The 143,198-nt window shown below is 42.6% G+C and overlaps 7 protein-coding genes across 11 annotated transcripts; 3 read left to right on the top strand and 4 right to left on the bottom strand.

Moving 5' to 3' along the window:
- Positions 1 to 28,621: 28,621 nt before the first annotated feature.
- Positions 28,622 to 49,920, bottom strand: NXPE3 (neurexophilin and PC-esterase domain family member 3). 2 transcript variants are annotated; one of them, XM_048494969.1, is made up of 7 exons: positions 49,765 to 49,920; positions 45,575 to 45,797; positions 37,574 to 37,603; positions 34,472 to 35,226; positions 33,807 to 33,880; positions 30,614 to 30,820; positions 28,622 to 29,508 (listed from the first exon to the last, which is right to left on the bottom strand). In XM_048494969.1, exons 2-7 carry the CDS (start codon positions 45,665 to 45,667, stop codon positions 28,907 to 28,909), a joined length of 1,761 nt encoding a protein of 586 aa, XP_048350926.1. In that variant the 5' UTR covers positions 45,668 to 45,797; positions 49,765 to 49,920; the 3' UTR covers positions 28,622 to 28,906. The 2 variants fall into 2 exon arrangements, with proteins under 2 accessions (XP_048350926.1, XP_048350927.1); XM_048494970.1 differs by lacking the exon at positions 37,574 to 37,603.
- An 8,132-nt stretch (positions 49,921 to 58,052) lies between these two features.
- On the bottom strand, positions 58,053 to 85,251 carry CEP97 (centrosomal protein 97). 2 transcript variants are annotated; one of them, XM_048493051.1, is made up of 11 exons: positions 84,969 to 85,248; positions 81,551 to 81,693; positions 78,911 to 79,069; positions 76,265 to 76,366; positions 74,427 to 74,540; positions 66,932 to 67,098; positions 64,086 to 64,250; positions 63,501 to 63,634; positions 61,244 to 62,030; positions 60,556 to 60,631; positions 58,053 to 58,882 (listed from the first exon to the last, which is right to left on the bottom strand). In XM_048493051.1, exons 1-11 carry the CDS (start codon positions 85,033 to 85,035, stop codon positions 58,178 to 58,180), a joined length of 2,619 nt encoding a protein of 872 aa, XP_048349008.1. In that variant the 5' UTR covers positions 85,036 to 85,248; the 3' UTR covers positions 58,053 to 58,177. The 2 variants fall into 2 exon arrangements, with proteins under 2 accessions (XP_048349008.1, XP_048349009.1); XM_048493052.1 differs by lacking the exon at positions 64,086 to 64,250 and having other exon boundaries at positions 84,969 to 85,251.
- On the top strand, positions 85,198 to 90,806 carry RPL24 (ribosomal protein L24). The gene is made up of 6 exons (XM_048493053.1): positions 85,198 to 85,351; positions 85,484 to 85,559; positions 86,499 to 86,609; positions 88,424 to 88,560; positions 89,558 to 89,621; positions 90,681 to 90,806. The coding sequence occupies exons 1-6, from the start codon at positions 85,347 to 85,349 to the stop codon at positions 90,759 to 90,761; spliced, it is 474 nt and encodes a 157-aa protein (XP_048349010.1). The 5' UTR covers positions 85,198 to 85,346; the 3' UTR covers positions 90,762 to 90,806.
- Positions 90,807 to 93,635: 2,829 nt separating this feature from the next.
- Positions 93,636 to 117,051, top strand: ZBTB11 (zinc finger and BTB domain containing 11). Its single transcript, XM_048494996.1, is given in 14 exon segments — positions 93,636 to 94,293; positions 100,147 to 100,199; positions 100,201 to 100,311; positions 100,314 to 100,409; positions 100,900 to 101,055; positions 101,057 to 101,120; positions 102,405 to 103,237; positions 103,392 to 103,571; positions 110,114 to 110,347; positions 111,663 to 111,807; positions 112,876 to 112,993; positions 113,956 to 114,114; positions 114,521 to 114,696; positions 115,697 to 117,051. Coding segments are annotated over 14 exon segments (3,162 nt in total). The 5' UTR covers positions 93,636 to 93,983; the 3' UTR covers positions 116,224 to 117,051.
- A 3,566-nt stretch (positions 117,052 to 120,617) lies between these two features.
- On the bottom strand, positions 120,618 to 129,790 carry LOC125431062 (PEST proteolytic signal containing nuclear protein). 2 transcript variants are annotated; one of them, XM_048493608.1, is made up of 6 exons: positions 129,651 to 129,752; positions 125,736 to 125,790; positions 125,492 to 125,660; positions 123,966 to 124,040; positions 121,932 to 121,987; positions 120,618 to 120,991 (listed from the first exon to the last, which is right to left on the bottom strand). In XM_048493608.1, the coding sequence occupies exons 1-6, from the start codon at positions 129,703 to 129,705 to the stop codon at positions 120,865 to 120,867; spliced, it is 537 nt and encodes a 178-aa protein (XP_048349565.1). In that variant the 5' UTR covers positions 129,706 to 129,752; the 3' UTR covers positions 120,618 to 120,864. The 2 variants fall into 2 exon arrangements, with proteins under 2 accessions (XP_048349565.1, XP_048349567.1); XM_048493610.1 differs by lacking the exon at positions 125,736 to 125,790 and having other exon boundaries at positions 125,492 to 125,712; positions 129,651 to 129,790.
- Positions 129,791 to 131,413: 1,623 nt separating this feature from the next.
- Positions 131,414 to 138,651, bottom strand: TRMT10C (tRNA methyltransferase 10C, mitochondrial RNase P subunit). Its single transcript, XM_048494563.1, has 3 exons — positions 138,515 to 138,651; positions 136,583 to 136,652; positions 131,414 to 134,039 (listed from the first exon to the last, which is right to left on the bottom strand). Exon 3 carries the CDS (start codon positions 134,003 to 134,005, stop codon positions 132,725 to 132,727), a length of 1,281 nt encoding a protein of 426 aa, XP_048350520.1. The 5' UTR covers positions 134,006 to 134,039; positions 136,583 to 136,652; positions 138,515 to 138,651; the 3' UTR covers positions 131,414 to 132,724.
- Positions 138,652 to 138,741: 90 nt separating this feature from the next.
- Positions 138,742 to 141,720, top strand: TXNL4B (thioredoxin like 4B). 2 transcript variants are annotated; one of them, XR_007244319.1, is made up of 4 exons: positions 138,742 to 139,023; positions 140,074 to 140,225; positions 141,252 to 141,468; positions 141,504 to 141,720. XR_007244319.1 is itself a non-coding variant. In XM_048494564.1 (3 exons), exons 1-3 carry the CDS (start codon positions 138,892 to 138,894, stop codon positions 141,415 to 141,417), a joined length of 450 nt encoding a protein of 149 aa, XP_048350521.1. In that variant the 5' UTR covers positions 138,742 to 138,891; the 3' UTR covers positions 141,418 to 141,720. The 2 variants fall into 2 exon arrangements, 1 of the variants encoding a protein (XP_048350521.1); XM_048494564.1 differs by having other exon boundaries at positions 141,252 to 141,720.
- The last annotated feature ends 1,478 nt before the right edge of the window (positions 141,721 to 143,198 follow it).

The raw sequence follows: 143,198 nt of genomic DNA, 5'->3' as shown, positions 1-143,198 counted from the left end.
ATCCCATTGCATTTGGCCTCCTATATGTCATGGGAGAGGGCCAACAGATCTGTCAGACTCCAATTTGGTCTGTATATTTAAAAAGAGGGGACTGGAGGTAGACTTGACATTCAGCATAGTCTGCTAGTAAATTCCACCCCTCCGTAGACATGGTTTCATATTTTAATTCTTGTCCTTATACTCATTCTTGCAATGTCTACAGGGGTACATTAGTTAACAGTATCAGGAAGGAGTTTTACCTTTGGTTCTGATTAAACTGTTTTTGCACATTTGTAATATTTAATGGGCATAGCCATCACAACTGTGTGGGGCATTTTGGCATTGGCTGAGGACATAGTACACAGCGTGCAGTGGCAGGCTCCCTGCATAACCCTAAAATGCTGGGGTGGGGGAAGTTCCTTTAAGTGACTCTGGAAGTGAGGAGCAGGGCAGCCATCTTCAGAGCTAGCCTGTTGGCCATCCTCCAAGAGGCTAGTACAGGGGTAGGGAACCTGCGGCTCTCCAGATGTTCAGGAACTACAATTCCCATCAGCCTCTGTCAGCATGGCCAATTGGCCATGCTGGTAGGGGCTGATGGGAATTGTAGTTCTTGAACATCTGGAGAGCCGCAGGTTCCCTACCCCTGATCTAGAGAATCTGTGTATTGTTTCAAGGATCGAGATCTAACACTATGTAACCAAATATGATACAATGTAGAAATATAGGAACCTGCATGGTTCCAATGCTTCTGTCTTCCATTGGAGTCTAATAGGCAGCTGTCAACTTAAGGATCTAAACCTCCCACAATTGACAGGGAATTACTGGGGAGCGTTGGCACCAAGCCCAATCCTGGTACCCTAAAACTGTGGTATCAAACCTACTACTGGCTGGGAAGGTTAGCTGGAGAAAAATTAAATTTTTCATTCAACAAGAAAAGGAATAGAAGAGAAAGGAATGCCATCCCTTTGCCCACATACTTTGCTTTTATAAATTATCTTTCCTCTTGGCCTAATTGACATGCAAACAGGTGGATTCATGCATAATCAGCTCCTCCCCAAGGTTGCTGTTAGATAACAAGATCATTCTCTAATCTCACTTTGCTGCTCTGCCTCTGTGTACATGTGGGGATATATTTGATGGTGTGTCATTTGTCATTTCAAAGGAATGTAGTTGGAGTATTGCTGGTTTCTGTACTTCCAATGCAGACTGATAAACAGCATATGTCACCAAAATGCCTCTTCCCAAATAGTGTGATGTAACCTAAAGCCATCAATAAAGTCAAGTTTTGTACCTGAATGCACTTCACAGAAGATGCTTGTAAAATCAGGTTGTAACTTCACAGCCTTTAAAATTTTGCTTCCTGCCCTTCGTATCTTTTAAATTTTGTGTCACATCACCTGAAGAAGAGCTTGATGAGCTCGAAAGCTTGCAGATGTTTTGTGTCCAGTTGACTGGTTTTAAGAAAAGGCATTACTTTGATATCGTTCCAGGTTTTGGGAAGCCTATTCTCTTTCTCGGGGGGGGGGGGGGGGGGGGAAAACTCAGGCACAACACCAGTATGGCTCTTTAGCTGCCTCTGAGAAGCAAGCTTTATAGAGAAATCAAGCCAATCTGAAGGTGCCAGATCTGTGGTGGGCTTCCCAGACGATGGAATTAGACAGACCAAAAAAGCCTCTTCCTCTGCTCCCTTCTCAGCCCCCATAAAATGTCTGTATGTTATTTACAAGCAAGGAATTTACCCAATCCTACTTTCAAGATCAAATCCAGTTCTCAGAATACTTCAGGCAAATGGTGCCTCTGGTTGTATGAAATGAGAGCCCTCAAGACAATGACCCTGCATTGCAGTTATCAGAAATGCTGTGTGCTCAAACACCATTATGAGATTATGTTGCTTGTGGCAACTTGTGCTAAGAGTTCTGGCTGTGGTCAGGCACATACTGGTGAGTCACTGTACCCCCTCACAGCTCTACTGCTCACCACACTGGAGAAGGAGAACAGTAACAGTGAGAAAACGAAACTGAAAGTAGGCATTGCATCTCTAGCAGAACAATGGGCAGAATTAGTGTATTCTCGGTTCAAGTCCAAAAGTCAGAGGACGTTTCATCCAGATTTGTCATCCTTCCAAGATAAGCAGTGTGTGTTTGTTTAAGCTTTGAATTCCGTACTTTCTAAATGTACATCCCCAAACTGCAGGAACTATTTATTGAATCATGCAGGGGAATGGAAAATATAGCATAGCAAGTAGGGCCCCTTCCACACATGCAAAATAATGCGTTTTCAAACCACTTTCACAACAGTTTGCAAGTGGATTTTGCCATTCCGCACAGCTTTAAAGAGCACTGAAAGCAGTTTGAAAGTGCATTATTCTGCATGTGCGGAATGAGCCTAGGAGTTTAAGTGGAATGGCTGCAGTTTAAATCTTAGTTCAAACTCAGTGGCCTTTAGACAGACCTCACTTTCTCTGTAATAGAACATCTTCCTCCCCCCCACACACACACCTGTAAGATGGTCTAGATACTGATCACTGTTGCAGGGTTGTTGTAATACTTTCTATCAAGTACATTTTATTTTATTTATTTTCTTCAGAAGAGAACAGGTACATAGTTCTTTTCTCCTTATTTCATCCTCACAACCTGTGAGGTCAGTTAACTGAGAAAAAATGACTGGCCCAAGATCAACTAGCAAGCTTTACAACAGAGCGGGGATTTCAAACCAAATCTCCCAGTTCGTCAAGCTTCCCTGAAGTGCAGATTTCAAGCCAGTGATGGAAGTAAATGTGGCTGTTTTGATTACTGGTATTTGGTTTATGAAAGTAGCCCTCTCAAGTTGCAAACTGAATACCACTATGTTATATCAATACTAAATACAAATAGGACTGAAGGAGGGCAATGTCATATTTTGGCATGGGTGGGTGGGGGGGTGTAGTTAGAATTACCTGAACATCTGGTCAGAGATTTTAAATACACTATCATTGATCCAGTTCCTTATACTACTTTGCCAACCCAGGATTATCTAAAAACACACATTGAGTCAATTTGGTAATAGTTATAGGGTACTAGGAAGATCTGTATTCAAACCTTGGCTGTGAACTATAAAGTTCAGTGGTTGAAGTTGCGCAAGTCACCGTTTTTCCACTAAAAAGTGGAGTTATTTCAAAGTAGAGCCTGGGAAGATGAGACCTCCCTCCAGCAGTTGCTAGTCAATTGCTGCAAACTTCCTTCAAGTGTGGCTGATTTTGTTCCAAAAGCTGATAACAATGGCAAGTGGCCTCCATGAAAACTAGGAGTCAGGGCAATAACAGGCCCACGCACTGTCCAAGACACTCTTACTCTGAGGAAGAAGAAGATGATTTAAAGGTGAGGGGACTGAAAATATTCCCTTTGTTGTCGACAGATCTGTATTTGCTTGGGGATTAGATAAGAATACCAAAACTCACTAGGGATATAGGATAAGAGTGATTAAAATAGTGACAGGCCCAAGATCAACTAGCAAGATTGATTAAAATAGTGACAGGTCAGACCATGTCCAGAGGACAGTGACCAAAATGGTAAAAAATCTGGAATCCATTCCCTTTGAGAATGGACTTAGAGAGGTGGGTATGTTTAGTCTGGAGAAAAGAAGGTTAAGGGGTGACATGATAGACATGTTTAAATATTTGAAGGGCTGTCATGTTGAAGAGGAAACAAGATTATTTTTTGCTGCTTCAGAGACTGGGACAGGGAGGAATGAATTCAAACTGCAAGAAAGAAAAGAGGTTCCATCAAAACATTAGGAAAAACCTCCTGATGATAATGGTTCTTCGACAGTGGAATACGCTGCTTCAGAGACCTCCTGATGATAATGGTTCTTCAACAGCTGCTTCAGAGAGTGGTGGAGTCTCCTTCAGCGGTTTTTAAACAGAGGCTTGGTGGGCAGATGTCAGGAGTGCTTTGATTTGTATGTTCCTGCATGGCAGGGGTTTGGACTGCATGGCCCTTGTGCAGGGACGTAGGTATAGATTTTTAATGAGGTGGGTTCGGGGGGTGGGGCCACACCTCCCCAAGCCCCACCCCTGGCCTCAGTGCTTATAAAAGCAGCTCTCCAAGGTCAGGGAAGGCAGACTCCCCTGCCCCGCCCCCCCACCAGCTGGGTTCACAGCCGGCAGTCCCTTCTGCCCTCCCCTGTAGTAATGCACTGCCGACCCAGCAGCGCCGTGGTAGAACGTTGGGACGCCAACGGATTCCACGGCCTTGTCGCACTCCCACTCCCCCCACTCCTCTCATCCCCCCCCCCATGAGTCACGGGTCATGAACTGCCCGCTCAATTCACCGGCTTAGGGACAACAGCCTGCCTCAGGTGAGGGATTAGGCTCAGACGCTTTACGCCTTCGTGACGTAGCCAGGTGAGATCATGCATCACATGATGATCTCCGACCTCCCCCCGCCTGCTCTCCGAACTCCCCCCCGGTCCCTCCCTCCTACACTCGATAGAAGAACAATAAAAGGTGCTAGAACCGCAGACGGACTCAGTTAGGGAACATCGGACCCTCCTGGTCTCCGCTGCCATGCATTCCCCACCAGATGTTATCTCCGCTCGTTCGTTTTACGCTGACCAAGGTGGTCGACTACAAGTTGGTGCCAAACCCGGAATCCTCGAACCTCCACCCTGCTCACCACGCTCTTTGGCAGCCTATACCGAAGTCCGCTGATCGGGCGATCCAGGGGATCCACCGCCGGTATCGCCTGTCCTTCTGACCGCATCCAGAGACATCGCCTCTAGGACACTTCGTCCGGAATGGAACACCGGGTGGAGCTTGCAAAAGCAGGGCTTATGCATTGCACGCTGGATCTAACTGAAAGCAAGTAGCGGTAAATGCGCAGGGTCCCCAGAAGAGAAGTTGAGCTGCTAAATTGGTTGAGGAGATTGAAGCTCAGTGTCCATGGTACCCAGAGTGGGGGACATTGAATCTTAAGGACTGGGAAAATCGGGCGACTTTTCGCGACAGAGCTCAGCGGGCCGATGTCAGCTGCTACTGACGCACAATGTTTTGTCGCCATCAGCCTGCAGGACCCATGGCTCCTTGCTGTAGGTCAGCCTTTCGATCTTTCACCTTCAATTTCAACCCCGAATTTTCTCTATCCGCCACCACCTCTTGTCCCTTCTGCCCCCCGGCCTCTTACCCAATTGTTTCCGCTCAGCTTCTGCTCTTCATTTTCGGGTTAATTGCATTCCCTCCGCTACGCCATCGTAATGGCGCTGGTTTCGAAACCCCGCAGAACGTGATAGCCACGATCTGCAGAAGAAAGAAACCCTGACGGAAGACGATGCCGATCCCATTGTGCCCTGGCCCACTCCCACAGATACCGTGGGAGGATGGCAGTTCGGCTGGTTGTCGAAAATCACCGAGCTATAATATCCTCACCGAAATTGGCAAAGCGGGTAAGGGATCGGGAGTCACCAGCCCTATGTGAGAAGTGGCGCTCAGGCAGTCACAGGGAGTCACCTAATGGTCCCGGACGACTGAAGACCAATTCCTCCGTGATGCTCCTGAGCCCTGCACAATTTGTGATCTGGGAGAGCGAGTCTACCAGCAATGTCTTAGCACCACCGGCGGCGCTTCACATCACAAGACATCAACTTTAATGGGCTTCGACAGCTCTCAGTAACCCCAACAATCAGATTGTCCTGCCTGAAGCCACCCCCCACGGGTCGCCTCTGAGTGCTTACAAAGCTAGCTATCAGGGGTCCCCACTCCTGGCTACAGCCCCAATAGAGTCTCACCATCCCTAAAACTCTAAGAACCCCATGCCGAAGCTTGTGAGCAGGCTCCAGGGAGGCTCTCACAGGCAGGTTGATAACCCAGGGAGGCTCAGGGCGAACCTGCTGCCTTGCCAAAGAGAACGCCTCCGCTTGAGTGCCTAGCAATCACAGGCTTAGGTAAGAACCCCTGAACTACCGACATGCTTAAGGCTTGCCAGGGATATCGGGTCCTTCGCCCACCACGCTGACCTCCTGACCGCCCTCTCCATTGCTAGGAAACAGCCCGAGGCAGATGTTTCAATTGCCACCAGGTCCGACACACACACACACTGTGAAGATTGTAGAGCTGCCCAGTAGGGGGCCTACAACTCGCGACCAGGGGGGTCTCCAAGTGGGGAAAGACCAGGGAGGCCCGTCCCCAGCCCTCCACCTAAACAAGAACTATCCCTTATTGTAGGGCACTGACTCCGCCGCCTCGAGCCCGCATATTCTTACCGTGGGCTGGCATCCTGCAGGAACGCCTCACGAGGGCAGCCGCATCGCCAAGTGGCTCCCACGCCTAAGAGCATCCCCACGCCCACCCACAGCCTGTAGGAGGCCCAGGTGGAACCCCAGGGTGCGGGAGCTCGCAACGCCATCAGCGGCGGACCGGCTGCCTGATCAGTGGGCCGGCTGGGACACATTTGGGCACCCTCGGGAGGAGGAAGGGGAACAGGGCCACACCGAAGCTCCCCCCCCAGAAATCGGGCGCAACTCATCAGCCTCCCCATTGCCATGGGAGAGCTCGACCCAGTAGCCCCGCCTCCCACTGCTCCTCACGCGGGACCAATGGCATCTCTTGTGTATGGGTAGAACAGTGGCCACTGCCCAGGGAGAGAAATTGACTGCCATGCACCAGCTCGGGTGGGAGGGTTGGTGCTGGCCATGGGCCACATTGAGACCTCAACATCGCCATGGAACACACCTGTCTTTGTACAAAAGAAGAGTGGGTCATGGCGCATTGCTACAGGATCTCAGAGCAGTAAATGCTCGTATCCAGCCCATGGGTCTCTTCTTTCAATGCGGGTCTACCCAACCCCAACCTTTAATATTCCTCGACTACCAGGTCCCGGTTGTTGACCCAGCGATTGTTTCTTTTGTATTCCCTCTCCCAAGACCGAGTACATTTCGGCTGTGCCGGGTGTTAATCATCAGCAGCCCAATGCCAGATACCAATGGAAAGTCTTGCCCCAGGGAATGCTCACGCCCCACCCCGTGCGTCAGTTCTTCGTCTATCACTTCTAGTCTCGCTTTCAAGGCTAAAGCCTGAGCTATAGTCATCCATTACATGGATGATATCCCAGTAGCCGCACCCCACTATCCTCTCGCAGTGGTAACGCTGCTGGTCGCACGCTAAACAACAGTCAGGCCTATACATCGCCCCTAAAAGGTAGAAGAACGGTTTACTTTTGTATCTGGGGCATAAACTCTCCACTCCTACTCCTCTGTCATACCAGAGATACAAAATCCCAGACACTTCACGCCTCCAGTTGCAGCAGTTGCTCGAACCCTCAACTGGGTCCCCTGCCCCTTCTTTGCCCTCACCACTCCTCTCTGCTCTCAGCTCCCCTGCTTCGCTTACCCCGCCGCAAAATCCAGGGGACAGGATCCAACTTCACCCAGCACAAGGACGCCTTCGGGTAGGAGGTCCTAGCCCTCGCCGATGGGTGGGATCGGGTCCCCCCCAAGGGATCAACCCTCCCTCTTCTCCTCTGAACACCCCTCTCCCAACCGAGTCCTAGGGTACACACGGTCAGCCACAAACCTTCTTGGCTCTAATGGCTCTACCTACCTCATGTGCCCGCAAAAAAAAAATCTCCACCCCCCGGCCAGCTTTACGCAGATCTCATCAACCAAGCGCCAGCGACTTCTAGTAATGGTGGATGGGACCCAAAAAATCGCCATGCCTCTAAACAGAACAGAATTCCAGTATCTCTTTGAACGCTTCCTCACCCTCCAGCTGGCTCCTAGGTACCTCGGGGAGATCCCTCTTCCACCTCCCCCCCCAGACCCCTCGGCCACCCTCCTCCACTTCCTACCCCTGTCCCATTCGCCTTTAGCAGCGCCTCTGCCCCACCTGCTTCCCACCATTCGCCGACGGGTAGCGCTGCCGGCGCCATTGCATTTCAACAAATGGTCAATGGCAGACCGCTACACGCCGCCTCTTCAAGCCTCCTCGGCCAACGGAGCGACCGGCCATTCTGGCCTTTCAAACTTTCCCCAACCTCTTCAACCTTTCTGGTCGCATTCCCAATATCGGTGCACGTGGACGCTTCACCTACCCGAGCCTACGGCTCCTCAATCGCACTCAAACCTCATGAGTCTCTTTTCCCTGACATACGGAACCTACTAGCATCCAGAACCTTCTCAGTACTTCTCAGAAGGCGCAGCCACATCGCCATTCCCTAGGCTCCCCAGTGAGGGGAACCAGCACGCAGACAACGCCACCCACATCTCCACCCCTCTTTCTCCTCGACCTCCCTTCCAGTCACACGCATTTCTTCCACCAGGGGCAGCACTCGCCCATCCTGTAGCATCCCTCTCAACCAGGCACAATCCACCTAAATCTTTGTGCTCAATGCTCACGCCTTGGCTCGCTTTTCAGGACCCCGGGTAAACCTCGGGGGCCCTTCTGCCCTCCCCTCCGGGCAGAGGCGTAGCTAGGGAAAATGGAGCCCAGTGCAAAATCTGAGTTTTGAACCCCACCCCACCCCAGGCGGCCGCTGTGATGCTGGAATCCACCCCCAAATAGCATCATTTTAAATAGTTTTTAAACTAGTGAACCCAGATCTACCTTAAAGGGAGAATCTGGGGTCCCCAGTTAAAACAACATTGAAAGTGATGCTGTTTGGGGATGGATTATCCTCCACCCTGAAACAGCATCACTTTCAATGTTTACACATGCTGAATGGGGTAGATTTAAAAGCAGAATCTGGGGAAATTTGGGGGGTGCCTGCTGTCAGGGGTGCAATTGTTAAGCTAGCTGCACCAAAATTTCAAGGTATCTTTAGGAGGCTCTCCTGATGATATCTCCCAGGTTTGGTGAAGTTTGGTTCAGGGGATCCAAAGTTATGGACCCTCAAAGGTGTAGTCCCCTTCTCCTATTAGCTCCCATTGGAAACAATGGGGGATCGGGCATCCCCTTTGGGAGTCCATAACTTTGGACCCCCTGAATCAAACCTCACCAAACTTGGGTAGTTATCATCAAGAGAGTCTCCCAAAAAAATCCCTGAAATGTTGGTGCTGCTAGCTTAAAAACTGCACCCCCTGCAGGCCAAAAACTGAAAAAACATTTTAAAATACAAAAAAACACGAACTGGGCGGGGCTTCAGACATGTAATGGGGTGTTTAAACCCAGGACCCCCGCTTTTACCTACGTCCTTGCCCTTGGGGTCTCTTCCAACTCTATGATTCAACCTTCAAAGCTTCATGGATCCAACTGATTTTAAGATGGCGTTAGAAGATCTTCTTGCTTATATAGATTGTGCTCCTTGTTTGTTACCAGGCAAGCCCATGGTAGGTGGGGAAGGCCTGTTTTTAGGACAGTAGCATCTCTACCTGTGAACTATCAGATCTAAAAGGACTATTACTGAATGCCTAATCAGTCTGTAAAGGGCCCCATGGCACAGAGTAGTAGGTTGCAGTACTATAGTTGAAGCTCAGCTCATGACCTGAATTCAATCCCAATGGAAGTTGGCTTTAGGTAGCCAGCTCAAGGTTTACTCAGCCTTCCATCAGTAAAATGATTACCCAGCCTGCTGGGGGTAAAGTGTAGATGACTGGGGAAGGCACTGGCAAACCAACCCATAAACATAGTCTGCCTAGTAAATTTCATGATGTGTTGTAGAAAAGCTCAAGCCAACATTTCTCTTCTTAAACGGAGCCAGATTGTGCCAGTCTCATGATGAGCCTGAAATCACTTCTGCTTGCAATGTGAATTGAGAGGGGTGCAGCATAAGCATCATGTAGCTTCCAGAGATCAGAGCTCCCAAACACTGACAATATAAAGGAGCTTGAAAAGCAGAATCTTGGGAATGTTTATTTGAGAGATCATTTCACTGAATAAAGTGGGACTTAATTGCCAAGCAAGTATGCACAGATCTTCCATCAGTCACAACAGTTTGGTTCCTTTCTGTTGGTTGTAAATGACAGATTCCTCTACCAGACGAAGGCACTTCTGAATCCAACCCAATGGAAGGACAGAAGGGTGTTTTTGTCTTTGGCAGTTTGCTCCTCTAATGATCAAGTATTTAATTTCCTCTCTTCAACACAGAATTAGACTGCAATGGAACAGTATGGGAGCTACATAAACTCGATGATAAGGCTCTTTTATCAACATTATTCAGGAAGTAGGTCACAAGACTATTCCCTAAGTAGCTAGATACAATGATCAAACATTGCATTATCCACACAAATATTTGCTGTACCAATGCAACTGCCATTTATGTCAATGTTTCTTTGTCAAACTAGCACAAACAAAACATTTCTCCAGAAATTCTGAGGCCAATTTATACAAAGGCAGCTGCCATGTATTTATTGCTAGAGAATGGCCTCAGTCCCCATTCATAATTAAGGTAACATTGTAATCATTCTGGATTTTTTAAAAGACCACAATATTTGCAAGGTATAAGCTCATGGATTATTTTCTTTGTAGGAACCAATCAATACCAACGGCTAATGTCAAGTGCCCCAAGCACCAAGCTGCACCCTCCTTTACAATATTTTTTTTACCAGCCTTGATTTTGCAAGGCAGATCTGCAATCTTGTAGGTGGCATTTCTTGAAGAAGCAGATGAAGAGATGGTTGTTATACCCCACTTTAACTACCTTTAATGAGTCTCAAAGCAGTTTGCAATCGCCTTCTCTTCCCCCTTACAACAGACACCCTGTGAGGTAGGTGGGGCTAAAAGAATTCTGAGAGAGCTGTGGCTGCATGTGGAAGAGTGACAACCATGCCTAGTTTTGCAAATCCGAGTCTGCCACTCTTAACCACTACACCACACTGGCCTTTCCATGAGGATAGGGGAACTGTGGAAAGATGGCTGCCAGCTTGTAATAGCCAGGTTGAGTATTAGTCTTTCTCCTGTGCAAGAATGTACGGCCAAGATGCAGCTGATGGTATGAACTAAAGAGCTCTTGGCCATTTCTTAGACCAGTGATGGCGAACCTTTTCGAGACCGAGTGCCCAAATTGCAACCCAAAACCCACTTATTTATCACAAAGTGCCAACACAGCAATTTAACCTGAATACTGAGGTTTTAGTTTAGAAAAAACGGTTGGCTCCCAGGTGTGTGTTACTCGGGAGTAAGCTTGGTAGTAGTCGGTGGCTTTGCTTTGAAGCAACCGTGCAACTCTTCCCACGGGTAAATCAAGACCCTAGGAGGGTTTGCTCAGAAACAAGTCCCATTACCAGCAACCGAGCTTACTCCCAGGTAAAGGATTGCGCTTTAGTTCTTCGCATGAAAATCAGTGGGGTTTAACAGCGCTTAACAGGGTTACCTACACTGCTTCCCCCAAACTAGATCTTAGGTTTAATGCTAATAATCGAGCCCAGTGGCCCAGGCCAGCCTAGATGTGGGGGGGGGGGGCAACTGTTTGTGCGTGCCCACAGAGAGGGCTCTGAGTGCCACCTCTGGCACCCGTGCCATAGGTTCGCCATCACTGTCTTAGACAGAGGGTCTTAGACTAGGAACTGGGGACCTACTGTGCATTTATAAAAGTGCCCTGACATGCAGTGACTTTGTTTTTCTATTGTCATACTTCTACCTTGAGCAGCATGGGTCTTCATTTGGAGAACGACAGGTGGTGAATGAACAAGAACACAGGAGCAGCTGCAGCAAGGTGTCCTGGAAAACCTTAATTGAACTGCTAATATAGGGATCTGTAAATGGTGAACCCTGTGCTAAATCCTCTTCTGTGTATACAGGAAGTAAAAGGCAGTAAAGTTTTTAAAGTGCTAAAATAGATTGAGCCTGAAAACATCACCAGCACTCCCAAGCACATTGTCTACCAAACACACATATCACTATGTTTACCTCAGATCAACTGTCCAGGCAGCCAAAACTGTAACACCAGTCTAACCAGATTTCTTTGTGGAAAATAGAAAACTGGCAGAATCAAGTCTATGGCTGAGAAGCAGCTGTTCAACATTGATAACTTTTACGGCTTGCAAGATGTCAAAAATACATTTAACTGTTTGATCATCTAACTCCAACACGACCTCAATCCAGTGTAAATAAACTGCACAGCGGCTATAAAGTCGGTTGTAATTTTAAAGCAGGAATTAAGCAACCTGGTGAGTATTTATTACTGTTTTTATCCCATCTAATATTTATCATATCCAGGAAGCTTAGGACATCAGTACAAAATTCTCTTCACAACAAGCTGTCAGGCCCACCAGCCAAGTCCTCCCTGCTCACTGAGGTGCATGCACATCAAGTGCAGGGGACCAGGCCAGCCTAGATGTGTGTGTGTGGGGGGGGGGGGTTGATTCCCCCCCCCACACATGATGAACTCTGTGCACGCATGCCCACAGAGAAGGCTCCGAGTGCCACCTCTGGCACCTGTGCCATAGGTTTGCCATCACTGAGATAGGGCAACCCTTTTGAGGGTCCATAACTCTGGACTCTCTAAACCAAACTTCACGAAACCTAGGTGGTATCATCAGGATAGTCTCCTGCTGATACCACCCAGGTTGGGTGAAGGTTGGTCCAGGGGTCCAAAGTTATGCACCCCCAAAAGGGGTGCCCCATCTCTCATTGTTTCCAATGGGAGCTAATAGTAGATGGGGCTACCCTTTTGTGGGTCCATAACTTTGGACCCCCTGAACCAAACTTCACTAAACCTGGGTGGTATCAGAAGGAGAGTCTCCTGAAGATAGCCTAAAATTTTGATACTGTTAGCTTAAACATTGTTCCCCTGGCAGGCAGCCTCAAATTTTCCCCAGGTTCTCTCTTTAAATCAACCCCTTTGGAATCCGGGCTCCCTAGACTTAAAAAAACATTGAAAGTATTGTTGAAGGCTTTCAAGACCAGATTCAACTGGTTGTTGTGGGTTTTACAAGCTGTGTGGCTGTGGTCTGGTAGATCTTGTTCCTAACGTTTCGCCTGCATCTGTGACTGGCATCTTCAGAGGTGTATCACATAGAGAAGTCTGAAGATGCCAGCCACAGATGCAGGCGAAACATTAGGAACAAGGTCTACCAGACCAGGGCCATGCAGCCTGGAAAACCTACAACAACCAACGTTGAAAGTGATGCTGTTTTGGGGGTGGGTGAGAAATCTACCCTGAAACACCATCATTTTCAAAGTTTTTTAAACTAGGGAGCCCAGAGTCTCCCTTTAAGGTGAATCTCGGCTCCCTAATTTAAACAATATTGAAAGTGATCCTGTTTTGGCATCAATTCTCCCTTTAAGGGGGATTTAAAAGGAGAATTTGGGCTCCCTAGTTTAAACAACATTGAAAATTATACTGTTCCAGGGTGGATTCCCCCCTTCAAAAAATAGCATCTCTTTCAATGTTAAACTAGGGAGCCCTGGGTGTGTTCAGATTTGTGCGTTGGTGCATGTTCTATAATGTGATGGTGACTTTGAGATGACCTGGTGCAAAAAAACGTTGTTTGGTCTTGGTGGGGTAAGATGGCTGTCCACGGGTTGGGGGGGGGGGGCGCAAAACTCAGATTTTTGTCCCGGGCTCCATTTTTCCTAGCTATGGCTCTGGAATGGCCCAAGATTACCTAGCAGTCTTCCACAGCAGAGTAGGCATTTCAACCTGGTCTCCTTACATGCTAACCACCATACTACACTGGCTCTCATTTTTTTTAGTTTCTTAGCTTTTAAATAACTATAATTCAAAAGTATAAATAATATATAATATTTCCTTAGTAAGAAGACCCTCCCCCAAAGGCAACTGTTGGAAGATTGTCTTGCCTTCAGCAGTTCCAGCCTCAAGATTCAGAGGTCAGGATCTAACTACATGCTACTCTGTGTCAGGGTCCTTTTAAAAAAATGACTTACAAGGTACAAAGGTGCCAAATTTGAATAGGGACCACAGTGTGAGAGGACAGGGCTGTTAAGCCTCCTGTGCTGTTTACCAGTTTAGAGCACCTGTCACAGAACTTCCAGTCAGTCTATCAGAGACCTAGTCAGTCATTCAGAGACCTAGCCTAGTGGTGAACTTTACCTTCTCATACTGCTAAATGTGTCTGCAGGAAAGCTGTATGTTCACCTAAAGTGTCCAGTCTGCAAGTCTGCCATCAGTGATCGAAATCTATACATCATATCAAGACCGTACACTTCTGGACACACAACATGATCTATGTTACAATTGTGCCACATAGGTAAAAACTGGATATATTTCAGAGGGGTAGCCATCTATTGTAGCAAAAACAAAAAACAGAAATCCAGTGACAGCTTAAGAACATAAGAAAGAGCCTGCTGGATCAGACCAGAGTCCATCTAGTCCAGCACTCTGCTACTCGCAGTGGCCCACCAGGTGCCCTTGGGAGCTCACATGAAGGAGGTGAAAGCAATAGCCTTCTGCTGCTACTGTTCCCGAGCACCTGGTCTGCTAAGGCATTTACAACCTCAGATCAAGAAGGATCAAGATTGGATCTTAAAGACAAATGCATTTATTTATACCAGTCTGAGGTTCATGAGTCAGAGTTCATTGCCTCTGATCCTCTGAAGAGAGATCTGACTCAAAAAACTCGTGCTAGAATAAATGTTGCTGATGTTTAAAGCAGGATATAACCTTCATAAAAAGTATATAACTGTTAAGGGGGAAAAAAGATAACTCCCATGCAAGCAGACAAGGGTCATATAACCATATATCACACGCCGAAACACCCCTTGTACTCTCTTTGGCAACAGATATTAAAAACAGTGTTGCTTTAGTTACAATTTTTACCGACACATTTGATCACTGAGAGCTAATTTGATGTAGTAGTTTGAGGAGCAGACTAGGCCAGAGAGATCAGCTGTAATTCTGGGAGAACTCCAAGCCCCACCTAAAAGGCAATCTTATATGGACCATCTACCACATCTGACAGTTCAAATAGCATGAGAATGATGAGCTATAACCAGCTATACCTCTTCTCCTCACAGCCATGTACTATGAGACATGCTCACACCAAACATCTTATTAAAACATCATTTTCCTTGGCTGCCACCCTGGACCACTCCCATGGAGATTTATGTCCTTTGGGGAGGGGCGGTGGCTCAGTGCATCTGCTTGGCAGGCAGGTCCCAGGTTCAATCCCAAGCATCTCTAGTGGGGAAAAAATTAGTAAATAGGGGATGTGAAAGACATCTGCTGGAGGTTCTGGAGAGCCACAGCCAGTCTGAGTAGACAATACTGCCCTTGGTGGACAAATGGTCTGATACAGTACAAGGCAGCTACTTCACATGTGAATTTCTCAGAGAGGACAACTGTATATAACATCAATAACAATCCTCAGATATATTGAGAACATTCTTGGTTCACACCAAGTAAGAGCAAGGGCAAAAACCAATGAAGAACATCAGAGTTACATGATGAGAGGAAGGTTGTTGTAGAAAGGGATCCTTAAACATAGACAGATTTTTAAGCCACTGTTCTAAAACCAGAATATTTTTTTTCAAAAGCAACGACAATATTCTGTGTTCATACTCTTTGTTCATCCACAGTTTATTGTCATTTTCTTCCCAGCTATCTATTTTCTCTGTTACTTGTTAGTAATAACTGATCCAATGAGAGTCAGATTTAAAGGACCTTTTAAATCAATGTAGCTTACTTAAGTCAGTCATTATAAACTTGTACCACTGATGTATAATAATGGAATGAGGGAGAATAACTCCATGAGGGCCACTGTATTCCTCTGTCCAAGCAACCATGCATGAGGCAAATTTGACCACAGTTATTTCTATAGAAGTTTTTAAGTAGACAACAGCCTTTCCAGACTTTACAGATTTCTCACATACAAAATAATGCAAGTTTCCAAAAAAAATTGCCCCCCCTTTCTCGTAAACTCTTGTTCTTTTAATACAGCAGAATATCCAGAAGCTGAAAAGGTTCCATCTACCGAATTCCTACCTGTCACTCACCTGTAAACCCAAACATACGCACCTTCGCCAAAGTGGCAACCATTTTTAACATATTCTGTGTGAAGAATATACACCAACCACCATTTAGCATGTAAGGGAAAAATAGTGTACCTTCATATCTGAGGAACGAAGATAGATTTGAGATGTGCCAAAAGTTGTCCCAACCGGTTAACGATCCTCAGCAACTATGTGGCCCGTGTGTTTAACCTAAATCCCCCCACTTTTCCTCCGAGTTTTAAAATGATCTAAGGAGAAGCAATGGAGAGCCTGCTCTCCGCCCTTCCCCCTCTGCCTGGGTAGCTAAAAACGAAAGTTTCTCACACGCGTTTCGCACATACTTTATATTACAGAGTTTCAGATCTGAGTCGTCCTGCTGGTTTTTGCAATAGTTAAAAAAGGGAGGAGGGAAAGGGGAATGTTGTGACACGCGAGAGGAAGTCGGGGTGGAGGGACGAGAGTTGCAGCTCGGACTTTTTCAGCACGGTGGAAATTCCCATTCTGAATGAGCCATCGCTGGGACGTTCCCCACCCGCCGAGTTGATGGAAAATCCGGACTGGGTTTTCGCCCGGACTGGGTTTCAACGTCGGAAGAGGATTTGATACTGCTATTGGGACCGTGTTGCTCCTATCAAAGAATGCATTCCTTAGGAGCGGTACGCTTTTTCAGACTCCGCGCCAGATAGGAGTCCACTGGTGAAGAGAACTCAAGTCCTTTCACTTTCAATTTTGGAAAGGAGCGCTGAAATGTCCACAGAATAGAATGAACTGGAGCTCTCGTTCAAAACAACCGGCTTTATAAATGGCTGCCCATTCTCTCAAAAAGCTTCGTTTTAAAAATGAACCCTCAATAAGGGGGAAAAAATAGTATCAGAAATTATTCTATCGGTGCTTACGTTTTTATTGCAAGCTTTTGTTGCAATCCTGCCCAGCTGTGTTTATAGTTAAAACTGAAGGGGAAGTGAGGAGGCTTCAGCCTGCGGGAAATTCAGGCACTGGTTTGTAAAATGTACACTTGTTGAGAGGAGTTCAAAATTCCGTTTTTGCAAGGGTGTGCGGGAAAAAAAGGGCAGTTTCAGATCATTTAGTTTAGTTTATTCGTTTTGTATCCCGCCCTTCCCCTCATGGTGTTCAGGGGAAGTCAGAACAAATATAAATGTCTTACCAGAGGTGGGATCCAACCAGTTCTCACCACTTCTCTAGAAGTGGCTACTAATTTTTTTTCTGAGTGCCGAGAAGGGGTTACTAAAGCAACCTCCCTGCCCGGTAGGGACTGGAAGTGCGTGTGTGCGGCAGCGCCCCTGTTTGAATCCCACCACCATCGGAACCTGTTATTAAAATTTTTGGATCCCACTACTGTGTCTTACTATAAATAATTGATTGAAACTATTTCCATAAATTAAGACCAGATGGCAGAGACAACAAGGTAACAATTATGCACAGTCCCCAACAAATGCATTACCATTTTAAAAACATCTATCAAACCTAAATATATTAGGAAATCAAACCAGCTCTAAGTTCCCACACACATATGTGGGATAAAATTATCTGGGCAATGCACCCCTCATCCACTCTATACAATAGTTCAGAATAATACCACCCAGCAAGTCAGAAATATACTGTCCACAGATATATGAGAAAAAGAGAAAAGCTTATTCCTGCAAAGCTGTCAAAAGGTTTGATCTAGCGATGTGTGAACACTGAACCCAAACACAATGATATCTGTGCAAGCAGTAGTGCTAGACAGACTGTAATACCTGCCCTTGTGTAATGTCTTGCACAATTTATAAGGTTGCCAATCCTTGTTTGGGATATTCCTGGAAATGTAGGTGGGTACCTGGGAAAGGCAGAGTTTGAAGGAAGAGCTCTCAGCAGGGGTGTGTTACTTTAAAATACACCTTCTGAACTCAGTGACTGCAAGATCACTTAGAATTCCAGAAGAACTCCAGGCTCCACCTGCACTCCAACAACCCTGTGCGCAAGCAGGAGCTCACCCAATCTCGCTTTTTATCCTCAGAACATCTCTGTGAGGTAGATGAAAATAAGCATGTGAATGGTTCAACATCATCCATGGAGCTTCACGGCTGAGTGGGGACTTAACTACCAGTCTTGCCAGTTCCTAATCAGACACTAGACACCACACCACTGTGACCGATCCCTATGCGCTCACAACCACATACCTTTATAAAGCTGCACATTTACCTGGGTGTGTTCTAAGATGTAAAGATTTATGATTTACTGTCCATGCTTGATTGATTCACATTCCACATCAGTGTCTTGATCTATCTTTAATGCTTTTCAGTATTACCAGGAAGCAGAACTTGGGGGTGGAAGAAATTGCAGTTTTGGAGGCTGGATCTATGGCATCAAATCCCTGCTGACCTCCCTCCTTTCCCTAATCTCTTCCTAACTCACCCTTTCACCCTCACCCTACACAAATATCCAGGAATTTCTCAAGATGCAGGTGGCAACCCAAGTTCCTTTCATCTGTTCATAATGATGGATATATTTTATAGGATATTTCTTGAAAACAGTGGGCTCCTGTTGCAATATGTCTTCCTCTCCTCTTGAGAGATGTAAACACAGCATGAATCCCAGCATGAAAAGTGGCACAGATCTGGGAAAGGGGGTGCACAGCAGAAAGAAGCATGGTTTCCTGAGCAAACTATGGGATAAGTTAGAGGTATGGATGGTCCAACTGCTTCTACCACAAACCCCAAGATAAGCCCTGTGGTTCAGTCTCCTGAGGGAGTGATAATCATGCCCACTCGTGGATTGCCGTAATGATGGTCTGGTGGAGCAATGCTTGCTAGTCACAGCCAGAAAACAAAATGTTTTTAATAGTTCAGGTTTTTAAATATACTTACATTACTTTGGGGGGTATGGCTCACTTTGACTTTGCAATTTGATAGCAATTCAAATGCAGTTCCTGAGCACTTCACAAGGAGGATGGTTTGATCCAACAAGGCCCAATCACTTCACATTTCTACCAGCAGCTTGTCAGATCTGTGGAGATGCCCAAAGGTTATTTGTGTCAATAAGTCTGATTTATTGAAAGAACCTCATAAGCATTCTATAGAGCTGGTCAAATAAATAAGCTAGTTCAAGTGGTAGTAACTATGGTGTGGCTGCAGAAGACTTAAAGCTGAGAATAATAACATAGGACAGTGACTGAAATTTTCAACCAGTTTATTATGAAGTTGAATTGAACTGTATGTGGTTGTTTGGGATTGTTGTGAGCTGCCTAGAGCCTTTTGGGGATGAGGCAGCCTATAAAATCAAATAAAGGAAGGAAGGAAGGAAGGAAGGAAGGAAGGAAGGAAGGAAGGAAGGAAGGAAGGAAGGAAGAAAGAAAGAAAGAAAGAAAGAAAGAAAGAAAGAAAGAAAGAAAGAAAGAAAGAAAGAAAGAAAGAAAGAAAGAAAGAAAGAAAGAAAGAAAGAAAAAGTTGCCCTGTGGGACTCAAAGGCATTAAGTGTTCCATGACTTTAAAGAGTGCTGAAGAAAACAACCAGGAATATTTGAGTGCATCTGGACATACCACACACACACACACACACACACACACACACACACACACACACACACACACACACAAGGATTCACCATACCCCTCTGGCATCTGCAGCCCCATCCATCTCCTCCAAACTTACATTTGTGGAATGTGTGCCAATGCCAGCTGCCAGGGGCAGATGCATGAGCTTTTTCCCGGGACTTCCCCTCACCCATTGCCTCAGTGCCACCTACAGATAATGCTGTGGGCATGAAACAAACAAGTGTGAACCTCTGCCCTTCCTAGGCCTTCTGAAAGATTATTATTTCGAACTCTTCCCTGAAGCCAGGAAGCTCTAAATGGGTGAAATCTTCCTGTTCTCTCAGGATATTATTATACAATTAGATTACTTTGATACAGAACATGACTTGACTTAATTGATTTTGATTGTCTCATTTGAAGGGCTCAGTAAGTCCAGTGAAATCAGGGGGGGCTAACTCTGCATAGAACAGTGGTCATACTTGCTGAGGGTCCAGTGATCACCAAAAATGGTGCTCTAGGATATGTCCACTTACTTATAAGTAAGGCTCATTAAACTCAGTGGGAGTTACATTCATATTCAGTGGGTCATGTTGAAGGACTGTTTCCACCCTTAAGAACCTGCCCTGGTCCTCACACTGTTCAGTAGAGCCTTGTTGTAGGAACCCACAGATTTGCATGACTTCTTGAAATAAGTATTTATCTAGAAATAGCTGGACGAATCAAAAAATGCCCTTCCAGTGGGCAAATGTTAACATGGTGGATAGTGAGAATGTATACTGTCAAGGTTCTTGAGTGCTCACTCAGGATCAAATAGTGGGGGATAATTGTTAACAGATGCTCTACTGATGACTCTGTTGTAGCACCCATAGAGCTTGGAGAAGGTGAACCTGTCCTAGATGACAGGAGAGGACAGAGGTTAAACCCTGTCTTCCATTTGCTCATTTGTGTGAGACCATGATTTGGATCCTGTGTCACAGATTAAGGAGACACCATTTTTAATGTTGAAAATATTTGATTTATGTCAGACTAGAAGTTCAAATTCTCTTTCAGATGTGAAGTTTAGCATTTGATAAACATACAAAGCCATAACTGTTCTTTCAGAGCTTTAAGACACTAGTGTCATTTCATTTGCTCATAAATGATCTGGAACTGGGGGTAAGCAGTACTGGGTCAAGTTACAAATGATACAAAATTATTTAGGATGATGAAAACCAAGGGCAACTGTGAAGAGCTCCAGGAAGATCTCCACAAATTAGGTGAGTAAGCAACATGGGAAATGAAGTTCACTCTAGGCAAGGGTAAGATGATACATGCTGGAATTAAAAATCCTAACTTTAAATATCTTCTGGCAGGATCTGAACTGGCTGTGACTAAAGACGATCTTGGGGTTGTAGCAGATAGCTTGATAAAAATGTCCAATCAGTGAATGGCAGCAGTGGGGGGAAAAGCTCCATGTAGAAAAGGATACTGAAAAGTCCTCGAATAAATCCATATTTGCTTTTAAAAAGGATTAAACAGGTTCATGGAGAATAAATCTGTCTGTGACTTTTATCATGGTGGCTGAAGAAGACCTCCACATTCAAAGGCAGTAATTATTTGAATACCACTGCTAGGAGGCAACACTGGAGGTGTGCTTTGACCCCTGTTGTTAGCCATACAGGGCAACTTGTTAGCCACTGTGTGAGACAGGGTGCTAGACTTGATCCAGCAGGACTCTTTTTATGTTCTTATGAGTAAATGTTCTGTATAGCTAATATCTTCATAGCTGTCACCATTTTATTCATTATTCATGTTCTTCCTCAATGGCTGCCGGATTGCAACATGAGGATTTCACTTTATCTTTAAATCTGCTACTTTACTGTACAGGGAAACAAGGCAACTATGGCTTGTCTTTCCAACTCCCCTCAGTACTTTCTTCTGTCCCTCCCTCACTTACTGTAAGGAGTAGGATTCTAGTATACTACACAGGGTTGTGGTGAACATAAAATGAAGAAATATGTACTCCACTCAGAGCTTCTTAGAGGAAGAGTGGGATTTAAATAAATGTACCTTTTTAATATGACAGGGACTCGGTGTCTCAGTAGCATGGTGGAAGAAAAATTCACTGGCTAATTATTTTAAACGTGCTGAAGGTACAACAGTATTACCTGAAATGAAGTGGCAACTCTATTCACTCTGGAGCAAAACTTCACCTTTTAGCAATCAAAAGAAAATATTTTGATACTTTATTAATACTTAATATTATGCTAGTTATATTATTTCTAGGAATGTATGCACACATAAGAGTAAAATAATGAATTCTCATATAATCCAAACAACAAGAATCTAAGGTGATTTGGAATTCATAACAGCGGTATTCTAGAAAGCACAGATGGTTCTTTTTACTGCTAATGTATCAACTTTCAGTGACTAATATAGCTTGTATTGCCTGGGGTTCTTTTTGATATTACAAAACATGGTTATCAGGGCAGAGCAGAATGAGTCAAACAATACTTTTGTCAAAATCTATCCTACCATCTAGTGGCAAGAGTGAGGCACTACAAGCAGTAAAATAGAACAAGTACCACAATACTTGAATGAAAAACAATATTTATTCACTGTAAACTTTCATGGAATACATGTTGTTAGTCTTTGAGGAGCCTATGGAGTCATGTTTTACATTACTGCGACAGACAAAATGACTACCTGTCTGGCACTACAAAGTACTACAAGTGCCCATATTTATCTGTACCGGACAGCTTTTCTTTTGCTGTGTTTGTGTTTCCATTTGAACATTCATACACTCCTGCCTTGGCAAGTTATGCCTTCGACTGGGTGATGCACAAATACACAACAAACAAATGAAAGAAGAAAACAACCTCCAATCCAGGTAGAAGAGAGGAATCTGGGAACATGAACATGAACATTGGTAGTAGGGGCAAAGCAAAGGTAGGCAAAACAAAACATAAAGATAACAAAATCCTCTTGTGTAAGTGCCATAATAGTATCACTTGAGTAAATGTGACTATACCACATGGGTTCCAATTACAGCATTTAAGAATTTGCAGAACCTGAGCTCTTTTGTTCTTATGTTCTTTTGTCCCTTTCTCTGCTACCAGAAGCTTTTTCAACATGTCAAAAATAAATGAATTTCTTTAAATTGTAGTATTCTGTGCCCTGGCGAGTAATGGACTAATGAAGTTCACCTAACAGAGTGTGACTTCCAATACCAAGCTGCTAGCAACTTTGGCTGCCACCAACATAAGGCAGATCGGAAGAATTAATAATCCACTTTATACCTAGCTCCTATATAGGTATGAAGTACAATTGCAACATCATCATCTATATATTAGTAATGAAGTTGGCCAAATCTGAGGAGAATCCAGTGATCGGAGCCGTGAACAGGAACAGATCTTTCTACAAATGTGAACAATGCCTTGGTTTGCAGAAAAAAAATTGAAATCTTAAAAAAGTATATTAAGGGATTTATGATATCCTAACATAATAAAAGGAGCGTCTGTAACTTTAACAAATAGATTCTGTCAGTGGCCATTGCTTAAACCACAAGATTTCAAGACTTGGTTTTTCTGAGTAAAAGGCAGGGGGAGGGGAAAGGGTCGTTGCCAGGGCTGTTCTGGTCTTTGAGGGAGGATTCATCAGTGCCAGGCCTGACAACAACCACTAGGTGACTTGATACCACCTGACTTGGATGACTCATGTTGGTCTGGCTGCTTGCTAGGCTTCCTCAGCCAGCACCTTATGAAAGTTAGCATGGTGTAGCACTTAGAGCTTCCTAGTTGGGTCTGGGAGATGCAGGTTCAAATTCTCATTTGGCTGTGGAAGCTTACTGAGTGATTTGGGTCAGTAACATACTTTCAGCCTAACCCACCGCACAGGATGTTGTGTGAAGAAAAAAAAGAATAGAATAATGTAAACTGCTTTAATTCCCACTATGGAGAAGGTAGGGTATAAATTAAGTAATAAATATAGTTGAATTTGGGAGGTGGATTAAAAAAAGGTTGGTGAATGGCTGAGAAGGTAAGAATGAGGCAGGGAAAGGAAAGAGGATGCTGGGGCTGTCAGGAGGAGGAAGAGGAAATATTGAGTAGTATTTCTGCATTTGTATCAGACATGATCGACAACATTTCTGAAATTAGACTCATTTCAAACTTCTTTTATCTCACTCCAAATTGTTTTTTATTTTGTTAACCAAGTGGATTGTTCAGCGTCCTTTCCAAAAGTATGTTCAAACTACTAAACAATTGCTCTAGTCTAGAGTAGAAGCTGTAGGAGTCTTCACAGTTGCTTTAGAATCTTGAGTAGGGTTATACATTCAGACATGCCAAACTGAAAAAAGAGGCACCAATTACGCAGAGTCAAAATGGCAAATCTGAAAAATCTGATGTATTTTGGATGGCGGTTGGGGTGTGTGTGTTCAGGTCCATTATACCCTAGAACAGTGATTCTCAACCTGGGGGTTGGGACCCCTTTGGGGGCCGAACGACCCTTTCACAGGGGTCGCCTAAGACTCTCTGCATCATTGTTCTCCATCTGTAAAATGGATAAATGTTAGGGTTGGGGTCACCACAACATGAGGAACTATATTAAAGGGTCGTGGCATTCGGAATATTGAGAACCACTGCCCTAGAAGAATCTTTGCGGGGCTCTGGGGAGACTGGGTTGGGGTAGATGCACTAAATTTGTGGTATACGTGCAGGTAAACCTCCATACAATAACCTTCAGGGCCAGGGGATCCAATTTTATGGACTCCCAAAGAGGGTACCTCAACTATCCTCCATTGTTTCCAGTAGAGACTCATCCGAGACTCATAAAATTGGACTCCCTGATCCAATCTTCACCAAACTCAGGAACTCACCAGCAGCTATGTTGCAAATTTGGTGTCTCTAGGTTAAACAGGACCCTACAGAGCCCTGCAAAAATCCCCCATTGACATAACATTTAGCTATGTCAGAGCTGAGAATCACAAAGAGAATTTTTTTCCAGCAAACTGTCGGAAAATCTTTGCGGAGCTCTGGGGCAATTTTTTGAGGTAGAGGCACCAAAATTGCAACGTAGCTGCTGGTGACTCTCCTTACAATGAAACATTTTACCACTCTTTATAGATGAGAACCAGAACCAGCAGTCCAGCTGTAAAGACAATTGTTCTTATCAAACAATTTCTTGCAGAGAGAAAACTTTCAAAGATACAAGAAAAAATTTACTGTTTAAGGCAGCAATCTTTAGCAGCTGTACTCAGAAGGTCCATTTTATTCAGTGGGGTTTATATCCGATGAAGTGTTTTTTTAGACCAGGAAGATGCTTGTTTATGGGAAAGTGTTTGGCACAGTAAGTGTGGTGTGGTAGTTTATATCAAATTAGGGCTGGAGAAGCCCAGTTGTAAATCTTCAATCAGCTAGGAAGTTCACTGAGGACTTTGAGCCAGTCACTCACCCTCAGCAGAAACTATCTCACAGGGCTATCATGCTAGCCAGTCTGAATTCTTCAAAGGGAAGGGGGGGGAAACTGACAGAGAGAGACATATTTCAGTCCCAGTGTGAAAGTCTTTGAAGATACAAGGAGCAGTCACCATTTGAGGATGAAATGCTAGACAATATAGGACACGTATAAATATTCTATCACTATCCTGGAAAACTCAGCAGAAATATGATGACGAGAGTAACGAAAATAATCTTTTAAAAAATTGTCCTGCAACAATAAAACCAAATGATCATACAGGACAAGAGAAGACGCGAATAGCAATTGCAAGCATTTGTGCAGACTTTTCATAGTTTCCATTCTTAAGAAAACCATTTCCATGATATAAAACAAGAAGTTGAAGAAGGGAGCAAACCAGGGAAAAAATAGTGTGTGGATGGAAGAAGACAACAACCCATTTCCAATGTATGTCTCATTGTATCCAGAAAGTTTCATATGTGGCCTTCACTTAATAAAAGGGAGTAGGCTTTCAGGAAGAGTTGTTGAAATAATTTGTTTCAATATTACACTGACTAAAAAAAGTTTCCCATAATTCCTATGTAATATAGCACCCCTTTCTACATGTTCATAAGTAAGGCACAATCATTACATCTTCCCCAATATGTGTTAGCATCTTTAATGCTCCAAGCAGGATTTGTTACCATCTGCAACCACTTTTATTGGACGCCCTTGACTGTTCTCAATAATAGATTTAGGGCATCATCAGTTCTGGTGGTTGCTAGAACCACCATTGTCACTTCTGGGTAGTTCTAGGAAATGTCAGAAATTCCATGGTCAGAACAGGGCCTTATTTTTTGTTTTAATTATTCTGCCACCACCCCCTCCAGATAATTACACTCCTTTTGGCCCCAGATTCCACTCACCAATCAACTGCCTGGACCTCTCCTACCTCAGTGGACAAATGGGAACTCTAGCATTATATGGCTTGATCCACATCTTTCCCATGTAAGATTCCCAACATATAAGATTCCCAAAAATGCTTCTGAGTACCCACAAGTAATACTGTGTAATGTAACAGAAACAATCCCTTTCTGATATTGGTAGAACCTAGCAAGTTTTTACAGCTAGTCAGTGGGTATATAGCATATAGGCCTTACGCGGCATATAGGCCTTACGCGGCCTTATGAGGCCTGGGACCCTCGTACCTTCGGGACCGCATTACCCCATATGCCCCTACTTGCCCTCTGCGTTCAGCAGAGGCAAATTTACTGGTGGTCCCCGGCCACTCTGTGATGCAGCTGGCCTCCACGCGGGCCAGGTGGAACACTCTTCCTCCAGCTGGCCGGGCCCTGCGGGATCTCGGTGAATTCCGCAGGGCCTGTAAGACCAAGTTGTTCCGCCGGGCCTTTGGAGCAACCAGCCGCTGAGTATGGCGCCCCTGTTCGATTACATCAAGATTACACCCTCCTATGGAGGAGTCTGGTCGCTCCCTAGGGGAGGGTTTTTAAAAAAAGGATTCACCGGGTGCCTTTTATTATATTACCGCTGTTTTAACGTAATTTAGTATGTTTTAATGTTGGAGCTTTTATAGGTTGTTGTTGTTTTAATTGTATGGTTTGCCTTCTAATTTGTTTGCATTAATTTTGTTGTACACCGCCCAGAGCCCCTTGGGGATGGGGCGGTATAGAAATCGAAATAGCGCGCATGGGGCAGTACATGCAGGCTATATGATTTTTTTTTCCAGATGGAAAATGGGTGGTAGACTCAGAACACTGCAGTGGTTCTCTGTATAATCACAGTTTATATATAGAATCTTAGGATCATACTGCAGTAGCTGCTACGTAAAGTAAACCTTCCTTCTTAATAAATGCTGACAGTTTTTTATTCCTTCAAAAGCCAGAGTGCTTTGTGTGGCCACATGGCAGTTATACCTGTGCTCTGGAACAAAACAGGAACTTCCTACAAAATTGTGAAGGCAGGCTGCAAGTACAGACAGATGCCTCAGAGATTCAGAATCCTCGAGTGCATTATAAGGGACTGGAACGGGATAGGTTCTCTCTCCCAGTATTTGGGTCTTGATTCTAGGGTTAGGGACCTGCAATAATGAACCCATAACATGGAAGGATACAAAGACTTTGAGGGTACGTGTGAAGGTCCCTTAGAACACCCTTACACCATCCATGATTTGACACTCCCATAAACTATGACATTATAAATATTCATTTCTCCAAACCTGTTCTGATATACGAACTTTAACTGCACTGTGTAAGCAAGCACTGAAACTGTTTTACATTCTTATCAGTTATTGTGATATTGACTCATATTTGTTTTCTGCTTTAGGTAACTTCCTAGTGGTAGCAAAACAATAGAACATTTTCAAAATCAGAAGCCTTTTCAAAGGTAATGATTTACAGTAAACTGTGAAGGACACAAGAAAATACTAAGGTATGCATCTAGACTAGCTTTGTTTGAAGACGAGCTTTGCTCCTATTTCTATGCTTGCCAATATTTTTAGGTCACACCAAATAGCTAATGAGACCGGACGTCACTTTGCAGACACCATGCTGACTCTTCTACAGAAAGACCTGTTCTTTTATATATGTAATTATTTCTTTCATAAAGCTTTCAACCAATTTTCATAAAGCAGCTGTTAAACTGTCCTGCAATCCCCCCCCCCCCAGAATTGCTTTATAAACGTGGTGTTAACATTGTTTTCCCATTTAATGGTTAGGAAGCCAATTTTAGTTTCAAATGCTAGATCAACAATTTTTCTTTGACACTCTCAGGTATATGCCAACCAAATCTGACAGTGACGTAGGCATAGATTTTTTATGGGGTGGGTTCGGTGGCTGAGGGCTTTCCGGCTGTTCCATTCCATGCATTATTTCAAGCAAGCCGGACATGTAATGGGAGGGGTTTGGGGACATGTAATGGGAGACCCCCCCCCCTTTACCTACGTCCCTGTCTGGTGACTATTTTTCGGGGGGGGGGGGGTCAGCTAGTCCTGGAATTCCATTTTCAAAGTCCCACTCTTGTATATGTGACTTTCCCTTTCATTTCACATTGATTTTCGACCTTCATAAAAAAACTGTATGAACCTTTATAAAAAAAACTTGTGGGTTCTTTAAACAATGTGAATATCAGTCCTTCCTTCCCTGAATATCAGGCAAACACATGGCAAATATCAGGCATTTGGCTGCCTGTGCTCTATCTTACGGGAAGTCCTGGGTTATGACAAATTCTTGTCTTATGCTGGCTGTACCGTGGCCTTCCTTTATATCTGTCAAGCCTCTAAAGAGCCCAGTAATGACAGCGCAACAGAGTATTTACTTTAACATAACTGTGAATCTGTAAGTCTTCAGTGGTCTCTCCTACAAAGGAAGTTAATATTGTAAAACTATACCCCAACTGTTCCACTGACCAGAGGAGGAATGCATAAACTCTCTCCATGTATCTTTTATATTACCTAGATAATATTACCATATTAATCCTGAGAAGTTAAAAATCATATCCTTTCTCAGTATTTCAAGAGCTCTCTCTTCCTCACATTATGAAGCCTTAGAAACTCAATCTCTGATAGGACATAATGATTGGTAAGATATATCCATACCTAACAAGATAAGATTTTGGTCTTCAGAAAATTGGATTACCACAAAAAACTGAAAATGTTATACATTTACCTTTCACTTAGGATACGTGGGATATGAATTCTGCCTCATATAGGTTTACACTAATGCACAGAAAGTACAGACAGAAAGGTTGTTGGGATTCCTATCTTGAACTCAGACTATAGAAGGTGGAATTTCCAGTAGAAGCTAGGACAAAATCAATCAATGAGTACCGAAACATGTTTAATACTGCAATGATTAACATTTTAAATAAAATACTGACTTGCCTCAAATGGCTTGCTGTGCAAACAAATGCAACAACTATAAAAACTGTAAAACATTTTGCCAACTGGGAAATGATACAGAAATGCATATGAATATATCTGAAATGAACCTCATCTGTCATAAATACATAAACATGTGCTACAATGCAGTCTGGACAAATCAGATGCAAGTTACAGCAATCTTGAATTGACAAGGGAAAAATCAATAGTGCAGATATATCCAAAATAGTACTACAGCAGCAGCGACCACATTTTATTATGAATTCCACTCAGGAGACTATAGTACGTTTCTGGTGGACACACAAGGGATAAGAAAGCATCCAATTGATTTTTCACAATGATCTCTTCTGGGTGTAATTTGTGTGGCAAATAGTGCGCCAGTGACATCTCCCAAGCATCCACAAAGTACACTCCAATTCCTGAGAACATCTTCCTCATGACTGTATCAAGCTGATATGAATACCAGTCACTGTTGAAAAGGCTAACCTCTGGCCCAAGCTCCTGGACATTGGCTGTCCTGATGATTACCAGGGTTTTGGGACTTCGATCCAACAGCCGAACAATAGACCTGCGGATGTTTCTCAGTCTCCTGATGTACACTTCTACAGGGAAAGTGCTGAAATGAGACCAGATAGTTATGACAATCACAGTGTTCTTCCCACCTACTATGCGATTCAGTTCATTGGCAATGTAATGCAGTTCACTGCTAAACACAGTGGAAAAGCGAATGGGGGGCCCATGACAGCGGAATTTTAACAAGATGTTGTGCTTTACATCCACAGACATGAAAGGACCAACGTTCTTAGGGCTGCCCAGGTTCAGTTCCACAAGATCTGAAATGAGAAGAATTAGGGTATCATTGCCTGCAATTTGTTACCAACTGATGCTGCTGTATTAGCACCCGTAACATGAAAGGTAATACAGAAGGCAAACATGTAGAGTTTACTTCACAGGCATCACTTGAAACCATTTCCATCTGAGAGATATGACCAACTAAAAAAGCCTCTTTTTAAAATTAAACAGAAGTAACTGCATCGGATTGCACTGTTAGTTCACCTTTCAGTGCTTCTTCTTTTTCTTACATAGAATCTGATGACGAATCAAAAATCTGCCCCTTCCTCTCATCTGTCCCATATGCTTGGGGCCTAATCTCTCCTCAAAAATTACCTTTCATTTATTTTTATTTATTCAACAAAATTTATTCACCACATTTCTGCCCTCACAAGGATCCCCAAAGGCACCTAAAACATTAGAACATACATGCTAAAATTACCCTTTAACACCATTAAAATCAATGCCCATGAAGTCTTTAGTGAAAGTTTTCACTCCCAACTGAAAACTAAAAATGTGTATGTGCACATAAAAATCCCTCTGTCCTTGCTTTCCCTTTCCTCCATATCTTTTATTATCTCCCCCACTATCAAAATGGAGAAATTTACTTGCTGAAAGCAACCATTTGTCTAGAAGGTGAATATGCTCTAGAATAAAAAGGTATGTTTAAGCATTCTCAGCGGTGTATACAGTATTCTAGAGCTGATCAAAATGACATCTTAAATAGTTTTTTCAACACTTAAATTTCTCTAGAAACATAAGCAAATGTCATTCAAAAGAATGTTGGCGATAATACCATATTACCTAAAAGTATCTGTTTCTAGACAAATGCAAATTCTGCAAAGCCAAATAAGAATGGTAGTGAAGACTGAGACTGCTGAAAGTGTAGTTATGGCTGTGATTCGGGGTATATTGGGAATTAACACTTTTTAAAAAGATTCAGCACTTTATTGATTTATCAGATTTCAAACAACCTCTTCTTACATTTGAGAAAAAAATTGCCTTTGGCTTCTTGTCTCAGAAAGGCTCAGTGTGAAACTTAGACTCACTTGAGTTTTCGTTCTACCAATTTTTAACAAGCAAACCAAAAGCAGGAAAAATAATAACCTGCAACAAATGATGTTAGATATTCAAACCACTGCCTGACTGTAGAGTCTCCAAACAAGTGGATAATTTTCCCCTGTAAACATTCAGTAATATCTGATGATTTGTTAAAATGCTGGATCCACTGGGCTCTTGGCCTCCATTCATCTTGGTAATAATAACCAGAAGGAAATACATCAGGGCTCTGTGATCTTTCCAGATTGTCCATTTCTGGGGGGGAAAAATCAAAATATTAAAAAAGCTATGCCTTATGAACTACTTACAAAGCACATTCTCATCAGTCAGTTTTTCTGTAACTGCATATTTACAGTCCCATCCAGAGGTCCCAGAGGTGGGACTCAGTGCTGCTTTGGCGCCACACTGCTGTATCCAGGAAGGCTTCTTCGCAGCGCAGGGAGGCAGAAAATAACAACAAAAAAGCCTTCCCATTGCTGAAGAGCTCTCCATTGGGTTCTGTGGGGATACGCCACCAAAAAGGGTGATGTAAGCCCAAACCCCTGTGCCAGTGTTCCAGCAGTCAAAGGCAGGGAGGAAGCCAGGGCTCCACCCTGGCTATGCCAGTGCAGCTTTTTGCACCATCGGGTCTAGTGATAAACAGTGGCTTCTGGGTTGGGTGCTGCAGAGTTGCAATGTCTGGCTGCACAAGTCTCCCCGACCCCGGATTGGGCTGTTAGTTAGTTTACTCATCTGTTCATTCAAGTCTGGATATTTATGTCTCCATTTTGCTGCATAAATTACTCTTGCCACTGCCACCATGTACTTAAATAATTTTTAAAAATATTTTGGAGATAATACTTTGTATAATGTTTAATAACATATATTTAACTTCATCTCAATCTTGAGCCTTAAAATGTTTTCCATTACATCATGTATCCTCCATCCAATATTTTCTTGCTTTCTTACATGTTCACATTTGATAGAATGTTGCATTTGTATTTTTATATTTCCAACACTTGTCATCGTAATCGTTTGCTTTAGCTACAGCTTCATCTTTAGATGTGATACACCATCTATAACAGTGATGGCGAACCTATGGCACGGGTGCCAGAGGTGGCACTCGGAGCCTTCTCTGTGGGCATGTGCACAGAGTTTGTCATGTGGGGAGCGGAAAATCACCCCCCCACACACACACACACACACATCTAGGCTGGCCTGGGTGCGTGCACCGCGGTGAGCAGGGAGGACTCGGCTGGTGCGCCTGGTGCCTGTGCTCCGGGTGGCTGCTGCCTAAGGCGGGGGGAGGGGGGGGCAGGGGCGCAGAGGAGGCAGAGATGCTGGAGAGACACAGAGTGGTGTGCGTGGGACTTGCTGGAGGCTAGAGCAGGCTGGCCCCTGCTCAAGCAGGTGGGGCGGAGGAAGAGGGAGCCAACCGGTTTTTTCTAAACTAAACCTCAGCATTCAGGTTAAATTGCCAGGTTGGCACTTTGTGATAATTAAGTGGGGTTTGGGTTGCAATTTGGGCACTCGATCTCAAAAAGGTTCGTCATCACTGATCCGGGGGAGGGCGGTATAAAAATGCAACAATAAATAAATAAATAAATAAATAAAAACATTCAATACCAATTTTCTCTTAATATTTGATATTCTGTAAACTTTATTTAGTCCAAAGTTTTCCCCACTGCTGATGTGTATGTTTTCTCCTCAGTTTTGCATCCATTTTATCAAGCAATCTTTTACATGCTCATTCTCATAGGAGCATATACATTCAAGTACATATTAACACTATTAGATCAATAGTAGACAGAGCCTTTTTGTAACTCTAAAAAAATCTTCCATGATTGTGTACTGGAACAGGAACATTCAATAAACCCTTTCAAGAACCCTTTCCCTATCACTAGAGGGGGGAGATGGTGCGCCGTGCATGTGCCGGTGGAGGCAGAAAATTGCCCCCCTGTCTCGCCAGGCCTGGCCCCACCCCACTCAGCCTGGCCCGTTTTCAGCTGGCACCATTTTGCCCTGGGCGCCGTTTCCTCCCCCTACGCTCCTGTCTATCACAAAGGACAAATGCCAGAATGAAACATTTCAGCCAATTAGCTTCAGGTATTTAAAAAAAACTATTACCCCAATACAGAAACCAGTAAGCAGACTTGTATACTCTGAACCTAATTATATGATCAGCTTAGTAGGTATTTATCCAATGATAATTTCATAATTTTATAAAATGGTTTCTGAGAGGGAGTGGAAACTGATATACACACACACACATACAGGTGGACACTGTGAATTAGGAAATTCCTAATTCAAATCTCAACTCAGTCAGTCACCACTATTTTCTCAAATTCCTCAGTCGCTTCTCTTGCAACTGAAGAATAATACATACCGGTATATCTCAAAGGGTTGCTGTTAATGATTACTGAGACAATGTATGTGAAACAATTTACAGCACCATATAAACACCACATTGTTGTATGTCTGTAAAGATCGGCAGTGGCGTAGTGGTTAAGAGCAGGTGCACTCTAATCTGGAGGAATCAGGTTTGATTCCCTGCTTTGCCGCTTGAGCTGTGGAGGCTTATCTGGGGAATCCAGATTAGCCTGTGCACTCCAACACATGCCAGTTGGGTGACCTTGGGTTAGTCACAGTTCTTCTGACCTCTCTCAGCCCCACCTACCTCACAGAGTGTTTGTTGTGGGTGGGGGGGTGGAGGAAACGGAGATTGTCAGCCCCTTTGAGTCTCCTTACAGGAGAGAAAGGGGGGATACAAATCCAACTCTTCTTCTTCTAAAGTACCACTAAGTTGCAGCCAACGTGTGGTGACCCTAGCAAAGGGCTTTTGAAGACAAGTGAGAAGCAGAGGTGGTTTGCCAGTGCCTTCCTTTGCAGAATCTTCCTTTGTGATCTCCCTTCCAAGTAACTCTGCTTAGCTTCTGAGATCTGATGAGACTGACCTATACCATGCTGCCTTCCCTTCTAAATGTTGTTACATGATGTTAATCTCTCCCATGACAGCTGATCAGCAGAACCTCCCTATACCAACCAAGCTGCCAACTGAAAGGTGAATTTATTATGAAATCAGCAGTCATGTGAATTTGGTCTAACTTTTCACTGATTACGTGAACCACACAAATAAGGGAGTGCTTTAATCATGTGTTCCTGCACGGCAGGGGGTTGGACTGGACGGTCCTTGCGTCTCTTCCAACTCTATGATTTTAAACTATTAGTGGTTTGAAACAAATCTTCTAAACGCTTACTTTACCTGCATGCCCCAAAGGCCTTACAATCACCCTATCAGGACCACTCGAGAATATTGGCACTTTGATATTCACATCACTAGAAAAAGAAAAAAAGATGACCAAAATGAGACATAATTCATTGGAAAAAATCATACTTGTATTGAGTCAAAAGCTATTCCTCAAAGCCTCATGATTTCAAGTATAAGGGCTGGTGAAGATTTGGGAGAGCAGGCTGGAAATGAGAAAGTGGATCTATCCATTATTTTGTAGATTGAATCCATATTTGGCCTGAGATATCTACAAGAACCTGGAACACTGTATCCCGGGGTCTATACATAGACTTTTATTGTCATGCATGCCCGCAATCAATGAGGGCATAATAGTCTACTGGCTGAACGCCACTTGTAACAATTATGACTAGAGTGCAACAGAAACCAAAAGCTGCCCTTGAAAACTGAAGTTTGGCTTTGAATTGCACTCCTTTATGTCGTCGAAGCAAACTAGATAGAACTTACATATGAATACATTCACTCTTGCTGCTTAGCCCCCCTTTCTAGGGCCAAGTTCAGCCTAGAGTCCTGTTGATGCACCTTCCATGAACACAATTGTCAAGGGAATGAAACATCAACATATGTTCTCTGATCAAAACAGAACAAGCAATGAAGTTACCATAAGGAAGAATATGCACCTTTGGAAAAGGAGGCTCTCTTCAGAGGTTAAAAGGCCCTTCTGATATCCCCCCTTGTAATGGCTGATCCTGGTGGCACAGGAGAGTTTTCTTGGCTTGTAGCAAAACCATGGCTCACCAGTGTAGAGATCTGTGAAGTTGCAGACTGGCATGTCTCCAGGCAAACATACATTACACACAGTGGTTTCTGACACCCTCCCTGATTTAAACAGGCTTTTAAAGTACACCCTGTCTGGTCTTTCTTCTCGTAAACGTTGAAGGACTTGGATCCCTTCACTAGGATGGACCAAGGACACCGATACTGTGATCTCTCCTGGCCAAAGTAAAGTGAAAAAAACTCTGTAGGATCCATTCTGGTAATCTACAGTTCTTCCTATGGCTCCAGCTTTCAGGTGAGCAGAGTGGATTCTTGTCTGAAGGTAGTCTCCGCCATATTGCTTTGGTTTTCCTTCATAGTCCTTCACATAGACCAGCACCTCCAGCTGATCACCAACCCTGAAATGTGAATAAGGATTCAGTATAACAAAGTTGCTGTGAGAAGGGTCAGTGCTCTTCACAAATGGAATTTTGTTCTTTTGGGGCTTGGGCCACTGGATAGCAGCAAATAAGGACTCTTCTTCCCTTTGTTCTCTCTTGGATAAAACCTGGTGCTCATAGCCACAGTATAGCTTCCTGGGTATTTTAGTTGCCTGTGATGAAGACTGCAGGTCATCGTCTTCTATCAACCATTTTAAACCTGTGTCGTGATCCAGATTCTACAAAGGGAAAAAACCATTTAAAACAGGATTATATTTATCTGCAGGTTGAAAGGTAAGAGTTCAGTATTACATCATAGAGCCATAAATGAGACCCTCATAAAACATCCCCCCACGATTCTTATTTTCAAAAATGTATAGGCTATGTTCTTCCTTAAATTCTTATTTCTTTGTTGGAACTATACATGTACATCACAGTGTGATCAGAAGAATAATTAGTAAAATGACCGGGCAAAGTTTAGATGCGTATAATCACTGTGGGACCATCCTGTCTATCCCCTTAGAAGTAGATCTTATATAAAATAGACACAAGCTTAGAATGCAATTTATAGTCTGACTTTGGATGTAAACAGGGCTACTCTACAATAAATCTAATTGGTTAGCAGTCAAACTGAACTAAATGCTGGCAACTGATAGAATTCCAAATGTTCTCGTTATTCTCTGGTTACCATAAAGACTAAGGAGAAACTCATTTGAACAAAGTTTTACGAGAGCCTTGCCCTTGGATTTTTCATATCTGCTCTCAAAGATAAACATTAATGAAGAGTATCACTGTACATATGAAGGACTGATTATGCTCATCACCAAGTAACAACAGCTGTCGTTCACATCTAGAATTAGAACCAGCCTAAATATCACAATTGCCACAGGGATTTTGATGGTCAGTCCCTCCCATCCCCCTCCTACCAAGCAGAACTGTTTACTGCTTGCCCCATAATAGTGGAATCACATTTGTGAATTTCCACATCCCAGATCCTTATAACTGGTATTTGTTGCAGTGGTGCAGAAACTCATGATAGCCCTGATGATAGCCGCACAGATTCTGTCGAGAGCTTTTATCCATTTTAATGATTTGTTTTAAATGCTAAAGCTGATAAGAGGCCTGGACCATCTGTTGACTCTAGACAGGACTGTTTGGTTGTTTGCCAGAGCTTTATTTACCACCCTTATTCTGGGAATACAATTTACCAGCATGGAGAATTTGAGGCTAACATGACTTGGGACCATGGTCTTGTCTAGCTTGGCCCTGAGAGAACTCATTGGAAGCCACAATTTTCCCTATTAGGGAAACTTACACATAGCCCATCGTCACATGTAAGCTACCCCAAGAAAACCAATAGGACATTCCAGTACCATTGTAGGTTGGGAAAACAGTGTGGCATAAACCCTTTCCTCCTGTGTGCTGTGGTACTGTTCCAAATTGGGCCCTTAAAGGGCATGTCTCCATGACAGAACTGGCAGGCCCAGAAAAACTACATCAGCTGGCCTTCCTTTCCCAGCTTCTCTTCTTTTTTCTTGAAGACGGGAACAACCAAGCATGGATTCTGAGATGACAAAGCGAAATGTGACCATTTTTCTGAGAGAAAAAAGCAGATAGAAAGGCTGAGAGAATGACATTATTGTCCTGGCATAGTCAGGTATGGCTGGTGCCACTAATAGGAGGCTTTGCCAGCCCCATCATCAGCCTTTATCCTTTTATTTTTCTTCATAATGCTGTCATCTATGTACAACAGAGATACAGAGGCCCTGTCATTTGCCAATTTACTGGGATTTTTCTGCAGTTTTTCAAAACATATTACAAATTTTCATCCTACAAAAAATAGAGTTGGGATAATTGTTACAGATTTGTTTTTCATCCTAATGGATGGAGAGCAACTTATCCCAGCTTTCAGTCAGTGTCAGGAAAAAAACCCAAATGATTCTTATGCAATTAAAAGGTGACTTAAGTCTATATTGCCCCTTCAGGTCACTGAGGTATTTCTATTTATAATCAGTTGAACATGGGCAGCCCAATCCAGAGTGGGGGGAATCTCCCTCTGGATGCGGCGCAGGCTTAGGCCAGCGGAACTGCCCTCCACAGGGCACTTACCCTGGCAGAGGGACATTTTGGTTATGTTTGCTGTTTGCATTATTTTAAAATACCTTTGTCCTTCAAGTGAACAGGATCTTTGAAAGTACAACACAGATATACAAATCCTTACTCCCACGCAATATAACTTACAGAATTATAAACATATAATTTCTGCTGAAATAGAAATAAATTTTTAAATACTGGTATCTTTAGAATGTCTACTTAAGTCACTGGTGCTTTCAAGTGCTTTAACCTAATGCTGAAAAAAATGTTAAAAATAAAACTAAATCAGAAAAAATGAAACTAAACATAAATAAAACAATGAATGTGTTAAGTGAAGATTTTTCTTCTGCTGCTAATCTTATTTTTTTAAGATAGCAGGTATTTCCAAATACTAATCACTTCACTGCTTCATATTTCTTCTCAGTTACCCACATTTATTAACTAATAGGGGACAGGGAAGAAATCACCCAAAAGATTATCTCCTCTACTTACATATGTCACCTTCTGACTGCCTCTTCTAACCTGGCCAGGGAAGGGAGGGATAGAAATTAAATAAAAATATTTAAGAAAACGGAGAACATATCAGAAAACATAGGAGCATGTTTCTTTCCCCTGCTTTTCTTGTTAAAATGACATAGAATATAACCTACAGTTTACAGACACTGTTAAAGATGAGCTGATTGATATATAAAACATACAAACTTAGTAATGCTGGATGTGACACTATACTGTATCCAAAAAATGAGCATAAAATAAACATTAACAAAACACATAATTTATCCAGACCAGCGTAAAATGTTTTAGAAGTATATTATTGTAATATGAACAAAATTCAGGGAGTGATCATCAAAAGAAAAAAATGTTGCTAGCCAGACCAAAGAATCTATACTTCTTTATGTAAAACAGCCATCTACAACACACATTCTCTTTGCCACGCTCTGTACTGTAAATGCCCAGGGCACATCAGTCAAATACAATGTGGGGAAAGTAAAAAATTTAAAACTATGAAATATACTCCCTGATGCAGTTCGTGTAAATACAGCCTCAGAAGATAAAATAATAAGTTAACAAGATTATATATTTACAGAACATTATGGATTCTCCAACTGCTGACAAAAATGAGATAATAACTGAACGGAACTATAAGCACATGATAAGGACTTGTAACAACTGTAAGAATGTTAGGCGGCTCTGCAGCTTGGATTTAAATGACAACCATCGTCATGCTGTTTTGACATGTCAAAAGCTCCTATCTGTCTTCTGAAATTATCTGAGCAGGTCCTATGTTATCAACATCTCAGTGAATAAAAGAATTAGTATGTGTATAATCATATTTCAATGATAAGCAAAACAGTATCAAACATGTCTGATGTAAGTAACTTATGTATATTTTAACCATGATAATGTTTTGTGAGGAGGCCTAAACAACTGATATTTGACCCGGAACTGATTTATTTTTTTTTGGCAGAAATTTGATTTTTTTCTTCAGGCCAAATAAATGGCAAATTTTGGCAAATAAATGGCAAAAATGTGCCAGGACTCTCATGTTATGGTAGCAAGCAAGAGCTATGAACTTTGAAACAAAAGATGGCATATAATTCTTGCAGGTAAAAAACACTCACATAAAACAGTATATTTTGATCCTAAACCGAGAAGATGTGTGATGACAAATCACCCTAAAGAAGGGAATGATTTACAAACTTATAATAAATTGGTACATGGTAATTGTTTTCTTTTATTCAGTGGTAAAGCCTGACAAACAGGAAAAAATCAAATGTGTATGCCTTAAAGAAATTAACTGAAGACCATTATATAGGAGCCTTATGTTATCATGGTTCTGAATGTAGATGTGTCTTGGCCACATGGAAAATCAGCCATGTCAACAGTCCTTTTTTTTTTTTGTTATGTAGGGAGGAGAATAGCCAATCCCAGTAAGCAGAAGGTGGCATAAATATGGCCAATATAGGGAAACAGTGGTTGTCCCCGACTAAAAAAAAAAAAGGATGATGCTTTGACAGGCCAGAAACTGCTAAACATGCCAAACAGTGAGTTCAGAAACTCAAATAGAACAACCTTGGAGAGGGGTAAGGAGAAAGGAGGAATAGAACAGATAATCATCTATACCACTCTTATAATCACTATTTTCATTTGATTTATGATTAAAAAAATAGTGAGAAAGAACTAGTAGGTTTTATATATTTTAGGAACATATTCAAGAATAGAAAACTTTGTCTGAAGTTATAAGAATTAGGTTAGCCAAGAATATAAGCTTTATGAGCAAGCTATTTCGGAAGAACATTTTGAAAACCTACAAGTATTGTAGACTGAACTAAACTGGAATGTCTCCTTGGAAGATTATTTATTAATTAAAACATTTATATCTCCCCTTTCTTCGTGAAGGCCTCACTACCTCTTCCAAGTTTCCTCTGTGTTGCTCAATGACAGAAACACTATTTCCACATACAGATGTTTCCCTGAGTGGAAGACAACATCCTCTGCCTTTAGTTGGGAACTTCCACTTGATGCTATGCTTTTTCCCAGCACAGCTTGTTGGGGATCTATAGATTTCCCCTATGTAGTTGGAACAAAGAAGCCACTTTTCCATAAGCCCACCTGATTTTAATGAACTTAGAAGGTATAACTCTGCTTAGGGTGCTACTGACGGTATAAGAAGAATTCATCGTTATTGTGTTCTTAGAAAACCCACTTATTTTAACCCAGCCATTATCATACATTTGTTAAGAAACAGAATTTCTTAAAAAGTAATAGAGATGAACATCTAACTCAGTGTCATTGACATTGCAACTAATCTAAGGACTCTCTACAGCTATTATTTGGAACAAAGTTCCATTTTCCTATGTGTTAAACAGATATGCTTTCAGCAGGAATTGTTTAGCTCTGAAGAATAATTTAACACAGTTAACCACACCTTTGCATAGCAAGTTCCACACAAAAACTTACTCCTTGGTTCCCCACCCTGGTATATGGACAATATATACTCCACTAAAAACATTCCTTTCTCACTGGACAGTGTGTACCAGACTTCTCTCTGTGATACACCTCTGAAGATGCCAGCCACAGATGCAAGCAAAACATTAGGAACAAGATCTACCAGACCACGGCCACGCAGCCTGGAAAACCCACCACAACCAGTTGAATCCAGCTGTGAAAGCCTTTGGCAATACATTGGACAGACTAACATTTGATGAAAATACATGGGGACATACTGAAAATGACAACAGAAGAATGCTTCACAGGCTTATTCTATTTGTACTTACATGAAGCCTACAGAAGTGACTTACATGCACCTCTCAATCAAGACCCAACAGTATGCTTAAGAATGATCCTGAGCCAACAAATACAAGATAGAGAAAGCACAGAACTGCTTTCCCCATCACCATCCTCAAGAACAGCCTTACAACATGAAGCACAATGAAGTAGCCTGGTCCCAGGCTAATCGGGGCACCACTCACCATGCCTTGAATTTTTACTCAAAAATCAAAAGCTTCCCTTGTGGCAGAGGCACAGGCAGACAAGCTGGAATGCGGCTTGTACAATAGTGCCTGCATTTTGCATCATGAACCAGTGCTAAGTCATTGTGCTAAGTTTCTCTGAAGCTCCTCCATCCGGTAATGCTGTACTAAGCTAACCACTGAATTATCCAGCTGTTTGATTACAACTGTCTAAAAGCAAAGAGCATGAAGGCCGCAGGCTTTCACCCCCACCCCCCAATCACCCAGAGATACAAGAATTTATGTTGCCTTTGTTTAAATAAGCTTTTCTTTCTTTTGCTGTCAAGTCACAGCTGACTTATGGCAATTACAAAGAGTCTTCAAAGCAAGAGATGCTTAGAGGTGGTTTGCCATTGCCTGCATCTGCATAATGACCATGATATTTTACAACAGTCTCCCATCCAAATACTAACCAGGGATGATCCCGCTTAGCTTTCAAAATCTAATGAACTCAGGCTACCTTGGGCTATCCAGGTCTGGGCTCAATAAGATTGGATTAAGATAATTTTATTAAACCAAGCAGTGCCACTGGAGAGCAATGGAATGACCTGCCTGTCCATAATGAGAAAATGAGAGAAGTGGAGAGGGGAAGGAGGAAAAAAAGATTAGCAGACAGAAAGGTCAAATGAGCATGGTGATGGAAAGAAAATGAAAGAATAACGAGTGTACAACAAAGAAATTTCAATGATTAATTAAATTGAAATATCTGTTTCAAATTTGTTTTGCCAATGGACAATTTTTCCCTCAAGCAAGGAGCTTTCCTTTTTGCATTACTAGGTTCTTTGAGTCATACAAAGGTGACCATGCCCCTGTAGAATCCATCTCTATCTTTCAAAACAGATTGATCCTTCTTGAAATTAAATGTAAACAATAAATTCAGAACTGTATTTACATGTGTGGAATCACAATGAAATAAAATACTCCTTTAAATTTTTTTTTTAAAAAAAGGACAATGGAATGGGTAGAATCAGTCTGAAAAATCAGTCTCCTTCAATAACAAATGACTAACTGTCTACCTTCAAGGCCTACACCCACCCGGCAGCTAAAGCTAGTTAATATGAATTCGTTAATTTTGCAAAAAGAGCGAGTGGTGTTGTATATTGGACATTCCAAGCTAAACCAAAATAGGTGGTCAAATTATAGTGCAATTAGGTTCTCTTTGAGCCAGTTGTTAGAGTGTGCTCCATACAAGATTCAGTTGACTTCATATGAATACTTGCCCCCTGTGGATTACTATAAAAGAATTGCCCTAACTTTTAGCACATCTAAAATGCCTTCACTATTGTTGAAACATCGCCACTTTTTTTCCAGAAGGTATGATATTAAAATTATGCGTCTCTTTAGGAATACTACTATCCACAGACTCATTGAGGACACCCATGCTACACCTGACAAGAGAAATGCAAATTCAAAGGAGTTCAACAAAGCGACTGCTGTTGGAAACCCTAACAAAACTGGACACTCTTCAGAAGCTTTTACCAAAGGAATCAAAGAACTAGCGGTTGAGTGGAAGCAACTTGAGATGTCCCTGAATGAAATCCACTCTTCCCACCAACATATCCTTGAGGGAAGTGGAGGATGTTTTATACCTCAATTCTGCTCCCAATTCTGTTCCAGAGGCCTTGGGGATGTATGATGCTCTAGAAATTCGCCTTCTTGCCCAACCTTGGTTGCCTATAATCGGGCAATTCAAATGTGCTGTTCTCCAGATAATTCTCCGAATTAGGAAGATTGTGTGCCCATAAGTAGTTGGGACTGCCAGTCAGGCTAAAGGCAACCCTTATTCAACCAGCCCTACTACAAAGGCCTTGAGGCTGCACCTCGCCAAGATCACAAACCACCCTATTACAATGCCAGAGCCTGTGTCAAAGCCACCCACAGCAGCTCACGGTGAAACACACTGTTCCCCAACAAATACCTCGATCTTACATCCAACACTCCTATCCAGGCTGCTACCTCTCTAGCACTTGAGAATGTATATCATCAAACCTCCCCCTTACATTGGGAGGTAGACCTCAGGTCCACAAATGTACTGGATAAAGATACTCTCCTAAAAACTCCAAAGAAATCTTGGTTCGAGGAACTGAAAGAGCTGAGGATGACCCCACTTCAATCCAACAGAAGCCCACCCAAACATCAGCATCCCTCTGTCAAAGGAGGTTACTCGTCTCAGAAGACAGATCAGGTTATAGATAATAACAGATCATCTGGCATTTCCATTCAAGTACCGATTGAAATACATGCATTTAAGAGCTTCTTGGATAATACAACTCAGCCAAGCCCCACCAAAGAGATTATAATTGACTATTCTTCCACGGCTTCAGATACACATACCTCCATGCCAGACCCGATTAGGCTACAAGGTAATGGTTGTGTGGTCCAAAATGACCACGAAATTACAACCATAGACCAATCTCAGTGACGCCAACCCTTATCAAAATCTCTTAGCCAATCTGGGACCAACACAGCATGTTGGGGAAGTATCTCCAAATCCAAGTCAGAGAAGAGATGTGATTTCCCTCATCTCGTGGAATATAGCCGGATGGATCAAGAAATGCGATAATCGTGATTTCCTCACTTATCTACAAAAATTTACGTTTATAGCCTTACAAGAAACTTGGTCCAATTCAGAGCTTGCCTTAAATGGCTACCAACAATACTCTCTTCCTGCTACAAGAGTATCCAAGTTTGGTCGTTATTCTGGAGGACTTTCACTATTTGTAGCCAACAGCATCAAAGCAACTCCTCTCGACTCATGTCCCCCTCTTGCACAGGCTGTTTTGGTAGAGGGGGAAGCTCTTCACATGATTATAGTGAACTTGTATATACCTGCTGGATTGACACGAGACTCCTTAATCAACACATGGAGTAGGATATCATCATTTGTAGAAAATTTAGAAAATAAACAACCATCTACGGAGGTGATCCTGGTAGGAGCGATTTTAACAGCCAAGGTGGAGTGGACCTTTCTACCACTTTGGCCCATTTGAATCAGGAGGACGATCTCAGACAGCTTCTTCTAACCCCAGCTCTTCGCTCCTCAAAGGACTCTCTCGTGAATGCGGCAGGAATTCAGTTAATCAAATTTGCCATCAAATTTAACAAATTATGGTTAAACGGCCTCAAGTGCTATAGGAATGCAGATAGCTTTACCTTGAGTAAACTCGCTTCGGTGCTAAGCGTGATCGATTACATCTTAATATCCCCCTATCTACACCAGTGTGTCACATCTTTTAGCGTTGGGGACTTATTGCTAAGTGATCATCTTCCACTCAATGTAACTTTTTCATTTGAGGTAAAGACTAATACAGAGGACCCCACCAACTTTAGGCATCAGAAAATAACATGGTCACCTCAGGTGGCAGCTGCTACAGAAACACTACTTAGCTCTTTTACATTTAATAAATTAAAAGAGAATATATTACAGGCTGACACACCAGAACGTGGAATACATCACTTTGAACAACTAGTTTCAAATTTAGCAGGGGAACTTCAAGCCGTCTCCTCGACCAAATCTAAGACTAACTGTCTAGCTACTTTATGTAAGCTTATAAGTGATACAGAATTCTTGATTAGGTTAAATGTGTCTACAGATTGTTTCACATTTAAGATGGTGAATGGGGAAGTTTTTGCAGAAATGCAGAAAAATCCAAAGCATATTAAATAAGAAGTTTTACTGAAATCAACAGGACCTGGTCCTTGCTTGGGACTACAACCCTAAAGCCAAACCAGATTTAACAGAGGCAGATCTGTTTGTATGACGCAGTGTGTGTATCAGTCAGAGGTAGAAGGATGCATTTGTTTAGAATTAGAAGGTTGTACTATCAAGGAAGGCAGAGGAATTACTATAAAGGAATGCCGACATCCCTTTCCTTCTTTTCTGTACATTTGATTGGTGATTCTGAGAAAATGAACTACTGAATGAGTTGTATATATATATCAGATCTTTTGGAAAGTGCTTTGTCCAAATTACATGAATGGAGGTGATTGCTGTACAGAAGACTCTAATCAAGCAGGCAAGTCTAAACACATTTCTCTAGAAGTAAGATATACTGAACGTTACAGTTTTCATCGCACTACAAGCAAGTATGCAGGTGCATATATAATCTGGGGTCAAAATTTCACAAAATAAATGTTTGAATAAATCAACAGAGGGTAACGTTTCATGCATATAACCAAGTGGGATCTAGACCCTGAAAGCTTGCAACATAAATAATTAAACCAGCAGCAATTAAACCAGAGCCCTTCGGGGGAGGGGCAGTATATAAAACCAATTATAAAACCAATTATAAATAAATACATGGATCTTTTTAACTTTAGGAGAGAAAAAGTGTCATGCTGTATGAACCTGAGTGCACGAAGAGGCAATGTTTATTGTCCTGCTAGAGTGCATCAACTGCCCATTTGCTTTTTGTTTGTTTGTCTGAATCAGGATCTTATTAAAGTCACAGGAGGAAGACCAGGAAATATGTGTTGCATAGTATTGGGGGATGGGGGTGGGTGGGTTCCTCTGCATTTAAAAAGCTGGATGTCTGGTATGAATTAGTAGCATCAGTAGCATTGTGGAGATGAAATGATGGCAAAACCAGCATCTATTATATTTCCGCCAATCGTAAGAGCTTTAAAGGCACAGGACCTCTCCTTGAGAAAGAATGCCTATAAAATAGACACCTAGTGTGACAAAAGTAAGCACAAAGGGAAAACTGGATGACCACCCAAAAATCCGAACAAGAGTCAGCTTTACCAAGTATTGATAATAAAATTGGAAGAATTTGCAGACACAAAACAAACAAAAGCTGTGGCAGAACTACAAGGAAGAAAACTCCATTTAAGCAGTAGTAGCAAAATATATCTTACCTATATAAGAAACAAGAGCAGAGTAAAGCATATACAGGCACCTTTAACTAATCTAAGTTGTGACTAAGAAAAAATGTTGCTCAAATCCACTGCCCTGTCCTTGAGACAATGTTGCATGACTCACCTCTAATTGATAAAAGTTGTGGACAAATAACAGAACAGCCAGCACTGCCAGCCCCAAGCACAAAACATGTATTTTGCAGAAACTGGGCCACATGATCCCTTCAACCCTTTCTCGCTCAAGTCAGATGCTGCCATGGCGCCCATAGTCCATAGGCACCAATGTAACTGTGGCTGAGTATCATGCAAGAGATTTCAACGGGAGGCTTCTGCTGCATTGCTGCTTCCTGTGAACAGATATAACATTTTCTAGATTAGATCTTAAGATACAGTCATCATTCTGTCAATATCCCCTTGAGTTTTACTGAGAAGGGCAGACTATAAATAACATAAATAAAGACAAAATTGATTGTGCGGTTCCCACAGCCGAGGATGAATTTTTTACCCCCCTTGTTTTTTACCCCCCCTTCTAACCTTGTAAATTTAAAGAAATTAAAATGGAATGAAAACCCTGCTGTTGAAAGTGAAGAAACTGTGTTGTTCATGTTGACACATATTTTAAAGTAGTTAACAAATTCCTTTCCAAAAGAATCTTTGGAAAAACTCTGAATGTAGAACTCTGACTATAAAAAAAGACATCCTAACCTTTCCAGTTTTTAGTCAACAATGTTTTTGATGATTGCATTGAACTGTCTGTTTTGAAAGTTGCTAGCACTTTACAGAAAAACCATCTTAATTGGTGTTATAAATTATGCTGATCCTGACAGCGTAGGTCCATGGCCACTGGTTTAAACTCATGCAACTAAGGGTCCAATTACTCCCCTAGGTGCCTGTTGCTGCATGGTGCCTAGATGCAGCACCTAGCACCACAGCACAGCTCCCACACTGCCTCTAGCTGTATTGGTGCAGTAGTGACATGGCAGGGGCAGTACTGGGAATGGTGCTGACGTTAGCCAGCTTCCACCCAGGTTCACTGCAGCTACATTTTTGGGTGGCATAAATACATAGAGCCAATGGAGGCCTCTCTGGCAGCAGGGTTTTTTGCTTTGTTGTTTGCCTCCCCACGCTGCTGTAAAGCCCTCTTGGTGGCAGTGGGGTTGTATCATTGCGGTGTTGCATCCTGCCACAGGGGCTTCAGATGAGGCTGTCCATTGGATCTAATTTTTTTTAATTTGCTAAAATACACTCTTGCAATAGGGTAAAATATAAAAATCCTGAAAAATGTCAAAATTATGTAAGCATTAGCCACTCTTTCTTCAGCAGCAGAAAAATAGTTCAAATCTCCATTGGTGTTAGAATAATTCTTTGCAATTGAAATTTTATCAAAGCTCCACATAGTGTTGCTGCACTTGAATTGTGTTTCCTCCAAGAGAATCAAGAGATTCACAGGCTAATTCAGCTGTCATCAGTACGTTGGTGCTTATATTCCCCATTTTTTTCCCCATTTATCCAGCTTTCTTGCTGAAATGTAACATGGTTAAATTATTAGTCCTTCCATTCTAAGTATTCAAATCACATTATAATTGAGCTTGGATAAATATCCTCCAGGGTTTTGATCTGAAAAAAGTTCTCCCCAACAAAATTGATATAGCATGAATTTTTAGGAAGGGGGGGGGTATTAAAAACATTAACAAAGATCAAAGAAAAGTATTTTTTCAGCCTAGATCCTAACTACTACCACAATAGCATTGCTGGGCAGAATAATGTGCTCATATTTAATGTCCAGAGGTTGGCTCAAAGGGTTAATCCCTTTCCAACTTGCAGAATGCATGGATAATATCAGGGTAACAATAGTTCATCAATATTCAATTTTACTCAAGTTCCTTACATGGGATATCAATTTTTTTGAAAAGTGTAACATTTTTTTAAAAACCCTCTCTTACTATAAGACATCCAACACATTGGTTTGAATCTGAACTACATTTTCTGATGGTAGAATGGAAGGCCACCACACACACACACCCCTGCTTGCTGCCCCAGCTCACTGATCTGAACAAAATGCTGCTTGGGGGAGACACAGGGTCATGATGAATGAGAAGGGGAGGAAGGAAGATCAGGAGAAATTGCCAATTGACTCTGGATCCAACCCAGCATGCCCCATGATACTATGGGAACAGTATAATTCCTGCAAGGGAAACAGCTGGTTGTCAAAAGCGCCTACATTTTTTGTTGAACACCAGAACTAAAATGTTTACTGGCTCATTTTTTTTCATTTAGATCACTACAAAAGGTCTGAATAGATAAGAGAGATTTTTTACATGAAATTGCTCCACATCAGGATTTCTACTGTGCCTACACCTTCACATTCTTTTATAATTCTTCTTTTGTAATAATTGTGCAATTCTCCTGCGGCTGTTCAAAAAGCACAATCTGTAACCCCAGCTGTCATTACAATTATACTTCTCCCACTTCCATTTCTACCCAGTAGCAGCAATCCATTTTAAATTCATGATTCTCCCCCACACTTCCCTCCCTTCAATTAAAAAAAAAAATTGAGAGCCAGCCATTGATCTAGCACACTGGTCCTGTTGGCCTGGAGCATATATGAAGCTGCTTTATGCTGAGATCACTGGTCCATCAAGGTTAGCATTGTGGACTTCCGGTGGCACTCCAGAATCTCAGGTGGAGGCCTTTCACATTACCTACTTGCTGATGTTTTTGAAAATGGAGATACGAGAAACCTTTGTATACAAAGCAGATGCTTTACCGCACAGCCATAGGCTCGCCTCACATCTTCTGCCTGATTACTGAATAAAAGAGGGGGGGGGGGGCAATCTACAACAGACAACTGAGACTAAGGCTACCTCAGGGATGAAGGCCATATTACTGGACCACATGGTAAATCACAATTCTATGCCTGCTATGTTGGGATCAAATTCCAGTTACCCAGAAACTGGGCTCAGGGTCAACCTTAACACACTATTTGTGAGATCTGTGATTAGCAGTTTTTCCTTTCTAAACCCAGTAAAATCAATGGGTGTAGAAAGGTGTGGTTCTGCTTAGAATGAAACAGTACATCCCCTAATTATTTTTACAATATTACAGAGCCTCATAATATTTTGCCTTCAGGTTATGCTTTGAGATCTGTGAACCTATCCCTCAAAGCAGCCCTTCAGGTAGCTAGAATGTCCAGACACAGTAGGTCTAGATACAATAGAATCTAAATTATGTGATGGCTTGTTTCTACACTGATAGTTGTATTACTTTAACGCTGATCCTGACTATTACTTTTGCTCCATTTAATCTTCTGTGCTGTTTATATTGATCACAGTACTCTCAGGTGCAGCTTCAGTTGCCTGTCTTCTTGGTGCTGCTGTGCTTGTGCAATGCTACTGTAGTTCATTGGTTATGTTGGTTTATTTATTATGCAGTCTGGGTGTGCATGTTCGTAAGCCACTACCAAACCTTCTGTTGCATGGTGAGCGTATACAATAACAAATTTTTTTTGTTTGCTGTTTTCTTGTTGGATTTTTAAAAAACAAAAACCAAAAACAAATGCATACAGTATCCGTTTTGAAACAGTGGCTGACGTTTGCAATCTCCCTGTTGACAAATAAAAATAGTTCTGTTTTAACTCTGAGGTCGATAGCCAGAGCCTGAGAGAGTTGGCTAGGATAGCCCACGCACGCGCGCACACACTGTAGTCGTTTTTTTAAAAAAAAAATCTGAGGGGGAGGAAACAGCAGAGGAGGCTGCATTTTGCAGTCCTACACTACTTGCAAGCGGGAGGGATATTAATAAGATCGAATTTCATTACGGGGGGTGGGGGGAGGCATCACTGAAGTGATGCTAAAAAAGAGAGCAGAGGGTCATTCGAAATCACCACAGATACACAGCAAGAGCACCTTCACTCCTTGCTACGCTCCATCCATGCCATTCGCCAATTCTTTCTTGCAACGGACTTGGTCCTGCCCTTCCTCGCCCAGTCCCACAAAGAGGAGCCCAGCTCTTCCACTACAGCTTCTTCCCCCCTCCCCAAGTCCCGATGGCCACCTTGCAAAGATGAACGGGACCCAAGGCCCGGCCCGAAACGCCTCCTTTCCCCTAGGGCGTACCGCGAAGAACCTCTGACACATATCGAGTGAGCTCCTGAGCACATGCAGAGCGCCCTCCGGGATCTCACTGCTCTACGGGCAAAACGGAAGGTCTCGGGGATTAGAAGCACGAGTAGGACCGAGCCTTTCCTGAACAGCTCTGCAGGCCCCTGCGATGGAGACGCTCAGAAGCCTCCCCACTCAGCGCAGCCCCACTCACCTGACCCCCAGCAGCACCCTCCGCCACCCCCAGGGCTAAATACAGCCAGCGTCTCCGTCTTCTGTTCCCCGCTGATGGCTGGTTTGAGTAGCGAGGAGGACGAGACCATTCGAGGGCGAATGGGGTGGGGAGGTCCTGCAGGCCACTGCGCTCACCGATTGGCAGATGGCAACGCGCGCATGCTCCTCGCCCCGCCCATCTCCGTACTCCCCCCCCCCTCCGGCCCAGGGTGGTGACAGATCATTACGCCGCTTCTGTAGCGCCGCTAGACCAAACGGCTCCCTCGCGGTGCGAGATTCTGCAGCGCGTTAACACCGCAGCTTAGGTCGGTAGCGAGAATTAGCGTACTTTTTAGGCCCCGTTGAAATTAAACCCTATTTTGGGTAACGCTATGGGGTCTCTAACACTTGACTAACGCTATGGGGCTTCTAACGCTATCTCGCCCTATTTTAGGTAACGCTATGGGGTCTCTAACACTTGACAGTGTTTAGGGTCTCAGCATGTCTAGATGAGAATGTGACACCGAAAAATAGGCTGGAAGGAGAAAGAAAAGGACATTACGAATTTGCTGGTAATGGGCATGCTTGAAATCCATATGCAATATGACTCTTCTGTTCAGGCAGAACACGCCGGATAAATGCGGGGTGACCCCCGTCTAAACCTCTAGATTTGCACTCTTCATTTCCAAAGACCATCCTGATTTAATAATCATAATATTCTATTATCGTCGGTGTCCTTTGACTCTGTGTATCCCTCCTCTTGCTTGTGCAAGCTTTAAAGTTTTCCAATTTACGTCTATTTGGCCTTAATGCTGTTTTTGATCATTGTTCTACAATCTGATGCTACAGTCCATAATTTCACTATCACTATTGCTGACTAGTCTAGTATGGTTGGTTTTAAAAGGAGGATTATATTATTGTAGGAAAGACGGTCAGCGTGTTGCAGCAGTGAAAAGGCAAACTCCATGCTTGGACCGGTTGGGAAAGGCGTTGCGGGGAAAAAACCCCAGTATTATAATGTGGGGCTGCAGATGAACATTACTGGAAATCTCATTCTATTGATTGTTATGATTTGCATGATGTAATCACCTTGAGTCAGAGAGCTAGGCAGACTATAAATAACTGAATAAGTGATAACCAGTGTTGCAACTACTAACTCTTTAATAAAAATAGGAAGTCTCAGAATTCTGCAGTAGCGAGATAAGGGTAAATCAAGCATTCGTCAAAAACAAGAGATGGCTGATTTAAAAATTTAAATTGCAATCCACATGGACCTGGAGATGGGATATATAGCATGTATATCCTACCATAGGCTATCTTATCAAAATAATCTGTTTAATGGAGGAAGACAGCATGTGGATTGCATCCAGGTTCATGAGTACCAAATGTAAGCTGCTGTTGCTGTTGAAGCTTTGATCAGACAAGCAAGATGGGGAGGTATATAATGCTTATGATTCATCTTTTCCATATTTATCTTACCTGTCCTAACAATTAGAGTCCAAGAGCTGAAAAGCAGGCAGACTGTCAAAATACTAGTCAGGTGGAAATCCTAAAAGGAATTATTAATAAAAATAGATATTTTGTCAGCCATGATCATGGTGGTAGCATGAATTTCGCTGTAGAAAATCATGTGTATAATCTGCTTTGGCATATGTAAAATAGGAAAATATGAAGAATCTGCTACTCATTTTTACTGTCTTCCCTTTGAAAGATTCAGATAAAACAACAGGTTCCCTAATAACATTAATCCATGCCTCACATGGAGCACAAGCAGCTCTGGCAGTTACAGAAATTGTGAACAGTATTTTACAGAGTAATCAGAAATAGGGTGCAAGTGACAAGCATTCCATGTAATTCAGAAAGCATCTTTATTTGGCTATGTTCAGACAACTTGCAAATGCAATTTTTACAAATTGTGGCATGCACACTTTAAAAAACAGGAGTTATAAAAGTTATATTTCATAAAATGCACAGCAAATAGGATTCCGTGACCATTTCATGATACTTTTAACGTAATCTCAATTACACAATCTGCAATTATCCATCCTGTAATCTTATTGTCTTGTAGCACTGAAGTGAGAGCATGCTCAGAAACATACATATTTTAAAAAGAAAAAGGCCTCTTGAAAGCATTTTCCTCCTAAACTTTGTCCTTCTGGAAGAAGTAGAAATCTTTACTATTTAATTACAGTACGGACAGTGTTGGAGTAAATGCCTCTGAAGAGCTTACACATTCTATTTTATCAAAATTTATTAGAGGCAGACTAACCCCAAATCTGCAGAGCACAGACCAGTGTGCTAAAAATTCCATACCGTCGATTTATCCCCAACTCACACATTTGTGCAAGGAAATACATGTGGCAATAATACCAACTGGTTCATGTTTTTTCTTTAAATAAATCTAAAAGTGAGGATAAATACAAAAATTAGAAATGTGCCCTAGAAGCTTGATCGAATCCATGTTTACTCTAAAAGAAACTTCCAATTGTTTTAATTAAAAATGCCTAGGACTCCAGCCTAAATACTTTACATACAATGGAAGCAGCAGCAAAGGCAAGTAGTAATCCTGATTATAATATGGGCACAAAGCTGGCCACAAGGAAACAAAAAAATTATGAGTCAATTGAAAAAAGAATTGAAAATTGAAAAAAGATTTTAACTGTCCCTATGATAAAGGTGTTGGGGAAGGAGAATAGGTATATAAAAGTATACACTGTTCAGGATAAAGGTGACAGGAGATTTGTGCATTCACCTGCCATTTCCTGGACTGTCTTTGTTCTAGAATGCTCTACTTGGGTCCTAGTGCCTTGGGGACAGAACTGAACAGGATATAGCAAAGTATGTACATTAGTATCCTACCATTAAGTCCTACTGGGAACAAGAATATCTTTTTGACCACTTTGCCAGAGACAAGCAGAAAAATGGCAATAGAATGCATTTCAATTCCTCTTTGCTCATAAAAAGGCAAAAAAGGTGGCTTGTGGAAGTTTAGGTAACAGCTGAACAGGAGCAGCTACCAAAGAAGTGGGACGTTTAGTACAAGAATGCTATTCTTCCCTTTTACCCTTGCAGTTCCTTCCTTCACTTTACACAACAGAAACACACACACTCAGAATCCAAAGATAGAAATGACTTAATGTTTAAGGCTTAGAAAAAGTAGGCCACAGATCATATAAACAGTCTGCTAACATCACACACATACAATATTTTAAATAAATGCTTTAAGAATTTAGTGACAGGCTACCTTCAAGGAAATAACATTGCTTTGTTAGTCTGAGAACTCTCAACCCTTTCTTTTTCTGTCCTGTTCCTTCTAGTCCAGGGGTCTGCAACCCGCGGCTCCGGAGCCGCATGCGGCTCTTTCAGCCTTATACAGTGGCTCCGCGTGGCCTGGAGGTCGGTGGGTAGCATGGGCATGTCCCTCCAGCCCTCCAGAGCAGCACTGGAAGGAAAGGTGAGTGGAGGGGCTGAACTCGAGGCGGCTCCATGTGGAGCTACCTCTCCGGCTCGGTTGATCTTCGGGGCCATGGAAAACAGGTCCAAATGGCTCTTTGGGTGGTAAAGGTTGCCGACCCCTGTTCTAGTCCATACAATACCATTTCATTGTTTTGCCTACATACAAATACATCTAACTGCAGGAATTACACACTGTTATGTTACAAAAGCTAACCCAAAGCCCCTATACCCATTCATGCCAATCACACTAAACAAAATAAAATATTTCATTTGGCAAAGGCAAAACTGATAAAAATTTTGACTCCTATATTGTGAACGCCTCTCCATTCTCAAAACATTTTAGCTGTTACACAGAGAGATGGGCATGCAAACAAAACAAGACTTTGCATTAAATAATATGGATTCAAATGGAAGAACGTTTGTATGTGTATGTGGGTGTTTTGAACTCCACTGCTACAGGCAAACACTGAGCACTCTGGGCCTTCTCTGAACATGTGAATTTTCTGTTATCATGGCAACAAGGCAACAGATTTAATTTCTTCACAATGCCATCTGTACAATAGCATTTCAGTCTAGTCAAGGATTCCTCCATGCATCAAGCAGATTAGCACTTAAGTACCATGCCAGACAAAGGCAACGGGACAACACCCAATGTATGTTTCACTGCCAGCAAGCACGTCTGTTTGCAACGAAGGAAAAATTGTTCTTTCACACTGAGCTGTAATAATCAGGGCGCTTTCACGCATGCCGAATAATGTACTTTCAATCCACTTTCCATGCAGTTTGCTGCTGGATTTTACTCTGCAGCAAAATCCACTTGCAAAGATGGTTAAAGTACAGTAAAAGTGGATTAAAGTGCATTATTCAGCATGAGTGAAAGTGCCCTCCATGAGGCTATTGACAGTTAGTGTACAATGGCAGAATATATAATAGGCCATTTAGAATTATAGTCCTTAACCACCGGTCAGAAACTCTTTCCTTTTCAAGCACATGGCTCTGTTGAATTAACATTCCATTTTGAAAAACTGCTGATTTCTATTCAGCCCCCATTTTCACGGATCCTCAAGAACAGCAGGGGAGGGAGACTTTCTTTTTCCTCCATGGTTCATAGGGCTCCCTGCCTCTCTAGAAAGGCTAGTTATATCAAGCTATCTAGAAGGTAGATGTGTAATTCATACTATAGGATGGATATGCAGAAAAATTGTAAAAGACGTCTTATTTAATTTTATAGTCTCTTCCCTATCAGAAATATAGCTGTTGATTCATTTGTTCATTGGCAGCGCAGATAATACCTTGGTATAGGTTTCAAAAAGTTTGAGTTAAGGTATTTCAGATGCCACTGTGTTATGGTAGGAAGGAGAAAATAGTGCCTTTCCTTGCTGAGAATTGCCTTTCAGCCAACCCTGGAAAGCACCCTATAACCAGCTGCCACCACTCAGGACCACCTGAGAACATCTAGACTGACCCACTGAGAAGACACTTTTCAAGCACAGTACTAGAGTAAACATAAAAGTGACAGGGTACAAAACTCTAGGGAATACCTTATCAACAACATAGTACCTGTGCTGGTTAGAACATGGCAAACAGATTAGAGAAATATCCCAGAGAAAGAAAATGTACTATGTGAAGCCCAAAAAAGTCTTTTTAAAAAAAGGTTTATTATAAAAGAAAGAAAGAGAGAGAGAAAAGGAAAAGGGTGGTCGGATTCAAGAAGTGGCAGGAAAGGAACAAAAACAAAAACACAGGGAAGGTACATAACAGCAACACAGAGGTGTTCAAATGAAAAGCAATACAATTGAATTAACTAAGCTAAAGATACATTACCAAGGCTGTAGCAGGATCCTCATAGCATGTGTTGAGCTCCTTGCGGTAACAAGACCTTGAAAGGGTTGTTAACCCCTACCCATCTTCCTGGGGACTCATTGACATGAACATTAATGGACGACAAAAGGTGTAATTGCTTAGGTTGGCACTGTAAGTCACTTGCCTTTACTAAAGACTTCTGTGGGGAAAGTTTTCGGCTTCATGCTCAAAACCAAAAGTGAGCTATATGAACGCATTCTATGGAAATATTACTAGTAATTCCCAAGGCGGGGAAGGAGGGAGGCAAGTGGAGAAACATAACATATGAGGTGCTAAAAAACACAGGGAATAATCTTGTGAAAGTGAAGCTGGGATAAGGAATGCTGTTTTCATAAGCAAACCCCCAGTTAAGCCCATTTATAGTCACCATTGTTTTCTAATGCAAGATCACAGCACACACTCCTGCATTCCAAAATATCATGGCGGCAAATCTGAACATTAAACTTGAAACAGTCAAGATCGTTTATAAAACATCCAGTCATAAATGCAAATTCTGCAATGACTGACTGCTGCAGCATTGCTCTTTATGCTGCCTACATTGTCCTTACACTTAACACTGGAAAACACACGCATACATCAATGATTACATCTGTGCTCATATAAAAATACTCATTTACCACTGTTCATCATTAATATCAAAAACATGTTAAATAGTTTATTGTCAAAACCAGCAGGGACTCATGTTGGGAAGACAACAGTCACTCTCCTGAATAGTTACAATTGTAATCAGGATGTCTTATGATTCCCTACAATGGCAAGAATCTCTGAGACTCACAGCAGGGCCATTGTATAGAAGCCGATTCCCCTTTAGCTGAGAGCAGACCCAGTCACAGAGCTTCACTCATCTATTCTGAGCAGATAATGACTGCAAACCAAGGCAATTCTCTGAAAAATGTTGACTCCAAAACTACCTTCTGCTTCAGTTGTTGCACCATCAGCAGAGGGTTGTGCCAGGATGACCAAAATAGCATCCCATGCAAATCTATACTGATTTGTCTGACCTGTTGCCTTTAAGAATCTCTTATCCACCTATCTTTACTGCAGTAAAACTGAAGAGGACCTTGGAGTACAGAGAGCTACAGGCTGAAGAAGTCTTGCCTCCTTAGCCTCTAAGACAAGGGTGTCAAGGGGTCAGCCCTGGCCTTTGAGGGGGTTCATCATGCCCATGAGCCAGCTGAGGCAGCCCCTTTCTCCCGATCTGGTCTGATGAGCAGCTCTCCCTCCCCTGCCAGGGCCTGGCCCAACCAAGTCACATTTATGTCATATCTGGCCCTCGTAAAACCCCTGGTCTGATAACTTATTGGAATACCTGCATCACCTGATAGTTTACTACAAGGCTGCATTCAGATATGATGAACAAACCCCAGCATGTTTGCAATGAACATGCAAGGACCTGTTCCGCCAGGCTTTTGGCGAGCTGGGCTAGCCATCAGACCCTCATACCATCTAGGCCTCCCGTAGGCGAGGAGGGGGGAAGTCACCATCAGTTGCTGGGAAATGGTGTGTTGTTGATTTTAAATTATTGTTTTATACCGATTTTACTGAGACGTTGATGTTTGATGCACCACCCTGAGCCTGCATGAGAAGGCGATCTAAAAATGTAATACATAAATAAATAACACTGAACGAGGTAAATGGATGTGTTTGTGAGCTCCCTTCTCTCTCATGCAGAGGAAGACAAGAAAAAAAGTCATTATCTTCAATAGGTCACAATGTCAGAATGCAGCTTTCTGGCACTTCACTTTACTTGGCACTTCTTTCCTTTCCCTGAGTATTCTTAAACAAGATGCAACCGTGGCTAAAAATCCTAGTTACTGAGAAAGCAAGTCATCCCAAACAGTCCAGGCCGCTGCATACAGATGTCACAACCTGAGACTTGTTTCTTCAATCACTGCATGAGAGAGGGAGTGTGAGAATGTAACTATTAGAAGAATTGGCTTTTCTCTACCATAAGGAGTTTCAAAGCAGCTTACAATCGCACTCCTCCTCCCCCCCTCCCATAAGAGGCACCTTGTGAGACAGGTGGGGCTGAGAGAATTCTGAGAGAAGTGTGACTAGCCCAAGGTCACCCAACAGGCTGCATGTGGAGGAGTAGAGAATTATCATGTTTATTAACCAGATTCATATAAATCATGAATAAACCAAAGTTTGCTCATGATATATTGTCGAAGGCTTTCATGGCCGGAATCACTGGGGTGCCATGTTCTAGCAGCATTCTGTCCTGATGTTTCGCCTACATCTGTGGCTGGCATCTTCAGAGGATCCTCTGAAGATGCCAGCCATAGCTGCATGCAAAACATCAGGACAGAATGCTGCTAGAACACGGCCATACAGCCTGGAAACCACACAGCACCCCATTTGCTCATGATGTCTGAAGAGGGTCTTGGGTAGTTACGTCATTGAAAGTCCTATCTGATTAAAAAAATGGGACTGTATGAAAATCAGTTTGCAATATGTTTGCAAAAATACATATTGCGTATGTTTTTTTCTTCAAGCAAAATGATCTCTGTGTGTAGCAAGGCAGGGAAATAAAATTATCTATGGTTTAGTACCCGAGTTTATAAGAATCTATTTTTGAATTGCCTGTCAAAACATCTCTCTTAGATGTTTATATTAAGAAGTGTTGACTGTCTTTGTTCTCTTACACATCTGCACATCTCTCCATATTCCTCCAATTTAGAAATATTCTTTATCTGCTTTCTTTACAAAACCAGACTAAAGTGAGAATATCGTAAGAATGTATGCTTTATATTTTGGAAAAATGAATGGCTTAGCCCAATGAAGGTAATAGGAAAAGTAGTTAGAATGTTCAAAATTATATTTCGTAGAAACCTGTTAGTGTTCAATCACAGAAAAATTTGAATTAAGTGCATTATATCTAGTATAGTGAACCTTACCTGTTAAAGAGTTTAACACAGTGTCAAAGGTTAGAAGATCAGCAAAACGCTGTTTACAAGCTAAACTGTTCTAACAGCAGGAAACTGGAAGTCCAGAACAGTCCAGAAAAAATGTACTCCCCCCTCCCCCGCAAAAAAAAATCAAACTTGGTATAAATAACAACTTGTTTTTCTGCTGCTTCAGTAGGTCTACGCCTGCTACACAGTTATGCTAACAGAAGTGCCTGGAATGAAGAGTTCACAATCAGCCGGTTTTCCTTCTGCCGTTTCTGCATTCAAATTACACCTTTCTGATGTCTGACCAACTCCATCTTGCACCAATGCAAACACATCTTGGGTGCCTGAGGCATTCAAGTTTTCTAATGAAACAGCTGTCTGGAGCCCACAGATTTCCTTTTCACTGCTGCAGGTTGTTTTTTCATCAGCATCATCGAGTTGCTCAACTGATTTTAAATACTGCTGGAGGAGGCTACTGTCCTGCTCACTGTTGGACCCCTTTTCACTACATTCCCTGTGGCTAAGTGAGGCCTCTTCTGCATCTGCAAGGCAGCCTGAAAGAGAATCTTCATGTTGTTTGACAGTTTCCAAAGAATTCCCCAGCGTGCTCTTGTTCGTTTCTGCCAAACTTTCTTCAGATCTCTGTGATCTGTTAAGGCAATTTTGGTCAGTTACACCAGAATTAAAGCCGGAATCAGGAAATTCTGGTAAAGACTTCTGATGACGAGCTTCAGTAGCCAAAAAAGCCCAGGTAGAACTAGCAACAGGAGATAGTACTTGATTTTGTCTAGATGACTCCTCAGGTAGCTCAGAAGGACGCAAAGCACTTGATGTAGGGATGCCGTGATGCCCAACAATACTTAGATGCTGGTTTACAGAAAGCTGCCACTTTTGCAGGGATCTAACCTGTAAACAACATAAAGAGGACATTTCATAATGAAATATGAGAAATGTGAACACTTGAATTGGTGACTGGAAAGTATAAATTAAATCTATGATGTCTTGAAGAAAAAAGCTATCTTTTTGGCTAATGAAATAAGATTTGATACACACTGATTGTTCAGGAGTCACTGCACAATGCCAAATATAGATTTAGCTCCTCTTAAATAAAATGAATTTGAATTGGGACACAAAAAGGTATGGGTGGCAAAAAGAAAATGCTAACACATCAAAGACAATAAAAGTAGCAACTGTCATAAACCTGCCATGGGCCTATGTGTTTTTACAAGTGTTTTGTGTGCATGTAAAGTCTGTTCCTCTTCATAGTGCCACCACCCCAAATTAAAATCCAGACTCCCACATTACCAGTGACTTGGGGAACCCCGGTAGAGGCTGCCTTTGGGCAAGGACAAAGGGTCAAGATCCCCATTTACTTCGGCCCGGCCAGTGTGCAAGCACGTGAGCATGAGCAAGTGATTTAAGGCACGCGTGAGGAAGAGTTGAATCACAATCTGCTTTCTTCAACAGGACAAGGTTTCATTACTACAGATCAAGCGACCGCACAGACAGAAAATAACTATCTCACCAACTGGTTACAGACCTAACAAAAAGAACAGAAATGTTAACTCTAAGCTAAACTTAACCATACAGAAAGGTTACCTCCAACATCTTCCCTGGATGTCTGTGGAACAAATACACATCCTGATCCCTTCCCTTTAATTTGAAGAGGAATCCAACTACCAGCATTTGAACAAAGACTAATGGTTGTTTCAACATTTTAATCCTTCCTGCCCTTTGTTGGAAGGAAAGCCTCGCCCAATCTAGTTTTAGGAAGCTCTCCCCAGTGGAAAGGTGCACCTTCTCCAATCAACCCAGAGCACCCATTCCACACATCAATATACCCAGATCATGTTTTACACAGCTATCTATCTTTCCCACCCTCGAAGGCAAGTGGTTTTCTCTCTGCAGAAATACATATTCTGCTCTCTCTCACCCCTCTTGCATGTTATGGCTCTTCCTAGGGAAAATAAACAGTTAACAGGATCCCTGATGCACCTTACGTCCCCAAATCATAAAAGCAACTGCTTTTAAAACCCACTGCAAATAAGTTTGATAACAGTGGATTTTAACAAAGGGATGCACATAATAGCAGGCTACTGCAGCTTCAACAGTATGGTACTTTATTCTGTAAACACCTTCACCAACATGTACCTGAAGACAGCCAAAATGAAATTACAAATGTTATGCTCTCTACTGTAGACAAAGATCACTGGAAAGCAGCAAGCCATTTTTTACAAAAGCCTTACATAATCTTAATTTTTCATAAAATACTAAGTTCTTCAGTAGATCGCACTTAGATGAGGAAAACCACACATGGTTGGAGAAGTACACATATCTCATAAGTACTCCTCAAATGGTGGCAGATTCTTCTCGTGCATATGTGCAGTGTTTATCCCATGATACATGCAGTCTGTTATACTTAAGGAGCATCAGTGGAGAAAATTTGTTCCATGATGTTCCCTGTAGTCAGATAAGCTGTACAATACCGAACATGTTTCTCTTCAAGATATCCTTATTCCATGGAGTCTTGATTTATATTGAGATAAAGCCTGAAAGGGACTTAGGGACAAGCTTTTTACCTGGTCCCAAAGAAATTTGACAGCCTCCTCTTGCACCATTCTTTGAAGCTTTTCTTCATCCTTTTCTTTTCTTAATCTAAAACAGCAGAGACCCAGAACACATATTATATACACTAGAGAGAAATTTAAGATACCTTAAAACTGTTACTTCCGTCCATTGGCCATATTTGCAGCATTACAAAGTTACCATTAAAACGTCCTCACTCTCCCCCTTGTGCCAATTCTTATTCTCAGAATGATAAATAATAACATTCCTTCTTTGCTATATTGAGGACTGTGAGGGTCTTTCTTAAGCATTAAATGTTAATGGAATAATTCTGCAGGATAAAACCATGCCTTTGTTGCCTCTAACACTTTTGTAGATAGAAGGGTTTCTTTTAGTTTCCCTCCACCTTCCCTCATATACAGAATCAGAAACATGGGAAGAAATACAACTGAGGAAGCAACAGCTCAATAGGGCTATCCTCTTACATTTAGCAGCTAGATGGGTTCAAGATTATACTGAGTCCTTGTATTTTCCCCCTTTTCTGTACTGTGACTTTCTTTTTGTCTTTAGGATAATGTTTTTATGTCATTTAATAAGTCCAAATAAAAAGTTATTCTTAAAAAAAATTACATTAAGCCTCAACCTGTAATGGTATCGTTTCTAAGGGCGACTGTGAAATTGCAGATAGGATTGCTGACTTACTTTTCTACTTCGTCAGTTAAATGCATAATATGTTCCTGCAGTCTGCTGAGTCGTATTTCGTAGCGCACCTCTTTGGCTCTGGGATAGTGGTTCCTTGTGTAATATCCTCTCCAAGAGGCTTGAAGCTTTGTGGCTGCTCTATTCATTTCTTCAGGCACATCACTCTTTTGAAACAAGGGAGCAGAGGTATCGCAAGATCTTTCTTCGAGATACGTGGCAAGGCAAGCAGTTTTGATTATGTCCCCTTCAAGGGCATGTGACTGCTTGGCATGACTGCACTCAATACAATCTTCAGAGGATGCCTGAAAGCTTCCAGGGTCAGTCGGTTGAGTAACAGTGGCCACTGGCAAACTGGAAGTGGACAATATGCCTCCCTCTTTTTGACTTTTCCTTTGAGTTTCCACCATCTCTGGTAATTTGATGGGATGCTTTCCAAGAGTGGAAGAAGTATCTTCCTGTTTGTCTTCATCTTGTTTGTTAACCTGTTCTGTAAATCCAGTGTTAGCATCACCCATACCTTCTGTATCAGTACAGACTCCATGAAGCCTCACTTCTGCAGTAGTAGGAGACATCGGAGAGAGCCCTGAAGCAACAGGCATAAAAGTAGATTCTGAGGACAGAAGGCTACTGTTTAGCTTGTCCTCATCAGTTTGTACGTCTTCTAAATAAAGGTCCTCACAAGCATTCCTTTCACTTTGTGAAGAAGCTGGAAAAACATTTGTACTTGTGTAGGAATGGTCATTGTTAGTTCTTGGCCCAACCCAGGAATTCTTTTGGAGAACAGGTTCTGTAAAAACAGAAAGAGACAAGATTATAGTGCTTTGGATATTTTGTCATGCAGTTACTGAGAAATAATTAATGATCAACATGATCTATTTCTCCCTCTCAGACCTCCACAGAGTGCAAGATATTTCTCTGCTGATTCTCAGCCAGATGTATGCATTAATTTCAGTGGGAAGAGAATCCATGCTTCTTTTAGAAATACACTTCTGGTCCTGGTACTCTCTAAAGCTGCATGCAAAGGTCATGTGTGCTTCAAGCATGAGTAGTATCCAAAGCATGAAACATGGATAGTGATGGAGTTTTGAAGCCACAAAACCGTAACTCGTGGCCTGATGTTCTGATGGTTGAACTCTGGACTTGTGGCTCATACTGTCAACTACAATACACCATCTCTCTACCTCAAAAAAATCATTGGAGCTATTTTAAGTTCTGCACCCAAAAGACAACAAGAGAGTACCAACAAATTATGTAAGTTACAAACATTATCTCTGTCATATTTTAAGTATGTACAATTATGAGAAAAATCAAGAGAATGGGACGGGGGACGGGGGAGAGAGAAAATACTGTTTTTCCATTCATAGGTCAATCCAGAGACTACCCACCATGGGACACCACAATTAATTCAAGCACGGAGTGTAGGGGTGAGCCCGCGAACCCAGCAGAACCGTAGAAGGAGCGCCAGGCATGCCGGTGCCGGCTACGGCCTTCCGGGCGCACACGCTCCCCCAACCCCCGCTCCCCCATGAGTCACGGGTCATGAACTGCCTGACTCGCGGTCACCAGGTGTCCCATACAAAGGGACAAAGGGGCTCCTGCCCTCAGGTGAAGATTAGGCCCAGACACGGATGCTTCCTCCCGCACGTAGCAGCCCGATGAGATCATGCATCACATGATGATCTCCCGCTCTCCCGACCTCCCGTTCTCCCGCCTGCCCGACCCCTTTACACGCCCCTGTTGAAACCCTAATAAAAGGTGTGAGGGGCGAGCGCACAGCAGCGTTGCCAGGATCACGGGATCCCGCGTTTCCTGCCACTGGCTCTCTCCACCAGATGAAATCTCCGCGTCTCGTCTCTTCATTGGGGCCTCGTGGGTACGACTACGACGGAGAGTGCATTTTTCAGACCTGCATTGACTGGATAAACATAACAAACATCTCACCGACAATGCTTTTTTTCCCTATTTGAAGAAGAGGAGGCATATTCCCCTCTACCTTTCCCAACGAAGCAGCATTTGTTTGTACTGACACCGAGATGTTGCTATCCAACTCGGCCAATACATTAGCTGACCTCCCCTAAAGCTCTCTTTTACCAGTTTCTTCCTACACCCTCCTAGCCCTACCATACTATCTACTCCTCCTTTCCTCAAGCTACTATGATTTGCCATTTTGACCCTAGTCAAGAGAAAACTGGCCTACTAGTTTACAAGGAGTCCCACCACAGGAAGATATTAAGCTATATCAGTGAGTATGACTTACCTCGTTCAGTCCTTATTTGTGGACCATGGACAGGACTGTTTGGTTCACTGGTACCTGGCACCCCTTTATTCCGAGACAAGGAAACAGGGAGCTCATCAGCTTGGCTTTGGTACATCAGTTGCCTCTGGTGCAACCTGAAGACAATAATTACAGACTGGCTTGGTTTTGCTAATCATGGAGTATACTGATACTCAATACTTTCCTGCTTTTTTGGAGGGGCTAAATTAGCAAATAGGAGCACAGGTCTTTCTTGTCAAAGTGTGTCAAAGTGTTGGCCTACTTACCATAAAATACACAAGGAGATATTGGGGCAGTCACTCCCTCCCCCAAACCCGTTACTGTGGGATTAAAATGGAGGTGGAGAGAACCGCAAATGCAACTCTGAGCTTTTTCAAGAAAGTCACCATTAAAAAATGTGTTTAAAAAATTCCGTAACTCTTAAACACAATAAGACAATTCACAGTCTTTATAGCTAGTGGTATGTGGGCTAAAGCTGCCAAATTAACTGGATTATCCTTTAGGTACTTCTGCAGCAGAAAGCAATTATTAAGTTACTTACTAATGACAAAAGATAACTGTTCTCACCTTTGTTTATGTAGTATTTTTTCCAGTTTGGCATCCTCTGCAGTTTGCAGCCCAAACATAGTAGTAAGAGGACAAACACTAGCAAGGTACTGTACTAATGAAACATGTTGGCCTGGATGAAAAGATCTTCCCTTTCCTTGACTATAAAGCCACTCCGCTTTCAAACTAGAGGGAAAGACAGAACTGTCATGGTAGCAACGAGAATATTTACCAAACGCTTTTTATTCAGAAGTACACACAGTATTATTCTCTAGCAAATGACTCAGGCCTGAAAGAGTATTAAGGAATAAGTTCAGTTCAGGTGCAGTGGGGAACCCTTATTTGTTTTCCTTTGTAACTTTAAACCCCAAAGAGTGCTTATTCTCTTGCTTGCTTTTGGACCAAAGACTCTCATTCGGATGCTTCCCCCACCCCTTGTTGGTAGTGAGAAAAGTTAAAAGCAGCTTTCTGTTTTTTTGTCTTTTTTGCTGTTTTCATTTTAAATGAAACTTTCAAATAAAACAGTTTCAGCTTCTGGAAACGGTTCTTGGTATGCCTCAGACTCTGTGGTGATCCAGGCAGCACCTCCTTGCAATAAAAGGGACTCTGCCAAGGGAATTCAAGGCAAAAGGGGGGGGGGATCCTGTGCTCCTATTAAGTAAAGACTAAACCCTGCAAAGCCTGAACTCCCACCTCCCGAGGATTAAGCAGAGCATGCAGAAAGGAAGCATGGGAGTATGGGAGAGAGGTCTAAAAAAGTCCAAGAAAAGAGCTCCAGTGATCTCTCCTACTCCAGAGATCCCGCTTCTATGACAGCTGCACAATAAAATTAAGATAATATAATAAATAAACCTGTAGTACAAACAAAACTGTTTAATAACACAGCAGCAACGATCATGAGAAAACATCTGAATAATCCTGATGGCAGAAACAAACAAGAAAGCCAATTACCCATTGGTGCTCTGGCACACAGTGGGACAGGAAGAATATTAGGACAAGAAATCTTGTCCTGATGCACTTCCACTTTGCAGCACGCCAAGAGAGAAGGTGTGTTGGGGCAAAAATCTGGTCTCAACATGCTTCCCAGTGGTGTACCGCCTAGGAACATGGGATAACCTTTTGGTCACATGAGGAGGCGCCGGGCGCTGGCTGGGTCCCCGCGCCCAGTCACTCCCCCAATGCAGCGACCTGGCCGGCACTCAGTGACTCCCCCTGTGCCAGGACTCCCCCAGCCTCCTGTTGGCGCGATCTCCCGATGGGAGAGAAGCCTCATGTGCCACTGCAGAGGCCAGGTGCACCAGCGGAGGGAGAGGCCTCGTGTGCTGTAGGAGAGGCCAGGTGTGCTGCTGGGGGAGAGGCCTCGCATGCTGTGGGAAAGGCCAGGCACACTGGCACGATGCCCTGGTGGGGGAGAGGCCTCCCAGCTTCAAAGCCTCTCCCCCTTGTATCTGCCGTGGTGCCCTGCCCCCCTCCCCCGCCTCCCTGCAGGCTGGCTTCTGCCCTCCTCAGGGCCTGGAGAGGACAGGAGGTGGCCTGCAGGAAGACGGGGGGGGGGGGCGCCTTGGACAGGCACCAAAGCAGCAAGCTGGCCCAGGAGCCAGCCACCACTGCGGTGCCTGTCCAAGCTGCCCTGAACCCCACCCCAAGCCCCGCCTCCGAGTGCAGAGGGGCGCGGGGCACCCAGAGCAGGTGTTGTCTTCTGGCACCATCCCCCGCCCCCCAATATGCCTCTGATGCTTCCTCTTCACAGTGCCGAGAGAGGAGGCACGTCGAGGCAGGATTTCTTGTCCTGAAATGTTTGGTCCACACATGCTTCTTGCTTTCCCTGGGAAAAGCAAGAGCACTTCTCGTGCACCCTTTCGCACCAGAGCAGGGTGAGAGTGGGGAGCAGCCTGCAGTGGGTAATTGGTCAAAGGAACAAGAATTGTAAGGACACACTTTTTAGAATTGCCTTTTTAGGAGAAACAAACTGAAATTAATCCAATTCTATCTGTCTCAACTGTGAGAAAAACAGTAACAGTAGTACCCATGATGGGTAAGATTACATCAGTTTTATCTATAAGTGTCACAGATAGGCTCAATTAAATAGTATGGGATTGTCCACTTGTTATAATTAATCATGCTTGGACAACCAAACAGCACGATAACTATGCTACTGCTGTCTTTGGCATACTTTGGTATCTCCACAAAGTGTAGCATATATTTTTGACTCTCATCCCTAGGCTAATGCAAAAATTAATACCTGAGTGTATCCAGCCGGGTTACATGACCCACATTTTAATAGCTCATGTTTTTGCTCCTGACTTATAATTTTATTGCTGATTTTGACCGAAAAATTTAAAATATTTAACTGCATAAAATAGCTCTACCCGACAGCAGTGAAAGTAGAAAATAAAGCTTTCTTTACAGCAATATCTATCACATCACATTTCTCCCAATGACAGTCATTAGTACTCTTGCAGATTCCCTGAAAACACCACTGCCCATAGCAACACAGTAAATCCAATTTTATTGGATTATATTGCATTTATTAAATACTGGAAATGTCTAAGTGTCTAAGCCTGTACTTGGACCACAGTGCCTTCCCATTCTGACCACAGCTTCATCGCCGCCAGTAAGTACTAAACCACACAGTATCCCATCCCTCACTATTATGTTTGACTATATTTCATGTGTACCTCAAAAGTGTGGAATCCAGTTATCAAAAAATTGTATCTAGGTTAAAGAGAGTTACATGATGCTATCTAACAAACATGCTTTATTCCAATAACAAAACTGAAAAGGGAAGAATGGATGATTATGGAATTTTGGTAAAGGCATTGGAGTGGTGATGAGTATGTTAGTCAGATTAGTTACCAACTGCTTACCTTTCTTTCTGAGAAATCACATAGCCATCAAGAACTTTAAGATTAAGACACCAACTAGCAATATATGGCCGATAGTCAAATCCTGGGATGGAAGGAGTGGCCATGACGCAAGGATTGTTCATAATTGACAACTGCTCCAGCTCAGGGAAAGAAGCCAAGAAAGAAATCTGAAACAAAGAGTACTTTTGTTGATCAAACAAAACTCATTTAATGTCTTGGGCTGCGTATTAGTACTATACATTCAGCCCCATTTGGTTTATTAACAATGAATTGCTTGAGAAGAAATGCTGAGCTTCAGTGACCTGGTTCCATTTCCAGGCCAATTTTTATTTTCTGTGTCTTGGGTCACGTGTTATGCTAAACATCAAGAGTAAGCCTTAGCCTCATCAATGCCTCTGGTCCATTTGCTCTCACACCACAATTCTCTCCCTCCTTAACAACAGTTTGCAATTTTTGAGGGGTGGGGGGAGGGAGAGTACAGTCTACATTAACTACAACAACAAATTGGATCTTTTCAAAGTCCAGTTTCATCACTGTACAAAATAACTATTTTCTATCAAATGCTTTTGTTCTAGTTGATTAGTAAATAAGGCAGGGAAATACAGGAATCACAGCTGTACAGCACCTGCACTCATGGCTCTCCTTTGATTTCTGGTTTTTAAATCTGCTATCAGCTGCTCTGCATTCCTCAAAGCTACACAATGTCACAGGTGCACAGATAGCAAGCTACCGCTACAAATGTTAACATAAACTGATTCCCAGACCTAACCCAACTACATGCCCTAACAGAGAGCAACATATAATCAAAATATTCTTGACAGTTGCCTATCAAGGATGTGCCATTACTTAATGGGAAAAATGGCCATTGTGATCATACAACACAAACTATTCTAAAACTCTTAGCTCTAACAATATTAACTGAATGTAAATATATCTGATCCATAAAACAATCACGGACCACAGCTCAAATGCACAAATTGATATCACTGTTTAACCTGGAAAAGAGGCATCAAAATATGTGGATATTTGGGATTTATTTATTTTATTTATTTTTATTTATTAATGAAACTTATAGGCCGCCTCATCCCCAAAGGGATCAACTTAAACAGGGTTTTGTAAGGACACACCATTAATTGGGATAATTATGAGAGTTAGATAAGGATTAGGATATGCACCTATATGGAAAGGAACTTTATATTTTAATTATAGAAATTGCATCTGTCTGACAGAATGACCCTGAGTCTTCTGGGAAAACCACTTTTAATATCCCCTAAACATATCTTCTTGTAGGGATGCACTGCTGACCCAGCAGCACCGTAAGTAGAGCGCTGGCACACCGGCGCTCCTACGGCCTTCTGGTCGCACCACGCCCCCACCCCTCATCCCCCGATGAGTCACAGGTCATGAACTACCTGGCTCACAACCACCGGGTGTCCCGGACAAAGGGACAATGGTCTTGCCCCCAGGTGAGGATTAGGCCCAGACGCTGATGCTCCTCTCCGCACGTAGCAGCCAGATGAGATCATGCATCACATGATGATCTCTCAGTCTCCCGCTCTCCCCCTCTCCCGGAATTCCCCCCGTTCCGCCCTTCTACACGCCCCCGTTAGAATCATAATAAAAGGTGCCAGAAACCAGCACGCGGGAGAGTCGCTAGGAACACGGACACTCGCGCTCCCGCTGCTGGCACTCTCCACCAGATGTTATCACCGCGTCTCGTCTCGTTCTTGCGCTGACCTCGCGGTCACGACTACAAGCTGGTGCCGAAACCCGGGAATCCTCGAACCTCCACCCTGCTTACCGTCGCCTGGGAAAGGGCCGCGGTACCGACGTCCGCTGGATCGTCGCATCCAGGGACTTACCTTTGGTATCGCCCGTCCGCTGGATCAGCACATCCAGGGACCCGAGTCCTAGGACACTCTCTCGTCCGACGGAACACCGGTAAGTATGGGAGCTTGCAAAAGCAGGGGTTATGACAAGCACGTTAACGAACTAAAAGCGTTAGCGAAACGCGGCAGGGTGCCCGTAAAGAGAGGGGAGCTGCGCAAATTGGTTGAGGAGATTGAAGCTCAATGTCCATGGTACCCGGAGGGGGGGGGACATTGAATCTTAAGGATTGGGAAAACATCGGGCGCACTCTTCACACAGAGCCTCGCGCGCCGGTGTCACTGCTACTGACGTGGAGACAATGCTATGTCGCCATCAGCCTGCAGACCTATGGCTCCCTTGCTGTAGGCCGCCCTCCTTTCGATCTTTCAACTTCAGTTTCACCCCTGGAATTTTCTCTATCCTCTAAATTGGACGCCTGTCCTCCTTCTGCCCCCCTTGCTCCCCTGCCTCCCTCAAATTCTCCCGCGGCTCGGCCGCCTCCCCTTGCTCCGCCTTCATTTTCTGAAGCCATAGCACCTCCGTCAGCGCCACGTAATGGCGCGGGTTTCAAAACCCTCGCAGAACGTATTAGCCACGACCTGCGAAAAAAGGAAACCCTGACGGAAGACGATGCCGATATCCTCGCTCTATGCCCCGTTCACTTCACGGATACCGAGGGGAGGATGGCGTTATTCGGCAGGTTGTCGAGTACCGCCCTTTAGGCTATAACATCCTCACCGAGCTCCGCAAAGCGATGCGAGACGTAGGAGTCACCAGCCCTATGTGAGAGGCATGCTAGAGGCAGTCGCAAGGAATCACCTAATGGTTCCGGATGACTGGAAGACCACCTTCGCATGCTTTTGAGCCCTGCACAATATGTGATCTAGGAAAGCGAGTTCCGCCAGCAATGTCTCTAGGGGAGCCGCCATCGGGCGGCGCCTACACCGCCGCGCAACTTTACGGCTTTGATGCCTTCGCCAACCCCAACGATCAGATTGTTCTGCCAGAGGCCACCCTTACGGTCGCCTCTGAATGCGCCTACAAGGCGTTTATCAAGGTTCCCAATGCCGGCCAGCCAACCCAAAGTTTCTCCGCCATCCGGCAAAAACCCCAAGAGCCCTACGCTGAATTTGTGAACAGGCTCCAGGAGGCTCTCAAGAGGCAGGTAGATAGCGAGGAGGCCCAAAACGAGCTCCTCATGCGCCTCGCCAAGGAGAACGCCTCCACTGAGTGCCGCAGAGCAATGACGGGCCTAGGCAAAGATCCTGAACTGACCGACATGCTTAAGGCTTGCCAGGACATCGGATCCTCCGCCCACCAAGCTAGCCTTCTCGCCGCAGCACTCTCCACCGCCAGGGGACAGCCCCAGGATGATTGCTTTAATTGCGGCAGGTCAGGACACTTCCGGAGGGAGTGTAGGCAGCCCGGCGGGGGGGCCTACAATCCCGATGGAGGAGGGTCTTCCCCCAAGAGACGAAGGCCCCCGAGGCTGCCAAAAACCCGATGCCCCCGGTGCCAGAGAGGCTTCCACTGGAGAAGCGACTGCCCATCGGGAAACTTGCGCCCGGGCATCTCCCCAGCCCAGGACCAAGGAGGAGAGTACTAGAACAGGCCCAAACACCAAGACCCACACCCAAACCACCCCCTCTCGTGGCATCTCGCTCACGTGCACCCAGCCCATCTCCTTCAAGTTCCCCCACGAGGTCCTCGTCGCCCCAACCCAGTATGGCGACCCCATCCCTACCGGGACCATTGGGCTGGTGCTGCCAAAGGCCTCCGCCGCTGAACAGGAATTGTTCATCGTCCCCGGAGTAATCGACTCCACGCACCAGGGACCCATCCATCTCCAAGTCTGGACGAACATCCCGCAGGAGTTGCCCAGCGGAACCAGCTGCGCACAGCTGATCCTCCTGCCCCATGCGCTGCCCGCCATCAACGCAATAAAGGCCACAAGCCCCGGCAGCCATCAGGGCGCAGCCAGTACTACCATCGCAGCGGTGGAGACACCCATCGGAAGCTCCCGCCCATATCTGGAGCTCACCGTGGAGGGGTGTCTGTTCAAGGGCCTGGTGGACACCGGTGCTGATGTGACCGTCATCAGAGCAGCCGAGTGGCCTGACCAGTGGCCAACCGAGACCTGTCCGCACATCTGGGGGGTGGGGGGAAAACAAACCGTAAGACGGAGCATCCGCCCGCTCACGGTCCATAGCCCAGGGCTCGAGCGGCAGCTCACAGTCCGCCCCATCATTCTGGACATCCATGTCAATCTCTGGGGAAGGGATCTCATGAGCCAGGTCAAAACGACCCTAGTCTGGGATGGATAAACCCATCACACAGATTATTGATCCTAATTGTGCCTTCTGAACTCATTTTCGAACTTCCGCAAGGAAACTATTCCCCCCCTTTTTTTCCTTCTCTCTTCCCTCTATTTTTTCAACCAGCAAAGCGGGAGGGCCAATTGGCTGACTGGCCCTCCCTGGATTAAAATCTGGGCCCGTCCTGGTACCGCAGCACTGCCAGGACAGGCCCCAGTTTAAAAAGGAGGCTGCCGCCACTATGCCCCTAACAAACCTGTTTGGCTTGTGGCTACCATCGCCAGGGCGCTTAGCCGAAACCGCCCCTTAAGGAATGGTTTCGGCGGCCAGGGCAGGCCTCTAGTCAAGGGGATGCTGCCGCACCAAATTCACACATAACCTGTGTGGGTTGTGGTTGCCCAGCGCCTGGCGGCTGTATGAACACAGTGTGCAAGGCCAGGCGCTTGGCCGAAGCCGCCCCTTAAGGAGCGGTTTCGGCGGGTGGCAATTCCCCAAGATAATTTGATTACAAATTCAGCACCATTTCCAGCCTCTCGGCGTTAACCACCAAGGTCACGGTAAGTATATTTTCCCTGCAAAGAAATACCCCCTCCCCCTTTTGTGTGTGAAATTCACCCCTAATCGCCTAATTGCTTTGTCTCCTGGATGCATCCACCACCCAAAAGCGCATCCAAGCCCTCTTTTGTGTTGCAAATTTAGCATGCATACCCACAATTCCCCCAGGGTCCGCTTGCCCCCTCCTCCCTCGAGGCTCGGACCCTCGCTTTGACGCACCCTGATGACGCTCTGAAGCCAGCTTCCATCAGGATCGCCTACCCTCTGCCCTTCCTGTCAAACAATTTAAAGAAAGAGGAGTGGGCGGCCCCCAGTAGACTGCATTAGAAGCAACCCTTACGCAGGCTGCAAGATAAGCCTTCGTATATAGTCGTCTTATATCAAACACTAAATCCAACAAAACTTGATTTTGACCTCCCGCCATCGGCTCTCCAAGCCTGGCAGGATCCGGCCCCCTCCTATAACCTGGGGAAGGGGGTGTGTTTCAGTCCTTCTTCCTACAGATCTCCAGTAGATCCCGACTCGCCATGACGGGCCAGCCCATGGAATGGCACCAGGAGGAAAACAACCCCATCCCGGAGATGGAACGCATCTCTCTGGAGGATCCCGTCCAGCGGCCTCAACGGGAACGCCGCCACCGACGCCCAGACGGTCCAAGGACCCGGATGACCTGGGGGAATGTCAAAGCAACCGCCAGCCAAGCTCAAGAGCTGCTGCGCCAGCAAGCCCGAGACGCCCGAGAACCTCTGTGCCGCCCTCTTTGCAATCATCACTGCCAACTCGGCGGCCACCATCCTTTGCCTGCTCTGCTGCCTCCTGCCAGTGGCAGTCGGCCACCCCCTGACGAGCTTTGACCAAACCAACATCTGGAAGCAATTTGCTGCCGCTGCCAACGTTTCGTCCTTCTGCCTGGGCCAATACCTAGGAGTCGGGAGCCTGCTAAGCTCCTGCCTGCTCCCCGTCTGCAAAGCCCCTGGAGACTTCCTAGCGGAGTCTGGTTTAAGCCCCTTTATGAATGCTTCATCCATCAAGTACTCTATGAGTGCTGACTGGGGACCCGTAGTCCAAACCCTCCCGGCTGGCGCTCTCTCCCTCATCACCAAGACTGTCGCCAATCACAAGTCCAATACTTGCGCCCGCATTGCCGGCGCGGCAAGACGAGAGACTGACCCGGGCCCATTCACCGGCTCGGCCAACTGGAACTGCATGCGCATGGAGGACATTCCCCCCATGTATGGAAATATCTTGCTCCCCAAGGGTTGGTTCTGGACTTGCGGGGAGAGAACTTTCAACTACATTCCTGCTCGGCTTTCTGCCGGGACTCTCTGTTGCCTTAGCCGCCTCACCATCGTCCTGCCTCAGGCTCCACCCTGGGAGCCCGGACGCCGTCGCCGCCGCTCCACTCTGCCCCTCGACCCCTCTTGCCGGAGCAACGCGGTTGCCCTCTCCGAAGCGGAGTTCGTCTCCCTCGCGACTTCCCTAGTGGGAGTCCCCGGACTCGCTTCTTACAACGCTAAGACCATTGGCTGGCTGGCCTGTGCCCTTGTGAAGTCCATCAACTCCACCTCCATTGCTCTGGATGCTCTGGCCTCCGAGCAGCAGGAACTTTGTCAAGCGACTTTAGATAATCGCTATTGATTAGTTGTTGTTATTGCATCACCAAGGTTGTGAGAATGTACATGATATGTGTTGTTTTAATCTTTCTGATAATTCCCATTTGATTCATATGAAAGTGCGTGAACTGCAAGATGTTGTATCTAATCTGAAGTATGACGTTTTGCCCCACTGGTGGTCAGCCCTTTGGAGCTGGCTACTGGGGGGATGGTTAAGTGTTATTGTACAGCTCTGCATTGGTTTGATTGTGTGCCTCATCGTCGGATCTTGTTTCATTCAATGTATACCTAATATTGCCTGTAACATGTGTAAGAAACCCCTCGACTTTCCCTTACATCGCAACCAAGTTCTAATGTTGCACAAGCAGCTCGGCCAGCTTGGCCAAACGGCGGAGGAGACGAGCGTCCCCTTAAATCGCCCCCTAGCATTTCGGCCTCCCTTCTAAATGTAAAAAAGGAGGAGATGTAGGGATGCACTGCTGACCCAGCAGCACCGTAAGTAGAGCGCTGGCACACCGGCGCTCCTACGGCCTTCTGGTCGCACCGCGCCTACACCCCTCATCCCCCGATGAGTCACAGGTCATGAACTACCTGGCTCACAACCACCGGGTGTCCCGGACAAAGGGACAATGGTCTTGCCCCCAGGTGAGGATTAGGCCCAGACGCTGATGCTCCTCTCCGCACGTAGCAGCCAGATGAGATCATGCATCACATGATGATCTCTCAGTCTCCCGCTCTCCCGCTCTCCCGGAATCCCCCCCGTTCCGCCCTTCTACACGCCCCCGTTAGAATCATAATAAAAGGTGCCAGGAACCAGCACGCGGGAGAGTCGCTAGGAACACGGACACCCGCGCTCCCGCTGCTGGCACTCTCCACCAGTCTCGTCTCATTCGAAGCGGTCTCGTCTCATTCTTGCGCTGACCTCGCGGTCACGACTACATCTTCTTTTTGGAATTTTACAGCTGGCATCTGTTTTGTGCCAGTGCGTATACACAGCTCCCCCTCCTATTTATGGATATAAATATGAAACTAAAAACTGCAGTGATAGCTATTTGTGCTTCTCTTTCAGCTTTATTTTGATCTCTCTGAAAAAGGTACCTAGAGAATGACTCATTTGCTATGGTTGAGATATGCAGTTCTTACCTCATTTAAGTCTCTGACTTCATTTTCTGCCAAAGAAAGTATAGCAAGACCTTGAGGTAAAGAAGCAGGAGCTGTACGCAGTGATGTTATGATATTTCCATGCAGCAAAAGAGTCTTGAGGGATAACAAGAGGGGTGGGAAGTACAACAGGTAGAAGTGTTTTAACAGTGTTACATTAATTGCTTTGAATGTTCCAAAAGAGCTGTCTAAATGCCATGAAAACCAACCCTCTGACAAACTAGTACATGCAAACACTAAATTGGCTGTTTCTCAATAGTTTCTGTATCACAAAGAAAATATTTTAACCTTCATGTCCACAAACGTATTTAACTTGGAAATTCTTGAAAGAACTGCAAAGTATGAAAAGCATTTGTAGCCAGGAAATTATGTTGGTTGCATTCCCAGAGCTTTTTGGACTAACCCTTGGTTCAGTTACACTGCATGCCACCTGCTTTCACCCCATCTTTTCTCTTTGTTTCTCTATATTATTGAGAACTAGCAGCAAAGTCCATTGCAGGAGAGATGAAATGGACCTCAGAAAAGGGTGGGAGAGCAAGCATTTCTCCCAGTAGTGGGCTTCACTGGGGCTGTAGCAGCCCCTGCCCCCCCCGGCACAATGCTTCTCACCTACCTGGTCCTGAGTCTGTGGTTTGGGGGTGGGAAAGGTTGGAAAAGTGTGGGTTAGGTAGGTGGGAAGATGAGGCTAGGGGGAGGGTGAAAAGGTGAGGCTTGGGGTGATGGTGGGCAGAAAGGTGAGGTTTGGAGTGGGGGAAGGCGGAAAGATGTGGCTTGGGGTGGGAGGATGGAATGGCGATGATTTAGGTAGGGAGAACCAGGAGGGCTTTGCGAGCCAGCGGAGCAGCAGGTATCAAGGTTCTGCTGCTGCATCAGCACGGATGGCCTGTTGGGGGTGGGGCAAGCCAGAAGGGCTTTGCTGGGCCTGACGTCATGAGTCTTGCTTGCCAATTGGTGGAGAGTTGGTTGTTGCGACATTCCATTTATTGGTTAGGATGATACTTGGTGTTCTTAGAGCACAAGTCTATACCCTACTATACTCTGTCCCACTGAAAGATAAAAGGAGATTTGTATATGCAACCACCACTAACTGGACCTTCTTTGCTGTGGAATGTTCCACTTGAGTCCTATACTCTATTCCACTGAACTATGTAGGCTCTGAGACCCCCAGAAGATCCAGTTAGTGGCGGATAAATATACAAATCTTCTTTTATCTTTCAGTGGGACAGCATACAATATGATTTTGATGTACAAATTAATATATACTTCTCTAACATACAATTTTAATATGAATTAATTTACCAATTGTAGCAAAAGTAACTGGTGCCTATATATGGAAATTTGAAAGAATTCTTGCTTAAGAGAACTGGGAAATTACAATGAGAGAATACTTTTGTATGGCAAAATTAATTGAATAGAAGCCCAGAATATGAATTAAAAGTAAATGGAGAGCCTTACCTTAAATATTATAACATACAAAGCAGTGTTAAATTTATGTTTTACTAATATTATTTTAATGTATAAGAGCATAGGTCTATGTATATCTTTTAAAAAGTATGGTAGTATGAAGGGACTGCCAAATTTATGTTATCAAGTTTTTATTACATTTTGAATTGTTCAACTAATTGTTAATGCAGATCAATTGTTTCTTCTTTTTCCCTGTATTTTTTCTATTTTGTGGAAAAATAAGAAAATATATTTTAAAAAAGGAAATGAGAACAAAGGTTCGGTTGTGATGCCTGACTACATTCATAAGCTTTAATGATGAGCAACTTTCAGCCAAAAAAACCTAAAACCAAATAAAATAACCAAGCAACATTTACCTTCAGAGAGGAAAGCTTTGAGATATCACCTATGTGGGATATATTGTTGTCTGATAAATCAAGGTGTTGAAGAGATGTGCAGTTGTTGAGTTGGTCCATAATCTACAGGAACATAAAAATATTTTTAGCAGTCATAACCATTTACAAAATTATTATACAAGTGTCTCAATCAACTACAGAATAAGATTGCAGCACAACTTCTTGCCTTTTAAATGTCAAACTATGCCAAAAAGCCTGTAGATCACATAACTATCACTTGAGGTATTCTGAAATTCCATACTAAAAAAAATTCACCCACAAAAACAGAATATGGTCACTAGAATAAGTATTAAGACTGATTACATATTTCATTCTGGGTGCAGTATTTTAAAGAATTTAAAGAATTTGGAAATGTTAAGGCCCAGAGTAGGGCAGTAGTCAGAGAAGGAAAAATGGGATGGGGGGGGGAGTGTGGGAGTGGGGCAGAGGAGTAGCTAGGCCAGAGTGCGCCCGGTGCACACTCTGGCTTTTTTGCCCCTGCGGCAACCCCGTGGCGCCCCCGCCCCTTCCCCCGCAGCAGCCCCCCTCGTGGCACTTCATTCCACTTACTTTTAGGAAAGGAGCAGGCCAAAGAAATCTGCCTACGTTGCCTGGGCCTGGTGGAAACTACATTTCCCAGGAACCCCTGGGAAATGTAGTTCCCACCAGGCCCAGGCAATGCATGCAGGCTTCTTCTATGAGATTTTCCATTCCTAAAAGTAAGTGGGGGGGGCGGAGGGGAGCCGCGGAAGGGGGGGCAGGGGGCGCTGCGTGAGGAGCACGGGGGCCGCGGATTTTTCTGCCCCCCATGCGACCAGAATCGGTGCGCCCAGTGTGTTACGCAATGCCCCCCAGCCCCCTGGTGGCTTCGCCACTGGAGTGTGGTGCTGATGTACAGGGAGAGAGACAAAAAAATGTGAGTAAAATTAGAGATTTAGGGAAAGTGGCTCTGAAAATACTGCTAAGACAACTTCTTGTTTCTTCATCAATAAATTTCCCTCTGCCAAAATACATGCTACAAACATACTTCCTAAAAAATAAAGATGAATATTCTCAGGCCTCATTCAGGTATAATGCTTGACATCATAATAAGCAATTATTCCAGCAACAATAGTTTTTGTTACATTTGTGTAAAAACAATTAACTCACAGGTGTTAAACTTGATTTCTAATGACACCATGTGCTGCAAATAAATTGTCGACCGATTCACCTACCAAGAATTTGCATGTAGTGTTTGTCACATTCCTGCACTGGGTCTGTGTGTTCTCACATGCATGTTGTGTGATTGCCTGCATGTAAAATTGTGTTTTCTCTTCTTGCCACCACTCCAAGATTAAAAAAAAAACCCATCCTCTCAATAGCCAGTGCCTTTGGGTATTCTGCTAAGGCTTCCTCTGAGCAAGGACAAAGGGCAGAGCTTCCAATTACCTTCGCTCCTCCTGTAGGTGTATGTCCTTAGCATGTGTGAGTGGTCTTAGTATGTGGGTGGGATTTCAGACACAGTCTGCTCTCTTAAGCAGGAAAGAAACTTCATTACTGAAAATTGAACTAGAGCTCATATACAATAGTAGAATACAAAATCTAAGGAAATAAAAAGAAAACATATATCTAACTAATTTACATTATGCACCTTTAGATGGAACAAACACATCTCTGGTCACAGCATCTGGGCAATGTGTTTGAACCCAGACAAAGAAAGAGTTCACCTTTTAATACTTCTGCCTAAGTGAAACCCCCTCCCACTCCCAATCCAGAGTTAAGGATCTTGCCCCTCCTGGAACTTGTTCTGATCCCTGCCAAGGGGAACTTTCCCCTCATATCCCATTCCTCTCATATGCCCATCTATCACATCCCCTTTGGCAGGTAGATCCAAATGGGTGAACCACACTTCCTGTTTTCCTGACTCTCCTCTAGGGAAAATCAACATTTTGCCATGTGTTCAGGAATCCTGTTTTCATGCATTTGCAGTTGGGCAACAATTCCACACACTAACCTAAACATGAAAGACAGTATAACAAAACAGGTCCCTGAAATCTGAAGAGCTATCACACACCACTAAAAATGGATTCTAAGAACTCAACTATTGTTGAGTTGTGGCCAAACACATTTCTATAGGCCCAGTTTTTAGCACTGCTTGAAACAAGCAATTTTATTTATTCCTTCAGCACTGCACTAAAATGCATGCCTTTACTTGGCATTCATTTTGGTTTGTCAGTTCCTATGTCATGCTTTTTTAAAATGCATCCCAGCAGCCTTAACATCACAAAGCAAACTGCAACACATACCCTGTTTCCCCGAATATAAGACTTCTCCTGAAAATAAGATGTAGTCGAGGTTTTGCTGAAGTGCAAAATATAAGGCATTCCCCGAAAGTAAGACGTAGCAAAGTTTTTGTTTGGAAGCACGCCCGACGAACAGAACACAGAAAAATAAGACATCCACTGAAAATAAGACATAGCGCATCTTTGGGAGCAAAAATTAATATAAGACACTGTCTTATTTTCAGGAAAACACGGTAATACAATTAAATTCAAAGCTTTATTAGTTTAAGTGGGAACAATTAAACTACACATAATTTTTGTCAAAATTAGTTAGTTATATTCTGACAGAAAATGTACAAAATTTTACCTTTAAATTATTTCCTGCCAGGTTCAGCCACTTCAAGTGCACTAGATCCTTCAGTCCTTCTACATAACCAATACTGTTGTGAGGCAAGTTTAATACCTGAAGCTGAGTGAGTTTAGCTACTCCCATCATGCGTACCAGCCGATTATTTGCAACAGACAACTGTGAAGTAAAATAAGGCATTGTGGTCAACAGGGCACCAACCAATCATGACAGCATTATATCTCATTTCCACTCAACTGTCAATTTATGATGTTTTCAAAAAGCTCACAATGCACAATTGATAGCTTTTAAATTAATTCATAGCAGAAATACACTAAGTGTGGAAAAGATAATTAGGTGAAAACACACTTGTGTGAATCACTATCTCAGAAAATTGTTTTTTTCCTATAGTTTTTAAAGAAAGGCTAAATTGTTCCATTGTTACACAGAGACACTTTACAAGATTAATTTATCGCACAAAATTCGAGGGACAGAAGTTGTAACCTTCCCTGACTCCAAAATGTTAGACTGATAGGACAAGACACATGAATCCAAACAAATGATCTGTCAAGATCAGTGTTGTCTATTACGCAAAGGCTCTCCAAGATTTCATGGAGACTCTTTTATATCATCCACTAATTGATCCTTCTAACTTGAGATGCTGGGGACTGAATCTGATGCTGTCACTGAGATACAGATTCCCAAAGGAGGAGTTCCAGTTGAGCAATGGTATTCAGGAGATACAGATTATGTTTGCACTGTCAGACAAGATACCTCCAAAAATTAGAAGACATTTAAAAGCTTCTTGCAGCATAGCATATATGACTGAGGCCAGAAAAAAAGAAGAAAGCTATGGAGACTGCATAAAATTGCTTCCATGAACTTACAGAGTTATTTGTAAAACATTTTAATTACAACACTTTGGGAGAAACTACAGTTATTGGTGCACCCTCTAAGGTTTGAAGAAAAATCTGAAAAATCAAGAGAAAGACTTTTTAAAAGTGTGAGATCTTATGGTTGTCATGTAAATTTATACCAACCAACTGTAAAATCTCAGCTGCCATTTGGGGGATTGGTCAGCAACTCCATAAATACAGCCGTGGCAACAGGGGCATAACAAGGCAAACTGCAGCCCTGGGCAAAACTTGAGTTAGATGCCACCCCCCATGGGCAGCCACTCCACCACGATCAAAATGTTTTTTTGCACCAGGACATTGGTGCCTGCAGGGGGTGCATTTTTAGACATATCAGCACCAAAATTTCAGCGTATCATCAGGAGACTGCCGTTATGCTACCCCCCAGGTTTGGTGAGGTTTGGTTCAAGGAGTCCAAAGTTATGGACTCCCAAAGGGGGTGCCCCATCCCCCATTGTTTCCAATGGGAGTTGATAGGAGATGGGGGCTACAGTTTTGAGAGTCCATAACTTTGGTCCCCCTGAACCAAACTGCACCAAATCTGGGGGGTATCATTAGGGCAGTCTCCTGATGAGACCCTGAAAGTTTTGAGACTGTGCCTTTCAGAAATGCCCCCCCCCCCCCGCCTTCAACCCCCATTGACAGCAATGCAGAAAACTCAATGCAGAACAAAGATTCTTGGGCAAATTTCTGGGATGTTCCTGGGATGTTCCTGCAGGGAGCGCATTTTTGGATGTATCGGCACCAAAGTTTCAGGGTTTCATCTGGAGACTGTCTTGTTGGGACCCCCCAAGTTTGGTGCAGCTTGGTTCAGGGGGTCCAAAGTTATGGACCCTCAAAAGGTAGCCCCATCTCCTTAGCAAATAATGGGGGATGGGGCACCCCTTTGAGAGTCCATAACTTTGATCCCCCGAAACCAAACTGCACCAAAATTGGGAGGTCCCATCAGGACAGTTTCCACATGATACCCTGTAATTTTGGTGCCGATACATCCAAAAATGCTCCCCCTGCAGGAACATCCCAGATGTTGGCCCAGAATCTTTGTTCTGCATTGAGTTTTCTGTATTGCTGTCAATGGGGGTTGCAGGCTGGGGGGGCACATTTCTAAAGTCACAGTCTCAAAACTTTCAGGGTCTCATCAGGAGACTGCCCTGATGATACCCCAGTTTTGGTGTAGTTTGGTTCAGGGGGGCCAAAGTTATGGACTCTCAAAACTGTAGCTCCCATCTCCTATTAGCTCCCATTGGAAACAATGGGGGATGGGGCACCCCCTTTGGGAGTCCATAACTTTGGACTCCTTGAACCAAACCTCACCAAACTGGGGGGAGGGGGTAGCATAACGGCAGTCTCCTGATGATACGCTGAAATTTTGGTGCTGATATGTCTAAAAATGCACCCCCTGCAGGCACCAATGTCCTGGTGCAAAAAACATTTTGGTCGTGGTGGAGTGGCTGCTCATGGGGGGTGGCATCTAACTCAGGTTTTGCCCAGGGCTACAGTTTGCCTCGTTATGCCCCTGGTGGGAACTCCAGCGAATATAAATTTTAAAAATGTTAAAGTTGCTAGCACTTCAATGTAATTTTTATTAAAATCTTTCAAAGAATTGTATTTTAATATTTTGAGGCTAGAGTATTTATATTTCCTAATTTTTAAGGATCTGCTTGTCTAGGTTTTCCCCCCAGTACCTATAAACCAAAGATATCCTAACAACCATAGCATGAGTATATCACAGACATGTACAACTAACCTGCATCAAGTTCCTGCATTTCTCCAGATGCTCCAATTTAATTAACTGGTTTTTATCCAGGATCAAAGTATGTGTATTTTCTTCACAGGGCAATGTTGGTCCCAGTTTTTGTAATCCTTGCCCTGACCAATTAGTTATTGAACCTGTGAGTACAGAGTAAAGATTCAAGTTAGCTTTATATATTAGCGCAGCAATATAAACGCACTGGAAGCTCCCCCGCCGGCTTGCCCAGGAGAAAAGAATCAAACAGCACAAGTTGCTCTTTTCCAAAGAAAGGCTTTATCTTAGTGCAGAAGAAATATTTATAGTGCAGTTCAGTTTCACTTTACTCTCCGCTCTCCGGCTGTCCAGCTGCCAGCAATCATACACTCCCACTCAAACTAAACTCCAACAACGCTACACCACACTCACTTTGTTAGACAGTTATATAGAGTCACTATCCAATCAGCTAGTGAGAGAAATTGCTGACTAGCACATTTTCCTTTGACAGCTGCTGATCTAGATCTGAATATGTCAGTGCCTATTTCATTTAGCTCAACATTATACCTGTAGCTACTGTTTTAAATAGAACCAGGGGGCATTCATTGAAAATGCTGGGGGGAAGAATTAGGACTAATAAAAGGAAACACTTCTTCACGCAATGTGTGATTGGGGTTTGGAATATGCTGCCACAGGACGTGGTGATGGCCACTAACCTGGATAGCTTTAAAAAGGGCTTAGACAGATTTATGGAGGAGAAGTCGATCTATGGCTACCAATCTTGATCCTCCTTGATCTCAGATTGCAAATGCCTTAGCAGACCAGGTGCTCAGGAGCAGCAGCAACAGAAGGCCATTGCTTTCACATCCTGCATGTGAGCTCCCAAAGGCACCTGGTGGGCCACTGCGAGTAGCAGAGTGCTGGACTAGATGGACTCTGGTCTGATCCAGCAGGCTAGTTCTTATGTTCTTATGTTGGGAAAATTAAATTAACTTCACTCACAGGCAATGGATTTAATAATTATTTATTTACAACATTTATATTCCACCTTTCTGCCCTCACAAGGGCCACCAAAACATACATGATACGTTCACATTTTAATACTATTAATATCAATCCTCACAAAAGCACATGACACTAAAACCATTAAAAACAGTTAAAAAATATACAACCCCCCTCCCCCCAACTAAAACACTGGTTAGAAGGAGAAATCACTGAGGGAATGCCAAACAAAACAAAAAAGTATTCACCCGCTGGCAGAAGATAACGACAGAAGGGGACTGACAAATTACCTTTGGGCAGAAAGAGCTTGGATGCCATGACCAAGAAGGCCCCCTCCCAGGTTGCCACCCATTTAATCTCAGAAGGTAGAGGACCCAAAGTAGGCCAGAGTGGTCATGGTGCGGTTACAATACTGTAATCTGGAAAATTATGGCGAGTTCTCACCCCATTGATTCTTTTGGCTGTTTGCTAGTTTGAAATCAATGTTAACAATGTAAAATAAATAAATGTGAAACAATGTAAAATAAATAAATAAATGTAATGTAATTTGTTTATTCAAACATTTTAATGGCAGGAGTAAAGTTTCACCCATCCAGCGGCAAAATATCCTTATAATTGTTGCAGCTCTATAAGGGCACAAAAGCATTCCCCTCTACAGCAACTGCAAGTGATACCACAATGGACAGGAACAGCATCCATGACACCTTTTCTCCACACAGCTTGGTACTGCCTTCACCACATCTCTCCCTCCTCCTCATCACATCTGCATAAAAGGACAGAAATAGCAGCTTCACCAGGACCCCCAGTAGCCAGCAATTTCCCCCACCTCCACTATACTTTCACCATGCTATAGAAATGCTAGAGTGCAACTTGCCCAACTTGCTTTTTTGCCCATGCTAGAACTAAAAAGCACACAACAGCAAGCTGCCCCACTTCATTTTGAAAGCATAACTTAGGCCTGCCTCCTCCCTGAACTATTCATGGAAGAAGACACTTCCCACAGCTCATCCATGGATTTCCCTTTTGAATGGAATTCGAACAGTCTCATTTTTAATCTGTTTAAGGGAAGAAGCCTTGGGAACGTCAAGAACTGTGCTCAAAATATTTAGCACAATCACACTTGGACATTCCCTTCAATGCAAGGGCTTCTTGCTTTTGACTTGTCAGCAGGATTCCTGAGTGGAAGCAACCAAGAATTAATGAAGAGGGAAGAAAACATCCCTCGGGAAAAGGAAGACTACTTTAGGAAAAGTTACATATAAATTGCAGCAAATATATGAATTAGTTGAAGATGACCTGCCGTGCTGCCTCCCTAGATGCCACCCTCTCCAGACACTTTCCCAAGATCTTCCAAACTAGAGTTGGCAGTCCTACAACTGACAACACCATTGATCAAGAGTTAAACCCCCAGGCCCATGGACACCACTCAGTTTAGAATAGTGTAATCTGTTTAGGATTGCAACGCAAGGTACATATCATAATACAGAAAAAGTAATGAACAGGTGTTCAGTTTTCAGAACAGAGGAAATCTAACATTCTATCCCAAAAATACATGGATGGTGCATAGTAAAGAAAGAATGGGCAAAGGAGGCAACTCAATAGGAATGGGCGTATAAATTGTTAAAACACAATCCAGGAAATCTGCAACAAACATAAAACAGCTTTACAATCTCCTAATCTCTTGGGCTAATTTATGCTCCCCCCACCCCGTTTGACACTATATTAAGAGTAAACCCTTTCTTTCTTCCCAGCAGCTGGGTCTGATGGCTTAGAAGTAAGGACAGGATACCCTACATATGTGCAGAGACCCTCATAATAATTTCCTTATAGCAACATGCCACAGTCGCACTGGCACACTCAAAGAATAAATAAGCTAAATTAAAGTTAATTCAAAAGCTTTAGTTGATCTTCTACTCTAACCAAGGCCAGAACACCTATAGTCAAACTGAAGAAAGCAAAAACAGCAATGCCCCAAACTACTGTCTCTTTGTGTTTCGATGGCTGACTTCAACTGTCATTAGACACCGAATTTCTAATTATTATAAAGAGGAGCCGAGGGAAAACCGTCTGAAGACAACTAGAGCTGATATGTAATTGTGGCACTAATCTTCATACCGAGAAAAGGGCAACGTACCCTTCACCTCGGCTTTCAACAACCCTGTTGTTTTAAAAGCACAACGCCCGCTCCCTACAATAAAGAAAACGGCCATCTCGCGAGGTCTTCTGGGATCGATAGTCCTATTCTAAAATAACAAAAGACGGTAAATGAGATATATTAGAGGAAAAAACTACAATGCCCATAAGCCACCACCTGTCCCAGCCTGCTTGCTCGCTCGCTCTCATCGACGTGAGATATAAGTACTGGCTTGCCCTCATGCGACCCCCAATAATACTTCTCCTTACACATCTGTCAAGGACCCCTCAATACTTTCCCTACCGTCTATAGGTGATTTAGGCGCCTCTGTCCTCGAGGATGATCCTCCTGCAGCTACTGCCGCCGCCATACTTCCCGCTTGGTAATGACACTAGGCAACCGGACCGGTGCTGAATGCTGATTGGCTGGTTAAAATAACGCCCGAAAAATATTGTCCAAAGATTTTATATGAAATCATGAGACTTTTGAAACCTTATGGCTTCATAAGTTGTGATTTTTAACGTTTTCGGCGTTAATTATAGCTGTCAGAAAAAGCGTCCCATAATGCCCTGAAAACGGGCATTTCCCCATAATACCCCGCGCGAGTATAGAACCCTGTTTCCCATCATCCTCTCCCTTTTCGCCGCTGGAGTTCCCAGCATAGGAGCGGCTGCCGCCATTATGAAGTAAGAACCGGGGCGGGGGTCTAATCCGGTGCCATCCTCTGGGTTGAACGCGGGTAGTAAGTCATGATGGTTGTTTTTCTGTTTGCTAACCTTTTCTGTTTTCTTTCTCGCCGGCCTTTTCTCGCGATGCAGGGTCGAGTTGTGCAGCTTCAGTGGGTACAAGATCTACCCCGGCCACGGCCGCCGCTACGCGCGCACGGATGGGAAGGTAAGGAAGAGGGAATCGTTGACAGTAGTTGTGGCTTGTGCCATGACTTCGGCGAGGGCTCAGCATCACCTATGCTCCTGGTTATTTCTGGTACATTGTGACCCAGAAACAGGTTAGCAGCTGTTTAAACCACTAACTAGTTCCTTATTATCGCCCTTCCCGCTAAGGAGTTCATTTTGAGATTCTCGGCTGTTTGCTCACTAAGAACTTTGGTAGGAGAGGCTGAAAGACGGGTGGTTGAACGTAGATGTTGCCAGCTCTGGTCTCAGATTCTAATCACTTCACCTCTGGTCTAAGTCATTGGTTTCAATTTTTTTTTTTTTTTAGAGTAGGCTCTACTTTTACATTTGCTATTGTTGGTTTCCACTTGCAAAGAAATTCCTTGCTATCCTTACCTACACCCATCACTTGTCATGTCAGTTAACACCGAAGAAGTTTACAAGTTAATAATGTGTAATGTTATTGAACACCAGATTGTATTTCTTGTCTTTTTCAAATTTGCATTAGGCAGCTCAGAATCACCTCTTCCCAGCTCCTAATTTTAACTCCTGGTCTCTTTGGAATTAGAAAACACTGCTGTTAGTAGCTGTAGGTGGAAGAAGGCTTTAATTAGATACAAAGGCTTTATTCTTGTAACTTAATCACATTTATTCTTTTAGTAATAATTGGTCCCCTTATAATGTGATCATTCACAGCTCACAATTTTACACACTCTGCTCTATGACCAGTTACCCGTTAGGGGGTAGAATGGGACCTGCAAATGTTGCCTGAGCAGCAGCATTGCAATTTTATGTAAGAAATATTAAGACACTGGTATGCTTGGGCTGAAGGTAGGTCCATGAAAAGGCTAACAATTACTGTTGTAGAACTCTCTATTTTTATATCTGCAGTATGTAAACTGAATCTTAAATAGCTGATGTAATAATGATTATATTATAGGTTTTTCAGTTCCTTAATGCAAAATGTGAGTCTGCATTCCTCTCCAAGAGAAACCCCCGTCAGATCAACTGGACTGTTCTGTACCGGCGCAAGCACAAGAAAGGGCAGTCTGTAAGTACATTCTAGCTTGTGAGTTTATTTCCTGCAAGAGAAAAATGGTAGACAAGATGACCATAGTGCTTTGCGTTTCCTTCACAGAGGAAAATTCTTCATTACTGAATTTGGTGACTTGATGCAGCATCATGATGCTTGAGTTGGGCCAGAAAATGATTGTGTGTGTGTAGTCCTTTCCTAATTCCTTTTATATGCAGACAGGTCTGTGATCACTGGGTGATATTCAGAACCAGATGCTTGTTAGCAGTGGCTTTTATGAAAATAAAAAAGGGCATCAGAGCTTGTCACCCTAAACTGAAGGAGGATGTTGCAGTGAATAATTGAAAGTAAAGGGCAGTTTGGGATTGGAAACTCATTAAACACTGTTGAATGAACATATATAGCTAATTAGCTACCAGTTTTCGCTAGTTCTAGGAAACGGCATTAAACAAATGCTTTAAAGCCAGACGAAAACAACTGACTGCAAGGGTCAATATTAGGACTTTGGGAAAAATGTGGACTCCTGTTTATTGCACTTAACCTGAGATTCAAATGGAGTTCAGTCCACATGTAGCCACTTCCTGTCCTCTGGTATATCCTTACATTTTGGACTTGGAGCCAGTGAGATGTTTTAGTGGACAAAGGATTTCCAACTTCTGAGAATAACTTTCTTAATCTGTTAGATCCAAATCTGTACTTTGTCCCCCTTCCCTTTTTTAATATTGGGGAGGCTTTCTTCTGCTGCAGAGTGCATTCCTCTGATACCGGGTGCTTTTTGGATCATTAAAAGATTGTCGGAGCAGACATGCCTGGTGGCAGAGGAACACGATGCAACAGTGGAGAACCCCCATTCTGACACACAAAGAGAAGTGCAAGTAGATATGAGGTATAGGATCCCAGGAATGAATGGTTGATTGTCATTTATACAATTATTTCTGAGATAGCATTTGAAGATGTGGTGTTTATCTGATAAATTTGCCATGACTTGCTGTCAGTTGGCTGGATCTTCAGCAGTTACTTTTGCATGAGTAGCTGATATTAACTATTTATTGAAGGTTACTGCTGCTATAGTTTTAAAGGTTTTGAATTATTTTTAACTGGGATTATTCGATTTGTTTTTACTGTATTTGCTATTGCTCTGTTGTACACCGCCCTGAGCCCTTCGGGGGTAGGGCAGTTTATCAAATCGAATATTATAATAATAATAATCATCATCATCATCATCATCATCTTTTTGGAAAGTGACACATTTGCATCTGTAAAACATTAAGAATATGGCCCTGGATATATTTTACATGTTTGTGTGTGTTCCGGGAAGGTGGGGTGGAGGATTGACAGCAGTTCCACGTGTCTCTTTTACCTTAGGCTAAAGCACGGGTAGGGAACCTGCGGCTCTCCAGATGTTCAGGAACTACAATTCCCATCAGCCTCTGTCAGCATGGCCAATTGGCCATGCTGGTAGAGGCTGATGGGAATTGTAGTTCCTGAACATCTGGAGAGCCGCAGGTTCCCTACCCCTGGGCTAAAGAGAAGCTATCAAGAGACTAAGAGGGATCTTATGTTTAAAAATTAGTACACAGTCTAATTCATAGGCCAGTGGTGGCGAACCTTTGGAACTCCAGATGTTATGGACTACAACTCCCATCAGTCCCTGCCAGCATGGCCAATTGGCCATGCTGGTAGGGGCTGATAGGAGTTGTAGTCCATAACATCTGGAGTGCCAAAGGTTCGCCACCACGGTCATAGGCTATTCAGAAGTGATACACTTATTAAGGTCCTCTGCTCTTACAGTGTGGGTAGATTTGTAGCACCTTTATTTCTTTATGGTTTAGGAAGAAGTGCAAAAGAAACGCACCCGACGTGCTGTCAAGGGCCATAGGGCAATCACAGGTGCCTCTTTGGCTGAAATAATGGCAAAGAGAAATCAAAAACCTGAAGTGCGAAAGGCTCAAAGGGAGCAAGCCATTAGGTGAGTCCTAACATTCCCTTTCTAGCAAGAACATTAACTTGTGCCATTTGTTTCCAGTAATTCTCTGGCTTTCTAGTTGAGCTGTGCCATTGACTGTAAAAGATGTGCAAGGAGAAGACTGATGGATTTGTAATACTGAGTCTTAAAATACGGGAATCTGTAATACTACATTTGTAATACTGAGTCTTAAAATATGGGAATCTGGAAATGTTAGTTTTCCATAGCCAATCAAAACTATGATTACCAGAACTGTACGCATTCCCTAATGCCAGAGCAAAATAGTTTCTGTTTCACATCAGCCTGAGTTTTAGAGGAATTTGGAACATGTTCAAAGTAAAGATCTAAGTGCAAGGTCAGTTTCTGTAACCTCAGGAGGGAGGCTGGAGCTTACTGCTTTCAGGATGTTTGGAGTAGCATCAACCATATGCTTACCTCTAGCCTTCATCTCAAGCTTGGTGGAAAGGCTGATAATTCCTTCCCCGTAGTCATGCTGTGCTTCAGAAGTATACTGATCATTTTGCTCAGTGAATAGCAGCTTATGTCTGCTAGTGAGAGGGATACCCTTTAGAGTAAAATCCATGGTTAAATACAAACTAATGACTTGAATTCATCAGTAATGAGCATGATTTCCTTGCCTTCCCCCTTCTACCACAACCCAAAACACTCCTAGGGGATTGGGGCTGCTCAGGAACAGTAAGCGGGAGAGATCTGCTATGAAAAGAGGAATCCGCACAAAATGCTCCTTCCTTCGATCTGTGAAAATCATCTCCAGCGTTCAATCCTGAAAGTTGAAAAATACAGTTGTTCTTGATATGTTTGTAAATTGCTAACAAGGTATCAAACATGGAGTACTATATTGTAATAAAGATTTGTGTTTATTTTGGGTGATGTATACAAATGGTATGCATAAGTACAAATGTTGATTTCTGCTGCCCGTATCTGGCCATTCTGGAATGTTGGCAGCGTCACTAACTGTCATCTTGTAAACAATTCACAGAGCTGCAAAGGAAGCGAAAAAAGCTAAGCAGGCAACTAAGAAGACAGTTCCTTCTACAACAAAGGTGAGATCTGGCAAAGAATGGAAAGATGAGCTGCATGTCTGTGTATTTTCTTCAGTGATGTTTTGAAGTAAAACAAAAAAAAACTGCAGCTATAGCTCTTCTAGTTAACATTTTCCTGTGTCCTTAATGAATAGTGAGTTATTGCCTTTTGAGAGAATTTGAGTTGTGAAGAGTGATTGGCCTAAGCTCAACTTCATATCAGTTACATCATTCTGGTTCTTACTGAACTTACGGTGCAATCCATTTGCAGGGCGGATGGAGGGGAAGCACTACAGCTGCTGGAGGGGCTTTGGGCGTTGCTGATGGGAGGGAAGACAAACTGTCTGGCCACCTGAATCGCCAAACAGGCTTATGCTGCACTTTAGTGTGGTGTAAGTCTGCAGGTCCAGAGGCTGATGTTCCCAGGCTAGAATGTTGTCTTCCCCCATCCCACCCCTGGGAATGTTTTGGCCCTGACCCTCACACCGGACACCAGTGTTGCCTCGCAGCAGCCCAGACTTCCAGGATTTGCCACCATGGAGCTGAGGGGTTGCTGGTTGCCTGTGCCTTTGTCCCCTCTTCCAGCAGGAATGCCCCTTACGCTGGCAGATTGGGCAAATGCATTAGTGTGCCCCTCCACTACTCCCTGTGAGCGTCACCCTGTACATCTGGATTTGGCTACCCATGAGACTTTGTTCTGAAAAGGCACTCAAAAGATAGGCCTGCCTTAATTCTGGCTTCTCAAAATGATTTTGGTGTACTTTCAAAGCAAGTACAGTGTAATAAGTACAGTTTTAGACAGTACATATTTCTTCTCCCCCCTCCCCCCCGGTCTTCTTTTCCGGTCAGCAGCTGAGGGAGGACAAACCATACAGTAGCACAGAATCTTTAAAACACCTAGAAAATAAATTGAAATTTTGAATTCTGCCTTGTTTTCTAGGGTTGCCAGTCCATTTTGTGGATACAGTTTTTCGTGGCTCCTTGGGAAATCCATGCTATGCTTTTAGAAACAATACACTGATTTATAATGGCCAGCTGATAATAGTATATCCTGATTCATATCTTATTTTCTATTGACAGGCACCTTCAAAGGCTGCACCAAAGCAGAAGATTGTGAAGCCGGTGAAAGTTTCTGCTCCTCGTGTTGGTGGAAAACGTTAACTTGTCATTCTGTTTTGGTTATGTCAAATAAATACTGACTTGTAATTTGTGTATGTGACTTAATTGCACACAGCTTTTTTTTACTTGTAACAATTTAAAGTCATTTAGACATGTATACGAATGAATTATTGGCAGAATGTACAATAACTTTAAAGTCTTCTGTACACATGACATTAACAGATAGGTCTGATGGGGAAACTTAGAATTGCAAGATGAACATACAAAAAATTTCCAGTGACATGACAGTTCCGTTATAGAGCTGCAAAAGATATCAAGGAAAACCTGTGTTTACATATTCTATGATGAAGTGACTCTGATATTGAATAGTAACTGAGTTCCCCGTAATATTATTTTTGCCTTGCTTGAATGATTCATGTGAATGTTGCCTGGGCTGTTTGATTTTGTGTGTGTGTAAATACTTACTGAGAATGAGTTATATAGGGAAACTGCATCATTACTTTTGGCTTGGAACTCTGAGGGACCGCATTTCCCCAAAAACCTTTATTAGGCATAAAATCGGTGTGTGTCAAGAATTCCAAATACAATAAGGAGATCATTATTGCGCAACTTTCAGTACATGGGTAAAAATATAGCAACAGCTTCAGAGATTTCAACACTAGAGTTAATTAGAAGCTTAGCCATTTTTATTTTATCAGGAGTATAAATCCTGTTGGTAATACAGTTCTCAAATCAGTTCTGATGTATTTTGAACAGTGAAGCAGAATATGAGAAAATGTATCAGTTGTATCAGGACAAAATCGACAGCAACGCTAATTTTGTGAATACTAGAGAAGCGACCTTGAAGATGTACTGACGGAAAAGAGTTACACCTTGCTCTAGTCGTGACCCATCTGCAATTGTAATTAACAAGTTGTTCCAGGTATATAGCAGGGCTAGATTTCTGAGGGATAACCCCAAAGAATAATGGAGAGCAAGAGCTTTGCGCTTTGCTCAGGAGAAATTGATATTCTTGATCGAATAATCAAGTCTTTAAGCGATGGTAAATCTCTGGAGCGGTGAGCATTTGTAGGGCCTCCCAAGAGAAGCCCAAGGAAAAGATCTTTTTTTCAATATGTAGCCACCATTTTGAAAGCTGAAGCTCTCTCATTTCTAACTGGGACAAACTGTTAGGGTCAGTGCAGAAACAAAGACGCAGCCAAAACTTAAAAGTTACAACCCATGCCCTTGTTTCTAATAATAATAAGGCTAATTCAGTGAGACTGAGTGGAAAAGTTGGATTCACTCCAGTGTCTCTTGCTGTCACAGTCTTCAGATTGTAAAAATACTTCCTTGTTTTTCCTAGGGGAAAAGTATCACCCAATACAATGCAGCATTATGTTTTAAAAACTTCAAGGCACACATGGTTTCAGATCAATCAGATATTACAGATTATATGCTACTTTTTATAGTAGGGAGTGTTCATGGAGTCTCGAGGCCAGCACTCATTAACTGGAGAACCAGGGTTGATTTCTCCACATGAAGCCTGCTGAGTGAGCTTGGGTCAGTCCAGAACTCTAAGCCATAACTCTTGAAAACCCTGCCATGTCAGCTGTGACTTGACAGTACACACACCCACATCTTATTTTAGGAGTTAGCTAATTGTAGATTTAAATCACAAACCATTTGAAATGCCTGATTTGAATCCAAAGGGGAATCTCAGCAAGTACACACTTTGAAAGCATTTTGTAATTGAATAGCATTATGACCACATTATGTAGACACAGCCGGGAACTAGTTAAAGCTAAACAAAATATATGTCTTTAAAAAGGGGGATATTTAATGTTATCAGAAAATGGATACCTTTATTACCTGGATCTTTTGGAAGGTATCCTGTCATTTTGCCAGTTTCACACCAATAGTTAATTTCTCAAGACTCGAGATGAAATGCAATTTAGCTGTTGTAGTGCCATATGACTTCCTAGGAATTCACTGAATAAACCTATTTTAGACTACCGGTAATAGAACTAATTCAACAAAATGAAACCTGGATAGGATAGGTTGAGTAATGAGATGGGATATTCAGATTTTGTTTCAGCTGTAAACTTAACAGATGGATGTTGATCAAGTGTTGTAGATAGTAATGCCCTCTGTGCCTGGAAGGAGAGTAAGGGCTATCAGCTACTAACTAAACAGTCACTTATGATGTAACTGAAAAAGCAGTGGGACTCCTCCCTAAGTACGCATACATAGGCCAGTGAAATCAGAATTATACTGCAAGCCTATGTCGTTACTGTACAGGACTATAGCATTGAGTCCTCCACCAGTGGAGGGTTTCCATTATCCAGCGGGATGGGGTGTATTGCTAATTCAAATAAAAACTCGGAGCCGATCTAAAAGTTTTGTGTAAATTGCCTCGGAAATCCTTCAACATAGAAAAGATCCAGGTAATAACCTGAACGAAGGAATAGGGGAGGGGAGTAGCATGAAGCAAATAGGAAAACAATCAATTTTCTGATTATTCTAACCTAGAATCATCCAACGCAAAGTGTCAAAGTCAGTAAATTTTACGACAGAAATGTGCTACTAAAAAGGTGGGTTATTACCGTCCTAGTTGACACTTATAGGAGATTGTGCTTGAACGTTAATGGGAAGTCCGCAAACTGAACAACTTTGCGATATATTGACGATATTTCTGTTTCGAAGACCATGTTCCCTCCATCACTGGGGAGAGGGACGCAGCAAGTTTTGCCCAATTTAAAGATGGTGGCGATAGTTACAGCCGGTTCTGCAGCAGAATTCACTGGACAACTTCTATCCTGGCAGCGCTAACCCGGTTCCAAAATGGCGCTGGAGCCCTAACCCACTTCCCTTCTCAGCTCCGCAAAGAGCTGGTCCCCATTTTCCTGGACTTCACTTCCGCTTGTGTAGCAGCCATTTTGTCTTTCCGTTGATCCCGCTGCCCGAGCTTCTTCCTCCCACCCGTCGCCGCGGACTGCGAAACTCCAGTTCCACCTCCCGGAGCCCGACTCAGTCCAGACTTGGGTTCTCCCCCCCCTCTTATTTTCCTATTTGCTTCATGCTACTCCCCCTCCCCTATTCCTTCGTTCAGGTTCTATCTAATCCCTGTGCCAGGAGAGTTCCCTAACCCACCCTGCTCAGCAAGGGCCCCCCCGCCCCGGTATCGCCCTGTGGGGGACCGCCAATGCCCCCCATCCCCGCCCTCCTGTTAGCGGCGACCCTCTTTCCTTGAAGGGCCGAGCCGCCCCCCTCTCTGGGCGCGCCATGTCGAGCGAGGAGAGCTACCTGGCCATCCTGCGCTACCTGACCAACGAGCGGGAGCCTTACGCGCCGGGCACCGAAGGCAACGCCAAGCGCAAGATCCGCAAGGCCGCCGCCTGCTACGTGGTGCGCGGCGGCACTCTCTACTACCAGCGCCGGCAGCGGGACCAGCAGCGCTTCGCCGAGCTCGAGGTGGTGTTGCAAGCCGAGCGCCGCGCCCGGCTTATTCGGGCCGCGCACCTGGAGGTCGACGGCACCCACCGCACCCGCCTGCAGACCTGGCAGCGCCTCTCCAGGCGGTACTGGTGGCGAGGTGAGGCGGCGGGCCGAGGGCAGGAGGGCTCGAGGTTGGGCCGGGGTGCCTGCTGGGTGGGAAGGGGCAGGGAGCATGCAGGACGCGCAGGACTCCCCTGGTCCAGGCGGAATGCGCCCCGGAGGAAACTTTGCTGGCCTCCTGGAATAAACTCCCTGGAAAAAGGGTTCCGCTCACAAATCGTCCTCGAATGGGAGCACTTCCAGCTCTGGAGAATCGGTTCCCTTTTATTCAGTCTTTTCATCGGAAATGGTGGCCTTTTGCCATAATATTTGCCACGCACAATTCTCGTCTGAGATGTTTTACGTTATCTCAGCAGATATTATAGCTGTCATGTTACGGAAGCCAGTGTTATTCCTAAACAGGACAGCCCAATCCCGTCTGCATTTAACCATCAGTTGGTTCTGATCTGGACTGACTAAGGGTTCATATATCTGGTGAAGACGCTGAAAGCTGATTCAGCAATAAGCAAAATGATATTTATGACTTGTAATAGACTAACAGTTAATCCAGTGGCAAGTAAAACCCCAAGTAAGTAACTATGGGAGGGAGGTAAGCATGTTTGAAACTGAAAGGTTTCTTGTGGACATTTTTCCTGGACTTGAACCCTCTTACTCAGATGTATTACATGTAAGTATTCTCAGCTGGCTGAATTATATTTATATCTGTAGAGTGGACTTTCAGCTAGCTGTGCATTTGAGCTGCATCTAATCTTTAAACTTGGGAATGCTTTCCATATCATTAAAGAGCTTCTTTTGTTGAAGTATTTGGAGCAAAAATAAGAATGGCTGTTTTCTGGCTTGTGTAATTGAATCTGCTTTGAAAGTTAAGGTACAGACCGTTGCAGTAGGGCATCTTGATTGGATTATTCTTTGAGGACATTAAGGTTACAAAGATTCTCTAGGAGCATCCAAACTGTTACCTAAAGGCCACCACTAGCCCACAGATTCTTTTCATCCATCTGTCAGAGTCAGCTAGCACACAGGTCCTTTTTGTGCCTCTACTAGCATGTTTGAAAATAAAAAAAAAAACAGTCATCTCTGAAGTGGCAAGGATTCAGCACCATGTATCCCTCAGATGCCAGACTGTGAAGAGGAGAGACTGTCCTCCTTGGACCCCACTCTTTTAGTAAACTATTGATCAGACTCCAATATTCTGTATTTGGGCAGGTTGGTTGATAGCCACCCAGGGATTTCTGGATGATGCAGATATTCTGGATCCATTTCAATGTGTCTTCAGACCTACGTGGGGGACAGAAACAGCCTTGTTTGCCCTAGTGGATGACCTGCGCCAGGAGCTAGACAAGGGAAGTGTGTCCCCGTTGGTTAGGCTGGACCTCTCAGCGACCTTTGATACCGTTGACCAAGTTTTCCTTCTGATCTGCCTGGTCAGACTAGGTCTTGGAGGCACTGTATTACAGTAGTTCCAGTCCTTTCTGGCAGGCCATTTTCAGAGGCTGCAGGATGCCTGTTCAACACCTTAGCCATTAATGTGTGGTGTCCCTTAGGGTTCCATTCTACTCCCCCCCCCCCAAAAAAAAAGGTACTTAACATCTATATGAGACTGGTGGGAGAGGTTATCTGGAGTTTTGAGGAGCAGTATGACACCCAGCTCTACCTCTGACTTTCATTGCAAGCTAGGGAGGCTGTGGAAATCCTCAACCAGTGCCTGGGATTGGTAACGATCTGAGTGAAGTTTAATTCAGACTGAATTAAACTGAAGTTTAATTAAACTGAAGTTTAATTCAGACAAGTCAGATGTGTTACTGGTTGTTTTTAAGACAAACTAGGGAATGGAATGGTTACCAGACTTGGATGGGGTTGCATACCACTTGAAGACACAGGTCTGTGGTTTGGGAGTGCTTCTAAATAGGGTCTTGGCGATAGCCAGAAATGCATTTTCCTGTCTACAGTTTATACGCCAAGTACGTCCCTACCTTGAACTGTTGAATCTAACTACTATAACAAATGCCTTAGTCATGTCCCATTTGGATTATTTTAATGTACTCTACGTAGGACTATCTCTGAAGAGTATTCAGCTCATATAAAATGCAACAGCTAGACTGCTGACAGGAGCCAGGTATAGGGACCATGTGTCCCCTTTACTACAACTATTGCACTGGCTACCAGTAATCTTTTGAGCCCAATTTAAAGTGCTGATTATTGCCTATAAAACCTCCACAGCTTTGAGGCAGGTTACCTGAAGGACCGCCTATTTCCATACAAATCTGCCTGGTTACTAAGATCATCCAGAGAAGGCTATCTCTCCATCCCACCTGTACATCTGGTGGGGACCTGGGAGAGAGCCTTCTTGGTGGTGGTACCCAGACTTTGGAATTCTCTTCCTACAGAATTCTGGTGTCCTCCTTCCTTGCTCTCCTGTTGTCAGGTGAAGGCTTATTTATTTAGTTTTTAACATCTAAATTACCGGTATCTAGCTGTTAACATCCAGCAGCTTTTAACATCTAGATTTTAGCAAGAAGCATTTTAGGTTTTGTAGGGTTTTTTAGTGACTTTTAAATGGTATAATATGATTTTAATGTGTTTTATTGTATTTCATTTGGTTTTATTGTTCTTGATTTTATTCCATTTTATTTCACTTCCTAAACCACCTTGAATATGGTTATACAAAGGTAGGATATAAATACTTTTAATGAATAAATAAATGTAGATATTGTAGAGCAGCTGAGCATGTGTGTCAAAGAAATAGACAGTGCTCTGGTGAAATCTATTAAATTGTTATTATGGGGTGGGGAGAGTGAGGTGTTTCTATATTACCTTACCTTCTCTGGGTGTTGGTTTTTAGAAGTCTGTAATAAGGGTCAAGGGAAAAGATGGCCAGCCCATAGTCAATAGGTTCAAAATAGCATTGGCAAAGCCTTTTTTATTTCACATGGAATAAGTTATTGTTTTCTAGACACAGTCGCAGCTGATGATTTGGCGGAGGTTGTAAAAGCAGGTATCAGTTACAAATATGTTCAAGGCGTACAGGCCAAGATTTGTCCTTGTTCAAACAGTAAAATGGACAAGCTCCAGCAAGTAGACAGTTTTCTGCTCAAATGAGAATGGGATTTAGAAAGTGGCCTAATCAAAGTGTTATCAAAGAGCTTTCTGTTCTGCTGATTCAACAAGAGACTAGCAGAACCCCCAAAAGGGAAATTCTGTGTTTTATAGAAATTCTGCAAGTTTCTTAACGCTTTGTGCATGATTGCCATGATATGACACATCTGCTAACATAGAGGGACAATTACAATTTCCGGGGTGCAGGATTGAATGCATGGATTTCTCATGCTGGCTAAGCTATGTAGAGATGTCTGTAGGAAAGTCTTGGCACTCGTTTTTTTGTTCCATTTTCTAATGGAAAGCTGAGTCATTATCTACTCTGTTTCACAAAAAGTAGCTGGCTATTATTTTCTGTTCATCGCATCTTTATATTTTAGTCTTTGTTTATACCACAAAAGATATGTATTTGAGCTTGGATCCAACCATCCTTTCTGCAAGTAAAAATAGGTATGCTCTGTCTCAAGGAAAGATGACAGTGCGGCGGCCTGTGGCAGAAGTTACAGCTGCATGTTTCTACTGCTGAAAATAGTTCAGATTCTCTTTTGCATTAGAGAATCTTATTTAAGTGCTGCCTCTACCAAAACCATTATTGTCTGCACTGTTAAACATAGACCTGGGGGTGGGGGGTGGGGGTGGGAGAGCATTTATATTGCTCTGGACAGCTATTAGTAAGACTTGCCTTTTTGTAAAGTTGTACTTGCCAGCCTTAGTTGGAATAAAAAATTGACTGCAAATCTATTATTACCAGGGGCGTATCTTGGGGTGGGTGGGGGTTATGCGACCCAGGCACCATTCGCCTCAGTCAGGTGGGAGGCGCATTTGCCCAACCTGCATTCTTCCCCCAGGCCAGGAGAAGGAAGTGGGGGCTGGTGGTGAATGAGAGTGCATGTGCAGGCAGGCTGGTGGCGAGGAAGAAAGACAGGTGGGGTGATCCACAGCCCTCAGGCGCCTCTCTCCCTCCCTCTCCCCCCCACCCCCATGTAGGCCAGGAAGAAGAGGAAGAAGAGTTTGGATTTATATCCTACCTTTCTCTCCTGTGAGGAGACACAAAGTGGCTTACAAGCTCCTTTCCCTTTCTCTCCCCACAACAGACACCTTGGGTGCTGTGTGGTTTCCGGGCTGTATGGCCGTGTTCTAGCAGCATTCTCTCCTGACGTTTCGCCTGCATCTGTGGCTGGCATCTTCAGAGCATCAGGATGATCCTCTGAAGATGCCAGCCACAGATGCAGGCGAAACGCCAGGAGAGAATGTTGCCAGAACACGGCCATACAGCCCGAAACCACACAGCACCCAAGTGATTCCGGGCCGGAAAGCCTTCGACAATACAACAGACACCTTGTGAGGCAGGTGGAACTGAGAGATTTCCGAAGAACTGTGATTAGCCCAAGGTCACCCAGCAGGAATGTAGGAGGTCGGAAACACATCTGATTCACCAGATAAGCCTCCGCTACTCAGGTGGAGGAGTGGGGAATCAAACCCAGTTCTCCAGGATTAGAAGCTAAGGAAGAGGGAAGCAGGGGCCACTGAGCGAAAGTGTGGCCACTCGTGCTGGCAGGCCAGCAACATCAAACAAGCACTACCCAGGGACTTACTGAGATCTTGTCTGTGGGAGGAAGTTGACTGTAAAGTTGCCAACCTTGGGGAAGGGGTGCTTCCAGATCTCCTAGAATTACAATTCTATTTCTATACTGCAGATATGAGTTCCCCTGGAAAAATGGCTGTGGTAATACATCCTTTCTGAGCTTGATCCACTCTTCCAAACTCCACACTTTATAGATTCCACTTCCAAATCTCCAAGAATTTCCCATGCTGGAGTTGGCACTATTGGTGGCCTGCTATGACCTATTCATTCAGCACTTTGCAAATAAAGTCTCTTGCACCTGTACCAATTTGAAGTCATTCTCCTAGTTACTTGAATATTGCCGGGCAGGGGTGGGGGATGTCTGACTGGGTCCTGAGACAGTGATGGCCTCTTTGAGAGAGTGGATAGTTGCTCTTACCTTCCAGCAGGTGGTGGTGCACACACCTTTAAAGAGGGGCTTATGCAGTTACCTTCTCATTCATTAATTTATTATAAATTATCAACTGTTTTGCTAAAAGGCTTCAGTTCTTGTTTTACACTTTATAGTTTACTGGAATGTGCTTTTAATTTTAAAAAAATATTGTAATTTTTAATATGTTTTTAAAGTGAGTTGTTAAGGAGTGGGGGTCCTTTCATTAATGGTTTCAGTACTGATTAGGACATTGCTTAGGTGGATATTACTATGATGCATTTAATTTCTAAGGTACAAAGAAGGTGCAGCTAATATTATAGTAGTTACGTAAATGATAGGTGTCAGATGTTTCATGGGGTGCACAGTGGTGGATTCAGCCTGTTTGCACCAGTTTGGTAGAACCGGTAGCTAATTTTTTGTCAAGCTCGGAGAACTGGTTGTAATCCCTCCACTGAGTCCTTTTCAGAACTGGTTGTTAAATTATTTGCATCCCACCACTGCGGTGTGCAATTTAAGATCTTTCCCTGGGCTCCATTTTCTGTAGATACTTCTGATTATTGCAAAGATTTTAAAGGCACTATGCAGTACAATTCCTTGCTTTTAAAAGGCACTTGTCATGAAGGAAAATAGTGTTATCTCTAGTTAAGTTTTTCTGTAGAATACTAATCATCTACATGAAAGACAAATTAGGTTGCCTGATTTATTGCTGAAGATACCTGAAAGACGATGAACAAAGCTTCATCCTTTCCTGTGTAAGTGAAGTCAAAAATTCAAAAGATTTTTATGCATTTCCTTAGGTATTCTAAAGCAAGTCAAAGATTACATTAAAGAATGTAGCAAGTGCCAAGAAAAAATTAGATCGCTCCAGATCCTTGTCAGATCCTTCTGAAATGTTGGAAGAGCTTGGATTAGACACAGCATTGCCTGAAGACAGCAATGAAACAGATGATGAATTAAGTAATTCTGCTCCTCGGCTCCCAGTTGCCTCACCAAAGCCTGTGAAAAGAAGCCAATAGCCAAACATGAGCTTGTATTTTGTAAGTTGCATTTAGGATATCTTGTACAGGGGTTAGTTTGGATTTTTATTTTATTCCCTTTAAAGAAACAAATTTAAAATAAGTCAAAATAAATTCATTCTGTGGCACAAAACACAAAGCTTTATTTTCATCCTTCTCTGAGTAGCTAACAAAATTTTAAATCTGGTGCATGGAGTAAGTGAAATTTCCACAAACATAAGAAATGGGGTAGTTTCCACTGACTCCTATCTTTCTGCTGCTGACTCCCCAGTTTGCCTCCCATTCTGCCGCTGACTGTCCCATGTCCCCTGGAGCAGCATTTCAGGAAGATCCATGGCACATGCTGGGGCAGCAGGAATTCTGTTTGTATCTTGCATGACTCAAAATTTAGGCTAAATCTAATCTGTGGCCCATGCTGAATGCAAATGTAGTCCTGGGAAGGAAACTTATTTCCTAGCTATTTATTGCAAAACATTTTAAACAGTTTGTTGAAAGTTAACGTGCTGCTTGTTGCATTTTGTTTTTAAATGCCAGGTGGATAGCAAAGGCCTGGTGAAACAGACTTCTTCAAAGCATTCTCAGTCGGTCTTGAACCAGCTGAACCAACAGCTGCTTTCCAGTCAATTTTGTGACGCTACTTTGCTCATTGAAGGAGAAGTGTACAAACTGCTTTTGGCAGCTAATAGCTTAGTACTTCAGGGAACTCTTCGAAAAAAGGAGCTGTTTCCAGTCACGAGCTGTCGTGGATCTTTCAGGTAAAATCTTCTGGCAAAACCATAAGGAAAATCAGTTCATTGAATAAGTATGTTCAAAGAGTGTTTGATCAAATATAAGTGGTGGACAACTTCTTGCTGTATTTTTTTTTTAAAGCTTGTGAATTATTTTTTCCTAGCAGAGCTGAGATTGTTGGTCAGTTTGGCTTGTTTGTTTTTTTTGTCCTTGTCCTCCAGTTACATCACCAAGCTTAAAGTAGGAATGTGCTTTATTTGAACAAATTTTCTACTAGCCTGTATCCTGCCTCTCCACTCAGCCAGGTTTGAATCCTCCCTCCAGCCTTCCTCCAGTTTAACTTCCTTTAGTGGAAGAGCTACTGACGCTTGATGAGGCCTTCATAGACAGCAGGAAGCCTTCAAACTTTGCTGAGTGCAGGTTGTTGCCCTTAATAATATGTAATTAAACTGTATTGATTTAGATTACTGACTTGTCACATGCTTCATCTGAATTTATGGAAATCTCCTGGAGTTACAGTAGAAGGAATATATAAGAAACTCTGTTTGCAGCTCTGGACCAGGCTCACCGTCTGAGGGAAAAGTGTTTCTCAATCATGCGAGTTGTAATGTTGAGAGCCTGTTACCAAATCATGCAATTGGCAGCTGCCACAGCTATAGTTCCTGTGTCTTTTGCTTACATTGAACAAGTGGTAATTGCACAAGCTGACCCAATGAGAATGGAAATATAGTGTCTTTTTCAGCTGTTGTACAACCAACTCTAGATAATTATCGAAACACTGACTCACGTTTTCCAAAATAAAGTTGCACGTAATACAAAGATGGTTTCATACGATGTACTGCAGTAGAGTTTCCTACATTTTATATATTTAGACTTGGGGAATTATGTTTTGCTTTAGAGCAAAGATTGGTTCCCACGCATGCCTCCATGAGGCTACAAACATGTAAAAAACCGCTGTTTCTGCTTGTAAGTGCTTCCAAAAGAAGAGAGAGGTCTCAATTTTACTAGAAGTGAAAACTGGCTATTATAGCTTCAGAAGGCTTCAAGTGCAATGTGATTTCCACAGTGTGTGCACAGTTGCTGCCACCACCTGCACACAGACCCTGGTTTCTGGAATCCTTCAGCTGTAGCTTCTAAGCCCTCTTCATTTTTCTTGTTTGTTTGAAGCAAGATACTCTTGTCTTGTGCCTATAGTTTGAAATTGTTGCTGCAGGCAGTAATTTTCTAGTAAAAACTCTCATTCGTTTTAAATTAAACTGGGGGATCATCTCTGCCAACTCTTCTGACATCTTATTTCTTATTTGGTGCAGGGTTTTGCAAGGCCAGCTTTCTCCCTTTATTGGAATTTGCTTATACCTCAGAATTGACTTTTGATTTTTGTAACATGGCAGAAGTGGCAGTGCTGGCTCGACATCTCTTCATGACGGAAGTCCTAGAAATCTGTGAAAATGTGCACAAACAAATGGAAGACAAACAAATCACGGTGTATCAGAAAGGGGATGTTCAGGTAGTTGAAGTAGCTCAGAATCTTTTAGAGCAGACTGAAAATGGGGCAAACCCTGCAGACAGCACTGAGCAGCCTTCACCCACAGACAATGAAGTCACAACTGTGAATGGAGCATATTCAAGCACTGAAGTGGACGAGGTGACTGCGCCAGAGGCTGTCCTGCAAACTATACCAGAACCCCCTGTGGACAATTCTCCAAAGTCTGTGGTGCATTCTACTGATATAGAAACAACTGAAAGTAATGTAAAAACACCAACGGAGGAAGGCATCACTGATCAGAGTGTATCTGTGGAGCAGTCTGAGGCTCCAGCAACAGAACAAGAAGTTGTCAGCATGCCAGCAGAAAGTGAGGCTGATAAAAATGTGAGCAGCGAACAAAACGTAAGCAGTGAATTAACTGCAGATGCTGCTGCTGAAGATTCCCAGGAAGGACTTAAGCGAAAACGCGGTAGGCCATGTAAAACACAAAGTGCTCCACTGCCTCAGTCACAGACCTCCGTTTCCAGTCAAGATGACACTTACAAAAGCAAGCTTCGCCAACGGTCTGTCAGCGAAGGTGGCTATATCAAGTTGCACAAGGGCATTGAGAAAAAACTGCAGAACAGAAAGTCGGCCAACAAATCAGCCATTCAACAGGTATAAGAAATACTGCTAGTAGGTTATCTTCTCTTTGGTTTCTCATGATGTCTTATGTCATGCAAACAGCTTTTTTTGATACTGTCTTTGTGTCACTGATTTTATCATTGGGTGTTCATTTGAACTAGCAGCTAACACCTTATTTTCTAACTAGGTTGCCATGAAGTTAGTGCAAAGAGGCAAAAAGATGAAGCAGCCCAAGAGAGACCCTGTGGAGCACAATGAGCCAGAAGCACAGCACAAATGTAGTGAATGTGGAATGGTTTTTCAGAGACGTTATGCCCTTATAATGCACACACTGAAACATGAAAGGACGAAAAATTACAAATGCCCAGTGAGTTGATCTTGAAGTACATCCTGAGTTGATGCATCTTCTGTAATCTTGCTAATCTGTGGGTTGAGGTCCTGCCAGTAGTTCCGGGGGTGGAGGTGATCAAAACTGATTTATTTCCCCACTGCAGCTGTGTCCCATGTGGCACTCTTTCCGTGTGGGTCCCACAGCCTGTGGCAGAGCCTTTTTGGAGATAAAAATATATTTTTCCCTCAAGCAGAGAAGCTGGTTGTATCCAACCCTGCATAATTGCTGTTTTAAGTATTGGGTTAATCTGGTTGTTTGTAGTCTAGCAATATTACTTGAAGTACTCTTTGGTTAGGTGCATTGGCTTTCTTTTCAGGAAACTTTCTGATTCTCTGCTTATTCTGATGATCTGATTGGTGTCTATTTCAGTCTTTTCCCAGATTAGCTTCTTAGAAGAAAATAACAATTCCAAAGTAAACATTAAGACTTTGTTACAGTCCTTCATTTTGATGATCGCATAGGTCACGCAGTCTTGAAGTATCACGTGGAAAATATAGCTTTTGTGTACTATATGTGGATTAATACGCATTAGTCTGAGTTTGAATAGTCTTTAAGAATTTCAGATTTCACTGGTCTATCAGAATCTCACCTTTGCATACATAGTGTTTGCAGACCTGGAAATAACTCAAAAAGGTGGTATCTATGTTTTTCTGTGACTTTGTGCTGAGATCATAATTATACCATCTGTGAGAAACTATTAATGCATTACTATTCTCAGGATGATCCTCTGAAGATGCCAGCCACAGATGCAGGCGAAACGTCAGGAGAGAATGCTGCTAGAACACGGCCATACAGCCCGGAAACCACACAGCACCCAAGTGATTCCGGCCGTGAAAGCCTTCGACAATACAACAGACACCTTGTGAGGCAGGTGGAACTGAGAGAGTTCTGAAGAACTGTGATTAGCCCAAGGTCACCCAGCAGGAATGTAGGAGTGCGGAAACACATCTGGTTCACCAGATAAGCCTCTGCCACTCAGGTGGAGGAGTAGGGAATCAAACCCAGTTCTCCAGATTAGAAGCTAAGGAAGAGGAAGCAGGGGCCACTGAGCGAGTGTGTGCGCACTGTGCTGGCAGGCCAGCAACATCAAACAAGCACTACCCAGGGACTTACTGAGATCTTGTCTGTGGGAGGAAGTTGACTGTAAAGTTGCCAACCTTGGGGGAAGGGGGTGCTTCCAGATCTCCTAGAATTACAATTTATTTCTATACTGCAGATATGAGTTCCCCTGGAGAAAATGGCTGTGGTAATACATCCTTTCTGAGCTTGATCCACTCTTCCAAACTCCACACTTTATAGATTCCACTTCCAAATCTCCAAGAATTTCCCATGCTGGAGTTGGCACTATTGGTGGCCTGCTATGACCTATTCATTCAGCACTTTGCAAATAAAGTCTCTTGCACCTGTACCAATTTGAAGTCATTCTCCTAGTTACTTGAATATTGCCGGGGGCAGGGGTGGGGGGATGTCTGACTGGGTCCTGGAGACAGTGATGGCCTCTTTGAGAGAGTGGATAGTTGCTCTTACCTTCCAGCAGGTGGTGGTGCACACACCTTTAAAGAGTGGGGCGATGCAGTTACCTTCTCATTCATTAATTTATTATAAATTATCAACTGTTTTTGCTAAAAGGCTTCAGTTCTTGTTTTACACTTTATAGTTTACTGGAATGTGCTTTTTAATTTTAAAAATATTGTAATTTTTAATATGTTTTTAAAGTGAGTTGTTAAGGAGTGGGGTCCTTTCATTAATGGTTTCAGTACTGATTAGGACATTGCTTAGGTGGATATTACTATGATGCATTTAATTTCTAAGGTACAAAGAAGGTGCAGCTAATATTATAGTAGTTACGTAAATGATAGGTGTCAGATGTTTGCGGGGGGTGCACAGTGGTGGGATTCAGCCTGTTTGCACCAGTTTGGTAGAACCGGTAGCTAATTTTTTGTCAAGCTCGGAGAACTGGTTGTAATCCCTCCACTGAGTCCTTTCAGAACTGGTTGTTAAATTATTTGCATCCCACCACTGCGTGTGTGCAATTTAAGATCTTTCCCTGGGCTCCATTTTCTGTAGATACGCCCCTGATTATTGCAAAGATTTTAAAGGCACTATGCAGTACACTCCTTTGCTTTAAAAGGCACTTGTCATGAAGGAAAATAGTGTTATCTCTCGCAAGTTAAGTTTTTTCTGTAGAATACTAATCATCTACATGAAAGACAAATTAGGTTGCCTGATTTATTGCTGAAGATACCTGAAAGACGATGAACAAAGCCATCCTTTCCTGTGTAAGTGAAGTCAAAAATTCAAAAGATTTTTTATGCATTTCCTTAGGTATTCTAAAGCAAGTCAAAGATTACATTAAAGAATGTAGCAAGTGCCAAGAAAAATTAGATCGTTCCAGATCCTTGTCAGATCCTTCTGAAATGTTGGAAGAGCTTGGATTAGACACAGCATTGCCTGAAGACAGCAATGAAACAGATGATGAATTAAGTAATTCTGCCTCGCTCCCAGTTGCCTCACCAAAGCCTGTGAAAAAGAAGCCAATAGCCAAACATGAGCTTGTATTTGTAAGTTGCATTTAGGATATCTTGTACAGGGGGTTAGTTTGGATTTTTATTTTTTTATTCCCTTAAAGAAACAAATTTAAAATAAGTCAAAATAAATTCATTCTGTGGCACAAACACAAAGCTTTATTTTCATCCTTCTCTGAGTAGCTAACAAAATTTTAAATCTGGTGGGCGGAGTAAGTGAAATTTCCACAAACATAAGAAATGGGGTAGTTTCCACTGACTCCTATCTTTCTGCTGCTGACTCCCCCAGTTTGCCTCCCATTCTGCCGCTGACTGTCCCATGTCCCCCTGGAGCAGCATTTCAGGAAGATCCATGGCTGCGCTGGGGCAGCAGGAATTCTGTTTGTATCTTGCATGACTCGAAAATTTAGGCTAAATCTAATCTGTGGCCCATGCTGAATGCAAAATGTAGTCCTGGGAAGGAAACTTATTTCCTAGCTATTTATTGCAAACATTTTAAACAGTTTGTTGAAAGTTAACGTGCTGCTTGTTGCATTTTGTTTTAAATGCCAGGTGGATAGCAAAGGCCTGGTGAAACAGACTTCTTCAAAGCATTCTCAGTCGGTCTTGAACCAGCTGAACCAACAGCGGCTTTCCAGTCAATTTTGTGACGTCACTTTGCTCATTGAAGGAGAAGTGTACAAAGCGCACAAATCCGTTTTGGCAGCTAATAGCGAGTACTTCAGGGAACTCTTCGTCGAAAAAGGAGCTGTTTCCAGTCACGAAGCTGTCGTGGATCTTTCAGGTAAAATCTTCTGGCAAAAACCATAAGGAAAATCAGTTCATTGAATAAGTATGTTCAAAGAGTGTTTGATCAAATATAAGTGGTGGACAACTTCTTGCTGTATTTTTTTTTAAAGCTTGTGAATTATTTTTTTCCTAGCAGAGCTGAGATTGTTGGCCGTTTGGCTTGTTTTTGTCCTTGTCCTCTCCAGTTACATCGACCAAGTTTAAAGTAGGAATGTGCTTTATTTGAACAAATTTTCTCTACTAGCCTGTATCCTGCCTCTCCACTCAGCCAGGTTTGAATCCTCCCTCCAGCCTTCCTCCAGTTTAACTTCCTTTAGTGGAAGAGCTACTGACGCTTGATGAGGCCTTCATAGACAGCAGGAAGCCTTCAGACTTTGCTGAGTGCAGGTTGTTGCCCTTAATAATATGTAATTAAACTGTATTGATTTAGATTACTGACTTGTCACATGCTTCATCTGAATTTATGGAAATCTCCTGGAGTTACAGTAGAAGGAATATAAACTCTGCCTAGCTCTGGACCAGGCTCTCCGCCGGTCTGAGGGAAAAAGTGTTTCTCAATCATGCGAGTTGTAATGTTGAGAGCCTGTTACCAAATCATGCAATTGGCAGCTGCCACAGCTATAGTTCCTGTGTCTTTTGCTTACATTGAACAAGTGGTAATTGCACAAGCTGACCCAATGAGAATGGAAATATAGTGTCTTTTTCAGCTGTTGTACAACCAACTCTAGATAATTATCGAAACACTGACTCACGTTTTCCAAAATAAAGTTGCACGTAATACAAAGATGGTTTCATACGATGTACTGCAGTAGAGTTTCCTACATTTTATATATTTAGACTTGGGGAATTATGTTTTGCTTTAGAGCAAAGATTGGTTCCCACGCATGCCTCCATGAGGCTACAAACATGTAAAAAACCGCTGTTTCTGCTTGTAAGTGCTTCCAAAAGAAGAGAGAGGTCTCAATTTTACTAGAAGTGAAAACTGGCTATTATAGCTTCAGAAGGCTGGTACGGTGCAATGAAGGATTTCCACAGTGTGTGCACAGTTGCTGCCACCACTGCACACAGACCCTGGTTTCTGGAATCCTTCAGCTGTAGCTTCTAAGCCCTCTTCATTTTTCTTGTTTGTTTGAAGCAAGATACTCTTGTCTTGTGCCTATAGTTTGAAATTGTTGCTGCAGGCAGTAATTTTCTAGTAAAAACTCTCATTCATTTTAAATTAAACTGGGGGATCATCTCTGCCAACTCTTCTGACATCTTATTTCTTATTTGGTGCAGGGTTTTGCAAGGCCAGCTTTCTCCCTTTATTGGAATTTGCTTATACCTCAAGGAGTGACTTTTTTTGATTTTTTGTAACATGGCAGAGAAGTGGCAGTGCTGGCTCGACATCTCTTCATGTGAAGTCCTAGAAATCTGTGAAAATATTGCACAAACAAATGGAAGACAAACAAATCACGATTGTATCAGAAAGGGGATGTTCAGGTAGTTGAAGTAGCTCAGAATCTTTTAGAGCAGACTGAAAATGGGGCAAACCCTGCAGACAGCACTGAGCAGCCTTCACCCACAGACAATGAAGTCACAACTGTGAATGGAGCATATTCAAGCACTGAAATTGGACGAGGTGACACAAGCAGAGGCTGTCCTGCAAACTATACCAGAACCCCCTGTGGACAATTCTCCAAAGTCTGTGGTGCATTCTACTGATATAGAAACAACTGAAAGTAATGTAAAAACACCAACGGAGGAAGGCATCACAGATCAGAGTGTATCTGTGGAGCAGTCTGAGGCTCCAGCAACAGAACAAGAAGTTGTCAGCATGCCAGCAGAAAGTGAGGCTGATAAAAATGTGAGCAGCGAACAAAACGTAAGCAGTGAATTAACTGCAGATGCTGCTGCTGAAGATTCCCAGGAAGGACTTAAGCGAAAACGCGGTAGGCCATGTAAAACACAAAGTGCTCCACTGCCTCAGTCACAGACCTCCGTTTCCAGTCAAGATGACACTTACAAAAGCAAGCTTCGCCAACGGTCTGTCAGCGAAGGTGGCTATATCAAGTTGCACAAGGGCATTGAGAAAAAACTGCAGAACAGAAAGTCGGCCAACAAATCAGCCATTCAACAGGTATAAGAAATACTGCTAGTAGGTTATCTTCTCTTTGGTTTCTCATGATGTCTTATGTCATGCAAACAGCTTTTTTTGATACTGTCTTTGTGTCACTGATTTTATCATTGGGTGTTCATTTGAACTAGCAGCTAACACCTTATTTTCTAACTAGGTTGCCATGAAGTTAGTGCAAAGAGGCAAAAAGATGAAGCAGCCCAAGAGAGACCCTGTAGGAGCCTAGTGAGGCAGAAGCACAGCACAAATGTAGTGAATGTGGAATGGTTTTTCAGAGGCGTTATGCCCCTTATAATGCACACACTGAAACATGAAAGGACGAAAAATTACAAATGCGAGTGAGTTGATGCTTGAAGTACATCCTGAGTTGATGCATCTTCTGTAATCTTGCTAATCTGTGGGTTGAGGTCCTGCCAGTAGTTCGAGAGGGGTGGAGGTGGTCAAAACTGATTTATTTCCCCACGGCAGCGGTGTCCCATGTGGCACTCTTTCATTAATGGGTCCCACAGCTAATGGCAGAGCCTTTTTGGAGATAAGTATATATTTTTTTTCCCTCAAACAGAGAAGCTGGTTGTATCCAACCCTACATAATTGCTGTTTTAAGTATTGGGTTAATCTGGTTGTTTGTAGTCTAGCAATATTACTTGAAGTACTCTTTGGTTAGGTGCATTGGCTTTCTTTTCAGGAAACTTTCTGATTCTCTGCTTATTCTGATGATCTGATTGGTGTCTATTTCAGTCTTTTCCCAGATTAGCTTCTTAGAAGAAAATAACAATTCCAAAGTAAACATTAAGACTTTGTTACAGTCCTTCATTTTGATGATTGCATAGGTCACGCAGTCTTGAAGTATCACGTGGAAAATATAGCTTTTGTGTACTATATGTGGATTAATACGCATTAGTCTGAGTTTGAATAGTCTTTAAGAATTTCAGATTTCACTGGTCTATCAGAATCTCACCTTTGCATACATAGTGTTTGCAGACCTGGAAATAACTCAAAAAGGTGGTATCTATGTTTTTCTGTGACTTTGTGCTGAGATCATAATTATACCATCTGTGAGAAACTAATGCACATTTTTGTTGTCCTAGCTGTGCAAAAAAGAGTTCCAGTATGGTGCCTCATTACGAGCTCACCTTGTTCGTCATACCCGAAAAAACGAAGTGACTGTTGCGACTGCTAGTATTGAAGAGAGTGGCACAGCTGCAAAGGGCAGAACTAAACGGGAGTTTATATGTGACATATGTGGAAGAAGTTTGCCTAAATTCTATTCTCTGAGAATTCATATGCTGAAACATACAGGTGTAAAACCACATGCATGTAAGGTAAAAATAAAACTGTTTCTTAATGTCCTCACTTTCTTGATGCAACTTTTGCCTATTCTAGCCATTTTACTAAAACTCAATTACTAACAAAGGATGAAACTTCAAATCTTGTATATAAATTCTTAAATAATCAGGAAAAGGATCGCTTTAGGAATAAAGGCAGAGGTGCTGGGGATCTTTGTTGAAATTAGTTAATGGATTATATTCATAGAAGGAGCAATGATACTGTTTGTTACATTTTTCTCCCAGTGCTTTCTGACTCTGTGGAAAGTTGATCTCTAGAATTGTGAGTTCTATGGGAACAAACAGCCGCATGGTTTTGCGGGGGGTGGAGGCTGCAGTGCAGAGGCTAGAAAGCACCAAATCTCCCTTTTACCAGAAGTGCCAGGCGGGGGACTGTTAAGTTCTCCCACTTTCCCCTCTCACTGCAATAGCTGACTTCTTAGTCCATTCAGATCTTGTGATCCAAGGAATCAACACTTCTGGGATTGGAAAAGACTGCTGAGGAGGAGGGATATGGCAGAAGTCTGCATCTGCTAGCAACCTCTATTGACTGCTCTATGGAACCATCCCAGTACCTGTTTTTGGTACTTCACAAGAAGGACTAAAATTCCTGTTATCCTTTTACTGACCTGGACTGAAATTTAAGATCTTTGAAAGTACAGTCACTGATTCCTCTGGTGCCTTAACTATTATTTCGACATGAGGGCTGGTAACTTGTTCATACATTGTGTTCCAATCTATAGACTTGCACCACTAACGGTAACAATTTTCTCCAGCGAAGGAAACTCATCGGTCAGTGAGAGGTTTTTGTGTGGGAAGAAGGTGCCACAGTTAGTGGAATGGATCCATAGGATCTAACTCTGAGTTAGTGAGTCTTTTGGTGTTCATTATGTATTTGCAGGTATACTGTTAGTGTTGTGGGATAGTTGATGGAGCTGTGCTCTTTGCAGCTGAAAGTTTGAAATAAAAATTGATGCATTTTCAAGAGGATTCTAAAAGTACTGGTTAACATCTCAGTTTGATTTATAATTTAAACATTGGCAATATTTTCATGCACCTAAAACAGACCTCTTAAGTATTCTTAAGCTTGCGCTTCCTTCTGAGTTTCTGTTCTTCAGTGGAATTTTGTCATCTTCAGCCAATACAGATTTTGTCCTTTTCTGGAACAATCTAGTTCCTATTGCAACAAAAGGTATTAGGGAAATAGGCTATATTAGGTCCAAGTACATTCCATTAAGTTCGTTTATCATTACATGTTTTTGTCTGTTTGGGAAGGCATTGACATTCCTGCTGACAATTTTGTGTCTTATAGATGTGTGGTAAATCATTTACCTACAAGCATGGTTTAAAGATGCATCTTGCACTTCATGAGGCACAGAAACAGTTTAAATGTGAATTGTGTGAGAAGTCATTTGTCACAAAACGAAGCCTTCAGGAGCATGTGAGCATTCACACAGGTAAAACTGAATATGTTTTTCCAGAAACCCTCAGACAAGGATCTGGCTTGTGATTTCAAACGGAGATGTGAAATTAGATTTTTCATAAACTTTCGGCCAGAAAGCCGAGTGAGCTGAAGACTAGAACTCTCTTCTGGTAGATTACCTGAGACAGTGGGTACTTATTCACCCTATTGTTGGAATCTACTGCATTCTGTCTGTCCTGTATTGGATTCCAGTCAGCTTTTTATTCTCTCACTGGTGGTTTGGTAGCCTTTCAGTTAGGATTGCTGAGGAGCCATCACTCATCCCTAACAGACACGTGTTGCCTCGATCATAAACCTGTTACCAGAGCTCAAGTCAGTTCCACTGGGGCCTATTTTGACAATATGCAGTGGTCCAGCTAACAGATGAATGAGGGAAAGATTTCTATACCGTCCTATCCCCGGAACCCCTTGGAAATAGGGCGGTATTGAAATTAGATGGATGGATGGATGGATGGTTCGCCCCCTCCCCCCCACAGCTCCCCTCCCCCCATTTACCAGACTGCTGACCCCCAAAATTTGATGTTGGGATGGGGGGAGGCCAGGGAAGTCAGTAGCTTCTTTCAGAAAGAGGCTTTGGAAAGCCTCTTCACTCCTCCACTCCATGGCTCGTTCTGTCCTGGGAGACTCTCCCAAGAGAGGGGAACCCATGGGGTTTTCAGAGCCATGACCAACCTAGCCCCTTTGCAGCCCAGGCTGGCTGAATCTTTGAAAACTCCATGGCTGTTTCTCTCCTGGGAGACCCTCCCAGGAGAGGGGGACCCAGGGGGCTTTCTATTTAAAAAAATCTCCAAATAATACCATCATTTGGAATGTCTGTATGACATGACATCAGCCAATCCGATAGCAACAGTACTTGCCTGCAGGCAACAACCTTTTAAAATTTAGCATTGACCACCTACTCTTGATTCTACATGCCTGAACATACGCTGAGCATAGTTTGATCAGTTTAATGTTTATGCAGTTCTACAGTATCAATTGCAGTGAGGTTTTGTGTTTCACAGTATAATGTTCATTAATTGCATTTCAACTCTTGTTTTATTAGGAGAATCAAAATACTTTTGTTCACACTGTGGAAAATCTTTCCATAGAGCTTCAGGACTTAGTAAGCATATAAAGAAGCACCAGCCAAAACCTGAAATTCGTGGATATCAATGTACTCAGTAAGTTTTAATAGAAATTTGAGCCAGTAGAAGTAAGGTTTTATTTTGCTAATATCGTTGGATATTGAGAGAGATGTGTCTGTTGCTTTCAGTGAAGATGACCCAAATTGGATAAGGGAACAATGATTGAAGTTATTTCTATTTCTGAAAGAGTGCCAGCTTTCTCCGAGAAAATCAGTAGCTTCAAACAGTCTTATTTTTTTTAATTACATGAAAATGCTTTACTTCTTATTGCTATAAATTAAATAAAGAAATCCCTGCAAGTTTTAATTTTTGTTTCAGTTCATCCAATTTCTTCTCTCACTTTTTAAATAAAGGAGAGCATACCATTTCAAAAACGTTAGTTCTGTGAGTCTCATTAAATTAATTACAATATTTTAATCAATCCACTGCTTCATATGAACCCTAACAAGGAATCCATAGTTAGCCAGTTCCAAGTTATCTCTGGCTTGTGCATAGAAAGTTCAGATCATATACAAGAGAAAGTGTGAGGACTTGCACCAGTGAGCAAATTTGAAAATCTACTGGCTCTTTGTGTGGGAAGTAAAGTTCAGGCCAATTAATTATGCAGGCCTTTCAAAAGTGGCATCTCATTTTTTTATGGCTTGTAGAATTCCACCTGTGATAGTGTAACAGTTTATCATGTGCTTTGATGAATGGATGCTATTTTCAGTGGGAAAAAATCAAGTTGAATATCTGTCTGTTAGAAGTGTGATAATAAAACATGTTCTAAGATGCCAAATAAAGACTTTGTCTTTAAAATCAGCCTGTTCACTCAAAATCCACACAGGTAATTACTCAAACACTCATCTACTATAACATAGCAAACTGCACTGTGATGCTAATCTACTGGTTCTGTCTTCATTGGGATTGTTTTTACATTGGAACATAAAGAAGTGTAAACTGTGTTTTGTTCCTTTAACATATAAGCACCTTTAACATATAGTCATGCGTACTTCCAGATGTGAGAAAAGTTTCTACGAACTTCGAGATCTCCGTCAGCATATGAATAAGCATCTTGGGGTGAAACCATTCCAGTGTGAATTTTGTGGAAAGTGCTACAGCTGGAAGAAAGATTGGTATTCTCATGTGAAGTCACATTCTGTTACAGATCCCTACAAGTAAGTAAAGATAACCTGCTCATGTTATGAATGCTCAGATGAAAGTTCCCTGGGCAAGATTATATTTTGTAACTTGGTTCATGCAGAATGGGACACATGCACTGGTGAAACTTGTTGAGAGTCAAACCATTCATTAGTGTCTATATTATCTACTCTGACTAGCAGCCAAGGGTTCAGGTGGAGGTCTTCCCATCATCTACCGCCATCCTTTTAACTGGAGATGTTGTGGATCGAACCTGCATGCAGAAGATATATTCTGCCATTGAACCAGAGCTCCACCATAGGGAAGTCCTTGAATGCATTTTAAAGGGTTTCCAGGATCACAGCTAAGGTGCCTGATGAAATGAATTGTAAAACCTTTTCTCATAAATGTTGCACATAGCTCTTGAACCTTCACTTTTTTCAGGTGCAATGTCTGTGGCAAAGAATTCTATGAGAAAGCTTTGTTCAGAAGACATGTCAAAAAAGCCACTCATGGAAAGAAAGGGAGAGCCAAACAAAACTTGGAACGTGTATGTGAACATTGTGGGAGGAAATTCACTCAGCTGCGGGAATACAGAAGACACATGAATAACCATGAAGGTAGCTGTGACATTTTGATTAGAGAAATAAATCATAATCCGGTTTATTTAATTTAGAAACAACAAGGTATCCTGTTGGGTCCAGAGAAAAGAACGTTCAAGGACGTTTGCAGATGCAGATGTTTCCTTCCCTCAACTTCTCCCCCCCCCCCCCCCCATTCTGTGATACATCCAAGATGCTGACAGGCAGTCATAGAATACACATGGACAAAAAAGTGATCCTGGAGACTGTGGTGAGATGGAGCCAAACTAAACCTCATCTTTCAGTAGTATTTCTGTGTACCCAGACAAACTGGGGTGGAGTAGGACAACAATGAGGGAAATTGCCTCCAACTAACTTGGCACACAGCTCTCTCTTTTCATTGTTGCCCCACTCCATCCTGACTTGTGGGTTTTTTGGTCCATATGGGTCCCTCAGCTTCTAGCATCAACTCAAGAGTTGCCTGTGGAGACAGTAATAACTAGAAAGGTCCACATCAGGGTTTGCTTTCCGCTAGTAATTAATCGGATCCAAACTATGATGTTGGAGGGAAAAATAATTCCTGTTAATATTTCTTTTACATTATCGGAAACATTATGAGTTTGATATAAACATATTCTCTTTGCAGAGTCCAGAACAAATAAATATGCAACATCTAGATATCTATTACTGTCTTAACCCCATAAAAGTTGTTTGTATCTTTGTAGCACAGACAATAGCATCCAAGTATATTTCATGATCCCTTCCAGTAGGATCTGTTTCTTATCTGTTTGATAGTGTTAAAGAATGTTACATATCAAGTATCAGATGCAAAAACTCAGAGCAGCTGTGGCTGAGAATGATGTACCTTGGCATGAAGACATAAACTAGTAAGAAAGATCCTTTTAGAATCAGTGTCTTACATTACAGTCTGTGGAAACTGAGCCCCTCGAGAGCTTGCTATCTACGTTCTTTTGCAGAGATTTTGCTCAGCCTCCCAAAAGGTTTTAACTTGTTTTATTTGTCACATTTTGTTGGCTAGGAGTTAAACCCTTCGAATGTCTCACCTGTGGAGTGGCCTGGGCTGATGCACGTTCTTTAAAGCGGCACGTGAGGTCACATACTGGAGAACGACCTTATGTTTGTCCGGTGTGCAACGAAGCCTACATCGATGCCCGTACCTTGAGGAAGCATATGACCAAATTCCACCGGGATTATGTACCTTGTAAAATTATGCTGGAAAAGGACACACTGCAGTTTCACAATCAAGGGACACAAGTGGAGCATGCCATCAGTATTTTAACATCTAATGCAGCAGAACAAGAAACAGAGATGTGTGGTGAAGAGATGTGTGGTGAAGAAATTGAGACAGTTGTAGTAACTGAAGAAACTCTTGACTCTGTTGCAGCTACTGAAGAGTGCACAACAGTTTCTACTCTTTCTGACCAAAGTATCATGCAGGTAGTCAATTATGTGTTGGCACAACAGCAAGGACAGAAAATAGCTGAGGTTACAGAAGCTATTCAGACTGTAGAAGTTGAAGTAGAACATGTTTCTGATCCGGACTGAACACAAATGTTCTCTAATGCAGGATGACTTCAATGGAACAGCATGCAGCTGTCAAATTATTACCAGTCAGAATGGCTGGATGTCTAAAGTAATACAAAAGTATCAGAACTCTGTTTGAGTTTCTTCACTGTATAATACCAACGTGTGTAAATAAAATTGGAGGCCTGAACCATAAACTGATCTTGTACTAAGATTACTGCATCCATTGTAATCACTTCATTAAAAAGTAATCTAAAAATAAAGTCTTCTGTGTGATGGTGGTAGGTTTGCCGTAGGTTTTCTTCCTTTGCAGACTTTGTGTGTGTATACACACACGCAAACACAGTTGTTTAATTCATTGAAGTAATTCATTATACCAAAGATTTGTGTGAGTCACAACTCTACCCCCACCCCCATGGTAGCCATACTTACTCACAAGGCATACTGAAGGCCAGGATGGGGCTGTGCTCTTGAAGCTAATCATGAGTCATTTGCCAATACAGGTGAATATTGTGGTCATGGGCATGATTGTGTAAGATAGTCTGATATGCTCATTTATACTTTTTTTTGTACTTAAGTCTAGCATACACAGATGGTGGAAAGCTGTGTTTTGTGAAGTTTTCTGATGGAAATTAAGTTGTAATCAAGTGTGATCTTTGCAACTGTCCACTAAGTGGCAGGTAGCCTCACAGAGAAACTAATATACATGCATTTGTAAATTCCCCCTTTTGTTGTCTTTTGCATAACCTAAGGTTGCAGTTTATGAAACAAAATATGTTTGTACATTTTATTTATATGAAGTTTTTGTGAAATTATGCTGTAATTAAAGAAATATAATACCAAAAGGAACTAAAGAACTAAAGTAGTGTTGTATATATGAAAACTTATTTTTGAACATTATAAAGTTTGGCTGATAAGATGACAGAACGAATGTTTTTGAAGTCTCTTGTGGAACATTCAGATTAGGTTAACATTATTATATTTCCTGCAGCTGGATTTGTGTCTGCTACTAAGCCATAGGTCACGACTGAGTCTAAACAGAAAAGTAGAATTGTTTGTAACTGTGCAATACTGTGTGTGTCTTGCCAAGTCATGGCTGATTTATGATGATCTGTAGGATTTTCTAAGCAAGAAAAGTTCAGTGGTGGTTTGCTAATGCCTACCTCCACATAACTTCTCCTGTATTCCTTGCAGAGCTCCCATCTCATTTCTAACCAAGCATGAGCCTTATTTTCTGAGATCTGATGAGCCTGTAGCTATCGAGGTCAGGGTGCAATACTATGGATCAGTAACAAAATATTCAGCAAAATTTAGATATAAACTATTATCTTGAAATAGAAAAAAAACCCCGCATTTATGCTAAGGATGGAAAGCTGCTCTTGCACACTAGTATATATTGCGTATAATTTGTGCTCTAGAAATTGACATGTTTGTTCCAGCTAACACTTCCTGGTTACACATTCCACCACCCGCCCTGCACAACTGACTGGGGCAGGGGAAAAGGTGTAGCTATAATTCTCCATGAGATCCTCCAGCATCAACTATCGCTTGAATTGATGGTATGCTCCTTACATTACAAAGAGTAGATTAGTCATTCTTGTTGTTTACTGGCCATGTAGTTGCCCAGTGGACATCCTCTCAGTAGACTGAGGTACTGTTGGAGACACCTAGACTGATGGCTCTAGGGGATTTCAACATTCATGCTGCTGATACCTCATTGACACCAGCCTAGAATTTTATACCTTTGATTGCCTTATCTCTCAAATTGTGACTGGTGCAATGCTAGAAAGAGTTCATATCCGGGACTTATCCTTTTGTACTCAGCCTTTCAAGGAAGGTTTAATTTCAGAGCAGGAGGTTCACCCTGAACCATGGTTAACCAGTACCTACTTAAACCCAAGGTGAATGTGGTTCCAACATCCTACATGAGAGAGGGCCTTGTTAAAATGGTCTGGCCAGGAAGGCTTATGAATCCTAGTGGATTCTTGAACACTATGGGGGATTTTAGGATCCCAAATGTGTTCTATTGAGCCTACAGTGGAAATTTCTGCTGTTGTCCCCAGTGCTGCCGTGACTCTCCACCCTCCCCCACTATTGCCAACAATGCTGGCAGGGTCATGGCAGCTCTCAATTTTGCTGCTAGTCAGGCCACAGGTCCCCCCCCCCCTCCACTGCCAATGCCATGGTGGTTCCTACCCATGCCCCTGATTATTACCAACACCACCAGCAGAAGCAGCATGGCTCCCGGCTTCACTGCTAGAACACTTTCACCCACATTGCCATAGTCATCGTTGGGGCCAACACAGCTCCTAGGCATCCCCCTATCACTGCCACAGGTGACTGGAGAAGGCACATGACTGCCTGTATATGTGAAGACAACCCTCTTATTTTTGGGGAAAATTAATCCCCCCAATATATGTTGTTTTATGATTTCAGGGTTTCCCCCCCTAGAGACGGGGGGGGGGGGGGTGTCAGTCAAGTTTCCAAGAAAATGTCAGTGTGGCCCTAATTCATAGATTTAGATATCCTCAAAAGGGGCCTAACCTCACTGTTAAATATATAGATGATAGAAAATACTAACTATAGTGTATATAAATGTCTCGGTTCTTAACTGTTTACAATTTACAAAGCTAAACAGTATTAGACGTTAAAGGTAGTATGAGAGAATATGTAACCAATTTTCAGGAAAGTAAGACGCGAACACCAGTACAGAAGTTGGTTCCATGTGCTGGGACAGAACAACAAAGGTAAGGCAATTTCTAAATATTATACAAAAACATTAAGTGCTTACCTGTAAATTCTTTTCCTCTGTCTCTCCGCACCCCACCCAGTAACAGTGTACTCTGCTATGCTACCCTAGGGTTCATAAAACTGCTACAAGGGCATGATGCGGAGGCAGGGAAAGCACTGGTGAAATTGCATATTCCTCCTCAAAGGAATACAACCTTGGGTTTACAAGAAACCACCATAAGATCCAACCCAGTGGCTTTGGACCACTGGCTTCAATGATAAGGAGCCAACAAGATCAGACGCAACACATTTTTTGAAGTCTTGAACTTTCACAAGTATTTGAACAACTTCAATTATAAAAGAAATAACGTGTACATTTCTAATGTTTGTAACAAAGCCTTTAAAGAAATTATGTTACAGGGTTGTTGTTGTTTTTAACTTCAGACAAAAAAAATTCACATACAAATACAAGAATTTAAAAAAAAACTTATACAGAGAAGCCTATAAGGTCACGGTTCTTTTAAAATGCAAAAAGACAAACAAAACTTAGATGAAGTTTTGTTCCACCAGCTACCCTCCAATTTAACACAATGGGTTGACTTAAAAGATAGCAGGTAAACTGAAATAAGTTTGTGATATCTAGACTTGCAAGATCCAATTTTGCCACCCCAGGTTACTAGCTAATTCAGGCGCACACTATCACATAATTTTAGAAGTGCTTGTTTTTTCTAGACCTGTCAGTAGTGACTGCTGACACAACCAAAAATAATTCAGTCCTCCTTAAACAAGTAGTTTATGTTTGCAGACAAGATCAGGACTAAATAGGAGTGATATTACAATCTCCATTGTAAAACTAATAAGAAAAGATAGCCTACCACTGATCCAGCCGAACTAGATATGATCAGCCACAGATAAAAATGAAAAGTTAATTAATACTAAATAGTAATTTCTGGAATTAAACTGGAGTAAAAGGTTGTCCTTCAGTGTGATAGTGTCAATTAAAAATAAAATACTTTAAAGGTCTAAAGTAGAATTTTAAGCCATATAAATATGACCATGTTGTTAAATCAACAATTGGTTATTCATTTACTTAAGCATGTAGCTTCTATTCTCCTTAACGGACTGCTAAAAATACTGAAACCCAACTAAGATAACATGATAAAATAGGAAGTCACACTTTTGGTAATGTCTTTTTATGTTGATAATCATTGCAATAATTTGTCTTGAACTGACAAAGAAACACTAACAAGCACTGGTCAAAACTCATGATTAAGAGGACACCAAAATTACTGATTAATCTTTGCTGGAAATCTTCATTATGCACACATAAGACCCATTTCTAACGGTAAAACAGGCCACAAAGATTACACAAGTTTCAAAACAAGATTATAAAGCTAAACTACCACAGCCAGAAGTCCGAGTTTGGTGGAGGTTTAACTAAACGACTATAGTCTAACTTTCAGGTTTGTATGTGATCTAGAATGACAAACAGCCTGACAAGACTTGGTCTACAGCATGGTATTCCCCTTCTATGTAGCCTGAGGGAAACAAGCATGTCACTCATTACAGAGGAGGAGTTGGAAATCTCAGTGAAGCAGCATTCAACTTAAACAAATTCAAGAGACAGCAACCTTTTATCTGTCTTCACATAAGAATAGTTGTAAAAGAAAAATCTTAAAAAGGTACCACTTCCAATGTCTTTATTTTCCATAACCTTGTGAAATTAATCGCATGGAGCTACAAAATTAGCAAATGCTTTGAAATCTGTATACAAAACATAAATTACCTCTACTTTTAAACTCAGTTTTTTGTGCACCACTAGAAACTTTAAAAGTGGTACCCAAAATAGCCTTATACCGCTCTAAAAAAAGGAAACTGTTCCTTTATGTTACACCCTCCCATTCCCCCAACACCCAAATCACAATACACAACTTATTCATCTTGTTCGCGAACATTTCCAAGGTGACTTTTCATGTTCCGTTCCCATAGCTTCTGGTGGTCAGAAAATCCATGCTTGCCTTTGTTGAAAGAATTTGGTCCTGCTGAAGTTGGTGTATCCCTATGACAAAGAACAAAAGCAACAGGATAATTTTTTTAACGCTCCTATTCATGATTTACAGGCTTAGGTACACAGGGTATTCGTAGGTTGTCAACAACCACCAAAAAGTATATTTAAAAGTTTATTACAAACAGTGGCAAATACCCAATACTTCTAGAAAATGTGATACTATCTCTCCACGGTTAAACACAATCTCCAAAAGAAGTGTAAACTGTCTTTGATATCTCTATGAAATATCAGCCTTATTGCAACATAGATAATACAATAGGCAAATACATGGTAGCAATGTAATTTTTTTTGAAAAACCCACTGAATTTGGATAAACTATCTGGCAATCAGCAATAAAAGAAACATCATATAGAAGTGCGCTGGGAAATTGTAACATTCAGCCGACACACTCTGCACAGTTTGTTTCAGATGAGACCTAATGAATCATGAGCAAATCTTTCCCACCTCTCATTCCTTCCTCAGCCCCTTGGAAAGTCACTCCTGAGATTCCAAGGGCTGTGGGAACACTGGGGGATGTTGTTGCAAGAAACCAGCCAAAATGTACTTCAGCTCACACAAGTGGAGGAGAAAAGAGAGATTAGATTAAACCCTACAAATATACGGTCATTCTCCCTCCAAAATGAAGTCACGTATCAAAATTAGCCTTCAAAAAAAGTTATGATTCAATTAGCTTTTAATACATTGTACTAAAAATGTATCAGAAAGCAAAGGATGTACTAAGAAAAAACAAGGGAAAACGCCAAAGAACAGTAAGATGCCACGCAGGATTCCAATATTAAAACTATTTTGTCTTTCAGGTAGAAAACTGTTACAGCTTTTATTTGGCAAATCCAAATCTATAAAACCCACTAATTTTTCACCTTCCATATACTCCTAAATCACCCACATATTGAACATCTATTTTCCTATTTTTTACATAGTGCTACTTTACCTTCCAATATTCTTCATTCGCATTTTTGCTTCTGGAGGCATCTCTTCAGGTTCACTCTACGGGGAAAAATGAATGTAAGCCAGTCACAAATTTGATTTTTGTGTAGTCAAGTTGCTAAGAGTCAGTGTGGTATAGAGGCCAGACACAGGCTAGGTCATGAAAGTCTGCACATCTCACTACATTAAAATGTAATCAGTTAAGCTCCAACAGGGACATGTCTACATTTTTCAACTATGTAGTTCTAAGGGATTGTCAGAAACTAAAGGGAGGTCCTCTTAGCTAAAAGAATGATCCTGTTTCTGGAAAAGAGCCTAGCAGATATCACTTGCAAGCAGTAGTAATTTCTCAAGCATCTGGATCTGAAGACACAGCTGGTACTGTTATGAACAGTCAAAGAAGAACAAGTACCTCACTTCCATCATACCCATTCTGATCAATATATTACTTGGTACTTTCAACCATGCAGTTTAAAATCTAGATAAATGCTGTTTGATCTAGAACTCCAAAGAGCTGAAATATTCAATAAATATTGGAAATACCTATTGGAAAGAACGTTTTAAGAAAGTATAACCTACTTTTCCCAACTCAGCAGACATTGCTTTACTATGCTAGTGAAACTCAAGACTAAACTAGGTGTGACAAATAAAGGAGAGGCTGATCTGTGTCCCCTAGTTCACAATCAAAATGTAAGAGTGCCCCTTTCCACCTCACTTAGAGCACTTTTCTTCCAATGCAGCTTGCTTCTAATAGGCCCCTTCCGCACACGCAAAATAACGCGTTTTCAAACCACTTTCACAACTATTTGCAAGTGGATTTTGCTATTCCGCACAGCTTCAAAGAGCACTGAAAGCAGTTTGAAAGTGCATTATTTTGCATGTGCAGAATGAGCCATAGAGAAGCTGAGCTGAGAGAAAAATGCTTCAAAGCAAAAAATAGTATAGGGAGCTTATGTGATCTTCATTTTGTAGAAAATGGACTCACTATTGCAGTGTGAGAGAACCAGTGGACATGAGATAGCATGGATCCCCCCTTAATTTCTAGATGGTTTTAGAACAAAGAACACATGAAAATGGCATTAATTATGCTACCAAATTAATTTTCATCTGGGTCCACAATACTGTAAGAATTAAATTAAGTTAGCTTTTAAATTTTTATTTTCCTTTTTCCTCCTCTAAAACACCACCAGCCCCTCCATTTTAGAAGATTAGCTTACAATTTCCCTGAAATCCTGACAAAAAGGGGCCAACAACCATTTTCATGTTTATTTGAATCATTAAGCCAACTGTTCTATGTTCCAAAGAAAGGACATTATAGTTGTATGTTAGCCCTGTGGTTGGATCCAAATGTTTCCTCTGTGAGAAGAAGAGTACCCATTCACAGATGGGGAGAATAACTTCTGGCAATTCCCTCCTCCCAATATAGACCCCCCACACCACACCCCATTTTGTTCTTGGGATCCCCAACACCTCCCTCCTCAAAGCAACATTTTATAAAAGACAGTGGCTTGCATCCGTAGAACTCAATTTCATAATTAAATGTTTTGATTTAATCCTAATAATGAATGTGGGTGTCCCATGCTCCTCAAACACAAAGCTACTACCCATATTGCCAATATCAGATTAATCCCACCCCCATTCTACAAATTCTACAACTGTCACACTTCTTGAACCCTAGGTCAAATGGGCAACTCTGATGTTTTACCGAGAAAGAGTATTATTCTATTTACAAAAGAAGCTGAAAATACTAAACAATTACTACACTACCTTTAAATAGGTCATTAAGAAAAAGGACTAGACAGGTATTCTGTAGTCCTTCAATATACCATGAAACGCTAATTGGAGAGTTAATCTTAGAATTATTCTAAGACCTCAAGAGGACATTTACACCTCTGGTGATTTAGAAGAATCTTGGGCCAGTTCCCGAGTAGCAATGTATCAACAGTACATTTATGAAACTCCCATTTCTCAGAACATAATTCTAATCAAAAACATCAAAAATTGTTTTTCTCCATTCAGTGAGGAGATATTTACTTACATCATCATCTTCATTGAAGACTGCTGCTACAGAAAGAGTTTTTGGAGCAAGGGATGGAGTAGGCTCTTTAGGTTTCTAAAAAGCAGCAAAGGCTACAATTATTTCAGCACCAGAATGTAAACCTAGCCCATTAACTTAAAGCACACTGCTGCTCCTATATTATAGAATTTCAGATTGATAAAGAAATAAACCTGGTAGATTTATCACCTTAGTAAATGCCATCAAGATCTAAACCACTATAAAGCCCCAGATACAAAGATTGCTGTTGAAAATCAGGTTTTCCCTGCTTCAAAGCAATCAACTCTGAAGCTAAGGCCGTTTCCGCACGGGCATTAAATGGCAACCTGGAGACGGTAAAAACGCTGTCTCCAGGCCGCCATTCGCACGGGGGGGGGGGGGGCAGCTGCAACGCAGCCGCGCCGCCCGCCCAGCCTGAAGCCGGCGTTTCCCCAGAGCGCTGCAGGCAGCTCTTTTGAGCTGCCGTGAAGCCGCTGCCGAGCGAATGGCAGCTGCGCTTCATCGGCGCCCCCCCACCTCGCCGACTGAACCTTCGGGTTTGAGCCTCTGGCCGGTGCCTGGGGACTACGCTTACCCTGCCCGCGCCGCTGGAGCAGGTGCGCCAGGAAACCAGAGGGCGATGTCCCCAGGCCTCGGGCGACGCCGGAGGCCCGAGACATGCGAATTGCCGACGGCGCCCGGCGCTTCAGCGCTCGGCTGCCCGGCTTAGCCTTCGGCTCAGGACCGCCCATGCGGACGTCCCAGCGTCGCCGGTCGAGGCGCCGAACGCCAACCCGGCCATTTCCGCCTTCGTGCGGAAACGGCCTTAGAGAAGTCAAAAGCAACTTTTAATACGGCATGGCCAACTTTCAAGGAAAAAAGTCAATTCAACTCATCTAAGAACAAGGCCCTAATATAAGCCTAAGCAACTCTTTGGATGCAGGCCAATAAATTCTTGAACATTATCTGCATCTTAAGTATTAAGAATAAATAAATAATTTGCCTCTTTTACAAAGGCAGCATAGGACTACACTCTTATTCTGAAGAGGTTAGGCAGTTTCTTGTTTGGATGCTGCCTAGATTTTTCTGGGTAAAAGGGGCTCAGGTAATTTTCATCAATTCCTCTTTCCTCAACAGCCCAAAACATACCATAACATGCTGTTCCTGGGGGACAAAGAATCCCCCAGGGATAGCTTAGAAAGAGGACAGCTTAGAAAGAGAACAGATTTCTGGCAGGGGGAACTGCTCTCCCTTCATGTATCCACGGACATCTAGGTGGATACTACTTGTTATACTATTTTATAATCCCTTAAATCACAGCAAGGGAGTATGTGGGGGGAGGGGCTATTTCAGTGTTTCAAGTGAATTTTATGCCCACTAACAACTTCCAGAAATTATTCTCCCTTAGACCTTTGTGACAGTAAATTACTATAAATACTTGTAGGCTAAAATTTAAATAAGGTATCTTAACTAACTTCCTTTTTAGCAACAAGACTACATTTTTATTCATAAAACAGCCTACAGCTTACATTTGCTCCAAGTTTGATGGATATTGCAGGTGCCTTCTTTGCAATCTGTGTGCCTATGGCAAACCCAAACTTGGACATTTTGGCAGGTGCAGGCTTTGTGGTGAAGTCTTCATTTTCTTCATCAGCTGCCCTCTTCTCCACGCTGCGACTCGAACTTTCCCCTCCATTACTGGAAGAAACAGTCTTAGTTTTCACAGGTTTTTCTGCCTCTTCTTCAGGTCCTGGTGAAGTCGAAACAACTTACCAAGATGAGCTATTTTTACTGAGTGGACTGATGGGAGCAGCAACCTCATAAAGCACTGTTATGAAGAGGAGACTTTTGCACTTACAGTGTCAGCGCCTCCACAACTGTTTATACAGAGCACACTGTAAGAATATAGACATACAGTGAAAGAAGCTCCAATCATATAACTAATGCAGTACATAAAATATTCAATTGTACATAAAACTACTGAAACTAAGCATCCTGGAGCCCTATGGCACCTCTACAGTGACTGCAAAGACCAAATCTAGAGAAAACTACTCAATTAGACACCCAAAGTCCACCTCCAAACAATCCCCATTTGTACCAGCACTTGTCTATCCCAGACTGAAGATCCCTCAGATAGTTAAAGATCAGTAGCTTAAATTGGTGGCTGCAGCACTATTGCCTCATAAAAGCTTATGCAACAATAAAGTAGTTAGCTTTGAAGGTGCTGCAGGATTCTCCATCTCTATTCTATCTAGTCCAGCTACTCTTCTGAAATGTTTTTTTCAGAAGCTTAGCATAGGAAACAAGAAGTTGTCTGCATTTGTACAGAAGCCATTTTGTGTGCTCAAAGAGTGAAGCATGGATTCTAAAAATATCAGAAAAGCATTTCAGAAGACATGTTTTATCATGGTTTTTGGGGGGAAGGGCAAGACAAAGCAGGGGCCCTTCACAGTTTTGCAATCATGATTAATGTGGAGTTTTACAAGAGGCTATTCAATTTACAGAATTGTTTAGTACAGAAGAAATAACTAAAAACAAAAATGGAATCACATTCAAATTTTCTTTGGGTAAGCATAATTTACATGGTCCTTTGGATTGAGATCACTGCATTTTTGTTAGGAGATGACTGTATTTATTACATATGGCCAACAGAAGATTTGCTGGACTGCCAAGCTTGAACCCTAATGGCTGCCAGAACTAGCGGCCAAGTAGTTTTTAGTCTTGCCCTTTCAAACACAAGACATTAGAAGTAAGCCAACATTGGAAGTTTTCATTTAGTGGAACTAATCAAACAGCAGCAATCAACTGAGGTATTTGAATATTCAGATGGCTATATGATTAGAAAACTTAACTCTGTCAGCAGAAAAAGATGTACTAAATCTAAACAGTTCTTTTAAAATTATTTATTTGATTGATACACAAGTTCATGGAAGTACAAAAGCAGGTCACTAAACACTGTAGTGTGCCAATGTTCTTACTTTCATCATGTGTTGGTCTAACCAGATGACAGGAGGAATTCACTTATTTATTTAGATTTACAGCCTGTCCAATCCTAATGGATCAAAGTGGATAACAGAAGTGCCAAAAAAAAAATCCTGTGAGTTTCAGGGCAAAATCAGAAATGACAAGCAAGTCTTAGAAAGCTTCCAAATGCTGCTTTGGTCTGGATTTTGGAGAGACTGCAATGAGATGGAGTTTGGAGGCACAAGTCAACAATAGTGCACATCTTTGTTAAGACACACTTAGAGGGTGGATTTCTCAGCTGCCATCATAGATCATAACGGGAAATTAGGCAGAAGATAGACTCTAAGTATTCTGTGGCCAAACCACTGAGGGCTTTGGAGGGTATAGCCAGCCCAATTAAGCATTTTTTTAAATTAACAAAGCTGTCTCATTGGTACTGGCAACTAAAAATGCTCCAAGGGAACCAAACAATTTCTCAAAAACTCTTGTCTATGCAGATTCTCCCTTTAATTTCATTTGAAATATTTCCATGTTGCCTTTGTACCTGATCAGGGTCCCGAAAGTGACAAACAAAAAATATTTGAACAATTAAAAAGTATATGTAGAGTCAAAAATCACGTAATGATTAAAAAAGAAACAACATCAAAACAAAGGAGGGAGGTCAAAGAATTTCTAAAAAAAATAGATCTGTTCTGTTAACATAGAAACCAAGATCCACTAAATTAAGGTAATTCGGAGTCGGAAAAGTATCTTTGGTGATTTGCAAGTGTCGTTTTTGGGGAAAGTTCCTATTTATTTTCATTTTATTTTTCCTTTCCCATTTTACAGCAAAAGGTATGGGATGAAGTTTAATTAGCTGCTTGTATCTGCTGCAGAAGCTGCAACTTCATCACAAGGAAACAGCTTGGAAACTGTTTTTCTACAAAGTTTATTTTATGGCTTATGGCTACCAAGTTAAAAGACATTTTATATGAATAGAGGCCACATATTTGTGAGGTCATCTAACAGAAGAAACAAGTTCTGGTGTTAGTCCTAACAAACCCAAACTCAAATGGGGAAGGAGAGGGTGGAATGATGATCATGGTCAAAAGCAACCACAGTCACATTTTCTCTGTATGGTTTTTGGGGGATCCCCTGGGATTAAAAATCACTATTCCTTCCCTTTTTAAAATCCCTGTACAACTGAGCTTTGAAATCTGCACTTTCTAAGGTCCCATACAGACAAGCTAATATCACCAGACCTTTGTTTCCATCTTTTTGTGCCCCTCTGCCAACCTTTAGAAATGCCATCCCAACCTCTTTTGAGAAAACCTTGGATCATCAACTAATGACGGATGACAGGACTCCAAGTGTATGAAGTACACATATGTGTTTATGCTAACAATGTACCATTGTGAAACCTGAAAATAAGTACATTAACACTTTTATTTGGAGTAGACTGAAAATCCTGGATAGCCTAGGCTAGCCTGAACTAATCAAATCTCAGAAGTTAAGAAGGGTCAATCAAGCCTTAAAAACTCACCAGGGGTTACCCTAAGTCAGATGTGACTGGGGGGTAGGGAATTCTAGCAAAGTTACCACTTGCTGTGAGTGTGTTCAGGTAAATATTTGTTGGAACAGTTTTGTGCAATATTTTAGAATTTAAGTAATTTTCTACTTATTTACCCAATTAGCCTTCATCCCCAATCAGCAGTACATCCACAGTACTGTAAGATTAATATCTATTTCACTGACAAGTGAGATCCAGTTCCTATTGGTAGCACACATCTGACAAAGTAGACTCTAGGCTAGTGAGCCTCCAGCTCACATCACAGTCAATTTATTCTTAAGCTTCCCTTTGGAGTTGACCAAACAGATATTCAGAATAAAGAAAGTCATTGTTATATTATACTTGTTCAAGTATTTAGTCATATATTACTATTTTATGTTCATGGGAGATAGCATCTTCAGTCCAGCTGGTCCCCTGACAACGGACAAAAATTTGATCATGGTCAAAAAATGCATGTTAATTACATGAACCAGCTCACGGGTAGTGTAGAACCATTTTAATGCTTTTAATGTTTATATTTTTATACTATTTTTATATTATTGTATTTATTATATGTTTACATAGAAGCCGCCTCGAGTCCCCTTGGGAGATTGGCGGGGTTGAAATGTAATATATAAATAAATTTATGTGTGTCAACGTTCTGACGTTTTCGTATTTCAGCACTGCGGTATCGCAGGCGAAAATGGTAACTGCAATCTCGCCATTGTCACAGAGCGTTATATTTGCAGGCAGGGGATAGTCATTTTACCCACTTAACCCCACCCTCAAAGTGAAAGAAATTAAAACATCTTCCGGTTATTAGTTTCTGACCCTGCACCCTAAGCAGCCGGCATCAGTCAGGTAGGGGGCTATGGCGAGCCAGCAGAAAGCCGCGGGACTTCCCGCTCGAGGCTTTGGGCCGCGACAAGTCCATCCGAAGCACCAGATGGCGGGGCTGTTTCTGCTGAGGCGCCACGCCAATTACAGGCCGATACAAGGCCGTAGAAAACCCGCCAGCACCAAGGCCCTTGAGGGCTGCGAAGGACGTCTGGCGTCCCTCCGCCCCCCCCCCTTTGCCTCCGCCACCCCTTGACCCGCGAGTCCTCTAAACTGGGTTCTAGTCTTCCCCACAAGCACCCCTCGAGCCCCTCATGCAGGGAAGGGGGGGGGGAGGCATAGTGACGCAGTGTGTTCACCTCCATCAAGTTGCGGTCGCTTCGGCTTCTCATCGTCCCCCTTGCCGTCCGCCATTTTCCCCCGCCGCCTCCACCTTGCTTGTGAGTCTCGCGCATGCGCCTTGCAGTCACTCAGGCGTCTCAGCAAAAAAAGCGGGGCGGGGAGGATTTGTTTTCATGGCGTCTCTTATACGTCTATAACCTGCGCGTTCAGAGTAATCTGGCTCCTGGGATGTGCGTAAATTCCGGTGGTTTTATTATGTTAAGTAGCAGTCGCAGAGCCGATGTGTAGGCTGTTGGGCTATATATTGATTAGCTGCCCGCATTCCTCCATTTTTTAATTAAAATACCAGGACGTTTTAAGAAAATTCCGCCACTTGCCACATAACGAATCTTTAATAAAGCCACCGGTGCTGCAGTCCTGCGTGACTGACTGGGATTGAACTCTACGGAGTACAATGGGAATTAATGACGTCAGGATAAATTACGCATTGATTACGAAGCTGATTTTTTTAAAGCGGAGTTTTCATTTAGGAATAGCATTCCTGTTGATAGGATTATCTTTGCCCTTCCTTCAAGGAATTTAGAGTGCTCATTTTGGCCTTAGAAGTCTTGCAGGTGGGCCAGGCTAAGAAGAAATGACTGGCAGTGGCACAAAAAGGGAGCTAATAGAAGAAGGGGGGGGGTCCATAACTTTGGACCCCACTTTTCAGGGTCCATAACTTTGGACCCCCTAAACCAAACTTCACCAAACCTGGGTGGTATCATCAGGAGAGTCTCCTAAAGATCCCTGAAAGTTTGGTGCTGCTAGCTTAACAATTGCACCCCTGACAGCAGGCACTCCCCACATTTCCCCAGATTCTCCTTTTAAATCCACCCCTTTGGCATGGATTTAAAGGGAGTCTCTGAGGTCCCCAGTTTAAACATTGAAAGTGATGCTACTTCAGGGTGGGGGAGAATCCACCCCAAAACAGCATCACTTTCAATGTTTTAACTGGGGACACCAGATTCTCCCTTTAAGGTGGATTTAAAAGGAGAATCTGGACTCCCTAAACACTATTGAAAGTGATGCTGTTTGGGATTCCAGTATCACAGCGGCTGTGCATGGGTGTGTATATGTGTGTAAAACTCATATTTTGCACTGGGCTTCATTTCCCCTAGCTACACCTCTGCCTGAAGGGAGGGCAAAAGGGACTGCCGGCTGCAAGCCCAGCCCGTGGTAGGGGGCAGGGCAGGGGAGTCTGCCATCCCTGGCCTGGGAGAGGTGCTTGTATAAGCACTGAGGCTGGAGGTGGCCTTGGGGAGGCGTGGCCCACCACAGGGATGATTGGGGGTGTGGCCCTGCCCCCCAAACCTACCCAATAAAAAATCTATCCCTCAGAACTCCCTCAGCCCCACCAACCTCACAAGGAGTCTCTTGTGAAAAGAGGAAGAGAAAGGAGTTTGTAAGACCCTTTGCATCTCCTTACAGGAGAGACCCGGGGGGGGGGGGGGGGGGGGAGATTGATTATAAATCCAAACTCTTCTTGTGTAAAGCCCCAACATTATAAGAGATGTTAAAGATTTTTTAAAGTCTATTTCATAACTTCAATACTTTACATGTCCATGCAGTGCAGAAGTGTAATTCTCATTCTGAGTCACACTTCAGTATTTTCTTTAAGCTGAAGTATACAAAGTGGAAATCACTATAAACAAGCTGTATCAGGGCAATGGAAGTATGTTTTATTAATTTGGGAGATGTTTATAAATATAGCTTCTTACAAAGGAGACAATAAAACTATAACTCCTAACCAAATCAGCATTTATTTTCAACATTTATGTCACAATATTTACATTTATGTAATTCCTTTATCAGTCTATTTGTAATTTACTAGAAAATCTGTACTATTGGACAACTGTTTAACATCTGTCCAACAACTGTTTGAAGTAGCCACAGATCATAGTACCAGTACTCACTAGCTGGCCCTAGCATGACATCTGAAAAACAGCTGATTTATCAGTTGGTCTACACTTGTAATATAGCATAACAAGTACTCCAAAAAAAATGACACATGCATTTTGCTGAGATTGGGGCTTCCCACAGACTTGGACCTTTTTTCAAGCCATGAAAGTTATAGCTATTGGCATCATTTTTTTTCCTGATCTCATCTCAAAGGTATTATTTTAGACTATATTTTGCCTTTTGCCCTCTTGTAACTAGCAGTAGGATGTCGCAGAAATGCCAGTCTTTGCTTACATGGTCATACTTTGATATGATTAAGAGCAAAGAAGGTATTAGAGAAGGTATTAGAGAAGGTATTTGTTGATTCCATGGACAAGCATCACTCATTTCAGTGAGTGTATTGAAGAACATGATTAAATTAATTCCACTGATTTAAATGCAATTAAGAAACATCAGAAATATTTCAGAGGCTTGCAAATTTCAGATGGGGCAAGTGGCTTTAATGCAAATGTTCAACTCAAAAAAATTCTCAACCCATTTTCAAGTCAGAACCAGAGTTCTTTAAATTCGGGCTTCATTCAAAACAGGATCTACTTCTAGTGGCACTTTCTGAGAAACTAACTTACTTTGCGGGGAGGGGGAAGGAAAATAATAACCAACAATGAGCAAGAGCTTGTTGAATGCAGGCTAGGCTATATCAGCTGTTACTTCCTTGCAGTGTTTATGAGAACTGCAGTACTTTTCACCTTATAATTTTCTTAACCTCTTAATTCCAAACTATAATTTCAATCCATTCTGATTGGAAAAGATAACCAGGAATACTGGAACTGGGACTACAATCCCTATGACAGTGCTGCTTACTCACAAAGGCAAGCACTATTGCTGAATCTGGGTGGGAATGGCATTAGCAAGGGAGGCATCTATTTGTAGCAGGGAGTGCAGGGAGGAGTTGCAAAATCCCTTCTGAGCAACTGCAGAAAGCTCTAAACAAATTTTAAGAGTCCAGATAGGTCATATACACACATGTTTTTCAAGCTGATTACAAGGATGGACTTACTCTATTATTTCTTTAAAGTAATAAAATGCACATCAACCCATTCAAGCTAAATTAAAAACTTGCAGGACTCATAACTTGGTGAGCAACCTATTAAGATTAATCTTCCCACCACTTTCTCTGGATTTGCCGTGTAAAGGAATTCTTTGCAAACTGGTTGCATGCCTTTCCTTGGTCAGTCATCTTCATTTTCTTCCCAATGGTGAATTGATGCTTTGAATACAAGGCAGGGTCCACAAAACCTGAATGCTTTCTTTTTGGAACAAACTGCAAAGCTTTCATCCAGTCCCCAGTATCTCTCAGAGTCGTTAAGATTGCCATCATTTGGTCTAAAGTAAGGTTTTTGGCACCTTCCTCCCACTCCAAGTATTGGTCCAAAGGAAGCCGTGCTGTTGCCAAATTCAGCCGTTTTGCTTGGGCGAGAGAGATGCCTTTCTGTATTGACTTGTCAACCAGAGATCCAATTATATAGATTTTATCATGCTCAAACGTTTTCATTATATTAGGGGAATCAGCAGTTAAATAGACAAGCTGATCTTGTGGGAAGACTTCAACATGACTCTTTTCTGTCACTGTCACAAACAACTTATCCCATGCTTCTCCATAGCGTTTGATAAACATTTTGTGATAAGGACCATCTGTTTTGAGATTACAATAATGCAAGTGAAATGGATCCATAGCTTTACGATTGATCCCTTCAGATTCCATCATCTGTTTCACTGCATTTTCCATTTCTCTGGGTGACATATAATTTTCATAGGCCATATCAAATACCAGAGGATGACCAAAGATCATAGACTGAGCAGCTCTCCAGTGGAAGAAAGTGTCCTCAGACCTGGACCAAAACTTCATCAAAAATGTATTCCTTGGCTCACTGCTATTATTTTCATAAGCTTTTCGTTTCTCTTCCTCCCTCACTTGCTTTTGTTTTTCTTGCTTTTCTTTCTGGGTTCTCTTTACACGTTCCTTTATAGCCAAGAATTTCAAATATTTCCTTTTGGAAGTCTTTGTAGGATATTCCATTAAGGTTTTGAATTGTTCTTCACTGATATGTTCTGGAACAGCTTTACCCAACAGTCTCCACATCTCAATAAGTTCCCTAGTAGCTGCTAAATTGGAGTCACTGTCATCCCCTGATGTTTCCTCACTGGTTTCTTCTTGTGGCACAGATCGCATGACATGTTTCCATCCATCCAAATCTAATTTTTCACTGGCTGATGATGAATCCTTATTCAGCAAAGGAGACAAAACAAATGTTCTACAAGTAACGACTTTGCAAGGCTTCATAAAGAATAACCTCCTTTTTATCACATCTTGTACAGCTGAAGAAAATGCTAGTCTTCTAACAGCATGAAACAGATGCTTGTTGAAAATGTTCATGTTTGAAAATGTGGTGTCCAACAGTTACCTGCAACTTTATATAGAAAGACAATTGCAAATTAGCAGACATAAGCAATGATGGAACTGCTTCCAAACTTATCATAAAATATTACAACAGAAATATATATGCCTCTTAATAAGCATCCCCAATTAAAATGCATATTCAGGCCTTGCAATACCTCAAGGAACCATGGATGAAACTCTTTAAGAATGCAGCTAAGACTGCTAGAATGAAGGTAATGGGCTGTAAGAAAGCCATGGCAATTGGCTGTGATGTTTTTGCAAAGCTCTTTGCTGAGACAGTCTCTCAAATACATTGATTTGGATACTGGTGATAATGATAATACAGCTAAGATAAACCCCTTTCCATTCCCTTGCTGGATCACTATGAGCTGGTTACTATGGCGGGAATAGCCAGGATGCTGGAAACTGTGGAACCCACCCCATGTGGATTTGACCAGAATATTTAAAACATGTAAAGTCTCCAACAGCCATCATAAATCAGTCACTGACTTGGCACATTTAATTATGCCTTAAAACAGGCGGCCATTTGCCTATTACTTAAAAAAACACTGCTAAAGAAAAACTGTGGTCAACTATTGCTCTGTCTCCTCTTTTCTAGCATTTTTGCCTTCCTGGGCAAAATGTCAGAAAAAGTGGTTGCAGAGCAACTTCAGGTATTTCTGGATAAATCATCTGTCAGTCTACTTTCAGGCTTGACCTCATGTTATTCAATAGATATGTGAGAAATCATTTCTTGGGAGGAATCATTTGTGGATTTGGCATGGGGGTGCCACCAATATGGTTATGATACCCAGCTCTATATTTCTTTATTCAAATCACATGGTTATGCTGCAGAGTGTCTGAACCAATACCTGTTGTAGTTGAATGGCTAAGAAAGAGTTGGATTAATGTCCCCGCTTTCTCTCCTATAAGGAGACTCAATGGATTTACAATCTCATTCCCCCCCCACCCAGGCACAACAAACACCCTGTGAGGTGAGTGGGGCTGATGGGGCTTGGAAGAACTGTAACTAGCCCAAGGTCACCCAGCTGGCATGTGTTGGAGTGCATAAGCTAATCTAGTTCCTCAAATAAGCCTCCACAGCTCAAGTGGCAGAGTGGGGAATCAAACCTGCTTCTCCAGATTAGAGTGTACCGGTCTTAACCACTATGCCACTCTGGCACAAGATGAAACTGAAGCCGGACTACATGGAGGTAATGCTGACTAGAAAGGCTGAGGCCTAAAGGATATGAAGCTCCCCACTTTTGATGAAGTCCATCTACCCCTTGCTGACTTGGTTAAGACGCTAGGGCAAGGGTCTGCAACTTGCAGTTCTCCATATGTTCAAGGACTACAATTACCATCAGCCCCTGTCAGCATGGCCAAGTCTGCATCTAATTTACTGCTGGAGAAGTAAGCTGCTGCATCTGCAAAAAAGGCATTCTGCCAATTCCACTAAGGTTAAAAGTGGCCCCTACTCTGATTTGTCCGACTTGGCCATATGGATCCACATGAGGCTAGACGACTGTAATGCGCTATGTGTGTGTCAGCTCCTTAAAGACAACTCAGAAAATCCAGTTGGCACAGAACATTGCAGCCTAGCTACAATTGTGTGCTAAGTGGAATCTTCATATTACTGCCACTGTGCAGACACCCCACCGGTTGCTAATCAGTTACTGGGTCCAAATCAGGGTTGCAACAATCACATTAAAAATCTCTAATGATATTGGATCCACAACTCTTATCTCTCTTGCTACAGTCCATTGCGATACCTCAGAGAAAGGCCTTCTGGAGCTGCCACCCTGCAAACAGGTAAAATGGACATCTACCGACTCACATGCATTCTCTGTGGTGGCTTCCACATTATGAAAATGGTTTGCCTGAGGCTAGTAGGAAGGCTTGCCATGCTTGTTTTATAGAAAAATGTGAAAACACAGAATTGTTCAGGGAAGCATTCATGTAGAGGGAGTACAGATGCGGTGCAATGGATCAGCAAGATCCATGACCTATATTAGTGTGATTTTTTTCCCTTTCAGTTCTTCAATCCAATCCCAACTCCACTGCATTACATTGCTTAACTAGGAATCTCTGATATTAAGATTCAAATGTTATCATTTAAATGGAATCATATTTTGTAATTGGTTTATTGATTGACAGAATAGTTCTGTCATACTTGTAATCCACATTGAGCCCCAGTGAGAAAGGCCGTCTATAAGTGAAAATAATTAAGGATTAGGACAGTTAACAGGCAAAATAGTACTATGCTTTAAAGATATTCATAAGAATTTATGCAGATCATGTAGAGGAATGGAAACTCAGCACAGATATTTGAAGAGATGTCTCACAGTTCTTAAGCACATTAATGTGATAAACCCTTGCCTACACAGACCAGTCAGTACAATACCAGCTCGTCCTTTGCAGACATCTTAATTTACAACGGCAGTTTAACAATAATCCATTCCAAAACATGAAGCAAAAATGAAATCATTCCTGAAGGTGGATCATGTGCTTCAAGTTACATGAGATAAAACTACAAATGAAAAAGAAACAAGATGCAGAGAATATCTGAGTTACCTTTTACTTTTTTATTCGGGTCGTTTGCTAGAAGACAGATATATTATCTTGGCTTTGCAAGGCATGGTTCCTAAAAGAAAAATGGCATTTAAAAATAGCTCTATGTGGTTTCAATGACAAATTTAATAGAAATAGAACACAGTGACCTCCCCTTCCTTACAATAAGCTCAGATATACAATATCATAATGAGCGGCTCTCTGAACTACACAGCAGCTACGCATCTTATGTAACTCTTACAAATAATTAGAAAATTCAGCTAATTCACTGTGTGAAAATGTTTTCACATCAAACAATGCAGTCTCCTTTATCCCCACCTATGTCTTTTTCTTTACGAAAATGCTTTGCTTCCTTACTTATTATTAAATAATCACACAATGGATTCTTTATTAATTTGTTTCTCTGTAAATGGATGGAATCAAGGTTCTCTGTCTCTAGCATTAAATTTTACAGATCAACCTACTTATTTACAAAGAGTCTCAATGCAACATACAAACTCATTCACTTCCCTGACTAAAAAGTGCTGTATGTGATTATTCTATATGTAAGGATATTGAATGGTGTGCTGGAAGAAAGTCAGGGGGAACTAATACATAGTGAAATAAATGAAAATGGATGTGCAAAGATAGTAGCCTGCTTTAAAGAGAAGGCTGCCGTATGTTAAGGCATGGATGTTTCATAAGTTGGGAGGCAGTTTGATAATTGTTAATAGTTCTCTATTTCACTGTCCATTCATAATAAAGCAACCAGCTATGTAGCTTATTTACTTAATGTGTTTTTAGCCTTGGCATGTTATTTCTCACCTTGATCCTTTGGATCAAATTAGCATAAACACGTCTGGCTACAAATTAACAATCTCTATGTTGCTTTGTGATCCGTATCTGGCCCTTCCCTTCACATTTTTCCCATTCTCTCACACTTAGCAAACATTAAGACTTTTAGTTTACATGCTATTACCTATTTAAAAAGAATAAGTTGGAGGTCTTTGCGGGAGAGGGAAAAACAAATGGGGATTCAGGCTCCCTAACAGTACAATAGCAGAAGATTGTGGAAGCAGATAAATAGTGTCACAGCCACCTACTTTTACAACTCATATGGTCTAGTGTTGTATTGTAAATACCCTGTAGTGATTAAGTTTGAGTCTACATGAGCAGAAAACTCATGTAGCTCATGAACATGAGTTCATGAACTCAGGAACATGAGTGATACAGTACAGGAGAGGTGCATTTTTATCACCCATTCCCACACCACATGGGGAATGGGACAGGGGATTATTGCTACTTTTTCCTTCAAGCCTAATAAATTCTGCTCCCAGTGACTGAGTTGTATAAGAATCCTTAAAAGACTTAAAAATTCTGAACTAGGAATGAGTGAGTGCAGAGAATTAGTGACAAGAGATTAATTCCTCGCTGGACAAGAATATCCCATTCCAGGACACTTTAAAGGTTGTTAGAAATTCCACTAAGCAAATTCTCTTTCCTGTCTATTTTAAGTTTTTTCTGCTTACACTCAGCCAGTTACAACATTCTATGGCTCCCTGCAGAAGCCAGCATACTAGTGCTAGTTGGGCCATGGTGATGCGGGTGTGTGTTAAGTTAAAACAACATTCAAACGACAGGGGGCTATATTTCCACCTTCTTTGGATGGTCCTATTTTTTGGCTCCACTGGAATACCTGGTACTATCAAGTTGGCAATTAAAAGGAGGGAAGTAAGCTGGCAAATAACCGTTCTACTTAACAAATGACCAGAACTTTTTTCAGGTGATCTATGCAATGCAACGGCCTCATGCGGTCTCTCGCAGCACGCCAAGCAGCTGATGAAATACACTCAGTACTGCCTATGTGTGGGAGTCTCTCTCGGGTCTAAAGCCTACCATTTTGAAAACGTGAACACTAACGGTCTGGTTTCCACTCTCCCATTTCCGAACACTCACCTAAAGAAACTGAAGCCACGCACTTTCTCACACCACGCATGCCAGGGAGCAACCCCGATCACTTTCCGGCCGGAACCTGGAGCCGGGCATTTTCCGGAAGTTACGATCGACTAGATGGCCGCGCACCTCACAAATTACGCCTTGCTGAGGAAACCTTTGAGAGCCGCTGGCGGGGGTTGGCCCTGATAGGAGAGCTACCCCGCCAATCATTCGGCGCTAGAACTGACCGGCCAAGTGGGCGCCGAGGGGAAGCTGTGCGATTGTTCCCTTCCAGTGGTCGTCAGGGGGTTATGCGCATGCGTTAAGATTGTAAGGGGCGCTGTTCGCTTCGCGGGGCTATGTGGGGAGTGTGACTGGCGCTTCCAGTCTGAGTCGTCATGAGCTTCCTGTTACCTAAACTGAGCAGCAAAAAGAAAGTAGACGAGGCCATCAAGAGCGTGGCCGAGAAAGTCCTGGTGCTTCGCTTTGGCAGGGATGAGGATCTTGTCTGTTTACAGCTGGATGATATTGTGAGCAGATGTTTTCTTCTGTTGATCGCCACAGTGGGTGTTTTGCATGTAATTCGTATTTGTCATGCTGTACAGAATTAAACTTTTCCCGAGAATAATTTTCTACCCCCGTCCAATTTTAAAATGTTAAAATGTAGAGTGAAGGGCTTATTTACTCATCCCCCTCTGTGTTCGTTTATGGTTTCTTACAATAAGTTTTCTTTGCCTATACTTCCGTAGGGCATTCACGGAAGAGTTGTACTGAATCTGTTTTGTGGTTTTTTTCTGTGGGTACTGGAAATTTTCGAATTCGAAATTGCTATGGGTGTTTAAACAATGCTAACTACTACTTTTAAAGTATTTATACTGATATAAGCAGCCTTTAAATATGGGGGTAAGCATGCTCAAATTTAGGAGCAAGGCCTATTACACTGTATATGCCTGCCCACAGTAATGAATTCCTAGTTCCATTAGTGTTGTCAAATAACTTCTGTGGGTGGAATAAACTCCAGGCCTTGTTTGTTTGTTTATTCCATTTATACCCCGCCCTACACCAAAGTCCCAGGGCGACTTAGATAATGGAGTTAAAAGCCCCCTTAAAACATACAATCCAAAAACATGTTGGCATATAGCAGAAAAATTGTGAATATTGCAATTCCATGCATTTGATTGGGAGCTGTCCAATTCAAATTGGAACTTGTAATGTGTGTGACAACTGGAGAATTATGCTAGCACAGCTGCCATGGTATAAGTAGAGACTTGTGTCACCACAACAAAACAGAATCAATATAAAATGAATGAAACAGAGTCAAATAAGTGTGTGACAATCCAAGCCATTACCATCTCAGCCTTAATTATACAATCTGACAGCACCAAAGTATACAACCATTATCCTTATGTATTGAAGTTATGCGTCATTTCATGCTCCTCCCCAAACTTCACAAGGCAGTTGCATTGCACTTTTAATTCTCATCTTACTTTCAACAGTTAACTGAAAATTGGTGTAACTATCTTAAGATCCTGCTTCTTATATCAGATATAATATTAACTTTCCTTCTAAAATTTTTGCAGCTTTCAAAAACAGCTCATGACTTAAGTAAAATGGCTACAATTTATTTGGTGGATGTAAACAAGGTGCCAGTATACACCCAGTACTTTGACATCAGTTATATTCCATCGACAGTCTTCTTCTTCAATGGGCAGCATATGAAAGTGGATTATGGGTAAGTAGCTTTGTATGTGTTTATTCCAACTACTGGCAACCCTGCTTAGTATCAAAGAGGTCATTTATGATGCTTAGACACATAGAAGCCCAGTGGCAAAATTGGAAGAGGTGTGATTTATTATAAGAGTAATATTGTCGCTATTCAAAATAGTTTAACCCATAACTTGACTAAATAAAATAATTCTGGAAGAGCAGTATATGTGTCTCTGTGTACACACACACAATGTATATGGAGCAGCAATAAATAGTAAGAGTAACTAGACCACTTCTTTACAAATAAAACTAACACATTTGTATTTTCTTTGGTTTAGCAGAGGGAACGCTGGGAGGCACAGTGGAGAAATTGTGTCTAAAGATGTTTTTCTCATACTTTTAGAGCTGGAGGTATCCCACTGAAATTGATTGGCTGTAGATTCAGGACAGACGAAAGAGAATGTTTCATACAGCAAAAAAATAAATATGGAATTTATTGCCATAAATATGACCACTGATTATAAAAGGGGAGTAGACAAATTCCAAGATGTTAGATTTATCAATAGCTATTGGCCCTGATAGCTTTATGGAAGGAACATCATGCTTCAGAGGCAAGATGCCTGTAGCTAACCGTTGTGTTACGTGCTTTCTAGAAGCATTGGGTTGGACATTTCCAAAAACAGGATGATGGGCTACATGGACATTTGGTCAGATCCACCAGGGCTGTTCTTAGGAGTGTCCTGACTCCTTAAAAGGCTAACCAATTACTGATTGGACTGGTGAAGAGAATGAGGTGCAACCTGTCTTACTTCTGCCAATAATTCATTAAGTGGCCTTAGGCAAGTCACTTCTACTCACTCCTACCCCAGCAATATGGAAATAATACTGACTAATCTTACAGGGCTGTTTTATAAAGATTACATCAAGATCGTGTGTTTAAAGAATTTTGAAGAGCAAACCATAAAGTGTTCATCACATTTTGAGTCATAAGCGTTTCGGAATATAAACTGCGTATTAATAATCACGTCACTTGCTTTTCTTTCTTCCATAGATCACCAGATCATACTAAATTCATTGGAAGTTTCAAAACAAAACAAGACTTCATAGATTTGATTGAAGTGATTTACCGTGGAGCAATGCGTGGAAAACTCATTGTCCAAAGTCCAATTGATCCTAAGAATATTCCTAAATTTGACCTCCTGTACCAGGACATTTAATGATCAAATGGGAATGAATAGACCTTGGAATATGAACATCAGAAGAATGATGATGATGATGATGATTTATTATATTTATAAACTTATAAACAAAACCTTCAAATGTGTAACATTTGAGGCCACAGGAGAGAAAATATTGACTTTTTATCCTCAGCATCATATTGGTCACTATCGGCAGGCAGATATTCTGTCATGAGTTAACTGCAGTAGCTATTCTCAATGTTAGCTTAATATATTAGGAGTAAAACTTGTAAAGTAAAAGAACCTGTTATAAGGTGGTTTCAAATAAATACTTCCAGGCTATTTCTGCACAGTCATCTAATTTTTAAAATGTTGCTTTTTTCAACATTAAAGTAGACCTATTAACTGGGGTGAATTTCTTAGCAATCCAGTGAGCATCACCATGAACAAACCTTACCTGAAACTGCATTAGAAGAGGCACAGACTCTCCACAGTCAGTCTCCAGCGTCAACCAATCACCTTGCTCTCTCATCCCCCATTTACACCCTTATTTCTACAACTTACCTCTCATTTCAAAGAAACACACATTTTAAATCATTATCCCGCACCCCCTTCAGCAATGCAGATGTATACCACCAAAAAGGGTGGTGTAAGTCTTTTACGCCTTTGTGCTTTCCTGGGATAGAAAGAAGTTTCTCCTTCTCCCTCAATGCCTGCACCACTATTGCCTCTTTAGAAGCAGTGGTGGAAGTGTCCCCAGTCGTTGCTCAAAGGAACCCCTTCCTTGGATTGTGTTGTTAGGCTAACCTTAACTTCAAACTAGATATTTTGCACACCATGGGCAGCCACTGTGATGCTGGAATCCACCCCCAAACAGCATCACTTTCAATGGTGTTTAAACTAGGGAGCCCAGATTCTCCTTTTAAATTCACCTTAAAGGGAGAATCTGGAGTCCCCAGTTAAAACAACATTGAAAGTGATGCTGTTTTGGGGTGGATTACCCCCCACCCTGAAACAGCATCACTTTCAATGTTTAAGGTAGAGACCTCAGATTCTCCTTTTAAATTCACCTTAAAGGGAGAATCTGGAGTCCCCAGTTAAAACAACATTGAAAGTGATGCTGTTTTGGGGTGGATTACTCCCCACCCTGAAACAGCAACACTTTCAATGTTTAAACTAGAGACCTCAGATTCTCCCTTTAAATCCATGCCAAAGGGGGTGGATTTAAAAGGAGAATCTGGGGAAATTTGGAAGGTGCCTGCTGTCAGGCGTGCAATTGTTAAACTAGCAGCACCAAAATTTCAGGGTATCTTTAGGAGACTCTCCTGATGATACCACCCAGGTTTGGTGAAGTTTGGTTCAGGGGATCCAAAGATATGGACCCTGAAAGGTGTAGCCCCATCTTCTATTGGCTCCCATTGGAAACAGTGGGGGATGGGGGCACCCCCTTTGGGAGTCCATAACTTTGGACCCACTGAACCAAACCTCACCAACCCTAGGTGGTATCATCAGGAGAGTCTCCCAACAAATCCCTGAAATTTTGGTGTTACTAGGTCGGCAACTTTTACCACCCAAAGAGCCCTTTGGACCTGTTTCCCACAGCCCCGAAGATCTACCGAGCCAGAGAGGCCTCCAGTTTGGCCCCTCCGCTCCCCTTTCCTTTCAGCACTGGGAGGCGGAGGTGCTGGGCAGGGAAACCTCCTCTGCCTGACGGAGCAGGCAGCTGCCTGCTCCATGGGGCAGAGGGGGGATGGCGGCTTTGGTCTGCCTAGTGCCGCTGCCTCTCATGCCAGGCAGGGAAACCCACTCTGCCTGACAAA

This window comes from Sphaerodactylus townsendi, linkage group LG04, assembly GCF_021028975.2.
Source record: "Sphaerodactylus townsendi isolate TG3544 linkage group LG04, MPM_Stown_v2.3, whole genome shotgun sequence".
Classification (NCBI taxonomy): Eukaryota; Metazoa; Chordata; class Lepidosauria; order Squamata; family Sphaerodactylidae; genus Sphaerodactylus; species Sphaerodactylus townsendi.
The sequence above is the reverse complement of the archived record's forward strand: the minus strand, read 5'-3'. Positions and strand labels throughout refer to the sequence as shown.

Excerpts from the sequence above, each read along its gene's own strand:
- NXPE3 (XM_048494969.1), bottom strand. The coding sequence starts at position 45,667 with ATGTGGCCCAGTTTCTGCAAAATACATGTTTTGTGCTTGGGGCTGGCA. Across the intron at positions 33,881-34,471 it reads GAGAGCCTCCTTTTCCAAAG|TGATGTGAATATCAAAGTGC; the intron begins GTGCATATTCTT and ends TTCTTTTTCTAG. Across the intron at positions 29,509-30,613 it reads TCTAACATCATTTGTTGCAG|ATCTTGTGGAACTGAACCTG; the intron begins GTTATTATTTTT and ends TTCTCATTTCAG.
- CEP97 (XM_048493051.1), bottom strand. The coding sequence starts at position 85,035 with ATGGCGGCGGCAGTAGCTGCAGGAGGATCATCCTCGAGGACAGAGGCG. Across the intron at positions 67,099-74,426 it reads AAGTCAGAGACTTAAATGAG|ATTTCTTTCTTGGCTTCTTT; the intron begins GTAAGAACTGCA and ends TCTTTGTTTCAG. Across the intron at positions 64,251-66,931 it reads GTGATTTCTCAGAAAGAAAG|TTTGAAAGCGGAGTGGCTTT; the intron begins GTAAGCAGTTGG and ends CTTTCCCTCTAG.
- RPL24 (XM_048493053.1), top strand. Across the intron at positions 85,560-86,498 it reads ACGCGCGCACGGATGGGAAG|GTTTTTCAGTTCCTTAATGC; the intron begins GTAAGGAAGAGG and ends ATTATATTATAG. Across the intron at positions 88,561-89,557 it reads CAAAGGGAGCAAGCCATTAG|AGCTGCAAAGGAAGCGAAAA; the intron begins GTGAGTCCTAAC and ends AACAATTCACAG.
- LOC125431062 (XM_048493608.1), bottom strand. The coding sequence starts at position 129,705 with ATGGCGGACGGCAAGGGGGACGATGAGAAGCCGAAGCGACCGCAACTT. Across the intron at positions 124,041-125,491 it reads CCATCAAACTTGGAGCAAAT|AAACCTAAAGAGCCTACTCC; the intron begins GTAAGCTGTAGG and ends GCTGCTTTTTAG. Across the intron at positions 120,992-121,931 it reads CGAATGAAGAATATTGGAAG|GGATACACCAACTTCAGCAG; the intron begins GTAAAGTAGCAC and ends TCTTTGTCATAG.
- TRMT10C (XM_048494563.1), bottom strand. The coding sequence starts at position 134,005 with ATGAACATTTTCAACAAGCATCTGTTTCATGCTGTTAGAAGACTAGCA.
- TXNL4B (XM_048494564.1), top strand. The coding sequence starts at position 138,892 with ATGAGCTTCCTGTTACCTAAACTGAGCAGCAAAAAGAAAGTAGACGAG. Across the intron at positions 139,024-140,073 it reads GTTTACAGCTGGATGATATT|CTTTCAAAAACAGCTCATGA; the intron begins GTGAGCAGATGT and ends AAATTTTTGCAG. Across the intron at positions 140,226-141,251 it reads CATATGAAAGTGGATTATGG|ATCACCAGATCATACTAAAT; the intron begins GTAAGTAGCTTT and ends TTTCTTCCATAG.